Source organism: Tachypleus tridentatus, chromosome 13, assembly GCF_004210375.1.
Source record: "Tachypleus tridentatus isolate NWPU-2018 chromosome 13, ASM421037v1, whole genome shotgun sequence".
NCBI lineage: Eukaryota > Metazoa > Arthropoda > Merostomata > Xiphosura > Limulidae > Tachypleus > Tachypleus tridentatus.
Window position 1 is genome coordinate 178611240 of NC_134837.1, and position 144179 is coordinate 178755418.

Below are 144179 nucleotides of genomic sequence, written 5' to 3' on the forward strand. Positions count from 1 at the left end.
GTAACTTTTTTCCCTTTTTTTTAAATTTAGTTTAGTACTTTGATAAGTTTTTAATATATTATTGTACAAAATGGCTACTGAATTACAATTTCGTATGTCTTTTTGTTCACATTCGTTGATGCGCTCTTAGCTAGAAAGGTGCGCGCGTATTTTAAGGACAAAGAAAAACTGAGTATTATTATAATAGCTGCATTTTAATATATATCTCTGTGTGTGTATATATATATATATATATATTATTCTATCGACCTCACTTACCGAGTCTCTGACCCGCCCTTGCTCACTATAGGGAACTTATATTCATGTGAATATTTCAAGAATGCTACTGTTTTATTCATCTAAACCATTCAAGGGTTAAACTGTTTATCTCACGGCTTTTCGTAAATATTTTTTTTCAACTGCACAATTATATTTTAGTTTCGTAGTTTTTAATGCACGAAGCCCTATCTCATCTCATACATATATACAGTTCTAGTAACATATGCAAAAAAAATGAATAATGGTCTGGTAAATACATGCATTTATCAAAATGGAATTTTATGATCATATAAAGGTTTTTAAAAAAATTTGTCCACTTGGACTCACTTATGGGTAAATTGTCAACTCCACAAATATTTTTACAGGGACACAATTTGTGATCAACTGTACACTAGGAGAAAACGAAGGTATATCCTAAGATATAATAATGCTTTTTTGCCCTACCAAAATTATGAATTTCAGCCAGAAAGAAACATGAAACCTAACTTATAATTCTAATCTCCCACTTGCCCAAGAGTTATACCGGTTTTGGGGAATTCTATTCCTTTTCAGTGACCTTAGACAAGGACAAACAAACAAATAAGACTTGGTGTGACTTAGAGACAAGTGACGAATCGAATAACAGACTGGGATTCATGTTTCTTTCTGGCTGAACTTCATAATTTTGGTTGAGAGAATAAATTGCAAATGTTCGTTCATCTATCGTGTTAGTTCCATTGAATGCTTTTGACAAGCAGCCTCTTCTCTTGCCTAGGCCTGGCATGGCCAGGTGGGTTAAAGCGTTCGACTCGTTATCCGAGGGTCGCGGGTTCGAATCCCGGTCACACCAAACATGCTCGCCCTTTCAGCCGTAGGGGCGTTATAATGTGACGGTCAATCCCACTATTTGTTGGTAAAAGAGGAGCCCAAGAGTTGGCGGTGGGTGATGATGACTAGCTGCCTTCCCTCTGGTCTTAGACTGCTAAATTAGGGACGGCTAGCGCAGATAGCCCTCAAGTAGCTTTGCGCGAAGTTCAAAAACAAACAAACAACTCCTCTTGCCTATCAGTTCGAAATTAGGGACGGCTTATGCACAGATAGCTTCTCATGCAACGTTTCGTGAAAAATCTGAAATAAAGGAGACACTGCTGAGCACGAGCTTGTGAAAACATTAAATGGTGACCACTAAAGAAAGCTTCAAACCCAAGTATGAGACATTGAATTGGAACATGTGTAGAATAAGGTAATCTGTATATTTCCAAGTATCAATTCCTATCTTATTATTTCGTTTAATAATACTGCTCAGATGTAAAACCTGAAATAAAAAATGAGTGATTTGCTTCCTTCTCAATAAAGACCCCTGAAGCTAAGCTGCAAATATGAGAACAAGTAACGCTGGGATTCAGGGTTTGATACCCGTAGCGAAGGCAGCACAGATAGTTCACTGCGAAGGTTGAGGTTAAAACAAACACATGTACCTTTCCAGTAAGTTTTAGAAAATAATAATATTCGTGTTTTTTTTTTTATCTCTTAATTAATATTCATGTCTGACCAGAGCTTGTTACCTACTTAGAGCGAAACTAAAATTCAATTTGGTATCGATAATGACTATAATTAATTAAATATACTTTTCTTACGTTTTTATTTATAAAGATTAGCACGCAAAGATTTACCAGTTGAGTATCCTCACTGTTAACGACATTTTCGGCCATGATCCCAAATGATCTTTTGTTGTTATTATTTTTACAAAGTTCTGCTTATGGTGTTCGAATTCTATAAATGAACATGCGCGCCATTTCATACATGAGGGCGTTATAATGGGACGATCAATGCCACTATTTAATTATAATATTGTAGTGGTTTTCATAAAATAAAACAACAACAACAAAAAAGACACTAACATTTGTCTTTTCCATACAGAATTCAATTACATTCTTGTGAGTGAAAATTCAGTGGTCGAAATTTATTAGTTCATTTGAAAAATGTCAGTTTGGCATAAGTTATATGCTACTGTACATTACTTTTTGATATAACATAGAGAGGGAATATTAGACAGGTTTTTAAAGAATTTTCGCCATAACTTCACCTGATATACGTGAAATGTGTGAGCGTTAACAGAGTTCTGAATTCACGTAGTTTCGATTTGGTAAAAAAAAAGGATATTTCGATGTCTATATGAGTAAGTTGAGAACAAGTTTGCAGCATTTTGTATGTAATTTATTGACGAAAAGACAAACAAGGTAAAATATTTCGAATTACGACTTGAAATGCTGTTATGTAGTGAGTGATATACTGATTGAATAATTCGTAACAGAAAGTCTGTTAGTTCTTATCATTAGGAATAATTTTTCGTAACAATTGTTTCCGTTAAGTAGAAACCACTGCACAACATAGTTTTAGCGCATATGAATATTTAAATAAGATAGCACGTTTCAAAGAACTAAACGTAGTTTTTAAAAATCACATCTTCCCTCAGACCCCCCACCACCAGATTGCTCAAAGGAAAACCTTGAGGCTTATAACGCTAAAAGTCGGGTTTCGATACCCATGGTGGGCAGTGCATAGAGAACCCATACTGTAGCTGTTTGGTTAAAGATGAATACGTAGTTAAATTACATTAAGAGAAGTCTGCTGGTGGGTCAGCGATAAATTTATCGACGTATAGTACTCAATTCCAGGGTTCGATTCCTTGCGCTGAACAGAATACAGATAGCTTTGCACGATTAGAACAAAGAACCTTAAACATAAATTCTGAGGATATCCATGTATTCCGCAATATATTCCATAGACACAGATAAGGGCAACTGGTTATGGGTTGCTTGACAATCATATATACACAACCATACGTACGCAATGTAACATAAAGAAATGAACTGTCATAAAATATGGGAAACTCACTTTTAGCTATTTCCTGGGATGAGGTTCAAACCGAGGACAACTCGTAGCCCAAACGAGTGCTATTATTTCAGGGACGTGGGAAGACCACCAGCTGAGAGCAACTTTTTTTGTATAACCTTCTTTATTCATCTTCAACGAATTTAAACAAATTTGTGGTGACTTAAGCCAGTAGAGGTCACTGTGAAGTAAAGTTAGGGTTCATTTACTAGTACGACATTTGTAGAACAATCCAAGTAATCACAATATAAAGACGTTGTTATATGAGGAACAATTTCTTATATATTATTTTTGTCAAACTTCAGTTTTCCATCAAAATAAGTACTTTAGATACCAGCTGTAACTCCCACAGGCAAATGTGATTAATCTATATAAAATTTTGGTCACTCAACTATACTGATATACAGAATTGTATTGAAAAAGCTAGTTTAGTCTGAATTTTAAAACATTATAACTGTAAGTAATAAGAACTATTCAGATACGGTCATATTTATAAATAAGCCGGTTAGGTTTAGCATACTCATATTTTTTGAAGAGATAGAGATATATGAGTGGATTTTATCTCATTTCTATCTGTTATAATGATGCTGCACTTTGAAAGGAATTTGAGTGTTTATCGATTTTAATACATATTACAATAAAGATATCCGACTACAACAACTGGCATATTTAAAGATATCAGTTGTGGTACTAGAATATCTTTATACCATTAGTTGCATAATTTTAACTAAATTAGTCGTTCTAAAATCAGGTTCCAGTACATTTTAACAAAAAACCTGTTTCATAATGTTTATCACAGCAACCAAAAGGCCGCTAGGAAGCTGGTACTAACAAGGAATATAAATCAATCATAATAAAAATATAAAGCATTTATATGGACACCTTATGTTTGTCCTTCAAAATACGATATTTAAGTGTAATAAATTCCAATATAAATTAAAATCAGATGAAAAGACTCGAACAACTTGAAAGTTCTATCCATGGTAAGTACGATATTTACATAAATGAAACATTACGTGAAAAGCCATCAGTGGCAGAAGTATTAGAACAGTTTTAGAGACATGGTTAACGTGTTTTCGATAATATTCATGACGTATTATGTGAGACAATTTTGTTGATAGTTTCGATACAAGTGCACAATGATAATGTTAATGGTGACTGGCTATTAAATTAACAAATAATTCCACGAATAGGTCGTTTTCACTAATGTAAGCTCGATTAAAGTATGAATCCCAGAATTCGTGATCCGTATCTTGTTGTTGTAGAAAAGCACCCAGTATTTTGGGTAACCCTTTATCACATGCTGTCTTTCTTATAGTCTTTCACTTCAAACGTTTGGACAGTTATGCGCAGATAGGTATTGTGTAGCTTTGAATGAAATTTCTAAAACAGACAAACAAACTTATAAGACAAGATAGATCATCAAGGATACAGCTAAGCAAACATTAGTGTAGTTGTAGGCTGTAAAACTTAACAAACATTAGTGTAGTTATGGGTTATAAAACTTAGCAAACGTTAGTGTAGTTATGGGATGTGAAACTTGAGTTATGTAGTTCTGGGTTCAGAATTCCTCTATCGAAGTGAATGTACAGTATAAATCAAACGTATAGCAAGGAATATGAAACATGTTGAGAAATTTCCTTGTTTCCTTGTTGAGATGTAACATGAATTAATGTGTTTACAGAATTCAGCAGTTCCTATGGTGACTAATATACGTCAATGTAAAACCGTTCCTAGGCGGATAAACACGAACGATCATTGAGTTCCAAAGGTTCTTCAGTAAACCTTGAAATTGTAGGTTCGGTGACATCGTTATGTCTATGGAATTACCAAAGGAAGATGAAAATTTCATATTTACGCTTTTAATAATGCATTCATTTTCAGAGAGATTTTACACATAGATTTAAATAAAGTAACTAATAATAATAGCACAACGTAATAAGAAATAAAGAACTAAATCTTTAAACCATTTAGAAATTTCCAACGTAATAATCATAATGATGTACAATAACAAACAATGAGAAGTATATTTACTTCCTGCACAATAGTAAACAATGAACATTATTACACAACCATATTGATATACAAAAGCAAACAATGTTTTATGCACAATAGTGAACAATGAAACTTCCTGCATAACAATAACAGAGTACAATAGTAAATAGTAAAACTTCCTGCACATCTCATTTGATTCTGCAGCATTTTTCTCTTTAGTACTCCAGAACAATTGTGAATCTTTCAAAAATGTATCTTTACAGACAGTTTCATTCTCTATGGAGCTTCGTTGATGCTCTAAAGAACGATAAGCAAATACGAATATTGTGACGTGTGCCCCAGACGAGAGTCCTGGCGCCACAAGCCCCATATTCTTGAATTACGGCGAATTCACAACCATTCGACTGTGTAACGACACCAGAACAATTTTGTGACTGAAGGGTTTTATGTCAGTCTTTGCTCATGATTGCTAAACGACAAAGAATCAAAGGACACAACATTTGGAAGAAAGGGTATTTTAATATACTGCTTGAAAGCAGAAATAGTCAGAACAAAAATCTGGAGCAATGCCCTCACGTCCAAAGAGGAAGCGGCAGCTATGAAAAAAAAGGTCTCCGAATAAAACAAAATCATTGTTATAGAGCTGTGTCATACCTTCTAGCATTGTTATAAGATAAAGCTGTGTCATACCTTCTAGCATTGTTATAAGATAAAGCTGTGTCATACCTTCTTGCATTGTTATAAGATAAAACTGTCATACCTTCTTGCATTGTTATAAGATAAAACTGTGTCATACCTTCTAGCATTGTTATAAGATAAAGCTGTGTCATATCTTTTAGCATTGTTATAAGATAAAGCCGTGTCATATCTTCTAGCATTGTTATAAGATAAAGCTGTGTCATACCTTCTAGCATCGTTATAAGATAAAGCTGTGTCATACCTTTTAGCATTGTTATAAGATAAAGCTGTGTCATACCTTCTAGTATTGTTATAAAATAAAGCTGTGTCATACCTTTTAGCATTGTTATAAGATAAAGCTGTGCCATACCTTCTAGCATTGTTATAAGATAAAGCTGTGTCATACCTTCTAGCATTGTTATAAGATAAAGATGGGTTATACCTCCTGGTATTATTATAAGATAAAACTGGATAATATCTCCTTACGTTGATATAAGATAAAGTCAGATCATACTAACTTGTATTGTTAAAAGATAAAGCTGTCATACCTCTTAGCATTATTATGAAATAATGAATAAGGATTTGAAGTTAATGAAGGTTAGACATCAGAAGTTTGCGAACTTGTAATCAAACCTCAATATTTATGACTATTTGCATGGAGAATATCTCCAAAGAAACTGAAACCGCAGCATTTCTATTGAAGCATACAACCTAACCACTCTAGGTGCAACAACTTCAACATGTTTTTGTGTTTATATAAACCTGATGTATGAAGTCGACGTTCCTATACAATGTGGGTCTGTGGAAGATTTCTCAAAATATGTGGTCTAATACTGAACTCATAAAATCAAAAATTTCATAAACACCAGAACATGGTGTTATTGGTGAATATTAAACGTGTTATATTGAAACTTACACCTTCTTACTAACTCCGATATCTATTGTAAAACACAAGCCTGGTGAGTGTAAAATCAAACCTTGTAAGTCTAAAAAGTGTAAACCACAAGCCTGGTGAGTGTAAAATCAAACCTTGTAAGTCTAAAATGTGTGAACCACAAGCCTGGTGAGTGTAAAATCAAACCTTGTAAGTCTTAAAAGTGTAAAACACAAGCCTGGTGAGTGTAAAATCAAACCTTGTAAGTCTAAAAGTGTAAACCACAAGCCTGATAAGTGGAAAACGTACTCCTTATATGTGTAAATTAAAAGCCTGATAAGTGTTAAAGACATATCTTATAAGTTACACATAAGGCTAGGGCTTGTTATCACAAGCTTTGTAAGTGTAAAACACAAGCGTCCCGGGTGTGAAACATATTTATTCTAGAAAATATGGTAATAACTCTTTTCTAGCGACCAGAAATAACTGGCCAATAAAACCAAACATATCATTAGTCAATGTTAAATAATGTTTCCTGTTATAAATATGAGAAAAAGCAAATTACCTACTTTGAACATAATATTGTGGCATATTTCTTGTAAAAAAACAACAAAAAACCCAACAATTCTTAGCTCTCCTCTAAAGAATAAATGTGTCGCATAAAGATTTGTAACTTGTGAGACGTTATCACGCAAATATATATATAAATGTATAAATATATATATTATATACAAAAAAACATGTGGAGTTCTATTAGGGAAGAACACACCTCTTTGAATTCTTAAATACATCCATTATAGGTAAACACGTAATTAAACCGATAAGCATTTAGAGAGAAACACTGGGGCTCGACTTCTATGTTATAGTTTAACACGTAAACGAGGGAGAGTACCGATACCCAGATATACATAAGGCTAGAGAAATAGGAACTTATCAATCAAGCAGGGTTTATGCTAAAATTTGCAACTGAGCCCTGCTGGATTCTGTATTGATTGCTACCCTCTGAGCCTAAATCCATCATGTCACTGGTTTCTACTTGTGTATTAACCTGTCTGTGTGGCGTGACTTCTCAGAAGAACAATGATGTTTTCCTTTGAATTTTCTTTCTGAAAATGAATATACGTACGTGTACATGTTTTTCTTAAACAGCTGCATAACTGTGTATGCAGAACAAAAAATTAATTTGTTTTTTTAAATCGTCTTCCGAACTTAGTGATATTGTAACAAATACGGGATGACTTACGAATGGAATACGTAAGTCATTAAAATGAAGAAAACAAAATAATTTGTCTGAAATTCAAGTTAAATATGCGTAGTCTTCTGCATATAACATGTGCTGTTAAAAGCCAGCTTTTTTTCGTATTTATTTTATAAAATTTATGAATAATAGCTGGAAAATAGAGTTTGGATTTTAATTTCCGGTATGACTGTTTCTTATTCTTGTCTTTTATGATAGGTTTACTATCGGCATCAATTAAATATGTACCCCCCCCACTCTACCCCAAGAAAAAAGATATATGATTAATGGACGCATACCCGCTTTTGTAGTAATTTAACGCCAGTATTTACTTGTCGCCGTTTGTAGTTAAGTTTGTTACTTGGTTGTGGGCTTTGATAACATTTGAATATTATTGTTTCCTTCCGTCTAATGTTAAGCATACACATCAGGTTTATATGTCATTTATCGCGTGCATGTAACCTATTTATCTTAATCAGAAGATGAAATAAGATAAAAAAACAACAGATGTGAACATTACAAATTAAATAATAAATTATGTTAAAATGTACCTTCCTTTTGCGTTTGGAATAAGTAACAGTTTCCTTCTCTGATTCGAGGGGGAGAGAGAATATATTTTGTTTGTTTGTTTGCTTGTTTCTTTTTTGAATTTCGCGGGAAGCTACACGGGGGCTATCTGTGTTAGCTGTTCCGAATTTAGCAGTGTAAGACTAGAGGGAAGGCAGATAGTCATCACCACCCATCGCAAACTCTTGGGCTACTCTTTTACCAACGAGTAAGGTCACGGGTTCGAATCCCTGTCACACCAGACATGCTCGCCATTTCAGCCGAGGATGCGTTATAATGTTATAGTCAATTCTTATTCGTTGGTAAAAGAGTAACCCAAGAGTTGGCAGCGGGAAGTTATGATTATCTATCTTCCCTCTAGTCTTACACTACTAAATTAGGGAGAGCTAGCGCAGATAGCCCGCGTGTAGCTTTCCGCGAAATTAAAAAAACAAATAATTAACCAACGTACTCACCCACGCCATAACTTCTTTTTTAAATACGATGTATTGTGAAGTTGAAATTAGGGGGTATTTGTTTTGTAAGAATCCTCACAAATGGGGGTCGGAAACACCATTCAACAAGTAAGTCAGATAGGACATTGCAAGAGTTATGCTCTGTTACGACGTCTCGAAGTATAACTGTTACCGTAATTTTTCCAGTTGTGTTTTACTAGCTGTCTTTTTATTTTTGTTACGACACTGTGTGTATGTGTTTTATTATAGCAAAGACACATTGGGCTATTTGCTGAGCCCATCGAAGTGAATCGAACTAGCGGGGAGCGTGTTATGATACTCTTTAGGATGTCATTTACCATGCAAGATGGTGTGAACTGATCCTGTTTAGTGGGTGTCCTAGGTTGAGTCAGAAACTTATTGGGCATGGAAATTGGTTGAATGGGGATTATTTCAAGTGGGGATTCTGGCTTTAGCAAGCAGTAATTCGTTACAAAATGTAAGTTCTCTCCTTCTGAGCGAAAGATTTATTTGTTTAACGTAATTGCTTGCCAGGATTTTGAGTACTGGTTCTGTGACTGATCTTAAAGGAAGACCTTTTACATTTGAGGATCTTTCGGGCGTGACCGCTGGCCATGTCTTAGAGAACCCAACGAGGTCAACTTCCCAAATTCCATGGAAAGTAGGAATAAACCAAAGAAACATTTTCTAGGTTTTGAGGAGACGTAAATATCTGTGCAGATTTCAAGAGTGGTTCATGGTTTAGAAGGATCGCTATAAATAATTCATCCAGCGACATAATGGGCTATCTTTGCTCTGCCCACCTCGGGGTATTTGGATCTATATCAATATTCCGGGTTGGCTCGTGTGGCAGGTGTTAATAAATAGTTCGTTTATTCGTCTGTTATGAGGTTTTCAGCTGTTGTTTTAAAATATAATTAATTATGGTTTATTAATTATCGTATAGCATAGCGATTATATTTGGTTGATTATAGCGTAAGGAAAGCTGTTGGAAACTTGAACCACCAAGCTTATGTGTTTATTTATTTGTCCACGTATTTTTCGTCGTTTTATAACTTTGAGAGAGGTACATTTGATGGAAAATTGGGTACGACACATAAATAAATATATATATATAAAGGGTATATATGGAACGTTTGTTGAAAGAAGGGTTAAAATGGAATACTTAAAGAAACGTGTATATTTAGTATGTTAATAACAAAACTTTATTCAGTAGCTTTTACAAATATATAACAAGAATATAATATAAGAAGATATATAATACGTTAATAACAATATTACAATTGGTTGAATAGTTTATACGTACATAACAAAAATACAATAGCAGACGACATACAATACGTTAATAATAATATTACAACTGGCAGGAAATAACAATAATAGAATAACAGAAGGCCCGGCATGGCCAAACGTGTTAAGGCGTGCGACTCGTAATCTGAGGGTCGCGAGTTCGCATCCCTGTCACGCCAAACATGCTTGCCCTCCCATCCGTGGGGGCGTTATAATGTGACGGTCAATCCCACTATTCGTTGGTAAAAAAGTAGCCCAAGAGTTGGCGGTGGGTGGTGATGACTAGCCACCTTCCCTCTAGTCTTACACTGCTAAATTAGAGACGGCTAGCACAGATAGCCCTTGAGTAGCTTTGTGTGAAATTCAAAAACAAACAAACAAAGAATAACAGAAGGTATATAGTACTTTAATAATAATAATACTACGATTGGTAGAAGACAACAAGAATACAATAACAGAAGATATACAGTACTTTAATAACAGTACTACAACTGGTAGAATGTAATGATCCAGTTGGTTATGAAGATTTGATAAAGAGAATTCAACAAAAAGTCACCGGTAAATAAATCATTGACAATTCAATTATCACACAATAAGACATCCATTTCACACTGGATGTTCACATGATTAAAATACACGTGTTTGATGGCTGCATCAGTGGAAGAAATTGTACATCATATTTTAACTTTACATTTGAATTTACTGTACAAACCATCTCTTTTACTGCTATTTTACTATGTCTGAATTCCTCATAAAAACCGAATAAAGTGGACAATATGTTACCCTATTTACACAACTTCTAGTATTTACTTTCTCTACTTTGCACATTTAGTTTCTCTTTATGGCATACATGGACTTAATCACTCTTTATTTAAGCCACTTGTATTTAAGAAGACATTGGAACGATGTCAACCAGGCCGCCACAAACGAACGTTTAGTATCTTTGTATTTTGGTTCAGTGCGATGCTGTCAAGGTTCGTTGTTTGATTGGGTGACTGTAACAAACTTTTCCGATGGGATTTGTTTTCATAATTAAATTGTTGAACGATCTAGCATAAAAGGACACATCATTTTTTAAAAGACCTTTCAGCGTTTTCAGCTAATAAACTCACACAGCATAACTTGTAGGACTGAAATAGGCTTCAGAAATACAACTCAAGCCAACTTGGAGCAATGACCTCTTCCGTAGTGAAGCCTATGTTTACGAAAGAGGATCTTCTGACCCGAAAATCTAGGTGATGAAGTTGTGAACATTTCTTGGTAATATTAACAATACAAGAAGGGTCTGAAGTGGAGAAAGGCTTACAAGCTATATTATTAGTTTTCTAATCACACCTCAAACCCAACAGCTGTTTCCTTCAGAAGGAAGAGACCCGAAGAAATTCAAATTACATAAAACGTATTCGACCACGTCCTAACATGCACCTTTATGCGATCCAATTGACTTCAGGTATGCGTTTTGCGTGGCATTAGAAGCCGAAACCCATATACAACAGAGATAGTTTGTAGAAATGAAGACTTGTAAAGACCCGTGGTCTAAGGTTAGAGTTGCAGTTACACGGGAGAAGTTTATATTGAAATAGAAGTTTTAGTGTCGGACAATAATACTTGACCATCAGCTGAGCACAATCCATTATAGTGGTTTGAAGGCTAACACAAAACCAGGTTGTTCCTTCTTTATAAGTAGTGATTAACAGTGGGAAAGTGCAAGGCGCAGTTCCGTGTTGTAATGACGCACGATTAATAAATCATACACGCACGTACCAATCACAATTCACCTAAAAGCAGGTAAAGTTTTTACCTGCTCATACATTCACTGTGTCAATATTTAATCTAGATTAAAGTAATACGAAAACTGTTTATGGTAGTACATTCAGAATTGTGTAACAGATGGTGTTGTTTATGCAACAGAAAACACTAATCATGAGAAATTTAATCACATGTGTAACATTGTCACATAGCTATATATTACTGGTTATTTCAAATATATTTTCAAAACCCATTATGTTCACTTCTACATGTGTACACTATTTTAAATCTATATAGCTGTATATCTATTTGCTGTACTTTATCACGCCGATGGACCAAGACTTATATATCACACGGTGTGAGCTATCTCCCCTTATGATGCAAGATTAACCTGCTGAAAAAGAAATGTTCTCATTTGCCTTTTTATGTTATTTTTTACTCAAATATATCTCTTAAACTTTTTACAAGATATCTTTTTCAAATTTACTTGAACTTATTTTAACATGTTTGCTTGTCATTAGTCTGTTGTGTTTAAGTTTTTTTAACCAATCATGTTATGTTGTTTGAAGCGTTTAGGTCACCATTCTACTATTATTGATATTTTTACTCTTCAATTCTACGGTGTTTCAGTTTTTTAGTCTACCGCTCTACTGTGCTCGAGTCTTTTAAATCTAAAACACTACTGATGTTTGACTGTCTTAAATATATCTTTTAATATCTTTATTATTTTACTTTGTACTCTATAACTTATCTATTTTTGTCTTACTTCTGGTCGCGTACTATGTTTAATCGTCTTCCTTGAAATAGATTTCAGGGCTGTGCTTAAAGAACATGAAACTGCAGCTTTCGAATAAAGCAATAAACTAATACGTTTCTAATTGGAACTTCCTTAACTTTTATTTCTTAATCTATGTATTGTAAAGGATCTTACATACAACTAAAGTTTTCATGTTTAATTAGATGATCTAAACAAAGAGGATTGAAGTTCTAGAAACACAATAAAGAAAAAGGAAAAAACAAAACAGGCCTCACCGAGCTCACTGATTGGCTGCTACTCTCCAAGATGCGTAGTTATACAATATGGCCGAACCTTGTTTTCTCTCTTTTGTCTTATATTTTGTTTTCGAGTGGAAGTTGCGAAAAGCAAAAAAGAAATAAAATGTATTCGTTATTTGTGAGTCCAACAATACTGTCGAAGTGTATAACTAATTTTTTTAGAAATATCTGGAAGTAGTTATCATATATGATTAGAAATAAGAAAACCTGAATGTTAGCTATCTGATAAACTAGGAGGTAGTCGAGAGAACAGTCAAGATGAAAGTTGTCAACAGAGGACGCTTATTGTTTTTGTTCTTATTAAGTAAACCGAAATTATTCAGTATCTAATGATCGGTTCATTCGAAACCAAACAATTATCACCTTCTACATAGACAAACTAACTCTGCAAAAAAAGTAATTTTAGTGTAAATCTGTACAGGGCCTATTTGCTCATAGTTAACCCTAAATTTAAAAGGAGAGCAATAGTCTGTTTGTTTGTTTTGAATTTCGCGCAAAGCTACACGAGGGCTATCTGCGCTAGCCGCCCCTAATTTAGCAATGTAAGGTTAGAGGGAAGGCAACTAGTCATCACCACCCACCGCCAACTCTTGGGCTACTCTTTTAACAACAAATAGTGGGATTGACTGCCACATTATAACACCCCCATCTCTGAAGGGGCGAGCATGTTTGGTGTCATGGAGATTCGGACCCGCGACCATCGGATTACGATTCGAGTGCCTTATTCACTTGGCCATGCCGGGCCGAAAGCATAGTCAACAGTACTTAACTGAATAGTGAAATTTCAAATAATAATAAAAAAATAACTTAGGAATTTCGACGTTAACTTTAACATGAACAAGCTTTAGACTCGAGCAGCAATCTTCGGATGAAAAACGTAATATTTTAAAATTAAAAAGTACACAAAGCATAAATACTTCTGTTTAAAGACCGCACTTTTTCAAAATGTAATATTTCTGAATTCTTTTGACTTAAAAAATATATTGTATGTAAGACTGTGGATAATTTTTCAACGTTACGTTTAACTTCATTTTAATAGGCCCGGCGTGGCCAGGTGGGTTAAAGTGTTCGGCTCGTAATCGGAGAGTTGCGGGTTCAAATCGCCATCGCGCCAAACATGCTCGCCCTTTCAGCCGTGGGTGTGTTATAATGTGACGGTTAATCCTACTATTCATTGGTAAAAGAGTAGCCCAAGAGTTGGTGGTGGGTGGTGATGACTAGCTGCCTTCCCTGTAGACTTACACTGCTAAATTAGGGACAGCTATCTATGCTATATTGCGGGGGTAGCTTGGTCTGAATCATGTCATTGATATTAATATCATTGAAAATACTATCCAGTTAGCTGAGTTAAAGACAAGTGGAACAATTTAATACAATGCTATAAGAACGATTAATGAGCATGTTTTTTCTATATTTATTTTAAACGACTTATGGAAAACAATAAGAATACCGAGTAAAAGTTGGTTTGCACTTAGGTTACAACCAACAAATTGTGTTCTTTTTCAGACTCAATAGTAAATTTTATGTTCAAATTCAAATAATGCAAACGACGCATATTATTTAAGAAACAAGATATTCTACAATAAACTGTTAGGAGCTAACCACACTATCATTCACATTTCAGAGTGTGACGTATTTTAAAGAATAAGTTGGGTAACTCTTAGTATGATTGAAATACTCAACAATTACCTCTAGCGGTGGGCAGTATAAGCAGGTCAGAGGTCTGGTTCTCAGTGTAACACAATTAACCTCTTTAAAGTTCATGAAATAAATTAACTTGATATATTAACTTAAATTGGAGACAGACACTTTTATTAGATTAACTTTAACTTTTAATGCCGCTGAAAACGGGTAATTTTGCAAAACTTAAAATATCGTATGAGCAGTTAACTCAGCCAGTATTAAGAAGGCTACATAGGGTAGACTTTTGTCACTATGTGCCTTCATCGGGATTTGATCGGTAGTGACTTGTAGCGATGCACCTGATGAAACAAAACGTAACAGTAAGTGTCTGAGTCACCTTACGTAATGGTTAGTTATGATTAGTATCTGTGGCGGCTCCTGGCCATGCCAAGATGATATTGACCGTAACTGTAAATGTATTAGCGATGTTCCTACTTGTATGACTTGGCTTGTTTGAGTTTAGAAAATTGAACAGTTAAATAGCAAAGTTAGTCCTCGAAAAATATGTGGAACTTGTGAAATTCAGTTTCAAAAGATGCTGTGAGACTGGACTCATGTCACTAAACTCCAATCTGATCTTCATCTGACTGGATTGAAAAGTGATTACAGACTTTGAGTCTAAATTTTCACTTTTCTCGTGTTTTGTTTAGTGTTGACTTAATGGATCTCATAGAGAAAGAACCCTTACATAACATGGATCACACACACACATCCTTTACGTAACTTGGATCACATACACAACTCTTACGTAGCCTGGATCACACACACACACAAATCTTTCGTAACCTGGATCATACACACAACTTTTACGTAACATGGATAACACACATCTGTTACGTAGCACGGATCACACGCATCCCTTACGTACTGTCCAATATGAAGAATCTGCTACTAACATTATTGAGCCTTAAAGGTAGAGTAGAGCAATTGTATAGTATGAATAAACTGTGTTACCACTCCTGTACTATGAATAAACTTAATGTTGCTACTCCTGTGTTATGAATAAACGTAGTGTTGCTACGCCTGTGGTAAGAAGAAACTGAGTGTTGCTACTCCTTTGTTATGAATAAACTTATTGTTGCTACTCATTTACTAATTATATCTGTTATCACTTTTTACATAAAATTGTTCTTAAGTAATTATTATGAATTTATCTTATCAGCTTATTTGACAATTGAAAAACAAATTATAGGTTTTACTTCATAGTTTTTTAACTTTGAATAATTTTTAATTTGTATACTTTAATACGGTATAATAAAATATTGTAGCATACGATCGTGCTGCCATCTCTTACGAAACGCAACAACTTTACTGAGTGATGAAAGGAAGAAAATGTAATTAATTTTTTATTTATATAACCTTTGGTTGGAAGTAAAACACAGTGTATTAATAGTTCCAATAGATATCAGAGTGTTGAAACCACCCGCGTTCCCAATGGCGTGTTGCTTGTTTGTTTGCTTTTATGGTATGAATAAACTTGGTGTTGCCACTTCTGAAGTGTGAATTAACTAGGTGTTACCACTCCATAAGTAGGAATAAAGTAGGTGTTACCACTCCTGAAGTATGAATAAACTAGGTGTTTATTAGTGCAATATTTTAGACGTTGACATATGTTTTGACCTTAATCAGTATATAGTCATGGTTGTGCTCATTTTGCTAATTTGACAGGAGTCACTACTATGACTCTAAATTATTTAAAAACAACAACACTAATTCAATCTCATTTTTCTTAATACTTCCAACGTAAGAACGTCTTCAAAGTGACCCTAAATTGTAACTTGAAAATTACTTCATCACTAGATAAAGAAATCTGTAATTTTACTGAGGAACTTTCGGTAAAGCTGAGCTGTTCGTGTTACTTAACTTTTAACCTTCATACAATACAGTAGGAACATTATTTTCGAACGACAAACATTTGTCATGTGCTCAGACATTCTAAAAACTGTACGACTTTAACACTCATCACTTGATCAAAGACACTCATACTGTGGTTGAACACTCAGTAACAGTTTAACATTTATTGGATCTTGAGGAACATTTAAACATTCTTCGGCTTTTCAGGAATTATTCATGTGGTTCTCTGGAACATTCAGAAATGAATTTGTGCTTCAAATATATTGTACGATTCTCTGAGATGTTCAGGAATGTGTTGGGCTTTTTTGGGGATATTCATACATTGTTGGATTCTCTGGGATATTCAGGTATTGGTGGGCTCTTTGGGATATTTAGGCGTTGTTGCATTCTCTGAGATATTCTGGTGTCGTTGGGTTCTCTAGGATATTCAGGCGTTTGTTGGATTGTGGGAGACGTTCAGGCGTTTTTGGACTCTGGGATATTCAGATGTTGTTGGGTTCTCTAGTATATTCAGGCGTTTGTTGGGTTGTAGGAGACGTTTAGGTGTTGTGGGGTTCTCTGGGATATTCAGGCGTTTGTTGGATTGTCGGAGATATTCTGGCGTTTGGTTGATGAAGAGACAGATGTTCAGGTATTCGTTGGGTTCTTTAAGCTATTCAAATATTCGTTATGTTCTGGGACATTTTACAGTTTCCAGGAATAATTATGCGTTGGTCGAATTTTATTTGATATTTAAGTATTTGCCTGATTTTCATAGACGGTTAAGCATTTGTCTGAGTTCTCGAAGATATTCCATCCAAATGGACTTTCATTGTATGACAACAATAAGAGACAATTATTTTCAAACATGTTGCGGTCTTTGTAGTTGTATTGAAATAAGATTAAGAAACTCACGATATTTAAATTCCAGAAATAAATAAAAAAACGTTTGGATGTGGGTTGATGGTCTGATATTAGTAAAAGTAGTGTTTTGAGGACCTGAACATTATGAAAATCAATCACTGATAACGTAAAATAGTATGATACATCCTATCGGTAAAACCACGATTTAAAGAAGAGAAAATGATATAATCTTTTAATAAAACCGCGACTTCAACAAGGATGAAATGATATATTTTTTGGTAAAACCAAGATTCAAAGAAGAGAAAGTGATCTATCCTTTCGGTAAATCCACGATTCAAACAAGAGGTAAAATCATGACTGAAAGAAGAGAAAATGATATATTCTATCGGTAAATTCATGATTTAAACACAAGAAAATGATATAATCCTTCGGTAAAACCATGACTGAAGGAAGAGAAAATGATATAGTCTATCGGTAAAACCATGACTCAAACAAAAGAGAAATTGACGAAAAAAAGAAGCTATAATTGAACGTGAATTGCTTGAAAAAGAAATCTTAATATATTGTATAGATTGGGTGGGTTGCATATGTTTGATTATATTAAGGCTAATTAATTGTCCATGCGAAATTTCTTTGTTTTAGCGGAAATTTGTGAAATGGACAATTTATGCTCTGAACGCTGAAGGGATTGAACCCGAAATTCCAATGTTATAAATCCTGATACCACTGACTTTTTTTACTGTAAAAAATAAAACTCAACTTTGATGGTAAAAAGATTTTCAAACAATTCTGACATGTCATAGTTTCTATGTCAGAATGTTTTAGGTCCTCGAAAAATAAAACATTTTCTCTGGTACACCAAAAAAGGAAATCAAACGAACTTAACTACATATTGTATCCCGATGGTAGTAAGAAACAGGCTATATTATAAACCAATAATTTGTTTTAAGAAAACAAAATTACGCTAAAAAGTTAAAGAATTTGATATAATCTCTATTACATTTAATGAATGATCATAAATAAAAGACCACAGTTATTCCATTATACCACTTTAAGGTAAGGACCTACATATGATCCCACTTTGTATGTATGATCTGTACACAACACATAACTGAATGATCATAAATAAAAGACCATTTATTCCATTATACCACTTTAAGGTAAGGACCTACATATGATCCCATTCTGTTTGTACGATCTATATAACACATAACTGAATGATCATAAAGAAAACAGACAGTTATTCCGTTATACCACTTTATTCAGCTACTTTACAATGGTTATGTCAATAATGCACCGAACTACACTCGCACTTAGATATAGAGACCATTCTGCAGTAAAGATAAAATAGTGTATTATATCACAGAAAAATAATTTATACGAAATATGAAGCTATCAGATTCACCATCTCTCCTGCGTGGGCACCAAATCTTACACGTGCTAGACAGGTAAGGTCTGATGAATCAAACGTTCGTACATGGTGGGAAGAAATAGAGCAGTTTCAATTTTTTTTTTTAGCTTTTACAAAAATACATTACATAAGAAACTAACTGTATGCGTGTTATTAATTTTACATTTGTAATTATGGTTTTATGTTAAAATTATCGACTTAAATCTTACACACAAAGGCCAACACAATGCAGGAAGATAAGAGACATTGGTGCTACATAAGATTGTCCATGAAACTACAGTAGAGTAAATTTATTACTTATGTTCGAAGTTTTACTTTAAACCAAGTTAGTGAACGTATTTTTACCTTTCCACTTGAGACATAGTTTCTGTAAAAGGAAGCACCTTATATCAACAACATTACTTTCATACAATAATAACAGGTTATTGTTCTACAGAGTGATCCAACCAGAGGTATACCACGGATTTGTATTGGAAAGATGATCATAAACTATTATAAATTACATTGTTACAAGACAGGTGTTCTGCCTGACACTGTTGTAGGCTAGATGTTCTAACAGCCATTGTTACAAGAAAGGTGTTCTGACTGACACTGTTGCAGGCTAGATGTTCTAACTGACATTGGTACAAGAAAAGTGTTCTGACTGACACTCTTGCAAGCTAGGTGTTCTGATTGACATTGTTACAAGACAAGTGTTTTGATTGACATTGTTACAAGACAGGTGTTGTGACTGGCATTGTTACAAGACAAGTGTTCTGATTGACATTGTTACAAGACGGGTGTTCTAACCAACATTGTTACAAGACAGGTGTTCTATTTTAGTTATGAACGTTTGTGTCGTTAATGTTTTATATTATTCCCATGGAAAATCAGTGCAGTATTTCTCCGTGGATCACCTTGTACATATAAATGTAACAGCTCTTAAAATATGTAATAACGAATCGCATGATTACAGATAATTTTATTTTTCCACACTTAGGACTTTTGACTAACAAACAGTGGAAAAATTGTAATTAAAGTCACATGATACCACAGAAAAAGAACAAATACAAATCGAAATATTTTGTATTACGTTATTATTCAATTACGTATTCAGAATATCCAATAAAAATCAATGTATTAAAATGAACACAATCATAAAAATATAAAAATTGAATAAATCTTTTTTTCGTATCAAGTTGTACTTTAAGCAAACATTAGTCTAAAGACAGAACTTTATAAACAAAGCAAAGTTTTATACAGAAATAATGACAAAAGCGATGCCTACCTAGTTCGAAGTACTCACTGGAAAACATTTTGTTTAGGGAATTTATAGACAGGTATGTTAAAAAAAAAAAAACCCTGACTGAGAAGAAACGAAAAGAAACCAAAATCAATAAAGCGTGATACAACAAAATAACGTGTTCTAGAAATACCTAACATTTTAATCTCGAAACCAAACATTAAAAAACAACAGCTCATAGATGTTACACAATAAACTTATCTGTGGTAAAACGGTGTTAGTTTTACCTAGACTTTTATTTCACTACATAAATCAGTAGAATGAATAAACACATGGTATTTAATAATGTAATAGACATCAAATGTTAAGTACAAGTCATCATGTTAACAACTGGTTGGATGCCACAGCGAGTAGTTCTAAAAACACATTTACTCAACATGAACGTAAGACTATTTAATATTATGATCACATCTAAAGTTTTAAAATAAAATCTATAAAATACTGAGGCACAAATATAGAGTACAATGCTATGTTACTATAAAAAGAAATATATGATTTCTTTACGTTCTCTTTACAAATAGTGTTAACGAAAGACTATTGTTTATTGTACTATTCAGATCATAAGATACCGTTTCGTGTATCATAAAGCTCGTATATATAATAATGAAATTCAAAATAATCACTCTCAGAGTAACTAAGTTACGAATCACACGTTGTTTAGTTATGGAACATATAGTTTACTCACTCTTCTGGCTTTCATATTTGCTTTTACACTAATTTCTTTTGTGATTCAGTTTCCTTCTGAGATGCTATGAATTCGACGTCAAATAACATAAAAAGTTACTTTTATGATATGGAGTGTATCTTACGAAACGTGTTAAAGGTCTTAATCAACGAACAGGACTTGATGGAATCAAAGCAGAGAAACTGTGTCAACTTTATGACACGGTTTTATTACACCACACTTGCTTGTTTGCAAACATGTCGACAACTGTAAAGGACTCGCTGGCTTATCTTCAAACGATAATTAATAAATTTATAAAATAATTTACAAAAAAAAGAAACAGGACAACTCACTAGAGTACAGTTGTAGGACGCCTTCTTTGAAATTTATTGTCATCTAACTGTACTTTTTATATAATTTAAAATATGTTGATTCATACCAAGTTTTAGTGGTATAGAGAGGAGCTGTTTGGATACGTTTTGAAGAATAAATGAAATTTGCTATCTATATTAAGAGAAATAGCTTTATTTCTGACAAATTACACACACTCTCTCACACACACACATATATATATATTCATCTGTTATTAATAGTACGAGGTAAAACTAAATGAAATATATACATTAAATGCTGACCTATTATAAAGGCATTCTGTCACTTATGGTCGCAGAAGGCGTAGATAAAACCTAATGAATAAATATATAAACTCTCAAACCCAGATTATAACTGGATGTTTTTCGTTGTATACATTTCTGTAGAGCTAATACCATATTGATTTTTTTATTGTAAATCGTTAAATAGAGAAAATATAATCTATAAACAATAAATCTTAACATTTACTGTCACCATAAAATAAGAAATAAGTTAATAACGATTATTTCAGGCTTACGTGTAATGCCAGCTGGGGACGAATAAAAAAATTACCGCTCATCCGTTAATTAAAAATATTATAGACATTCAGAAATTATTTACATTTCAAATTTCACCTAGTGGTCAAAACAGAGAATGACAAGCGAAAATATCCTTTTCCAGATTGGAATTAATTATATTTAAATCCTTTGATAAAGGCATATGAGTGCAAATCTGTAACCGAATTTAGCACAAAATAACACCAGAACTACTATTGGTCCAACGCACCTTCAATATTGTAGAAAAAACAAACAACAACAACAAGCGATCTATACATACATACTGAATTATTTGAATAAAATATTCTATTTTGGTCCTCGATATTAATTGCCAATAAAAAACAAAGGTGCGAAGAGACTAGTTATTCGGAGGCAGACCTTTGAATCTGGAATAGGATATAACGAACTTCGAGAAGTCAGTGGAATATCGAGATACTATGTAATGACATACAATATATTTACACTGAGGTTACAGTTTCTGACATAAATCCATGAACACGATTCATTTATGTTACGGTACATATTTGCTAAATAATTGGAACCTCTTTCCCACAGCTAAATAACACAAAGATAAGACATTTAACCAAACTTAAATAGCTTCTACATTAGTGTAATGAGAAGAACTGATATTAAGTCCAAGTCCAACCGAACACGATAAACATAAATATTCATTATTTTATTGTCTCGTTTATCAGTTGGTTTTAGGGAAAGGCTAAAAGAAGTTTATCTTTAAATGGAAAAGGCGCGAAAACGGTTAGGTACACTCTGCAAGGTCTTCTGGTGGGACAGCGGTAAGTTTACGAACTTACAACGCTGAAATCCAGGGTTAGATTTCCCCCCATTGCGGTGGACACAACAGATGGTCCAATGTGGCTCTGATCTGAAATAAACAAATAAACAGAAGCGAGAAACATGTAGTCTTTCAGCCAGTTATATATTTCAAGATCACGAGAAGTTTGGAAAAAACAACAACATTTATTCATCTATTAATATATTTTTCTATGTAATGTTCATCATGTTATTATGAAAACACGTTTCAGGTTTCTAGTCAATGAAATACGATGGTGCAATGACACACACTTTGCACTGTTACAGGTACGACTGAGTGAATTTAAAATTACGAAAACAAATCAGAAGTACTTTGCCAAAACGTATTAAGGACTGGCGCACTGTCTCTTTCTACTCAACATCTTATTTTAAACACACGAATCGTTTCTAAATTGTGCAGTACAAGAGTCACTTTTGACGTGGTTAGTTTACGAAACCCTACCTATATGTTGTGAATCTGTATCACAAGAGAATTTCTCACTTTGGGAGAGATGATAGGGATAATCAATGTGTTGTAAATCTATACCACACAGGAATTTGACATTTTGAGTGATATGTAACGCCTGACCAAGAGCTAAAAACTTACTAGCTTTAAGATTTACATCAACCTAGGAAAACGAGCAAACAAATAAAGTTGGCTTGAGGTTATTATTTTAAATTGTTTGTTAATTTCATGTGATCTTTCACTACAAATACATAAACGACTGATGGATTTTATCTCACTTATTATTGTTAAAAGAAATATTATAATAACCAACCATTGTGGTTTTCATTTAACTGTTCAATAGCAGCTGACATTTATTTTAAAACATTAATAGGACTTTTGTCAATTTGATTTAATATAATATCAGTGATTAAACAACATGCTGTTTACAAGTAATTAGGGTTACTGGTATATCTAGAAACAATTATGAATACTGCTGCATGTTTTATAGCTGGTCTTCTTTCTTGTACTTCTCAAATCTTCCATTAAGTATGATAGATGAAACTACAGCATCACCCCAACTGAAAACTTACAATTGATGGTTGAAACTGTAAGAAACAAAAACATGTTTCTTTTAGTTTTATAATTGATGGTACTATAAGAAATAAAAGCATGTTCCTGTTAGTTTTATAATTGATGGTTGAAACTATAAGAAATAGAAGCATGTTCTTGTTAATTTCATACTAGATGGTTGAAAATATAAGAAACAAAAACATGTTCTAGTCAATTTTATAATTGATGGTTGAAACTATAAGAAACAAAAGTATGTTGCTGTTAGTTTTTGTGATAGATGGTTGTAGCTTTAAGAAACAAAAACATGTTCTTGTTAGTTTTATGATAGATGGTTGTAGCTTTAAGAAACAAAACATGTTTTTGTGAATTTTATAATTGATGGTTGAAACTATAAGAAATACAAACATGTTTGTGTTAGTTTTGTAATTGATGGTTGAAACTATAAGAAATAGAAGCATGCTCTTGTTAATTTTATAATAGATGGTTGAAACTGTAAGAAACAAAAACATGTTCCTGTTAGTTTTATAATTGATGGTACTATAAGAAATAGAAGCATGTTTTTGTTAATTTTATAATTGATGGTTGAAACTATAAGAAACAAAAGGATATTGCTGTTAGTTTTATGATAGATGGTTGTAGCTTTAAGAAACAAAAACATGTTCTTGTTTAAATACACCAAATATCAAGTGAGCTTACGACATATTATTATACTCTTTTTTTTTTTTCTTTAATGTATCAAAAGATTCATATAATTATATCAATATTTTTTATTTACATTTGATAAGACTATGATGTTTATTTATTTAGCAATGCTGTTGTTTTTGGGGTACAATGTATAGCTTAAGCTCTAAATAGTCGAAATTTCTTTATTAATTTAAAAGCAAATCCCACTTTAAAAAAAGACACATTTGTATGTATGTGGAGACACAATTAAGACTTATGGTAGTAGTTTCATCACTAATCAATAGATGGCATTACTAACAAAATATACATTATTACAGAAAATGTGCTGTAATCACGTTTCAAATAAATAGTTAAATAGAATTTTGTTCAAATAACGAGTGACCTTCAAATTCCTTACAAAAGTTCTTACCATCTCTAACGTAAACAACCCTGTATCAGTAATACGCATGCGTATGACGTAAGCCAGACAATATAATGTTACTACTATTTTTTGTTTGTCATAGCAATTTGGTATTGTTTATATGATTTAGTGAAGGTACATGTGTTTGTTTACGCATTTTAATTCAAAAATGCCAATGCTTAAGGTAGTAAATTTTAACCTAGTTCTTTCAGTTCCGACTCCCACAACCAATTATTGTTAATTTTGAGTTTAAAATGTAAGTCACGTGATTGAAAGTAGTCCAAACACAGCTTTTGGTTACATCCTGTTTTACTTGGTACGCTGAAAAAGTCGGGGCGATGTTCCGATGGCATACTTAAAGAAATGTTCAGGAACTGGTAATCGATCACACAGGCCTGCGAATTTAAACTTCACAAAAGTTGTTTTCGGTTTAATAATGGATTTTCCATAATTTAGCTATGCAGATTTTGAAAATAATAGACTTTCTTTTTCCTCTGACATAAAGTTTTTTTCTTTTACAAATCGAGAAAATATTCTTACTTAAATCAAATTATTATTTCGTTTACCATAATGAACACTTTTTTATTGTTATGTTTTGGTTCTAGAACGATCGAAAAGGCTTAAACGTCGTGACTGGTCAAGAAATATCTACAGCTAGTGGTTGTCACCATTTTCAACAGAACAAAACGTGACCTGATTTCAATGAAAATGATTCACTCACGTGAAAGTACATTTGACGTTTTGTGAAAAGTCTGTACGTGATGGGAAAAAATGGATATAATTTTCAGATTCAGTGTACAGGAATCACTATACAAGAAGTAAACATTCCAAGACAATAATAAAACCATCTCAGGCCTGTGATGTAAGAAAATGAAGAATGTGACAAATTAAAAAGATCGTTTATTCGTTATTCGTATAAATTCATCATTCGATTAATCTGACTGGATCGATTTGTTGGATGTAACTTTTCAGTAACCAAGACTGTTGGTATCCGTCACTACGACTTCCTTAAATTTTGCTAACGTTTTTTGAAGGCCATCATTCATAATCGTTTCGGATGAAGTAAAAGGTGTTAGCTAGTCTTTGAATGCTAAATCTATAAAACGTCAGTACGGTAATGAATTGACAATAAAATAAATTTCGATACACCCATGAAAAAATATCTACATATACCTTCAATAAACTGAATTTTCAAGTTAACTTACGAAAATATTTCAAGTCACATCAAGAGTGATTTTTCTCTCAACTCAAACTAATAATTAATTCCATTACGATCTAATACCATACCTGGATGAGTGCCATGTGTAATGGAACTGGTGATGGAAGAAATGGAAGAAATCTTTCATGGACGTATGTAATGAGAAAAAGATATGGGAACTGGTTGGGGACCTTGTGTCTCGGTGATAGAGAAGATATCTTGAGAAGTTTCAGTTGGTTAAAATGACGAAACGCTGGTTAATCACAGCGAAGGAAGACTTGCGGGAGAGGAGGTGTGGGCATGAGACTCCGTAATTATTAAGACAAAAAATCTGAAAATAGTAGAAACATAAATGAACAAATCAAATAAACTGGATGATTTAACTTAGAACAAAAACACAGAAACGAAACGTTAACTATAACTGAAAGAAGTATTTTTTTCCTCTGTTTCATTGGTTTGATTAATTTGCAACATTGTTACTACTGGCACGTACGACCAAAACAAACATTTATTGTTTTGATTTAAGTTATTGTTTTAAAAATACCTTTTTAATCTTTTATCAGTTAATTATACGTATGGTTATAATTAATTTTAGCCTAGCATGATCTGGTGGTTAGGATGCTCGACTAAGAATAGATATGCAGGTCACAAGTTCGAATCCTGCCACCGAACGTGCTCGCCCTCTCTACAATAAGAGCGTTGTAATTTATAATCAGCCCCACTTTTTGTTGTTAAAGAAGTTGGCAGTAGGTGGCGTTGAATAGCTGCATTTCTTCTCTTATACTACTTCAAAGTGAAGGACGCCTAGCGCAGGCATTCATCAAGTAACTTTGAGCGAAATTCAAAAAAGGAAGATTTCGTTATTCTTAAAATGATACACTTTGGTGAAACTTCAGTTGCAAACCTAGAAATGTGAGCTTAGTCAGGACATTTCGGAAAAAAAATCTAAAGTCAGGCTAGTAATTACAACTCATTTAACGTAAATGAGAAATCACATTCACTTTCTTGGCTTGTTTGAATTTTGGGCAAGAATACAGGATGACTACTTAATTTAGCAGCGTAAGACTGGAGAGAAGGCAGCTAGCTAGTCAACACCACCTATCGCTAAATTTTGAGCAAGTGGAATTGACCATCACTGTAAAAATAGCGAGCATTTATGATGAGCGAAATTCGAACCCTCGACCCGCAGATTGCTAGTTCAACACTCTAAGCGATACCCAATACTCTTTATATCTTCGATAAAGAAACGTGGAAATATGAGATCCATTCAATTTATACTCAGAATAATATAATTTTTCAAGTTATGTCCTGGAATGACGTTTATAATTGAGATTTATAACGGAAAATTTACATTTTTTTTCTTTTATTTTTAATAATATCAGAAAGGAAAAAGGACACCAGATGAAAGTAAGTAGGCAATAAACAGATGGTTGTTTCATATAAACATATTTTAAAATATGAACATAAATAATATTACGGTGTACTTGTTGAATTAGTGACACATTAAATGACAGTAGACATGAGAAATAAAATTCTGTTACTTTGGTAAATTATTCAATGACCTATAGATGTTTTTGTTCACAGCTTCCACCCTTAATAAATGGCCTTAAATGAGCCAAATCGTCATATCATATCTTCTTCCACTTTAGGGTTTCCAAACAAAAAAATTCCACGATTTCTTGGGTTCTTAATTACTTGAATTCTACATGAAGTTTATTATTAGACATACTTTGTAGAATAAACACAACATAACCTCCATTTCCATTTTTATTATAATTAATCTAATATTTGGCATTTTGAAAGATTAAGTTATAAAGGCCGCGTTATATTTGTTTTATTAAACGTTTACTAACCATGAAAACCAAAGGTCCCCCATCTCTGATAGTTTTTGTACATACAAAATGGCTGCTACCAAACTATCTTGTTATTCCTGCTGTAAAAGAAAACATCTGAATTTCAAACATTCCTTCCGTGTAGAAAATTCTCATCATTAATTGATTCATATTCTAGAACAGTGGTTCCCAAATTCTTTTAGTCTAAGGCTCTCTTGATGTAATTGAGCCACTCTCACTCAATCTGTAACTTTAGTATGGTGATTGAAAAACAGTGCCATCTATTTTAAATATACTGTAAGGTTTAATTAATTCAACATAATATTTATTGGCTTATTGTTTATTTAGAATTAAAATCTGTTTTCGGCCCATTTTTTTTTTTGTGGCGGCTTTCCAGAAAAGCTTCATGGCCTCCAAGTGGGGCCATAGCTCCCAATTTGAGAAACACTGTTCTAGAACATAGAACAAAAAAAGAAACAACGTTACTGTTAGTGTGTGGTGAACAGTAAAGGGACATAGCTATGTAAAACATACAGTAATTTTAACGTAACCTAATTCTGATTCATTGATCTTACTGAAAGATTTTGGATGCAGTTCGTTTCTTCAAACATAGGCAAATGGAAAACTAAGTCATTAGGGTGGTAGAGCTTAAAAATGCTAAAGAACCTGTGACAGAGGAGATTCTATCATTGACAATCCTCGGAAGAGTTTTCAAGACTTTAAAACAACCATATGTCATAACGTCCAGTGTATATCTTTAAACTATGGACTTTAATGACTCACAATTTTTATGTTTTTTTAACTTATTCCCAAAACACTTGTAAATACCTATTTCGAATTTCATACTAGATCAAAAAAATTAAACAATATAGGCTTAGGTGTCTGGACACCTCAGAAGGTTCGACACCACGTGTTGTTGATCAAAACACTTTTTTCTATTTGTTTTTTTTTTCTTTCAGTTTACTCAGCTGTTATCTGGAAAATTAACCCGCTATAGACTGGTATCCCATCCAGAGGAGGGAGATACGTGCCATCATTCTTATCCACTTGTCCCTATTAACTAAAGTTTAATACTAAATCCTGTGCCATCTCGATATGGGAGGGATTTGACCCTATTTTTGAGAAGCACATTCTAACCGTATCCGGTATGGTGGCAGGGGGAGTCTTTGACTCGAAAAAACAACATTGTTTTTATCTTGCAACTTATATTTATTAACCTTTTTTTTATTTGCGACGTTACTGGGTTATTTTTAATTGTTTGTTAGATTTACACTCTAAACAGTTACGTGGAAATAAACACTTTCTGATGCACTAGTGAGAGATAAAAGAAAAGGACAGAACGTCAGCAACTACTGCAGTATATCACAATGTTTATAAATCAGCATAAAGTATTCACTTGAACCAATCAAAAATGTTTTAACATAATGTCACAAGGTAAACTCTATTGAGACTGTATTCTTATTAAACTGAAATTTTCACTATTTCGTGTCGTAATTGGCTATAACCTTCAGATATACTACCTAAACTTATATTCCTTACCTTTTTGTTTTGCGTATATTGATACAATTAGCGTAATAGTAATATAATAAATGATAGATATTTCATCCAATGTTCGACATATGGGCAGATGTTACTCGTTTATAAATAACACACAGTCACATCGCTTCCTCGTGCGTGCCACTCAAACGTTTGATACTTTACCACACACAAGACCTATAGGTGAATCAGTTTCCTTTTTTGTTGTTGCAATGAATAAGTAATGTGGGGAAGAATCCAAGCCATAACCTTGTGTAATATATAATATATAATAACTCTTTATTGAATGAGTAATGTGGGGTCATAACCATGTGTAATATATAATAACTCTTTATTGAATGAGTAATGTGGGGTCATAACCTTGTGTAATATATAATATATAATAACTCTTTATTGAATGAGTAATGTGTGGTCATAACAATGTGTAATATATAATAACTCTTTATTGAATGAGTAATGTGGAGTCATAACCTTGTGTAATATATAATATATAATAACTTTTTTTGAATGAGTAATGTGGGGTCATAACCATGTGTAATATATAATAACTCTTTATTGAATGAGTGATGTGGGGTCATAACCATGTGTAATATGTAATATATAATAACTCTTTATTGAATGAGTAATGTGGGGTCATAACCATGTGTAATATATAATAACTCTTTATTGAATGAGTAATGTGGGGTCATAACAATATGTAATATATAATAACTCCTTATTGAATGAGTAATGTGGGGTCATAACCATGTGCAATATATAATAACTCTTCATTGAATGAGTAATGTGTGGTCATAACCATGTGTAACATATAATAACTCTTTATTGAATGAGTAATGTGTGGTCTTAACCATGTGTAATATATAATAACTCTTTATTGAATGAGTAATGTGTGGTCATAACCATGTGTAATATATAATATATTATTACTCTTTATTGAATGAGTGATGTGGGGTCATAACCATGTGTAATATGTAATATATAATAACTCTTTATTGAATTAGTAATGTGGGGTCATAACCATGTGTAATATATAATAACTCTTTATTGAATGAGTAATGTGTGGTCATAACCGTGTGTAATATATAATAACTCTTTATTGAATGAGTAATGTGGGGTCATAACCAATTGTAATATATAATAACTCTTTATTGCTCTTATTACTAAATTAGATTATCCCCGTTTTTCGTGCCCTTACACTGCTCGCTAAAATAATTTGTATTATTATAAATATTTGAAAATTCAAATGCAGAAGTGTTTCTAATAAATGGAGTGAAAGCAGGTAAAAATAAATAACTAGATGGCGTTATTATCAACTTACGTAAAAATATTTTAGAAATTGTCTGTTTTGTTTTATAACCTTCTCTGGCTTGAACTTCTGTAACCACAAGACATTCACTATCCGTGGTGACCACAGCAGGGGTAACCCATTGTGTAAATTTATTCCAAACAACAACAGCAACATAAAAAAACCAAATAAAACAGCCTCTTGGTTGGAACGATATTTTTCACTCTACACAAGCCATGATGTCAAACGTAAATGTTTAAGTGTTATTTTCATTCTAAACCAAGCATAACATAATGTTAGCATAATTAAATATCATATGCTTGAAATTGTATCTGAACTACAAACAAGTACATATGAAATGATGTAACATTAATTAATTACAGTTGAAAGTCTTATTTGTTTTTGAAGTCACATAAATTACTAATTCACGAACTTAATAATTTATTACCTGTATGCATCTAGGAAAGAAAGCTTTCAAAGCAGGCGCAGATTTTTAAAATAAGATTATATATTTTAGAAGCGACTAAGTAAACATTTATGTGTGCGTGTGACTATCTCGCTTACAAGATGTGTTTAACTATTACCAACACCTTATCTAACTTGGATAAGATTTACCAACGTGACAGTTGACGGGTTTAGTCAATTTCAACGCATTTTCTAGGTTGGATTAAGTGTTCGTAGCATAAATAGCCAGGTTAAAAGACAAGTTTGATTAAATAAAAATTACTGTTGAGTTGTTTGGACCAAAAAACAATGTCACAGCTTGATATTTCACGACATTATTATTTTTTATTTGTAGTTCTTTAAATGATTATGATGTCTGAATTTATAAAAAAGCAGTTTATAACAAAGATCTTTTTACACTAATATTCCTAAGATCATAAATATTAGTATTACATTGGCTATAAACCTTACCGTCACTTATATCCATGAAGTCCAGCTTGTTCAACGAAGTGTCCATTGGGCAATTCTGAAGTGACTGAGAAAAACATGCTTTCTTAAATTCATCACACAGGTTTTCATTTGTTAAATTTAATAGTATATCAAGTCTCAAATTATCATTTTATAAAAGGAGATTAGGTGATAACAGGTTATACACATTAAAACACATAATAAATACAAGTTGGCATCAGATTTACTGCAGAACCAACAATCTTTTTAATGAAACAGGTTAGTAACTGACGCAGTATTTTCATTTCAGTTGGAATTCCACCATTTAAAAAGCAAATTTAAAATAACCATTCGTAACTTCTGGAATAAACTCTAGTCACTAGTATTTCTTACGAATAAATATTACTCAAACTGAATCCCATAACATATAATATTACTATAATTAACTGAATTCTGTAACATATAGCACAGTTACATTATTTTGACAAGTTGAATTGTGTAAAGTATGACACGGTAATATTACCCTGATCAACTAAATCCCGTAACTTCTACTACAGTAAAATTACTTAGAGTAATTCAATCCTTTAACAAATAATAGATTGTTTGTTTGTTTGGAATTTCTCACAGAGCTACATGAAGGCTATCTGCGCTAGCCATCCATAATTTAGCAGTGTAAGACTAGAGGGAAGGTAGATAGTTATCACCACCCACCGCCAATTCTTGGGCTACTCTTTGTCAACGAATAGTGTGATTGACCATCACATTATAACGCCCCCACAGCTGAAAGGGCGAGTATATCTGGTGTGACAGGGATTGGAACCCGTGACCCTCAGGTTACGAGTTGAGCGCCCTAACCATCTGGCCATGCTGGTTCCTGAAAAATTGAACCCTATAACATACAACGCGCAATATTATTCTGATGAAATAGTTTACCGTGTATGGAGTAAATAACCTGTCGTGTATTAAATACAACCAAACAAAGACTAAGAAAATATACGATATTTAAATGACAAAATTTTCACTTTCAGGTCTGTTCCTCCAAACTTTGCAGAAAAAACCAAAATAATGTTGAAAGACCTGAATTATCTTTCGATTTGTCACACTTCTATAATTTAGAGCCAGGTTGAAATTGTAAAGCATTACTTGAATAACTCTGAGATACACAAAGCAAGACATATAGAACCCTCTTTTAATGAGGTAGAATTATTAATTTCCGATGTGTACTCTCACCGGAAGTGAAAAAAAAAGAAGTAGCATTACATCGTTATGTACCTTTCAATGGCAGTATATAAATTAATTATCTGTAAGGCTTGCGGACTGTAACTTCTATCTCAGAGGAAGTTAACATTGTTTATTCTCTGAACAACGCAGCTTATAAGCAGGACACAATTATAAAGCGCAACTTACAACATTTTTATTTTCCAGAACAGGTTAATTGTAGTTGTTAATCGTTAGAAATTAATTATGTGGACTCGTAGGTAATAGAGTGAGACCGTTTATCGTTCTTTACGATGATTATTTGAAAACAATCTGCCCTCAGTTACGTCGAGAAAGAAGACAAAAGTTGGACAAGAACTTTCCACTAACCAACTCAGATGCTTGAACGGCTACTGTCCTGCTTCCTGAAGCACATTCTTCGCCAACTAGAGCTTTAAGCTTCTGTAGCTGAGAAATTAATGACCTAGAAATAACAAAGTCGAGAATAAAACAAGCTATGGTAATGAGCATATTCTAGACCCTGACCTAACACATCTTAAAATTAATTATGAGAAAATCATACACACACACACATATAAAGGTCTTCAGGAATTATCACTGTAATTACAAAAAAGTGTCCCTTTAAAAAAAAATGATCCGTTTATAAACTTTAATCACCTAACCAAGGTCGAACGAAGCTCAATGTTTAGAGTACTGGATTATGAACCTATGAGTCCAGTGTTTTTGTCTCTTTACCGCTATGCGTTTTAGGGTTTGTGCATTGTAAATTTTACAGTTAATTTATTTATTGGGTTATAGCTCACTGCTCTGCCTAGCAAGTGTTAGCGGTGAGGGCTGTAGACTAGTTGCCCTTCGTTAATACATCAGTTCAAGATTAAGATTGGCTAGTTCACGTATACAATCTCAACCATGTTAACTAGCGAATCGCTTCATTAATTGTCACTAATTCTGTTCCTTTAGGGCCGCAAAGAAGTGACAAAGTAGTGATTCGGATCTGATTCCATCGTGTGCTGAACTGTACGTTAGCCAGTAAACAGTAAAAAGTCTCAAGTAAGACCGTATACAAGGGGATAGTTCATTTGAGCCCCCTTGAAATTATAAAGAAATACGTACAAGGTAGTGTAATATTAATGACGACAATGAACAATGACATCGATTTTAGTAAATCAATTGACTTTATTGTTGTGAAATGACATCGCATGATTTTGTGCTGTAGTTTATTTTAGAGACATTTGTTAACATTTAGATATAAGAGAACAAATTTTTCTTTCTGTTTGTTTGTGTGTTTTATTATAAACAAAGCTACATGAGGGGTTATCTGTGCTCTGCCCACCACGAAACCCAGTTTATAGCAGTATAAGTCCGCAGATATACTACTGTGCCATTGTAGGGGGGGGAGGTATTAGGTATTTCTTTCACTTAAATGGTTTATTTCTGAAACTTCAATATGAACCCCTCTCCTTTGAAAAAAAAAGTCCTGGAATGGCCCTGATGTCAATTTTTTCTTTCACTTAAATGGTTTATTTCTGAAACTTCAATATGAACCCCTCTCCTTTGAAAAAAAAGTCCTGGAATGGCCCTGATGTCAATTTTTTTTTTTTATCAGGAATGGGTATTATTAATTTGTATTATTAAATAGAAAAAACGACGACATCAAACAAAGTGCGCCGAAGATGGCGTGAGGGGATTTGTTGAAACGATATTTACTGTGCTTAATCAACGACGTTATGTTGTCGTAATTTCATTCTAATTAACCGTTTTGAGATATATACAGTTCGTTAACTGTGAAAATAAGGTTGATTTCACTTTTCCTAACTTGAAAGTGTTTGTAAAATATTTTCATTTAATTGTGAAATTCAATATACATATATCAGGTCATTCCTTAAGTAATGTACGATTTTAAGTTCAGAAAAACAGAAAGGATTTTAAATGCTTTTAATGTTATTTAATCAATAATGTATGTTTCATTATTACTAATTACTTCCTGTCAATGATTCACAAACTTCTGAATGCAATTCCTATAAAATTCTTGGGGTTTGTAAGAAAAGAATGTAAAGAGGGTAGTTATGACATCTTCATGTGTTCCAAGCTCTTTTCCATCAAGACAGTTCTCCAAACTTCAGAATAGATGATAATCACATGTGGCAGGTCTGGAAAATAAGGAAGATGTAGAAATTTTTCCCAGTCTAGTTCTTCAATCTTTACATATGTGATTCTTGCTGTATGGGGTCGTGCATTATCCTGGTGTAACACAACACCTTTACGATTGATCAAAGTAGGCCTCTTTTCTTTCAGTACAACATTCAAGCACTCTAACTGTTGACAGTAGAAGTCTGATATAATCGTTACATTGAGTGGCAGCAACTCAAAGTGGATCACACTAACAATATCCAACCAAACGCATAACAAGACTTTCCTGGGGTAGAGGTCCATTTTGGGCTGTGCCTTAGCCAGTTTACCTGCACTGAGCCATTGTCTGCGGCGCTTAACATTTTTATAAAAATCTATTTTTCATCTCCAGTCACTAACCTGTCAAAAAAGTGAGTTACGTCCACGAGAGTACAGAGAAGTGCAAATGTCCACTATTGCTCTAAGGCTGACTTCTGTTAAATCATGGGGGATCCATTTTCCAAGTTTTAACATCTTTCCAAGCTGTTACAGATAACGGTAAACTCTTGAACGGGTTGAATTAAGCTTCTGTGCTAGTTTTTAACTGTTACAGCACAATTTTCATCAAGTGCAGCCAACAGTAAGTCATCATTAAACTCAACAGGACAACCTGAATGTGACACATCACTTATGCTGTAGACATCTGATCTAAACTTCTGAAACCACCTTCGACATTTTCTTTCATTGAGAGACTCTGCACCATAAACACCTTAAATGTTTTGTGTAGTTTCTGTCTTTTTCAAACTCATGAAGCATTATATGTTTAATGTGCTCCTCAGACACATCCATCTTCATAAAGGTTTATTTAATTAATGATCTGAAAACGTGGAGTTGGGTTAGTTCCTTTTATTTGTCTGAACATTTTTATACACGTTCTACTACATATTTTAGTCATTAAAGCCTTCTACAAAAACAGAAATGATGATGCACTTTCTGTATTAAATGTTCAGACATTAGTTATGGGATTACCTGATATATATTAAGGTTTATGCAGCAAACCAAAACATAATCTTTATATTAAAACCACAAAATATCGAACATCTTAAACGACTCACTTGTTGTTGTTTTCCAAAGAATCTATAATTTTCTTGAAATCGCTGTTTTCACTTGTTAATTTCTCCACTCTAAGATTCGCAAAACAATAAAAATAAATCAAAACTCGACAATCAAATTAAATAGAATAAGAAAATATCACATTAAGTAACTGTTAAGATAATGAATATAAAAACCAAAGTAACTCAACAGGAAAGACCGTGTGATATAAGCTGCAGTTCTTTATCAGTGCTACTAGAAACATAATGCAAGAGTGAATTGAATTTTCTACCTTTTTTCTAACGCGTCCACGTATTCTTTCTTCTTTCTTCTACTTTCTTGAGCTGATATCTGTTAACCAAATATATAATTTTCTAATTGCAATACGAATTGTTTGTTCAAAAATTGCCCTGTTCTCTTAGGTACAAATGAAGTTGATAATATAGAAACAAAGACACATTTAAAATGTTGTTACAATTATACCCACATAGGTTCAATAATGCTCATCCTGATGTTGTTTCCACATCTATATTATTAAACTTCGATCAAATCAAATACTGCTTCTGAATGTATATATATATATGACTTAAACTTACCGTTACTGAAAGAAACTGTCAAACGTGAGATATTTAGTTTAAAAAATAACTCGACAAAATAGTTATAATCTGTGAAATATTTTAATTTTTCTGAAAGATGGCTCTAAAGACATTGTTAACAAGTGTGAATGTTTTTAAATAAAACGACTAATATTTGGGAATAAACCCTAATACTACGTGTCTTAAAATTGCCACAATGTGATTGGTTTGGTTTGTTTTGAATTTAGCGCAAAGCTACACGAGGGCTATCTGCGTTAACCGTCCCTAATTTAGCAGTGTAAGACAAGAGGGTAGTCAGCACCATCCACCGCCAACCTTTGGGCTACTCTTTTACTAACAAATAGTGGGATTTACCAGTCCCATTATAACGCCCCCACGGCTGAAAGGACGAGCATGTTTGGTGTGAAGGGAATTCGAACCCGCGACTCTGGGATTACGAGTCGAACGCCTCAACCCACCTGGCCATGCCGGGCCCAGTATGATTGACAAGAATAAAAAAACAATAGAGCATATAATACTGTAACCAATAGAGCATATAATACTGTAAGAAATTTGTTTGGAAAATCATTTAATGTTCATTTCTGATATCAAAATTGTTGTTTATAAATATACAATATATATATATATATATTAACATATACAACACATATTGTGATGTAGTTCTTTCTGAGGTATACTTTTATATTTCTTTATTAAAGAAGAGATGAAATTTTAAAAGAAATAATTGTTATAGAGTGTTTAAATGTTTTGTTTTTTATACTTCAAAAATATTTTAAGAACGTCCCTCATCTGTGACGTCATATCTATTACCTTATTCTTTATTTTCCGTCTGATTTTTTTTAACGACCTCTCCTCTGCTTTTGTTAAAGGCAATCGCTGAGGAATTGGATAACCCTCTGCCAATAGAGTGCGCTTTTCCTCCTCTGTAAGATGTAACACTCCTGTTGCTCCTTTCTAAACACGTGAAACAGAAACACATCAAATGAAAGATTAACGTATTTATTTTTAGAGAGGTGACGAACGGAATGACTAATATTTACACTTCTCCAAATTTCGTTTTTTATTTACAATATCTAAGACTAGAAAACATTTTTAAACCTAATAAAAAAAGAACAACTTAAGATTTGTTTGTTTGTTTCTTGTTAAATATAAAACTACACGAACTGTGCTGTGTCCACTTAGGGTATCAAATCGTTGTAAGCCTTCAGACTTACCACTGAGCCACTGGAAGGAATACAGCTTATTAAATAAAAATGCTAATATAATGCTTTAATATAACACATCTACAAAGATATAGAAAAAAATTCACACGAATTTTCTGGCTGTAGTGTTCTCACTATATGAGCATTTGTATTCCTTATTCACACAATTCTTTTGAGATGTAAAGTGTAAAAGTGCTGTTAAAATGTTCCCACTTCCAAAGCATCGCGTACGTATCTTGAATCGAGCCAAGAATATAGTTTGTTCATATCAAATATTAGGGTTTACAGTAAACTGCAAACGGCTGGAAGAATGTTTTACATCAATAGTTAACAAATACAAGCTTACCGGTTGATAACTAATTAAAGGGGAGTTATTTAAATTCCTTCCAATTCCAGATGGCAGTAGCAGTTTAGGATTAAATGGATTTTTCCTAGTGGAGCAAGTGACGCCACCTAGCGTGAATGTTTGAGGAGATGTAGGCATGGTAAGATTATGAACAGGCGAAACACTGCCTTCAGAATCGCTGCTGTTACACGATGGTGGCGTCGGTGGTAAGGAAAATCTTTGAGCTAAAATATAAGAAAAAACATATAACACACAGCTAATCATCTACTGGAAACAAATGATAATTTTCCACCAGAAATAAACAGAAAAGAAAAGAAATGGATGTTTCTTCTCAGAAATAAACATAAACGTATAAAAACTATAATTTCCTACCACAAATAAACTCAAAGGTATAGAAATTGTAGTTTCCTACTAGAAATGAACATAAATGTATAGAAACTATAGTTTCCTACCAGAAATAAACTCAAAGGTATAAAAACTATAGTTTCCTACCAGAAATAAACTCAAAGGTATAAAAACTATAGTTTCCTACCAGAAATAAACTCAAAGGTATAGAAATGGTAGTTTCCTATTATAAATAAATAGAACGTATAAAAACTGTACTTTTACACAAGAAATAAACAGAAAGGTATAAAAATAATAGTTTCCTACTAGAAATAAATAGAAACGTATAAAAACTGTAGTTTCTCACCAAAAATAAACAGAAAGGTATAGAAATGGATTATAAATGAAGATAGGAAAATAAGGCTTTGAATATCCTCTGCTATCAGAAATCAATATAAAATAACACAAAATGATATTATATATCTTATTATTTTTAAAGATTTTAATGGATTATATTAACCTCTGTTATCATTACAGTTGGAGGAAATCAAAATCAAAATTGTTTGCTAAATACGTAACATGATATACAGCTTTCAAGGTCAGCTTTCTAACAAAGTAACCACAACATTAGAATTGTTTCTTTCGAAAGTGGACTGAAGGTTTTGATTAGAACCTTCCAAATGCGCTTCATGGGTGACTTTCTCGCATTATTATTATTCTTAGTTTTCTAATAAAAAAAAAACCTTGAAAAGAACTGGTAGTGTTCTACTAGGGAACAGGAGCTTTCAACATGAAATATTATGCTATATATACATATATATATTGGTTGAGGAAAATATCATACAAAGTTTTTTACGTATAAAACAGTATGTTATTATTTACTGTTTTATTAACTGAATGCTTTACAGATTTCAACAGTGTTGTCGAGGTTATTCTGATGTTTAATGGATTTAGTCAACTTTCAAGCAAATACACCGTTAAAGAGATACTGTAAGATACTAAGGAAGGAAAATAAATTCCAATAATTTAAAGTAAGGATATATTTTCTGAAGGTTAGTAAGTTGAAAATAATTTTGTTAGAGATCTTTACAATAGGAAGGATTAATATTATAACGTTCAAAATCGAATGTGACCCGAATCTACGATCATGACAGAAGGTACAGAAAGCGTTTTTCATGTACAAATGTAGTGGAAACCCAGTAGTACTCCTTATAAGTAAACGTTATTCACTGCGTGAGAGGTTGATATATTCAGGTTCATGTGCAAAATATTGCATCACGATATGTCATCCAACGTAGTTCTGTATCAATGTTTGTTTCATGTACGGAATACTGCATCATGACATGTCATCAAACGTAGTTCTGTATCCATATGTTTGTCTCAAGTGCAGAATACTGCATCACGATATGTCATCAAACGTAGTTCTGTATTAATGTTTGTTTCATGTGCAGAATACTGCATCATGACATGTCATCAAACGTAGCTCTGTATCCATATGTTTGTTTCAGGGGCGGAATACTGAGTCACGATATGTCATCAAGCGTAGTTCTGTATCCATAAAAAATGTTTGTTTCATGTGCAGAATACTGCATCATGACATGTCATCAAACGTAGTTCTGTATTAATGTTTGTTTCATGTACGAAATACTGCATCATGACATGTCATCAAACGTAGTTATTTATCAATGTTTGTCTCAAATGCAGAATACTGCATCACGATATGTCATCAAACGTACTTCTGTATTAATATTTGTTTCATGTACAGAATACTGCATCATGACATGTCATCAAACGTAGTTCTGTATCCATAAAAATGTTTGTTTCATGTGCAGAATACTGCATCATGACATGTCATCAAACGTAGTTCTTTATCCATATGTTTGTTTCATGTGCAAAATACTGATTCATGACATGTCATCAAACGTAGTTCTTTATCCATATGATTGTTTCAAGTACAGAATACTGCATCATTACATGTCATCAAACGTAGTTATTTATCAATGTTATGTGTTGTCTCAAGTGCAGATAGTGCATCACGACATGTCATCAAACGTAGTTCTGTATTAATGTTTGTTTGATGTGCAGAATGCTGCATCATGACATGTCATCAAACGTAGTTCTTTATCCATATGTTTGTTTCAGGTGCAGAATACTGCATAACTATATGTCATCAAACGTAGTTCTGTATTTATATCTTTGTTTCAGGTGCAAAATAATGCGTCACAATATGTCATCAAGCGTAGTTCTGTATCGATAAAAATGTGGGCTTCATGTGCAGAATACTGCATCATGACATGTCATCAAACGTAGTTCTTTATCCGTATGTTTGTCTCAGGTGCAGAATACTGCATCACGATATATCATCAAACGTAGTTCTGTATTAATGTTTGTTTCATGTAGATAATACTACATCACGATATGTCTTCAAACGTAGTTCTGTATCCATATGTTTGCTTCAGGTGCAGAATACTGCGTCACGATATGTCATCAAGCATAGTTCTGTATCCATAAAAATGTGTGCTTCATGTGCAGAATACTGCATCACGATATGTCATGAAACGTAGTATGTGTGTTTCATGTACAGAATACTGCGTCACGATATGTCATCGAACGTGGTTCTGCATCCATATGTTTGTTTCAGGTGCAGAATACTGCGGCACGACATGTCATCAAGCGTACTTCTGTATTAATGTTTGTTTCATGTGCAGAATACTGAGTAACGATATGTCATCAAACGTAGTTTTTTATCCATATGTTTGTCTCAGGTGCAAAATACTGCATTACGATATGTCATCAAACGTAGTTTTGTATTAATGTTTGTTTCATGTATATGTCATCAAACATAGTTCTGTATTTATGTTTGTTTCAGATGCAAAATAATGCGTCACGATATGTCATCAAACGTAGTTCTTCATCAATATGTTTGTTTCATGTACAGAATACCACATCACGATATGTCTTCAAACGTAGTTCTGTATCCATATGTTTGCTTCAGGTGGAGAATACTGCGTCACGATATGTCACCAAGCGTAGTTCTGTATCCATAAAAGTGTGTGCTTCATGTGCAGAATACTGCATCACGATATGTCATCAAAGGTAGTTCTGTATTAAAATGTTTGTTTCATGTACAGAATACTGCATCACGATATTCTTTAAACGTAGTTCTGTCTTTATATGTTTGTTTCAGGTACAGAATACTGCATCACGATATTTTTTAAACGTAGTTCTGTCTTTATATGTTTGTTTCAGGTACAGAATAATGCGTCACGATATGTCATCAAACGTAGTTCTGTATTCATATGTTTGTTTCATGTGCAGAATACTGCATCAAGATATGTCTTCAAACGTAGTTCTGTATCCATAAAAGTGTGTGCTTCATGTGCAGAATACTGCATCACGATATGTCATCAAAGGTAGTTCTGTATTAAAATGTTTGTTTCATGTACAGAATACTGCATCACGATATGTCATCAAAGGTAGTTCTGTATTAAAATGTTTGTTTCATGTACAGAATACTGCATCACGATATTCTTTAAACGTAGTTCTGTCTTTATATGTTTGTTTCAGGTACAGAATACTGCATCACGATATTCTTTAAACGTAGTTCTGTCTTTATATGTTTGTTTCAGGTACAGTATAATGCGTCACGATATGTCATCAAACTTAGTTCTGTATTCATATGTTTGTTTCATGTGCAGAATACTGCATCAAGATATGTCTTCAAACGTAGTTCTTTATCAATATGTTTGTTTCAGGTGCAGAATACTGCGTCACGACATGTCATGAAACGTAGTTTTGTGTTAATGTTTGTTTCATGTACAGAATACTGCATCATGACTAGTCATTAAACGTAGTTTCTTATCCATATGTTTGTTTCAGGTGCAGAATACTGCATCATTACATGTCATCAAACGTAGTTATTTATCAATGTTATGTGTTGTCTCAAGTGCAGATACTGCATCACGATATGTCATCAAACGTAGTTCTGTATTAATGTTTGTTTCATGTGCAAAATACTGAGTAACGATATGTCATCAAGCGTAGTTCTGTATCCATAAAATATGTCATCAAGCGTAGTTCTGTATCCATAAAAGTGTGTGTTCATGTGCAGAATACTGCATCACGATATGTCATCAAAGGTAGTTCTGTATTAAAATGTTTGTTTCATGTACAGAATACTACATCACGATATGTCTTCAAACGTAGTTCTGTATCCATATGTTTGCTTCATGTGGAGAATACTGCGTCACGATATGTCATCAAGCGTAGTTCTGTATCCATAAAAGTGTGTGTTCATGTGCAGAATACTGCATCACGATATGTCATCAAAGGTAGTTCTGTATTAAAATGTTTGTTTCATGTACAGAATACTGCATCACGATATTCTTCAAACGTAGTTCTGTCTTTATATGTTTGTTTCAGGTGCAGAATAATGCGTCACGATATGTCATAAAGCGTAGTTGTGTATCCATAAAAATGTGTGCTTCATGTGCAGAATACTGCATCACGATATGTCATTAAACGTAGTATGTGTGTTTCATGTACAGAAAATAGCGTCACGATATGTCATCGAACGTGGTTCTGTATTCATATGTTTGTTTCAGGTGCAGAATACTGCGTCACGACATGTCATCAAGCGTAGTTCTGTATTAATGTTTGTTTCATGTGCAAACTACTGAGTAACGATATGTCATCAAGCGTAGTTCTGTATCCATAAAAACGTTTGGTTCATGTGCAGAATACTGCATCATGAGGTGTCATCGATCGTAGTTCTTTTTCCATACGTTTGTCTCAGGTGCAGAATACTGCATAACGATATGTCATCAAACGTAGTTCTGTATTAATATGTGTGTTTCATGTACAGAATACTGGATCACGATATGTCATCAAACGAAGTTTTGTATCCATATGTTTGTTTCATGTGCAGAATACTACATCACGATATGTTATGAAATTCAGATTTCTATGTTTATGTACATGCATGCTTCAAATGCACAGTTTTGTATCGATATAAAGAACGACTGGTATTGAAAATAAAAATTTTTCTTCGTGTATTTTAGCTATTTTATTTTGATAGTAAATGACGCCAGAACAAACACATTTACAATCGAAATAGTTAGAACTTGTGCTTTTAGCTATTTTAACACTTACCACTCAATAACATTATCTAGGCATGTTTCTTTAGCTGACTTAATTTCTATAAAGGAATTGCTGTATCGTATTAATCATGTTTATTGGCGAAATACTTCCACCTGGTCTTTACAAGCGTCACGAAGACTGGAATTGCATTATGATCCTCATATCTTAGGCGATTGTTAATTTCTTTTGGTAGAAATCCACAATAGACTATCAATGGTGGGATCGAACCCCTTTTGTTAGCTTTATAAATATGTGATATTAGAGCTGCCTGACGGAGAGATCCATAAGACGTACTAATGATTAATTCATACATGTGATGTTAAACAGCTTTGTCTTTACAGAACATTTCTGAATGGAGAGCTACTCACTAAAGTAATTAAATTAATGAATATTTATATTTCATTAAGTAAAATCTGTAAAATGAAATAAAAATGACTCACTGATGGCTGCAGATCCGAGCTTAATGTTGAGTTTAGGAATTACTAAGTGGTAATCATTAGGGTTGTCAGCTGTTGATTTTGACCGAGCTGGCAACACCATGGCTGGCTGTCTCAACACACTTTGTTGACTTGAACTTGAGGTAGAAGTGTACGTTACTGATGATAAAGTAGCTGTGGTCAGCAAGTCAGTGACCGAGGTCATGAGGGAAGACACTGGACTGGGAGTCCTCGGTGGTGGAGAGAGAGGTTCTTGTTTGATTGTGGTGACACTGGAAAATTCTGTTTGTCCAGTAGCCGTGGACATCGGGATTGCCGGGAAACACTCTGATTCCAGATCTGAGAGGGAACAGAACTGGACCATATCATTTTATTTCATCTCTTCATCTTTGTTGTGATAACATTTTATTATAGTCATGAATTCAATTGTACAATTAGTATTAATATTATAGGGATTCATCACGTCACGAAATGTCAACAAAATTATTACAGGATAGCTTCATATTTTTTTAAATAAAATATATTAATTTTTCAGCTCTTTTCACCCACAGAGGGCGAAGAAGTATTTAGTAACAGAGCTTGTTCGCGTAAAACACAGAACAAGTAAAATTCCAGTAAATTCAATAAAGTATTGTATTGTAAGTATTGTATAGTAACAAGTTTGTAATGATAACAAATCAACATCGAATGAGTATTACTGAAATTTAAAGTTTTGATTTTGGGGCAAGGAGGGAATTTAGCTTTACAAAATGGCGAAGTAAAATATGCGCAGTAGCATATTTTGGATAACATAATTATCACCTTGACGTCATTAGCTTGAATTTAACATTACCGTGTGGGTTGCGTTGTCCTATCTATAAACGATAGTTTTTAGTTGGTGATCGTGTGGATTGTGTTGTCCTAGTTATAAACGATAGTTTTTTGTTGGTGATCGTGTGGGTTGTGTTGTCTGAGCTATAAACGATAGGTTTTAATTGGTCATCGTGTGGGCTGTGTTGTCTTATCTGTAAACGACAGTTTTTAGTTGATCATTGTGGGTTATGTTGTCCTATCTGTAAACGATAGCTTTCAGTTGGTCATTGTATGATTTGTTCTGTTCTATCTTTTACTAAACTGTGTAATTTAATTGGTCGTGGTTTGTGTTTCGTCGTCCTGTCTCTAAGCTGTATACTTTAGTTGTTCAAGGTGTGTGTTTTGTTCTATTGTGTCTGAATTGCACAGTTTATTGGTCGTGATTTTTGTTGTTGTCCTGTTTCTAAGTTATCGATTGTAATTGATTATCGTGTGGGTTTCGATGTTGTATCTCTAGCGTCGTGAGATTTTTTTTTTCATGAACCAAAGTCTATTTTAAATAAACTTAGCAGGGCTTTTCATGCGTGTTATATATTAAAATATTTGATCGTGGTGAGATATTTGTTGTCCTATTTCAAAGCTATCAATTATAATTGGTTATTGTGTGTTTTTCTGTGTTCCCTCTCTTGCTTCGTGAGATATTTTTTCGTAGACCAAAGCTTTTTTGTTTCAGTGTCTCTATGTTAAAATACACCAATAGGGTTTTCCTGCATGTTATGTGTTAAAATATCTGATTAAACACACCCAGGAAAAGGAAAAAGACATAAATCATGTATACTGAGCTCGTCTTTACGTAGGTTAACACTGACTCTTTTATTAAAATTTGTGTTAAAACAATATAACTGCTAGTTAAGCCTACGTGCTAATAAGATTACGAGGAATAATTTCTCTTAGACGTTCTCCAAAATTTCATTTTGAAATTTTAATATGCCGACTGTTTTATTTGGTAATTGATACATATGACTAAACCAGTATTTTCACGATATATACACATATATATGGGTAATTGTGTATAAAAATCAGAAACGATTAATTTGTATTAATGAATTTCAATGTTTACTGTTTTTTATTTATTTTTGTTTATTTTACCCAAACGTTTACTATCCGTTAAGAGAAATAAATTTAGTGTTGCATAATTACTGGCATTTGTAATATGTTGAGTGGGATAGACTCTCTTCTCAGTATCTTTAGAATGATAGTATATATGTAAATAAGAACTGAAAACAATATCTATACATTTTTTTATGTAAACACTTACTTATGGACCAAGAAAACAAATGCAAGTTTGGTTGTCAAGATCAGTAGTTATTTGGTAAATATGGTGATTGAACATTTTTTTTTTACTTTTATTGTATATTTATTCTTATTAGATAATTATACTATATATAACTTATAAGGTATTTTCTACTTTTATCACTTTTCATATTTATTACATATTTGTTATTATTATTATAATACATATTATCTTTCATTATTAGTTTAACATGTTGTTTTAGGACAAACCTTAGTCTCCGAAGCTTGTCGAATCTCTGGAGGTATTAGTAGGATCACGGACGAAAATCTCGCTAACAATCTGGTTAACCAACTGATTAATCAATGCATTCTAATCGTAATAAGTGTTTGTTTGATTAAATTTATGTTTATTTTGCTGGCCTTAACATACTTTAAGTAATGTTATTTGATCTTAAACTATGTCATTCCAAGAAATGTTCTTCGTAAAATAAGTCTGTTTATTAAATTTGAGTTAAAAACGCCATTATCATTGTAGGTAATGAAAACGAAACATAGATATGTTGGCTAGTGCACAGTGCTAATGCCGACAATACTAACACGCAATAGAACTTTGGCTTTAGAACATAACAATTTATTTAATTAAAGAAATAAATCATTGAATCGACAACCGTAGACATTTATGTTATACTAAAGCTGTTACATTGCTAAAACAGTTAATTGTGCTACAGTTAACACGCGTTTGTGTTTGGGGAACACATTGTGTTGTCCTGAAACAGTGTTTATGTTTGTTTACAACCTAATTATTGTTAAAGTTTACTACAGTGTCCTTCCTCACGAAGTCGGTCGTTTATTTTTTGCGATCCTTTAATGTACGTTAATATTATTAATCGATTATTGTTTAATACACTAAGAAATATTGAGAAGCTTGCTTCGTGTCGTTGTGAAAATAATACCAATATCGTTATTACAATCCATGAAATATTAGAAATTTATTTTTTTATCACTTAATTAGAACGTGGGGCATTCCTTCAGTGTCATAACGTTTTGTCTGCGGATTTAAGTGCTAGAAATCAGGTTACAATGCCCTTGGTGAGCAGAGCACAGATGGCGCTATATGTAATTTTCTGCTTAATAAGAACAGTCTACTAATATGTGGCAACCGGGCCATATTTTATAATATTTAAAACACGAAGGAATATGTTAATGGATTCTTTACAGATTTATCTACTTATATGTGCAGCTTCAAGGAAAGGTTTCTAATTCGTGCTTTAAATATTTGCACTACAGAAGGTTAAAATGATACTGATTATAAATAAACAAACTACGTGTCAACGACAACTGATAACAAGCCATTTTGGCTTTGTGGAACGGTATGTGTCAGAACTACTGATTGGTTTAGTTTGTTTTTGAATTTCGCGCAAGGCTACACGAGGGCTATCTGCGCTAGCCGTCCTTAATTTAAACGTGTAAGACTAGAGGGAAGGCAGCTAGTCATCACAACCCACCGCCAACTTTTGGGCTATTTTTTTATCAATGAATAGTAGGATTGACCCTAACTTTATAACGCCTCCACGGCAGAAAGGGCGAGCATGTTTGGTGTGAAGGTGATTCGAACCTGCGACCCTCGGATTACGAGTCGAGTGCCTTATCCACCTGGCCATGCCTGGCCCAGAACTACTGATATTTTTTTGAGTTCATAGCTAATGTGATACCATCGAAAGAGATCGCTTTTTTGGAAGTGCATACTACGGTCCGTTTGGATGTTAAATATTAACCTACTCAGATGATAAAGACAATGTGTTCAGAAAGAGGATTTAAATTTTACAAAATGGGCATAACCCATGTACCTAACGGTATAGAAAAACAAGGGAATATGGATCAACGTGGGGCACCAGGACCACATGGAAAGCAACCTGTAACAAGTTTTACCATAGCCGTTGGAACTAAAATGTGGCGTCTGTAATAGATGAGAATCCACGAACATGAAGGTAAGTGTTCATTCTCCCGGGTTCCCAGGTAACGCAACTTAATAAATAAGGATATCCGTCTGAAAAGGCGGCAAAAGGTCTGTATTCATAACATATCCGCTCAGTTAGGACATAGTATAAGCAACTGGTGAACGAAATGAGTATTCATGTCTCTGAGCACCTGTAGACGTTTGTGCCTTTTGACCATTGAAACGGGCGCTAGGAACTGTCTCTTCTAGTACTAGGTTGACTAAATGACAAATAAAGTTGTGCACTCCAGAGATGAACTTCTTACGACAAAGTCTTTCGTATTAGAAACTTCGAGTTAAATTATCTATAAGCAAGCTTAGTTTACGGAAAAAAGTGCAACATTCTTTTATCTTCGGTATTGACTGTTTGTTACATTTAAGCTCTGAAATATCGAACAATGTTTAACAGAGCAGGAAACGAGAAATGAATGAATATGGCCTTTAAACAGTCAAAATGAGAAGGGGTAAAAGTCACATTTCACACAACATGAAGATTGGTATATAATCCCTGAGAGTTTCATTTCCATTTTGTAATTTGAAGTTTTAAATATGAAATGCAAAGTGTCATGTCCTTGTTGAAAAATCTAACCTTGTTAGATGGTTCAGTTCTAGATAGTCCATACAAATACCCCTCCAGTGGCACAGCAGTTTGTTCACGGACTTCAAAAGCTAAAAACCGGTTTTCGATACCTGTAGTGGCCAGAGCACAGATAGCCCCTTGTGCAGCTTTGTGCCTTCATTACAAAGTCACCAAAAACATATACATAAAGAAGTGGAAGCGATACACATTCGAAGCGTAGACTGTAACTTGAAGTCAGAAACATAATCTTAGCTTAAGTTTAAAATCACAGATCTATTAACACGTATTCCACTAATTCACTCTCATGGAAAGCTTTACCGCCACCAGAGGTTGACATACACATGGATAAATAAATTATTACTAAAATAATTAAATATCCAGAAAGTTTTATTCGATTTAAGTAACACTTCTAGAAAGTTCTATTACTGCAGAAACTTCGATAGGCCATATTTTAAATAATTTATCAATAGGTTTAGAAACGTAAAAAAAAAAAGAATTATTGTGTTACCTATGATAAAACAAGTCTTTCTACAAACAATAAATTTGGTGTCTTTGTCATTTGCATTGTGTATTAAAGTTAGCATTTCTGAGACTATAAAGAAACTTGACACGATTTTGTTATATCAGGGCCGATATGGCCAAGTTGTTAGTGTGATGAGGACTAGCTAGCTAGCTGCCTTCTTTCTAGTCTTACACTGATAAACTAGGGAGATAACTTTGGTGTATCTTTGCACGAAATTCAAAAACAAGTAATTGTTATATCATTTTTAAACACTAATGTCATTAAACCTTTTATTCAGGCGACTTCCTGCAGGTGAAACATTAATTGAAAATTTTAATTAATTTTCAAGGTAAGTTTCACAGGTTTCTAGCTTTTGAAGTCCGTGAACTGTGCCACTGGAGGGGCTATTTGTGTGGCTATCTAGAACTAAATATGATGGTAAAATACAGAAATCAAAACTCTTCTCTTAACCCTAGCAACACATATATTGGTCAATGAAACATTCGTATTTATTAAGATAACGATGCAACGTATAAACCATTTAACACGTGTATCTAGCTGCACTGTTTGATTTGGTAGTTCAGACATCATGTACTGAAGCAGCTAATTCACTTTAGTATTACAGGAACTAAGCAAATAGCAACACGTCATGCACGCGTAACGTAATCTTCCTCCACGAAAGTCTGTATAAGCATACGTTCATTCAGCTCTGAATTGTTACAGGATTTGACCTTGAAACAAGAGTTTTAGAATGGCCTGAATGTAATACGTGTTGCACACGGCTACAATTTTTACAGTAGCACAACGGCACTCACATAACTGCACAACAGTAAAACGTTTGAATTTGATAAGCCATTTGTATTTTGGGTCCGGTATTGTTTGTTGTTATGAATCTGTGATCTTAACATTCACATTCAAACAACAAATGTAAGAGTTGTGTTTAACGCTCAGATAGCGTTGCATCGCATGACATCCGTGTAATAATCACATGTGTAGCTTCATGCTTGTGTGGGTGGTTGAAAAATATTTCGTCCAAACACCTGAACCAACATATACCACATATAAATAAACATACTCATATAGTCATACTTCATCGACTTCATATTGTATTTCTTTTCTGCTCTGAGTAATTTTACTGTTTCTAGGTGTTTTTTTTTGGTTGAAAACAAAGCTTAACCATTAAAAACTGTTGCTGTTTTATAGCAATATGAACAGCAAAAATACGTTTTATGAGATCGGATTGTTTTGCTTCTTACGTCAGTGTCTTTATTGAAGTATATAATGTATGGATCGCCAATGCTTTGTTTTTCCTTCTGAAAACAGTTTATTTTTGTGACAAGATGTTACTGTATAGTGTAACTAGTGGCAAGATGCTAGGCCTTACACTGCATGAAGCCCAAACATTCATGACTGTACACGGTAGCCAGTGACAAGATGCTAGGCCGTACATTGTAACAAATTAGATATCGAGCTTACAGAGGACTAGTTTTCTTAAGAATTTATGTCATACGGGATTCGAACCCTCGACTTACTTGCTGGGCACATGTTTTAACCATAACGTTATTATTAAGGATGGACTTTGTCAAGTCTATTGAGCTATTCCAAACAGCATGTAAAACTCAAAATCTGTTGTCTTAAATGTATTGGCCGAAACTGTCGATTTTTAGTACAGATGATTTTTTCCCTTCACAGTCCAGGCAGTGAAAACCAATATTTGCAGACAAAGCATTTACTACGACATATAGGGTCACACACAGATTACAGTACCTACTTTAAAAAATAGCTAAATTTAGATGACAGTACTACACATTTGTTTGTTTGTTTTTGGAATTTCGCGCAAAGCTACTCGAGGGCTACCTGTGCTAGCCGTCCCTAATTTTGCAGTGTAAGACTAGAGGGAAAGGCAGCTAGTCATCACTACCCACCGCCAACTCTTGAGCTACTCTTTTACCAAAGAATAGTGGAATTGACCGTAACATTATAACGAATCCACGGCTGAAAGGGCGAGCATGTTTGGTGTGACGAGGATTCGAACCCGCGACTCTCAACTAGCTAGTCGAGCGCCCTAACCACCTGGCCACGCCTGGGCCTAAACAACAACAAAAAAAGAGGTATGTATGTAATTACAGCTAAACTTTCTTTGTTTCATTCAAAGTCTCGTACGGTTTGCGCTAACCGTCCCTTATAGACTATAGAGAAAACAGTTCTAGTTAACAGCGCTTATCGCCAACACTTGGGATTGTTTAATTAAGAAGCGCAGATAGTTCTCGTGTAGCTTTGCGCGAATTTCCAAAGAAACAAACAATTAATCAAAGACTTGGCGGACAGTTTTGTAACAACCAACTCTCCAAAAATGTGGTGTGCGATTTTATAGCAACGACACGCGAACCATGGATCGTCGTACCCATTCTCAAGCATATCAACTAGTAGGCCACGACCGGCCCAATTCCAAGTGACATATCGACTCTAATCAGGTCGGATTAACCCACGAATGGAGCTTTATATGTCTTTATGATTGGAGGATAACCTGATGTAACTTCTCCTTCCAAGGAAGTAAATCTCGGCTGATACTGTTTTATATTACAGGTTGCAATTATAGTGGGAGACGAGAAAAAAAAAAAAAGATTGTAAAATCTAGCTTTCAACATTAACAAACATCTCTGGAATGGCAGACCTGAATAAGAGTGAGCGCATTTACAAATCCATAGAAACTTTCTCAGATAAAACTGTTCAAGGAATGCGATGATTAACCCTAATAACTACAAGTAATTGTCTTAAGAAACACGGTAGTTAAGGTAAAAAGTTTCCGATGGGTCAGTTGTAAGTTTAACACTGAAATACAAAGTTCGATTTTCTGTGGTGTACAGAGAACAGATAGCTCGTTGTGTAAATTTCCACCAAAACAAATAAACACACAAATATACATAAATGTAATTTCTTTTGACATTTTTCCACATAATTTTCAGGAAACATATTAGTATCACCTATATTTTTTAGTTTGTGTTTATTAAACCAGAGAACTCAGCATAACCCACATCAAATTAAAACAAATACTTTAATATTATATTATATACATGAAAACCATTTATGGACTCGTGCAAACTTATGAACATTTTACAAACATAGAAAATATTGAATTAAATACCATATATTCTTAGAAACAAACTATTTATGTCCAGAGGAATTCCATTTTCAAAGCTTCTCATGAAACAAGCAATTTCGAGGGAAAACTGGAATAAATACTCCTATTTTCGGTACTATAGTATAAAATTGAAGAAACGGTTTATTCGTGTTTTAAAATTCCGTTTTCGTGATCATACTCCACACTTACCACAGAATATTCAATATTCGCTAATGATTACGTTATAAAAATCGTGAACCACAATAGTGGTTCATAATAGGGATCGCAAGAACTGCACAAAATCCTAATACAACGTTTGGGGTACTAGCATCTTAAACAGCGAAGATTCAGGTGTACATATATAAAAATCCATAAATAAAGCACGTGTGCTAGGTTTATAGGGAAAGTTGGTCAGTTTGTAGTTATTATTATTTTCCGGCCAGCCTTTTAAAATATCACAAAAACAAGTGAGGGCACTATGACAAACACTTTTAAAATATCACAAAAACAAGTGACGGTACTATGACAAACACTTTTAAACTATCACTAAAACAAGTGAAAATATTAAAATACTTTTAAAATATCACTAAAACAACTGAGCATGTGTGTGTGTGTTTTTTGTTATAGCAAAGTCACATAATGCTGTCTGCTGAGTCTACCAAGGGGAATCGAACCCATGGTTTCAGCATTGTAAATCAGTAGACTTACTACTGTACCAGCGGGTGACAAAACAAATGAAGGCACTAAAATAAACACTTTTAAATATCACTGAAACAAGTGAAGGTACTAAAAACAGACACTTTTAAAATGTCAATCGTTAAAAGCAGTGAAGGTATTAAAACACTTTTAAAATATCAGTAAAACAAGTGAAGGTACTAAAATAAACACTTTTAATATATTACTAAAACAAATGAAGGTACCAAAAACAAACACTTTCAGAATATCGCTAAAAAATAAACACTTATAAAATATCACTAAACCAAATAAAGGCGCTAAAAACAAACACTTTTAAAATATCACTAAACCAAGTGAAGGTACTAAAAACAAACACTTTTAAAATATCACAAAACATGTGAAGGTACTTTGTTCTCTGTTACATGTTGCATTAGCTTGACAAACAAAATGATTTAACAAGTCCACCACATTGCCAACTGAAACATTATTTGTTTGTGTTGTCAGATTACTTAACTGTAGTAATTTTCGTCAATATATTTAACAACATACTTAAAATAAAGAGAGGCCATTGATAAAAAACTTGCACCGTGACTGGTAAGAATAAACACTGTGCAGGGATAAAGCGTTTACAATGTTACGTTTAAGCCCACGATAGGTAGTGCGTTGACTTCAAGATATTTTTTTTACATATTTTCAAGTATACACTTGACAAGAATTCACCTCCGTACTTGTCGGTTGTGGAAAGAGCGAGTGGGACCTCGAGAGAGAGATTTGTGAAGGAGTTTGCACGTGCGAACGAACGGTCTATTACAGCATACACAAATAAGACCCCCGTAAGATATGGAAGGATTAGAGGGTTAATGCTCCCTGGAGGATTTTGCGTAGTGGAATGATGATCAAAGTAAAGTTTCTTTGAGTGAACTTGGAGGTCGTAACGCTACGCACAGTTTTTTTGTGTTACCATCACACTTCTATATATTACAAGCCGGCCGACTTCCGCAACAGTAATTTTACAGAATCTAAGAAAACGTAGGTATATAATAATGTAATTAGTCTAAATATTCAAACAATTGACATTTTCTAGTGTACAATTAAAAACGTTGAGTATTTTAATAATATGCAATATTACATCAGTGTATTTACTCTTTTATTTAAATTAAAAACAATGCAGTCACTTAAATCAAAGTGACTCTGAGATTTTTGACCTAGTACCTAGACTAGGCTGATAAATTTCAATCAGAGAGAGGTAGGTAGATGGCATGTAAAATAAATGAAGGTTCCAAAGAAACAAAGAGAAAAACTATATAGGTTCAATACACAATTTCTTTGAACTGAATATAAATAAACTTATAATAATGTAGGAAATAACGTATGGCGGATGAATAGAGGTTAAGTAAATAAAATACTAAATGACAATGTGTAGATACAAAATAATGTCAGATAAACAGCATAATAACTAAATAAACATTAGTAAATCAGAAAGAAAAATAAGTGCAGTAATTATACATATCTAAATGTATAACGAACTAGTAAACAAACAAGACAAATTTACTAAAGAAAGAGACGTATAGAAACTCATGTTTCAAATTGATATGTAGGAATGTACGAACTGCTTGTATATCAACCTAATGTTAGAACCTGTTTTGTCACCAGTTCCATCAAAGAGCGTGTAATAGGTTGTATATAGATCTATGATTTGGAAGCATATGAATTTATGTATTCAAAAATAGTAAATCGTTTGGTAACATTTTTTACCGGAAACACATAACACAAACGCACCTTCACGATGACAAGGTTCAAGGTTTCGTGGTCGTCAACCTTCAAGAACTACCACACGCAATGCGTTCAAGGCTTGCGTTAAGTCGTTGACCCGCATACATTTTCGCGTCTCCCTTGCGTTCACATCAAAAACAAACTTTTACGACCGCATTACAAATTAGTGTTCACAGAGATGTAAAAAATAATAATGGATAAAACACAGTGAAATGATCTTTTAATTTGTTTGTTTTTATTTTGGTACAACGATGAGCCAAGCATGAAGCACGTCTGTTTATTCAACCATGATAACTACGAGGTTAGGAAAGAAACGTTTCAATTACAACACACGAAGTAACCGTACAAACTTCATTTATTTAACCATGCTAACTGTGAGGTTATAGTAGAAAAGTTTCAGATGGGATATACGACTTCTCTTCACCACTTACAACGTTCATTTATTTAACCAAATTAACTGTGAGGTTTTGAAAGAGACGATTCAGAGGGTGTATACAAAGTCACTTCACTATGTACAACGTTCATTTATTTAACCAAATTAACTGTAAGGTTTTGAAAGAGAAGATTCAGAGGGTGTATACAAAGTCACTTCACTATGTACAACGTTCATTTATTTATGTACAACGTTCATTTATTTAGCCACATTAACTGTAAGGTAAAGAGAAGATTCAGAGGGTGTATACAAAGTCACTTCACTATGTACATTGTTCATTTATTTAGCCACATTAACTGTGAGGTTTTGAAAGAGAAGATTCAGAGGGTGTATACGAAGTCACCATGTGCAACGTTCATTTGTCATTAGTTCTGCAGAATAAAATGACCTGTCAAGCTTTAGCGCATTGCACAAATGTCACGACGCGTGTAACACTCAGCATTTTTTTCTTTTTGTTTGCTGATAAGTGTTTGATTTATATATTTATATATATGCATGCACATATATATACATTAATCTCTGATGTATAGTAATACTAATATTTTACTTGAATCTGATGTAAATTAATTACACTTTTGTTAAATAAAAATACTTGCTTCAGTAATAAATGTTTTTGTTGTTAGGGGCAAAGCTATTCAATAGGCTATCTCTTCTGTTGCTACCAGGGGTATCGAAACCCGGATCTTTAGCATTGCAAGCCTTCAGATTAACCGCTGAACTACTGGAAGAAGAGTGACAATGGAATCACGTGCTCAAAATATACTTTTATTTTTGTAGTACAATGGAATGTTTTTCAGTTTTTGTAATTACGTGAAATACCAACAAAATACTCTTTCAAAAAATAAACCATATCTGTAATACTGTTACGGTTAAGGAAACTGATATTATTAGAAAAAATATGTGCGCGCGTGTTTTAACTTATGAAATAAAAAAACTAACCAAGAAGTTTAAACACGTTGCAATCGTTAAGGCACACGTCGAACTGGAATGTGAACTCACTGTGCTATAACTAGGCCACATTCTTGTGTCTGTGTAGCACACGACAATGTGTAACCTCTACATGGCATTTCATGAGCCCACGCTAACGTAAGCTTCACTGTGATTTCAAACCTCTTAACAGGACATCCGCAACACAAGCCGATGATAACAAGTTATGATCAACATTGTGGAAGACTAAGAACTGCGAATACTTGTTTTGCGTTGTATCACGTGTGACACATGTTAATTATTAGGTACTCTGGCATGTTGGTTGACAGCTCTTTCTGCTGACCAATTGCATGTTCTTATTAACAGGAAAACAATGATAGTAAAGACAGGTGTGCATAAGTTACTACGCTTTTGTGAATTATAAGATATTAGCTAAGCCTCATATTTATGACATTTTCTATGTTAACGTGACAGAGAAATACCTCACTGTTGCATTTTAAGGCTCCCCCAGTGGCACAGCGGAAGGTCTGCGGACTAACACAGCTACAAACCGTGTTTCAATACCCGTGGTGGACAGAGCACAGATAGCCCATTGTGTATGTAGCTTTGTAATTAATTCCAAACAATCAAATAGGAAATGCGTTTTAAGCAAACCATAAGTCAAGTGAATCGGTATGAAAAGATGGTCTCTACAGTTGAAAAGAATTATTTTTGTCTATGTTTCGAAAGAGTTACATAAGTATAAAAATATGATCTCTATATTCGATAAGGATTTCGATTTTTATTTCGTCATAAGTATTGTCCCTCTTCAGATATATATATGTATATTTTTGTGCGATTCAATACATAAGTCATGAGCATAAAAAAATAGCGTCGAGTGTCGCTACCTCCCTAAACCTTCTTAAATTAGCTTTAACCACAAAAAGTGAGTAAATCGTTCGACGATCAGTTGAGTTGCTAACCCTACCTTTACCATAATCATCCAGCTTCATGTGTGGAGTGATGCTAAGGGGAGAATCAGGAAGATCATCTGAAACTGATAGGGAATAGCTGTGTTCTGATTGAATCCTGGGTGACTGGACAGCGTCTGTCATCATCCGATCGTGAAGTATGATTGACTGGTTGTCTAGTATGGTCTGCCAGTATGGTTTCGTTACCAAACTCATCCCATCGATACTCTAAACGAGATGAAACATAGAACTTGAATAATGCTGTCAGACATACTGTGAAGGATGTGGTAAAACAGATTAAGGTCATAAACGTAAGATAAATGAAAAGTGAGATTAAAAACTTCCTAACGACACAACACATAATAACAAGTTTTTAATATCATCCCTCTGCTTGTTTTGTACTTAATTCTGTATTATACAGAGATTGAATACATTATATTAAAACTGTTATGAAATTTCACCACGTCGTTACAGTCCATATAGCCATGTTAGGACGTGTTCTATCTAACTACCGTGCATCTTGACAATAGTCCTACAGCGAAATTTCCATAGCAAAAGGCTTCGTCGTAAAGATGTCGTGTTCAACGCATACCCCTCATTACTGCTTGATTTCTATAAGACATCCAATATACGAGGAGGATGTTTTCCCAATATGAGTTTCAAAACTCCCATTGCACAGAAATTTGTAAGTGTTGCGTCCGGCAATCTGACCGATATGTTTTTGTACGGAATAGTACGGGTACACGTTCGATTCTCCGGTTCTTTGCGGTATGTGACCGTAGAAGGATATATCGTGGAAGCATCTTGTGTGAATGTAAACTGTATCATTTTTTGTGTTTTTTTTTCCTTAGAGACAACGATCCTTCTTAATCATGTTGCGTTCTGTTGCCTGGAGCACATGAACAATTTTGACTTTCTTACCTTTGTGATCATAGTTTCTCATCAGTTCTCAAATGTCGCACTTTACTTATCACGACTAGGATATGGATTTATGTGGTTTCAGGAATTTTTTTGCATAGTCCTAGTTTTCAAACATGATCTACATTCTTTGTTTGCTAACACCATTTAAGTACAATGAATGTCTCTAACAGTAACAAATCTTTCTGATTTGCATGTATGTATGTTTTTCATCCTATAGGGCTGTCCTACCCTTTCCTAAAGTGATCAGTTTTTCGGTAGCATCAACCTGCGAAACGCCAAACAATGTGAAACTGTAGTTCTGATACACATCATTCCTCATATCAGCCGTCGTAGTCACGTGACTATTTTGCATATTCAAAATTGTTTTCATATAACGTACTCAGTCTTCTGGCTCGACTCATAATTTAATGATTGCGGGTTCGAATCACAGTCACACCAAACATGCTCGCCCTTTCAGCCGTGAGGGCGTTATAAGTGACAGTCAATCCCACTATTCGTTAGTAAAAGAGTATCCCAAAAGTTGGCGGTAAATGGTGATGAATAGCTGCTTTTCATCTAGTCTTACACTGCTAAATTAGGCACAGTTAGCGCAGATAGCTCTGGTGAAACCTTTCTTTGCGCGAAATTCAAAAACAAACAAACAGTCTTCAGTAGTTTTAACATTTAATGAATAGTTTTTTATTAAGAAGAAAAATCCGTATGCAAACAATAAATTTGAATTATTTACTAAAGCTATTTATGACGTCATAATTTTTGATCTTCTTAATTTGGTTAGCTTTGAAAAGTATACAGAGAAACTTTTCAAACAGACCTTGTTTAATTTTGTACAATTAAATAACACATACAACTCAAAAATAATGTTTGAAAATTCCGTTAATTTATTAAACTTGTCTTAGTAGTCTTCTGTGATCATTCAAAATTATCAATATGCCTTATAATTAACTGTTAACTAATTTTTATTGTCACACATTTAAATAACGCCTCTAATGATTGTGACAAAGATCTCGTGATAAGTGTCACGTAAAAGTAACAAAGGTAGAACTCTAAACAAATAGTGAGTGAGTGTTCAGAGCTATGTTAGGCATTATAGTAATTTAGTGTGTACTGTTATATTCTTTTTTAAAGTGTTATACGGATTCATCTTGGAGTCATGCTCTAACCCTAAAGACAGTCACGCTGTATCTGTTTCAAAGTACGCCTATATTATTTTTTTAAGTGTTGTACGGGTTCACCTTGGAGTCATGCTCTAACCCTAAAGACAGTCACGCTGTATCTGTTTCAAAGTAGCATTTTTTTAAAAATGTAGAACACGTGTTTAGGCTAACGCAGGTGATTGAGACGTAAACAGGTTTTAAGGATATTTAGTCATTACGTTCTACTATTGTTTCGGCCACATCTCTAATCACAAGGCATCTTACCTCTAACCTACAAGATATCTTACCTTTAACCTACAAGATATCTTTAATCAATAAGATATCTTATCTCTAGTCTACAATATATCTTACCTCCAACCAACAAGGCATCTTATCTCTAACCCACAAGATATCTTACTTCTAACCAACATGGAATCTTACCTCTAACCTATAAGATATCTTATTTCTAATAATAAGGTATCTTATCTCTAACCTACAGGATATCTTACTTCTAACAACAAGGTATCTTATCTATAACTAACAAAGTATCTTACCTCTAACTGACAAGGTATCTTATCTTTAACCTACAAGATATCTTACTTCTAACAAAAAAGTATCTTATCTATAACTAACAAAGTATCTTATCTATAACTAACAAAGTATCTTATCTATAACTAACAAAGTATCTTACCTCTAACTGACAACGTATTTTATCTCTAACCTACAAGATATCTTACCTCTAACCAATAAGATATTTTATCTCTAACCTACAAGATATCTTACCTCTAACCAATAAGATATCTTATCTCTAACCTACAATATATCTTACCTTTAACCAACAAGGTATCTTATCTTTAACTAACAAGGTATCTTATCTCTAACCTACAAGATATCTTATCTCTAACTAACACGGTATTTTATCTCTAATTAACAAGGTATCTTATCTCCAACCACCCAGGTTCCAAAACGTTTATTACCGATAAATCCCTGTCATCATAATATTTTTTTTTACATTAAAGAGATGCTAAATATGTTGCAAATATTTTCAAACTTGGATGTATGAAGACAACGTACTGTCACAACTGAGACAATATTCCAGACTATGGTCTGTGTTCGACGAATGGTACGTTTTTAGTCAAAATTAATTTCCAGTCAGAGTAAACTAGTAACTTAACATCAAAATAAACCTAGTAATGAGTATAGCTAAATGAATATATTACTCTAGCGTTCGTACTTATAAAATGAAAAACGCATTGTTTCATCAGTTGTGACCAATATATCACGAGATTCTTTAGGTTGAGATATTTATGTCAATTATAAACAAATATACTGAACTCACAGTGTAATATCATATCAATAATAAAGAAGTAGATATATTAAACAAACGATATATTACAAAACTTCCATAAAATAAAACAACATCATTACACTTTATTGGTTTTCATATACAAATTAGCTGTTCGAAAAGTTGGTATAATAATTCCAAATAGGTTTTCCTTCCCAGGCTAATTTTGGAACTGTAAACGGCGTGTAAATTCAATACGAACCATTTTAGTTTAACTAATTTGAACAAAACTTAAGTTGAAAGTACGTTTAGTTTGTTTGTTTTTTGAATTTCGCACAAAGCTACTCGAGGGCTATCTGTGCTATCCGTCCCTAATTTAGCAGTGTAAGACTAGAGGGAAGGCAGCTAGTCATCACCACCCACCGCTAACTCTTGGGCTACTCTTTTACCAACGAATAGTGGGATTGACCGTCACATTATAACGCCCCCACGGCTGAAAGGGCGAGCATGTTTGACGCGATGGGGATGCGAACCCGCGACCCTCAGATCACGAGACGCACGCCTTAACGCGCTTGGTCATGCCGGGCCAGCACGTTTAGTAATCAAAACTTATTAAATGAGACGAGATTTTAGAAGGTTGAGACACGTTTAATGTTACTTCTGCAATACCTTGAGATAATGACGTTAACTCAGAAATGACGTTGTCAGTGTGTGTATGTGTCGAGTTCATTCACCAAAGTTCACACCAGCTCTTCTGAAGGATGAATAACATTAATTCACGTGAAATGATACTGAAACCAAGCATCTTCGTGTGAGACCAGCGAACTGACAGACGACGTATCCCCAATGAAACGTGGGTCATACTTCCTCATTTACCTCCAAAACCTAGGGTACATTTCATATCCTACATTATAGCCTGTAGCTCGGGGATCGTTTTGATTTGTGCAGACATTAGTCAGAAGTTTGGATTTGTTGCTTTTAACGCAGTTCTTCCTATTGTTTGTTTGAATTTACTTGACTGTTGAGTATTAACATTCTATATATATATACATGTTTGTACATTTTCATAAGATAGCTAGCATTTCAACCACTATTACATATACGGTATGATATTAAACGAAAGTCCTCGTCGCCACCGAATATACGTAAGTTTTTAGCGTGGTTGTCACGTTGTTTGTTATTCATTCTTTTTTACTTTTACTTTCACTCATGAGTTTTTAAAACTTCTATAGTTCAGAGGTCAAGGTGTATCTTTCTGACCTTTCGCTGATCATTGCTCCCTCAAAAGTGTAGTACAGGCTTGAGAAAAGACTCGATATCAAATCAGGTTGATTAGATTTATGTGTATGCGTCATCAGTTTTGATATTGATCCCTCTTGATAAGCAACCAAAGTAACAAGTGATTTATTATTTAATGATGACAATAAGGTTAGCAGTTTAACTGAAAATCAATTCTCAGAACTACCGAAAGTTGCAATCAAAAAATATTATTTTGTGTTTAATAATAAGATATGTGATCAAGTTTATGGTGCAGTCATGGACTCACCACTTGCTCCTTTATTAACTAATTGAACTTCTTCTTATCGCGAAACAAAACTGGTTACAGTCCTGTATGCCGCAGTGTAAGCCTTTACTTCATAATAGATACGTTGATGACTCTTTCATTGTACTCCGAGAACAGCCAATATAAATTTAGTATTCCCATGTTTAGGAATATTAAGAATTACCTGTCAGTTCGTAAGACAACAAGGAGTGTGGGTCACACTGAGTCGAACGTTACAAGTTGTTGAACTTCAAACTATCAAATCAGTTGCTGTGAATCTCTGCTGATCAGACATGTTGTCACATCATAAGATTAATATTGATTAATTTAGAATCAAATAAATGTAAAAGTACCAAACATAAGAAAATATTCACGAGGAAATTGTTCCTATTTAAAATGTTGAATTTTAGACCTGTAGGGATATCAAGGTTGATTTGTTGTATTTACTAACCTTTGTTTTTATCGAACTCGTTAGCAAGATGGAAATTTCCCGTTAAATACCATATTATTAAACATGTATTACTAAGGAAGAATGTCATTTTTTATTTGAAAACGTTTGAATTAAATGTGGGAAAAAGTGAGCGAAGAAAATCTGTGCCAAGTTTTCCTTATTTAATTACTTCAAAATTTGTATTAACGTTTTTGTCGTAAAATGTTTCAACATTTGTAAAATCATTTTCTCACGTTGAAGCAACAGTGTTTTTCTGGTGTTTCAATACACGAGAGCCCAAAGTTTCATTAGTTTAACCTTTTATCAGAAGAAGGTTACTGATTATTTGTGGAATAAATGTAAATACACATATCAATCCGTCCCCCGCTACGGATTTACGACGCTAAAATCAGGGGTTTTCTTCGATTCCCCTCGGTGAACTCAGCAGATAGCACGATGTGGCTTTGTTATAAGAAAACACACACACATATTTAATCCATTAGAAAATCGCTACAATTAAAGCGTCACCTCAGAGAGTAAAACCCAGCCCATTCAGTTTTTTGTTTTTTACCAGTTTTTAAATATTGCACTAGATATAGCAAAAATGAGCAAGATTGAATTACCTTTATAATTATTGAGCTGTTTTACCATAATATTTCAACAATAAAAACTAGTGACCTTCAAGGTTTGGGATCAACAACGTGTGAATGTTATTCTGTATCAAATTTAAGTGAAATAAATACACGTATCGTGGCAACAAAGGAAAAACTGTATGAAACATAGAAAACAAAGTAACCTCCACGGAACGAAAGTACAAAGGGCGTTATATGTGTGAACTTTTCACCAGATCTGTGAGGAAGTTAACCTAAATTTAAAACATGGAAGAAAGAGAATAAACTTATTGCGTCAAAACGTAGAATAGGAAAAGCATGGTCGTTAGGCATAAGGAACAAAACTCAGATTTAGTCCAGCCTTGAAAATGTTTTGGATTGAATTTCGCGCAAAGCTACACGAGGGCTTGCTGCACTAGTCGTCTCTGAATTAGTACTGTAAGATTGGAGCGAAGGTAGCTAGTCATCACCACCCACCGCCAACACTTGGGCTACTCTTTTACCAACGAACAGTGGGATTGACCGTCACATTATAATACTCCCACGGCTGAAAGGGCAAGCATATTTGATGTGACGGGGATTCGAACCCGCGATCCTCAGATTACGAGTCGAATGCCTTAACCACCTGGCCATGCCGGGCCTCGAAAATATTTTAATTCTACTTTATTTTCTATTTTGAAAAGAACTGTAGGAAACGGATATGTACTAACGGATGTCATGACCAAATAATATGACAAGCGAACTAAATAAATTGAACTTACTAAGTTGGACAGGTACCAGTAAAAATGTGTTGTTATAGCTTTTCATTCACTTGTTTCCTGTCTCAGTCGGGAACGAACATTGTTAAAATCCAAAGCTTAATTAAATATATATATATATACCGCTTATATACAATACGTACCCCCTATCTCAGTGAAAGTTCGAACTCTTAACACAGAACAACCCGTGTAAAAATACACAACTATATGGAAATACTTGTACGCACATAACAGTGCAACGGAGATGCATTGTTTTATATTTTTTAAGTTCACAGATATCACAAAGTTGTTTTGGCTTCCTTAAGCCTAATTTACTAAAACGTTTTATACGTATCACAAAATATATTTTCCTAAGTAATCGTAAATATAATACATACAGAATACATTCAAGAAACACGATAACTTCACACTCGATAAATAGACCTTGCTTTTCAAGGATGAATTAGGTATCGTATATGGGGTTTTATACAGTTGCGACTTACCCGTTGATTTGAATAAATAAATAAATGACACAAAAAGGGGAAAAAAATCACTGTTGAAGTAACACTGAAGTCAGTCATTTTCAGGGATTTCTAAGTATCTGTTCTTCCATTTCAATGCAACGAACAACATGGTAGAAACAAGAAACATAACTGGGCAAGTACGTTAAAACTGTATAGGAATTCCATTATAATTAAATTCTATTTAGTACATATAGCTGCTAGAAGGCTCGTGGGAATCCCGGTAAAGGGAGGGAGTGTGTCAGTTGAACAATGATTCAGACCATTAAAATCAAAAGAGAGAAAGAGATGAAAGTGGACATAAACGGGGTTTGAAAAAAAAACAAAAAACTCTCGAAAACTGGTTTGGTTTGTTTGCATGTAAGGGCTACTTGTACTCTGCCTGCCACGGGTATCGAAACTCAGTTTATGGCGACATAAGTCCGCAGACATGCTGCTGTGCTGCTGGGAAGCTCTCACTGAAACTAGAACATTAAACATACATTTGACTTTTTTATATACTTTAACACAGCGTTTTGGGCTATCTTATTCTTAGATAATACCATTATATACATTAACGGTTATAAACATATCTTATACAAAGTAGGATTATGATGTAGAATGGACTGCGCATGTTCGTAACATCACTATAACTTTTAATAATTTTTGAAACTCACTATTAGGGTCATGTGGCATGTCTGCTGGCTTACGATGCTAGTAACCGGATTTCAACCCCGTGGTGGGCAGAGCAAACATGTAGCTTTGGTCTTAGCTACAAACAAACACTCTTAGCACTACTTACTGGCTGTTTTATACAGTTTAGAAGTGAACTTAGAAATTCATCCTGTGTTCTGTTAATTCTATATTATTTCTGTTTAAGTAGAATTTGCATTAAAATTATCAATGTGTAACTACGTGAAAAATAGCAAAAACTATTAGAAAGCCAACACTCAAACCAAATAAGAAACGGCTAAAATCAGAGAATATGGTGTAACATATTTTACTTACTCAAAACAGTTAATGAAACAGTTTATTGAAAATATTTCTATAATACAACTCATGACACACGAATAGCCTCAAATACAAAGTGTTAAAACGTTTCTAAATGATTCGTATTTGGTACCATATGACATTCAGTTCCACATTCAAGTTCCTTTGACAGTGGAATTATGTATGTTTCCTTATAGCAAAGCCCCATCGGGCTATCTGCTGATCCCACCGAGGTGAATCGAACCCCTGATTTTAGCGTTGTAAATCCATAGAATTACCGCTGTACCAGCAGAGGACCCCTTTAACAATGGATAAAGTCTAAGCATATATCAGGCATACTTTAGACTAGTTGGTAGACAACGTTAGGAAAAGTCTTGTTTCACCCTTAGCCTTTGTAGACGATGTTGACACCCGATGAATGCAAATAAGTCTACAAAATTTTCTATGATAATTTAATCAGGATTTCTTTCTCTTTTTTTTTTTTTGGACGATCCGTGGCCTTCAAGGACTCGTGTTTAAGATGGTCAACTTAATGACCATATTGCGCAAAGATCGATCATCACTTAATTGGGTAAACTAGCCGTGATCTCACTCATATATATGCATTACGCCCTAGAATACACCACAATCGGTTGTCACTTGTTGCATAGTTATTTTATGAATTTTACGCGAAGCTCACACAAGAGTAATTGTGCGTGTTTGAACCAGAGAATGGAGGAACAGCAGCTAGGCAACGTCACACACAGCAGTTTCTAAGCTACTTTTATCTATATGATTACTGATATTTTATTAACACTTTTATACAGCACCAAATCACGAAGCAACAGCGGTATGCGAACCATGAACTCTCACATTCACTGCCTGAGTAAATTATCTATTCGTCCTCGTCAAGTCCACGTTCTCACTTGTCTCTATGGAAACATCTAACACCCTGAACTTCTATTTAAAACACCCACCCACAACTAGTAGGACTTAACGGGTGAGAACAAAGAGGGATGTGTAGTGTACATTTAGAAAATTATAACCACAATACATCTTTTATAATAAGTTCCGACGATGCATGCCTTTCACCCAGTGTCAAAACTCATCATGTCGACTGTGATAAGACAGAGACAGTGGCGATCTTGGTGCTGTTTATATTACCAGTTGTCATGAATAACGATCTTATGGTGCGAAATAGATTAATTAAGTGAACTGCATTTACCGCCAATATTATTTAAGTCAAAGTTTACATTACCTCATGATACCAGTTGCTTCAGCGTCTTATAACACTAAAATTAGGATTTCGATACCGTCGGTGGGCTAACCACAGATAGTATAGTGTGCAGCTTTGTATTTTACAACTTACAAACATTATCACAATATTATATAGAAACAACAATTAAATTGGACTTACTATAACAAACAACAAAAGGATAGCAACTCACTAACATACAACCAAAATCTGTGAAAGCAATTTTAAATAAAAGATTAGGGCTATGATTTAATAATATGAAATGATTCTATGGATCTCTAGTGCACGACAGGCATTACATTGGTCGTTTTTATTGTTACCGAAAGAAATTTTACCCTGAATTACCATCAGGATGCTTTGTAAACAAAATTTTCCAAATTGTATCCTAGTTCCTTGGTTTTGTTGGTTAATGTATCAGTTGTACAAAACAAAATACCATCAGTTGTGTTGTTAATTCCAGTCACTGCTAATTGCACAGAAGAAAATGTAAACAAAATACCATCAGTTGTGTTGTTAATTCCAGTACTTGCTAATTGCACAGAATAAAATGTAAACAAAATGCCATCAGTTGTGTTGTTAATTCCAGTCATTGCTAACGACTTCTTTAGCAAACTTGTGGTTTTATTTACTGTTTTTAGTTATTTATTTACATAGAATGTTTTAACATGGAAGAACCTTAAATCACTCAATAGGATATTATATATTAGGTCACAAGGGTTGCGAACATTTTGGAGACAAGTAGGTAATTCGAGAGTTGAAGCCAGTTACTTCACACTAAGTGGTACTTTACAGAATTACCGTATCTGTTTCATGTTTCAGAGTAGCTACATAGTACGTGGGCAACATACTTCACTCACTCACTATCTGTCTGCATCATGAACTATGTGAATATTTTTAATTCCTAAAAGCAGCGTAATTTATTTAGGGTTATTCAACCTTACGACATTTAGTAAGTTACATAGGAACAGCTAACTCTGGTTCCTTTAAATATACGGACATTACAGGTTTATGGAACAGCTGCGACGGTTTTTATAGTAGGTCCTATGTTGTTATGATTAATTCATAAGTAGAAGTGGAAGGTTTTATAAGACACATGTTTATTCTCAAAGCGGTAACTCTAAAGTATAGTAATATGTTTCGTTTTTTTATCTTCTTATCTATAATGCTCAATTTCAGTCCATGAATGTTATACGGTTTTCAAAAACTAATCTTATTGTTTACTTGGTAATCTTTTCGTGGCAAGTATGACTTGGTGATAAGGTCGCGGGTTTAAATCCTTTTATCTAATATGGTCGCCATTTCTCTCATGGAGGCGTCATAATGTCACTACCAATCCCACTTTTAGTTGGCAAATAATACCCCTCAAAATTTGAAACTGATCCCCCCACACGTCCTCCCGATATGAGGAACATTAAACTATGATACAGATATTTCTTAATAGGAGAAGAGAGTGACGTGACATTCACAATCCTTTGGTAAAAAGAGTAACCCAAAAGTTCGTGATGATGACCAGCTGAGCTGCTTTCCTTCTGGTCTTTCAATGCTAAATTAGAGACGGCTGGTGCAAGTAGCCCTGGTGTTGGTTTGCGCGAAATTCAAAAGAAACATTTAACTCTCTAACTGGTGAAACTAACATCCTCAAACCACCCTTCATACACAGGATCTCATCCATGGAAATAAAACCTCGTAATGTTCCTCAGATGTAGCTACTGTGACTGGGAAGTGAAATCCTCACACTATATTCCTAATATTGAAACACCATATCCTCAATGTGGTGTTTCCAGCTCGTTCTTATATTATTCAATTATGAATAATACCTTACTTCATTGTTCATATCTAGCCCCTATATCAACAAGCTGTTCTCTTTAAGGTGTTCACAAAGATATGATGACCTGATATCGTGACATTGGCTATGACAATCTCAACTTTTTTCACACACAATTAGTTTAGTTCTGGCATTAGCTGTGACAACTTCAACTTTCTCACACATAATTGTATTAATCCGTGAAGGGAAAGAACATAAATTTCCAAAGAGATGTTATTCATTACACTAGTTTTGTAAGAAGGTACTTTCTTGTATTTATATATCAATCACCGACTGTGTTCATTTTGATTGATATGATTATACATTACTGATACTACAATTTCCATTATAACAGGTTTTACAAGGTAATTTTCGGACCGAACTCTATGACATACTTTTCACTGTAAGTGGACGTCAGCTTCCAAAATTCTTTTTAAGTAAACTAGAGGCACATAAATCCACGAGAGTGAATCGTGGGACTTAACGAGTTGTCCTCCGCTGGGACAGCGATAAATATTGGATTTGCAACGCTAAAATCGGTTGGTTCGACTTCCCTCGGTGGACACAGCAGATAGTCTGATGTGGCTTTGCTGTAATAAAATACACAAAAACACATGATGCGTTTGAGGATAAATGAGGTTATTGTGAACAGTAGTTTTAAATCTTATTTCTTTTAAATATTTTGATTAATTTGGGGCGTAGCTAGACGATATAAAACCTTTGAATTTTAACAGTTTCATAATCTTTTTAATGATACCAGGAGATAAGCCTAGCTTCATAGTAATATTTTTGGATCGGAAGGTCCTCCATCGTAGGTTATTGCTTCAGATTGCTTTGGTGTATGGTTATGGATTCAGTTTTCCTCCGAAATGATTCACTCTATCTTTGTACTGTTTACATGGCAAAGACACAGACAGGTTCGTTTTATTTGAATATTCTGCCTTTTTATTTTTAATCTCACTACACGAACATCCCTCCCGGTAAATGGATGTGACATACTCCACATCTATAGGTATATTCTTGGCAGTATCGTGCCGTTTAGTAGTCTGAAATTCACTGTGAATCAAGTACATAAGGTGCGAGAGATATCGACTTGGCGTCATGAGTTTTCATATGTGACATTAGCAGACTTTATCGTTCTTATAAAAGAGGTTTCGAAATAGTGTATGCCCATGGCCATCAGAATAATAATAGAGAAAAGTTCAAAAGGCAGCATATTCTTACATTGTTGAGTATTTATTTATTCTATTCAGCGATCCTCGTGCATGAAAATAAACATGACACTGCAGGTGGTAGATTGACACGCCGATAGGCAACAAAAGAAAGAATTACAATTGTAATCAAGAACGACGACCATTACGATGTCCTAAAGTAAACAAGAAAACACTGCGTTTTATATGTCTTTCGATACGTTAAAATTCCAGTTCGTGCTTTTGTTATTGATATTCGTAGAATAGGAATTAAGATAGTTTGGAACGAAAAGGAAGTTTATACGAGTTTAAGGGTATTTCAACAGGAAATCGGATCCCAGTCAATGTCCTTTCAAAACCTGTCATTATTTTATATGCTTAGGGTGTATTTCCTGAGTCAAATTATTCAACCATGCTAATAATGTGATATTCAACCTTATAATTATGAAAAAAACTTGAAACTACTTCAAATGAGAGGTGTATTTTATCGGAACAATCTGCTCGTTAAAACAGAACTGTTATGACCACTTTCAAACTGTACACTGGGCGTCTTCCAAATTACAGGACTCTGAAATCTAATAATCCGGTTACACTTGAAAATGTTGTCTATTTTAATACGATGCAAAACTTTTGGCAAAACTTCCACACGCATTTCATTTTCTCTTATACTGGCGGGTGTGATTTTATTCGTGTACACGGTTCTCTTTATCAGAGTCTGGGATGGCACAGGGTTCTTTTTATCGGAATCTGGGATGGGAGCCAGGTTCGATGTTTTCCTTTCACTAGCACTGATGTTTTTTCAGCACTGATAAATGTTGAATACCTCATAAGTGAGGGTGATGATATTTTTGTAATGTTTTTTTTTTTTTAATTTCGCACAAAGCTACACGAGGGCTATCTGCGCTAGCTGTCCCTAATTTAGCAGTGTAATAGTAGAGGGAAGGCAGCTAGTCATCACCACCCACCGCCAAATCTTGAGCTACTCTTTTACCAACGAATAGCGGGATTGACCGTTACATTATTCTGCCCCCACGGCTGAAAGGACGAGCATGTTTGGTGCGATGGGGATTTGAACCTGCGACCCTCACATTATGAGTCAAGCGCTCTAACCACCTAAGCATGCTGGGCCATTCTTGTAATGTCATTGACACAATTACAATACCCATATCCGGGCCATAAAGTAGAGCCAAAGATATTTACAGGTAACCTTGGGAGGTCAAAGCTAATATTCAGTAATGACCTTCTTTCCCCTGTAAAGGCCATGTTAATTACTTCGTTATCGAGATCTAAATCTCTTTCCGGGTATGAAAGAGTCAGGTGCAGTGATGACCTCTCTCACCTTCGGTGTGGTTTGTTTTTTATTTAGGTTCACATAATTCAAGTGGTGTTACGAATGCTAATGTTGTATATACACGAGGGCCGAAGTTTGCATTTATTTGAATGGTTCATCCGACTATTTCATTAAGCCTTGTCCATGTATGGTACAATTTTAACAATTTATTTGAATGGTTCATCCGACTCATTTCATTAAGCCTTGTCCATGTATGGTACAATTTTAACAATTTATTTGAATGGTTCATCCGACTCATTTCATTAAGCCTTGTCCATGTATGGTACAATTTTAACAATTCGTACCCATCATGGCCATTTTCTTTTTTTCTATTTTCATTCGAAATTGCGTGTTTAGGATTCCCGGATGAAACCATTTTACTTTATGAGAGTTTGGAGACCATATGACTATTTACTATCAGAGGTTTTCTCTGTGGATCTGAAATATTTTAACCAGGTTATTAGCGTCTATCTAACGTCTTAGTTGTATTATGACATCTCCTACTACTACACCTATTATTTCACGATAACCCTTGGATACAAAGTTATATTGAGGAAGAAAAGCAAGTATTGTATTCGTGAAATATTCTCCAAAATCTTGTTCAGCGGTTTCCAAACACAACAATACGCTTTCCTCTATATCTCACGTTTAACAGTTTCTTATAGAATGGATGACATTAATAACATGATTATATTTAAACTTTTTCTTGATAGCATTGGTGTTTAGTTTGTTTTAGCGCAGAACTGTCCATTGGCCTGCCTGTGCTGTGCCTGCCGAGAGGATCGAACCTTATACGTAAACATTATAAACTCTAAAGCTTAATATTGATTCACCAGATAAGACATTGTAAGAAAATGATGAAATTGGATCCTTTCATTATAATTTCTTGTCAGTTATTTTAAACTGATTTGCAAAGTTTAAAATCCTTTCAATATCATAATCAATTTGATATATACTGAATACATTTTCAGTTTCAGTTGGCACGCACGGTGTACTTCACGTGCAGACCGAAAATTATTACTGAATTGATATTTTCTTTAAAAAAAAGACACGCCCCCCGAAAGAAACTTGTGCCATTTTTTGAAGAGAGAGTAAATCAGATTAACTCACAGACGAACATACACTAGAAAGAAAATATGTATTCGCATTTTGTTTTCTCATACGAATATATGTTTTGCACGTAACTCTGATGTATTTTGTAGAAAATCGTAAAAAACCTAGTTTTCAGATAACGTAATTCTCATAATGTTGATGTTATTTATACTTTTATTCTAAAATTCGATTGTATAAAATATTCTAAAACTGCAATATACGTGATAAAATACACAACGTTTCGGGGCAACAAGGGACCTATTAGTCTGCCTAGGCTGTCTCAATCTCTAAACTAAACTAAAACCATTAAATAAAAAACAACCTCAATGCTAGCCCTTATCACTCAAACAGTTATTATAAAATTTTATCGTAAACTCACTTAAATATACTGCCTTCATAAGGCAACCAGATCCAAAGTCCAACCACCCTGTTACAAAAATAAAACTAACTTAACTGAACGTGACTCTTACTGTGTCAAAATTTATTCTTGTGTTTTCTAGTCCTAATATTTTTGCCATTAACCTGTTCAATGCCGTAGATAACTCGTCCCAGTCGATCGGTAACACAGTGCCACGGACGAGTTAATTCGTTCTCAATTATACCTAACTTCAACACTAGATGTGAGCATCATACATGCATTTGACCTACTTACAAATTGTTTTACTCTCGATCCAAAATAGCGTCACGAAAAAGTTACAAAATGAAGATGCATTAGAGTTGTATTGTAGCAGCTGAAATACTTAGCAGTCAACAGGTTAGATATGAGAAATAATGACTCATCAACACTCAATCAGATAACTTCTAATTTTCTTTTTTTCAAGAGAAAATAACTTCATATACCTCAATCTCTCTTTGTTTGACAAATCCTCCATCTCATGCACTGTTCTAATAGCCCGACTTTGAATCCATTCCAATAATTCAATGACTTTCCTAAGTTAAGGAGCTCAAGACTGAACACAGTACTCCAAATGAGGCCTGACAAATGACCTCTGCAATGAAAGTATAACCTCATTAGACTTGTGTTGAATATTTCTCTAGGCACAACATAAATCTTATTTTTCTTCCACTAACAACAGCAGACTGCATGGATGGCTTCAGAGATTGCATTTATTACAATTAAAACCTATTTGCCATTTATCTGCCAAACTCACTAAATCATCTAAATCCTTTTGTAAATCAGCAGCATCCTCTTCACAGCTACCAACACCCAAGACCTTAATGTCATAAGCAAATTTAAGTAATTTATTGACCCTTATCTGTGTCATTAATGTAAATCAAAAACAGCAAAAATTCCCAAGACTGAGCCCTGACGTATCCACACGTGACATTGAATGAACTACTGAACTCTATTTATAACTTCCTTTATTTTATCTTATACAGCCACTCTTCTATCTAATTAGTTATTTCATTTCCCACACCTATAGAAGTGTATAAGACATTATGATAACAACATACTTTTGATGTCCCAATTTTTGTTTGACCAATATTCTTGATATTCTATAATCTTCTAAATCTCCCGTCAAATTAGTCAATTTAAAGTTGTGATGCGCTTCTCTAATCTTATCCACTGTTTTTTATTCAACTTGCAGCCACCATTTTATTTTTATAAGGAATAAGATTATGTTGAATATTTAAAAATGTATCATTAAAAATTCACCACATCTGATCAGTGTTTCTAACAACTCAGCTGCCGAATTCACAACAGATAATTCTTGTCGCATCCATTCAAAGAGTATTGTTTCAAAACAAGAATTCCATATTTTAAAAATGGTGCGTTTTAAATAAATACGAGGAAGAACAAAAAGTGTTACCACCTTTCAGTAGCTTATAGGCTGATTTAGAAAGGACCCCAGGCTTCCTGGACTGGTCTCTCTGGGAGTTTCACCTATAAACATGTTCTTTCGACATGACGAAAGCAGTAGAAATATCAGTTGTTCTAAGGACGATGTAATGACTAGATTTGTTTTGAATTTTGCGCAAAGTCATACGAGATCTATCTACGCTATCCGTCCCTAAATTAGCAGTGTAAGACTAGAGGGAAGACAGCTTGTCAATACCATCTACTGTCATCTTTTGGTCTATTATTTTAACAACAAGTAGTGGGATTAACTGACACATTATAACGTACCCACAGCTGAAATGGCGAACGTGCTCGGTTATGGGGTTTTACAAATGATATAATGGATTTTAAAGAAAAACTTTTCAGTCTACCTTTCTGTCGAGCTGAAGCGAAAAATAAACACGTGATCTATGGTTGTAAAGGTCATTAGTTCAAACACACAATAAATAAGTTAATCAAACAGTATTACTGGTGACGTACATGACTGGGGCTTTAGTAAGAAAACCTCCAAAGACTGCTGGACGCAGAATTACGTTTTCCACGGTCGGTAAAGCTTTTAAGAAATCCCTTATTGTACATAAACACACAAACAGATACATTTGTGTGCATTTACTTCACTTCAAATGGAAGATGACCCATGAGTGGCCAGCTTTTGTTTTGCTGGGACTGTGAATTGGAAGGTTAATGGTCCACATCTTGTTTCGAACATTCCAATAAGTGATGGTGACCATTGACTTCCATCTAGTCTATCAGTTCAAAAGTAACTTTGTGCGAATATTTTACAAGAAAGAAACAAGTTATAGTGCGAGAAGAACAATCCTCCATTTTTCACAAAACAGTATTTACTAAACATATAAGTACATTGTTATTTTAATGTCTTTACGATCCCCCCCTTTTCTTATTCAAGAAAGTGATGACCTGGTTCGATTAACCTAAAAACATGAGAAGCCCGTTTTACTATATTTCCATGGAGCAACAAGGCTTAACCTATAACGAACAAAGTAAAAAAATGAACAAACTCTTCAAGCAATAGGCGAAACCAACAATAATTGTTTCCATAATGCCTCAAAGACTAGTTTTGGAATTAAAGGTTTACCAGTGTGCTACGGTGTGCATCATTTTGATAATTCAAAAATACTCGAAAATAGCATAACACAATAGTCCAAAATCATGATTGAATTGTTTTATGTTATAATTACAAAGAAAATCTCAGTTTTGCAAATATTGAAATAAACCATGTTTTGCCAACAGGAAGAATTCAAAATCGTTAGAGTAGCATCAATTAATAATTAAATTACTAAATTATTAATTATGTATTACGTAACTCAAAGTGAAAACTGTTACAATCATCCATACGACATCAACTCGTATCTTGAAGTACGTTGATCCAATTTTACAATACAATAATACTTTTTATATTTGATTTTGATTTTTCTATGTTCTCAGTACATACAACACCAGAGGACATCACGAAAAGAAAACCTGAGAATAATGAATTGCACAGATATAGTAACACGATATGTGAAGAAATGTCTCTCTTGGTTTTAGGAGTTGTTTTTTTGTTTTAGATATGCGTATGCGGACAAACAAGAAAACGTTTGTGCTGAAGCTTAGTTACGCAATGGCTCAACAGTTAATCAGTGGTCTTATAACGCTAAAACCGAGTTTCCATACTCGTCTTGGGTCCTATACAGATATCCCATTGTGTAGCTTAACAGCAAACAGTTTCACAGTTTAAACGGAATATTTAACACGATATCAGATATTTTTACATTTTGTGTTTGAACATGTTAAATAATGAAAATTATGAAATTGATTATTATTAAACGGGAAAAATATAATATAATACGCGTAGTTCGTAGTAATTATTTAAAAATATATATTTATGGCCGTTTGATGTGATTGAACTCAATATATAAGCATTTCTGCCATTTTTAATAGCAATGTTAAACTATAAAATAATGATTTGTAACTTAGCTAGTTTCTCTGGATATTATTCAATACGATAAAATTCAGTCAAAACATTAACTTGGAGCGATATAGCTATTTGGTATTTCATATTTTAAACTTGAATGTCACTTATATGACATTTCGTCTTAAAAGCACGTTAAACCCTACAAAGTCCTGACACCGTCATTCCTAACTTATTGATCAGAGGAAATGGAGCTACCCACTACCGCCTCCCGCTAGTACAGCGGTATGTCTATGGATTTACAACGCTAAAATCAGGGGTTCGATTCCCCTCGGTTGGCTCAGCAGATAGCCCCACGTGGCTTTGTTATAAGAGAACACACTTCCCAATACCATCCGCCGCTTACATAACAACACCCTTAACTGAATGTACCCCAGGGGCTCAGCGGTAAGCTTGTGGGCTTATAACGCTAAAATTACTGTTTAATACTCACAGAGGGGCCAGCACGCAAAGAAACCACTGTGTAGTTATATGTTTAAAAACAAGCACAAAAATCTTCACCGAATATCAAGATTATTTGTCATTTTTGTAACACCCCTGCAAATAAAACTACCGAGTGTATATCCTGGGCACGAACCTTGGATCTTCTCACATCCAGTCCGGTACGATAACTACCAAGCCATATACGGTCTTATATTTATGAGGACAAAGACAGTAAAATATCTTCTATTTCTAAATGCAAGAACTACGTTTTGTATACTGAATATGGTCGAACCAAAAAATTATCTCGACATTTATCAGCCGTATGACTTAACGATAATTTTCTATCCATCTGGTAACGAAAATGTTTTATACTTTGAATCTTATATTTTTTATAATGAGATCTGGGAACTGTAGCACGTGCTGGCAAGCAATAATTAAAACAAAAAATATGATATTTCTGAAACTAAAATTCCCCAACTATGTTAGGATGCTCAATTATCAGAAAACAAATACAGTCAAAGACAACATTATCTTTGTTTTATCACACTAAACAACTTTATTGAAAGACCTATCAACATGGTAAATTACAATAAGAAATTTAGCACAATTGTTTTTTTATGGAGGTAACACAGATGGCGCTTAAGTACTTACGTTGTTGTCGTGGACCGCTCAGATATCAATATCAGAATTTTCAAAAAACTTTGGTTAATTAAACTCTGGTACACGACAATACGATGCATTTCTTTCTTCTTGTATAAGTTTAATAACTGACTTTTAATCGCTCTATGTTCTTTAGGTATCAATTAACTTTACATCTTAACTGACTGTAACACTACCAGTTTTTGTCTGCTAATCTATTGTTGTTCGAGGTAGTAATCCCAAGAAAAGTCTTAGTGGGACTTTAAGAAGAGAGGCTGAAAGTGGGCTGCTACTCGTTGTTGCTATTTTCATAATTTTACGTAATTTATTTGATTTGACATGTTTAGAGGGCTTTTAACTAGATGGATCTTGAAAGCTCTTTTAAATTTATTTTATTCGAATTGGCCTGTATTTCAAGGAAATAGGTCGAAAACATATTGTTTACTTTATTATGATAGTACTACAGGACAAGAGAGATGAATTCAGAAACAGATAAAATGCCAAAAACGTAAAAACGGACGTTTTGATTGTTTTCTCAGTGACGATTTAAATATGTTTTCCTAGGTTTCTTTCAACGCAAAATTCTAAACTTAGAAAACAGTTAATGTTTCATTCTGAATGTTTTAAGTAAGGTAAGTCTCGTTTGATGTTCTTATATATATAGACTTCTAGTTTTAGTTATCACATGTTAAACTAATGAGGCCATAGTCTGAAGTTCAAGCGTAATAGAAGAGGTCAAGAAATGTAAACAAAGGAAACTGAATTATACCACATTGCATACTAGTTATTCCATAGATTAGCCAAAACGTAAAAGTTAAACACGCTATTTCACGATGTTAAACTTTACTTCAGTAATTGAAAACAAAGTTTACTTATTATCAACGAACAATTCAACTTTTATTACGTCGCACATTGTACTTTGGTTTTATTTTGCAATGAATGATTGTGAGATGCTGGAAACATTCAAACTATGTGAAGATATCCAACACCTTGGTAATAATCAACCTCGAAGTATTTAAAAGCATTTTTGTAGATTGCGCTAACACGATACCAACATGACGTGGACGAGTGGTAACAAAACGAGCGTAGGTTTGATACATAAATATGTGTTGCCAAATGTAATAACATGGATTAGTTTTAAAATAAGAAATCCTGCATTTCAAAAGGAAGACATATTAGCTTAATTGATCTAAGAAATATACAGTGTGGTTTCTGTTTAAAAACACTCTGAACGTTACTAACTGACCTTTCTGCAAGGAAGATTAAATATTTGGTGCACTTAATGACAGGTATTCAAATATATTGAAATGAAAAACATATATAAATGAGGTAAGTGGTTAAAGGAATTGGTTTACTCAACTGTGCAGGAATGTTGTTTTAGTTCCACTTCAGCTAGGTATGAAATGTTTAGTTCTTTCAATATTAGTGGCTACTTTGAAATCCACTACAAAAATTTTCTGGATTTATCTTCTTTGAAATAACATTCAAAAATAGCAGTTGGGTTGTAAATAATAACAATCGCAGAACCGAGTAAGCTATGATCTTAGAATTTAATGTTGTTAAACTATAATATGTACTTAGAGCTTAAAGTTTGTAGACGGAACTATGTACTTTGAGCTTAAAGTTGTTAAACTAAACTATGTACTTAGAGTTTAATGTTGTTAAACTAAAATATGTACTTAGAGCTTAAAGTTGTTAAACTAAAATAAGTACTTAGAGCTTAAAGTTGTTAAACGGAACTATGTACTTAGAGCTTAAAGTTGTTAAACTAAAATAAGTACTTAGAGCTTAAAGCTAAACTAAAATAAAATCTGGGGCTCTTAACATAGATGCTTTCAGTGGCACTGCGGTATGTTTTCGGACTTATAACTCTAGAAACTAGGTTTCGATACCAGTGGTGGGCAGAGAACAAATAGCCGTTTGTGTAGCTACGTGCTTAACTACAAACAAGCAAGCTTATCATAGGGTAGAGGGCTAACATATGAGTAGAAATATTTATTTATATGTTGTAATCCCCCCTACACACACACAAAAGAAAAACAATACATTTTGGGGACATGAGCATGGGAAACATTACAATACACCATCACATATTCGACCTCTTCACGAGTACAAAAACTGCGCGACCGTTTCTTCCCCGGAATAACTAACTGGTCGTGATAGTGATACGGTCTTGTGAACTTTTTGGTTTTAAAATCCAGTGCAACCAGTGGTTGAGAAACATTTGATACATTTTAGGCTACTTTTTGCGTTGTAATTAATTTAAATACAAATTCAGTTAAAGAAGAATTTTAAAACTGACGTTTTAATATCTGTATACTAAATAAAGCTAAAATTTTCATTTTCTATATCATACTGAGAAAAAAATGTATTCTGGTTTATTTTCAGACTTTATAAATAATTCTTTCAAATATTCGACTAACAAGATAGCATACACTAACTGGCTTTACCGTACCATTACTAAAACTGGTGTTTTGTGTTCTTAAAAGTGAAAATAAGCATTAAGCATAAAAACAAGGCCTAATTTTCGAGATTCCTTCACCATCCGACCGTTAAAAAGTCACTGTCCTGCGGTATGTAGCGCCATGACCCAAACGTAGACCAAACTCGGGTAGAAAGACATCGTGACGAGCATGCGCCCAACTTCCTTGTCATTCCTATACGAATAAAACTTTTGACAACAAGAAGAGTAAGAAGAAAGAGGTGCGTGCGCAGTCCTTGTATGTTTTTTAGTCTCAAAACTCCTTCTGGTGGTAAACGGACTCATTCAATTTATGTGCCATTAGGCTACGAAAACAGTGGATGTGTTTTGTTTGTCAAACCCACCGCCAACTGTTTTTACCAAAGGAACCTAAGATTGTCCGTCACATGATAAGGCCTCTCATGGCTGAAAGAGTGAGCATGTTCGATGACGGGATTCGAACTCTTTACATGTAGATTGGGATTAGAGCGTCCCTGACCTCCAGGCCATGCCAAGCCCATACGGTGTGGCCAGTTTGTATTTGATAATTTTCTGTTTTGCGCAAAAAACAACTAAAATATTTGTGTTAGAACCAAGCAAAACTATAGTCCAATGTTAACCCTCAGGTAGTTCCCCTGTCCCAGAACTCAGCGATAAGTCTTGCTGGCTTACGTTGCTAACATTCGTGTTCGATACTCGTAGCGGGTAGAGCACAGATGGTTATTTTGTAGTTAACAACAACTAAATCAAACTCATAGACAGCAACATCTCAATTTTTATATTACTTCTTGTGTGGCTCCTTGACTGTGTATTTGTCGAAACCGATAAAATGAAACAAACTAATACCTCACACTTACACGTACTTTTAAACCAAAATATACAGGGTGGCCGAAAGAGATACACCCATCCTTTACGTTATGCAACGTCTGTATATCAATCCTAAAAATTTTCATTTTTATTTCAGATAATATTGGAAGATCTCTGAAAACAAAACCAAAACAAAACCACCGACGAATAAAAACATCTCGAATGATGCATCAGTGTACGTATGATTAGTTTATTGTATGAAACATTAAAAAAGGCGTTACAATGACTTGTAGGTTCATTTATTATAGTCATATGAGCATTAGAAATTTGGGTACTCGTTTTTGGGCCACCCTATATTTAGAGTAACGATATAGCTATTTAATATAGATGTAATTTATATGTATTTTACATTGTTAGTTCGACGTTTGTTTTCTTTTCGATGGAAAGTTTACAAGAACAGACGGCTACAACGAATAAACATAATTGAAGTAACATTACCAGCAGTTGTTGTGAGAGTAAATTCCTACAACCCACTTTGCAAGCGCGCGGTTATAACGCAGGAGCTCGTTAGTGAGTTTCTTTATCTATTTTCTACATCCGGGTACAATGTGACAAATTACAAGGGTTTTTGAAAGTCTTCTGTTTTCGTTTTACTCACGCGTTGATGTGTTCTGCTTCTTTGGATTTCAAGCGCTGAACTATAGCCACGATAGTTTTGTTTGTTTGTTTGTTTTGAATTTCGCGCAAAGCTACACAAGGGCTAGCGCAGATAGCCATGCCAGACCTCCTCGTGGTTTTTATTTTTACTGCCTATATACAAAATTACGTTTATCTTAAAAAGGAAAAAAACGTGATTTACTTCGCCGTGTCCCCTGGGGCAACGGTAAGACTTTGGATTTTGTTTTTTTATTTGCTTGTAATTAAGCAGAAAGCTACACAATGGACTATCTGTGTCTTGCCCACGACGTGTATCGAAACCCGGATTGTAGCGTTGTAAGTCTCCAGAGATACCGCTGTGCCACTGGGATTTAGATCGCTAAAATCAGGAGTTCGATTTTCCTCAGTGGACACAGCAGATAGCTCAATGTGGATTTGTTATAAGAAAAAAAAAAAAACACACCAAAGAAACACACACACACATAATTTTCCGTTTGGTACGCTACATAACAAGAAATCAAAGTGATTTTAAAACTTGCAGACACTCCTAATGACTTGGATAACATCTGATAAAGTGTGTTATTAGATGGGTTTCAAATAAAGTCTGTTGTCCAGCCTAACCGAACAGCGTAAATATACACACCTACACTATATATACGTATCAAACATGTATAATAAATACTTTAGTTTTTGCTACGTTTAAAAGGATGTATAACGTTACAGATTTTAGTAGCCACGCCACCAGGAAGTTACGACATTTTGTATCTTCAAAAGACTTACCACGTTCTGATTAGAAGAGCGATAGAAAATTAAAGTTTTGTCCAACAAAACTTTCAAATAGCTTTCCAGGTGACCATGCTTTCAATTTAGTGAAAGAAGCGCTCACCAGTTTTCCATGCTATGTTACTGACTCTGAGTTGGTTTATTTCAACTATGTATGTTTGTTTTGAATTTCGCGGAAAGCTACACGAGGGCTATCTGCGCTAGCCGTCCCTAATTTAGCAGTGTAAGACTAGAGGGAAGACAGCTAGCATCAACACCCACCGCCAGCTCTTGGGATACTCTTTTAACCAACGAATAGTGGGATTGACCGTAACATGATATCGCCCCCACGGCTGAAAGAACGAGAATGTTTGGGGCGACGGGGATTCGTACCTATGACTTTCAGATTGCGAGTGAGCGCCTTAACCCACCTGGCCATGCCGGGCCTAGTTATTATGGTATCAAAAACTTGTATTTCTTTTGTCTTATTGAAATTTAATTCTCGCGTATATTACTAACTATCCTTGATTTACTATCGTTACTGTAACCAGTAGAAACAATAGAGTGTAATTTTCTTAAATAAATAAAATGTATCTTTACAAATAAAAGTGGGTTCGATTCCCCTCAATGGACTAAGCAGATAGCCCGATGTAACTTTGCTATAAAGGTGTGTTTTTTTCTTATAGCAAAGCCACATTGGACTATCTGCTGAGCCAACCGAGGGTAATCGAACCCCTGATTTTAGCGTTGCAAATCCGTAGACTTACAGCTGTACTAGCGGGGGACCTTTCCCATAAGAAACACATACATACTTACATATAAAAGTAATATTAAACAAATTTTAAGTTTCAAAGATCTGATGTTTCGGGTCTTGTTTCAGAGAGAACAAATGAACTCTTTGATTTCCATTACTTTTATACGACCGATTTAGCAACACCACCAGGAGCTGTAAGAATAAATTATTTTACCACACTTCGCGCACACGGTTGCGTAGCCGTCTATTAATATAACTAAACATCTGTAATTATATATTTCGAACAGTCACGTCACACAACATACGATCCGTGTATTTTGCAAATGAACTAGATGAAGTATTATTTAAATATGTAAAGTCAGTCCGTATCTATGTATATAAATTACAGCGTCTAATAACTCACAGTAAATCTTGCTATGCCTCGTCTTCGAACCTTATGTTAATAGCAATTTAGTATCCGTTAGGACTGAAGAATTAGAACTATCACCAGGCACTTATTTTATTTTCATGTGTATCTACAGTTGACATACAGGAGTTGAGCTGCATATGTAAACCATACAGTTAAAGACATTCGTAAAGTCTGGTGGCTCTAGGTGTGGATCGCCAGTTGCCAGTGTGGTTTCAATGTCACCAAACTGTAAGTGTGAGTTGTCTAGTTAACAACAGCATAGGGTGGGTAGACTATAGGTATAACCCGGCTAATCGATGCCATGTACTCAGAGTTGCTAGACTGTAGGTGTAACCTGGCTAATCGATGCCATGTACTCAGAGTGGCTAGACTGTAGGTGTAACCCGGCTAATCGATGCTATGTACTCAGAGTGGCTAGACTGTAGGTGTAACCCGGCTAATCGATGCCATGTACTCAGAGTGGCTAGACTGTAGGTGTAACCCGGCTAATCGATGCCATGTACTCAGAGTGGCTAGACTGTAGGTATAACCCGGCTAATCGATGCTATGTACTCAGAGTAGCTAGACTGTAGGTGTAACCCGGCTAATTGATGCTATAGATTCTGAGTGATTAGACTGTAGGTGTGACTCGGCTTGCTGTTACCATGAATTCAGAGTTATTAGACTGTATATGTAAGCCGACTAGTTCACGCCATGGGTTCAGAGTGATTCAGCCTGTAGGTGTGAAACGTATAGTTGACGCCAGTTTAGTCAGTCCGTAAGTATGAGTAGTAAGTTCACAACAAGGCTCTCATAAAATATAACTTCAGACCTATAAATCTATTTCTTACACCATACGAAAAAGGACATTACTGTCGAATTAACTAATTTCATAAAATATTAATAAATACGTTTCAAATATTAATAATGTATACATTAGTAATTTTTTGCAATATATTTCTGTTTTGTAATATTTACTTTCTTTAAAATCTGTTTGCAATTTTCTTTAAAGGTAAATTAGTGCTAACTATTGCGATACTAATTTAGTCTGACAAGATGGTGGAATTCGATCGTCACCCATTTTGGCGCATTCCTTGATCCAAACATGTGGGGCACCCAATATCGGCGTCGGACCGTGAATCACGAACCCTTAGATACACACCTCTTCCAGTGGAATTTTAAGTGGAAGGACAAAAGTTAATAGTTATTTTAAATAAAATATGAATATATGTGGACTAAATAATAACAATATTCCACAGAACTTGTAGTCCAGTTTGTCATGACATGGTTCTGTAATACATAATACATTGCTCTTCAAGGCCAGTTTTTCACTAAGTAGTTCTGAAATACGCAACATGGTTCTATTGTGCCTACTTTTCTGTTACGAGTTAGCTTTTTAAACGTTAGTTATTTATACCTATGGCAACGAACGTGCGTGTCTATAGCTGTATCACAACAGTAAATGAATATAATTGAGGAGATGTTGTGGTTGCTAAGAAGGAACATCCTATCACTGTAAACACAGGTCCAGCATGGCCAAGTGTGTTAAGGCGTTCGACTTGTAATCCGAGGGTCGCGGGTTCGAATCCCGATCGCACCAAACATGCTCTCCCTTTCAGCCGTGGGAATGTTATAATGTGACGGTCAATCCCACTATTCGGTGGTAAAAGAGTAGCCCAAGAGTTGGCGGTGGGTGGTGATGATTAGCTGCCTTCTCTCTTGTCTTACACTGCTAAATTAGGGATGGCTAGCGCAGATAGCCCTCGAGTAGCTTTGCGCGAAATTCAAAATAGCAAACAAACACTGTAAACATTTAGCTATCTACCGACTGACTCATAACACCTCTGTTATTGTTTCCCATGGAAAATTACTTTAACATTTGTATTGACACATGGAAATGAACGTTTCGGAACGTAGTATTGTTCTTCATTGAATAAGTCGTAATCGTTATATTACGAGAGAATGTTTTATTCTAAATGAAAACTGCAGGTTCCTCAAAGCACACTATATCACCTGAAACAAACGTTTTAAGTATCTTCTACACATATAAAGGTGGCGCAGTGAGTTACGCAGGAAAGACTACAATGTGAGATCCAACACCTGTCTGTACAGAACGGCAACGTTTAATGATCGCTACACTACTGACCTAGTTTACATGACACACCCCGTAAGAACTTGGGGATACTTCAGACCTCACGGTGTCAGAATTGGCCTTGACTTCGTTTTCTTAACTTAACGTGATTCCTATTATTGGGTATTAGAAGGGCGTCCAAGAAGAATCAAAGTTTTTTTTATTAATAATAACAACAAATATTAAACGGATAAAAATGTTCCTCAATAATTAAAAGTCTTGGAAATATATGAAACGTATTAATTAATAAATTCATACTGATCCAAAATCCTGGTGAGACAAGAATAGTGGACATGATGTAACACTGTGTGAATATTGTTCCGATATGATGTAATACTGTGTGTATATCATGGAGATATAATGTAATACGATGTGAATATCGCTGTGATACGATGTAATATTGTATGAAAATCCTTGTGATACAATGTAACACTGTATGAATGTCATTGTGATATAGTGTAACACTGTGTGAATATCGTTGTGATATGATGTAACACTGGGTGAATATTATTGAGATATAATGTAATACTGTATGAATATCGTTGTGACATGATGTAACACTGTGTGAATATCGTTGAGATATAATGTAATACTGTGTGAGTATTGTTGTGATATGATGTAAAATTGTATGAAAATCGTTGTGATACGATGTAACACTGTATGAATATCATTGTGATATGATGTAACACTGGGTGAATATCGTTGAGATATAATGTAATACTGTGTGAATATCGTAGTGATATGTAACCCTGAACATCGTAGTGATATGTAACACTGAATATCGTAGTGATATGATGTAACTGTATGAACATCGTTGTGATATGATGTAATGTAAGTGTTATGTGAATATCTTTGTACGATATGCATGCAACATTGCATGAATATAGTTGTGATATAATGTAAGCATAACACTTACACTGTGTAAATATCGTGGAGATATAATGTAATACCGTGGAAATATCGTTGTGATATGATGTAACACTGTGAATATCGTTGAGATATTGTGTAATACGATGTGAAAATCATTGTAATATAATGTAACACTGTGAGTATCTTTGTGATATGATGCAACACTATGAATATCGTTGTGATATGATGTAACACTGTGAATATCGTTGAGATATGATGCAATACTGTATGAATATCGTTATGATAAGATGTAACACTGCATGAATATCATTGTAATATGATGTAACAGTGTGGATATCGTTGTGATGTGATGTAACAATGTGAATATCGTTGAGATATGATGTAATACTGTGTGAATATAATTGTGATATTGTGTAATGCGATGTGAATATATTTGTGATATGCTGTAACATTGCATGAATATCGTGGAGATATAATGTAATACTGTGGGAATATCGTTGTGATATGATGTAACACTGTGAATATCGTTGAGATATGATGTAATACTGTATGAATATCGTTGAGATATGATGTAATACTGTATGAATATGTTGAGATATGATGCAATACTGTATGAATATCGTTGTGATATTGTGTAATGCGATGTGAATATCATTGTGCTATGATCTAATACTGTGTGAATATCGTTGCAATATAATGTATTTGGAACTCAGTACAACTGTTTTGGGTATAAAAAACAGCGCTCCTGGTGTTGAAAGATAAAAATTTAAAATATCATTTCTGTTTATTAAAGATACTCTAACACCAACTTATTTTCATTGTTTTGTCAAATAAAATTATAAACAATTTATCAAACGTTTTGAAATTTTCTTCCACTGAATTTTGCAAAAAAATATCATTAAAAATACAACAGTAAAAAAACTTGCAAGCATTCAAGGACACAGCAAAAAATAAATGTTTCATTATCTGAGTGATAAAATCCTGAACAGTTAAGTGTCAAAGTCTATTCCAGGTGAAATGGGTTATAACAGGTAACATCGCTATAGTTAAAGAATATTAGTTTTAATAATGATTTAAAACGTTCTATTTCCGAACAAAATGTATATGAATACTAGCAATTGTAGGCGCAAACTAAATATTTCTATTCTAACTTATTTAATATATGTTGTAGTTGTCCTCGCTTGGCTGGATATGGATTTTAAACATCGTTACCGAAGATGAAAATCGCGCATTATTTAAAACTTTATGTAATTATATCGCAACATGATTTCAGTTTGTTCTTGTTTTTACCACTCTATGCAAAGTTGACGTTATACCTTGACGTAGATGTGACGTTTGATTCAATTTCGGATAGTAAAGAATGATATCACTGAAAATTGGGAGTGGAACAGTAGGTTCAATGTGTAGCGTCGAACACAGGTTCAAGTTCCACAACGAATAATCAACGCGTACATGATAGCATGTGTCCAAAGGGCAGGTGGTATTTGACTAGAAACATGTGTTACTAGGATGTGGGTAGAACTAATCGATTTTCTCATTTTTTCAGTCAAGCTTCTACCATATTTTGAGGCTTTTCTACAGCATAGTTCAACATATACATGCAACTGACCCACATATTGCAGGTTTCCTATACATAAAAAATAAATTATATCATACACAGATTTTATTGTTCACTTCTGGATGTTACTATGTCTTGTAACGAACTACAGTCACAATTAGCAGGCCAGGTGTGTGTGTGTGTTTTTTTTGTTCTTATAGCAAAGCCACATGAGGCTATCTGCTGAGCCCACCGAGAGGAATCGAACCCCTGATTTTAGCGTTATAAATCCGTAGTTTTACAGCTGTACTAGCGGGGGGCCAGCCAGGTGGGTTAAGACGTTCCACTCGTAAGCTTAGGGTCGCGGGTTCGCATCCCCGTCGCGTCAAACATGCTCGCCCTTTCAGCCATGGGGGCGTTATAATGTGATGGTCAATCCTACTATTCGTTAGTATAAGAGTAGCCCAAGAGTTGGCAGTGAGTGGTGATGACTAGCTGCCTTCCCTCTAGTCTTACACTGCTAAATTAGGAACGGCTAGCGCAGATAGCCCTCGTGCAGCTTTGAGCGAAATTCAAAACAGACCAAACCACGTTTTTCCAAGACATTACACTTTGCATGAAAGAAAAACAAGACCACAGAGGAACATCGAATTTGACACTTATCACTTTCATTAATTGAGAACAAAAGTACGAGGGGGAGAAATGAAGCTCTCCCTACCATAACTTTAATTGTAATTGAATAACTATATATGAAGACTGATCACTCAAGTAATTTCGTAACGTAAGATTAGATATAAAATTCTTTCCTCAAAAATTATACACTACAATGAGCTTCAAATAAAGAATTATACTTGAGAATATTTTACACAGGTCGCAGATGAAATCTCCTTTTATTGTGGTCATGTTTAGGCTATTCCGTAACTCATGGACACTTGTAAACAGTACTAGATTAACGCATAGGCCACCTAGATAAAATATATATATTCGTAACACCAGTAGAATAGAAGCAAGAATGAATTATTATTATTCCCAAATATTGCCTGGGATCTAGGGTTCCACTAAACCTTAATTTGGCCCTGCTTGTAAGATTAAAAGATATGAAAAGCGAATATGTGAGGAAACAACTTGTGTTTCTCTCGGTATGTTGTTCCAATCAGTACAGTTCAGTACTTCCTGAGGTGCCAGCAAATTTATTGCTAATATATTTTTACCATTTCACTTGAGATCACTGACCTTGTGACGTCAACTGCAACGAGTGCTACCCACTCTAATAAGACGCCGCGACGACTTGTCCAGACTTTGTGGGCACTCTGACGCGCTGAAAAGGCAACCACCCCGCAGTCTGTTTTAAAAAGCTTCGTCCTCCATCCACTCATCATCTGTGTGACTTGTATGTAAGCACGCTGATTTTTTATAAGTTACGAAGACGTAAACAACATTGCCTAAAAGTCATTAAATGTTCTATAGTGGAAAACCATTCGTCCATGCCCTCGGTGTACCGACACAAAAATCTGCTTTTCGCAAAATAGTCCAACACGAAAACGACCAAATAACGTATTAACTTTAAAGCACTTCTAATGAGGCTAAAGAGTAAAAGTTTTGTGTAAAGAACTTTAGTGTCTAACTGAAAGTAAAAAGGGGAAAATATATTTTACTTATTGTCTGTTTTCTTATTGCAAAGCCACATAGGGCTATCTGTTGAGCCTACCGAGGGGAATCGAACCCCTGATTTTAGATTTGCAAATCCGTAGACTTACCGCTGCACTAAACGGGGGCATTCTTACTTAATAGTCGTTTGATGACATTGCGTTTGGAACATTCACATAATTTCTGCTGTTTCTACAAATAAATATTTTGTTTTATAACTTTAGAAATATAAATTCATAAAGATACAAATAATGTATGTTCCGCATTGGACAGGTGTTAAAGTTAAAAGTATTGTAAAGTGCAGTTTTGACAAAAATCCGAACTAAGCCTTTTTATTATTATTATTTCACACGTAACTAAGAGCCATGGCTAAGGCTTTTCTAGAACATGAGCTACCATAGGTTATAGTTTTTCATTTTGTTGTCTTATAGCTCGGGTGCTTTTGTAAAACTACTGTTATATTTAACTGAATCCAAAATTCTACTATATATTGGCAAGACAGAGTCTCGCCCGTGGACCAATCGTTTAAATTATTAATTACTGAGAAGCAGGTAAAACGATATTAAATCTCACCCAATTGGACAGATATAGAACTATAACATCGTCGTGTTTCACAAAATTTTTGTAAGATGTGCAGCACACGAGTGTTTTAATTTTTTATAGAAGGTATTAGGACGATACATTCACTAACTTTCAATGACAGACTGTTCATTTGTTTTGAATTTTTGCGCAAAGCTTCACGAGAGCTAATTTAACAGTGTAAAACTAGAGGGAAGGTAGCTCCAACGAATAGTGGGATTGATTGTTACATTATAGCGCCCCCATGGCTAAAAGAAATAGCATAGTAGGTGTGAGGGGAATTCGAACCCGCGACCTAAAAAGACCTAAAATACGATCTAAGGATGAGTTTTGTAAATACTGGTTGCTTGAGACGTGGACAGGCTACACTTCCTGGTTGTATACAGAGAGAGGTTGATTGACTTCCCAACCGGGTCTGGCATGACCAGGTGGTTAAACACTCGACTCATAACCCGAGGGCCGCGGATTCGAATCACCGTCACACAAACATGCTCGCCCATTCAGCCGAGGGAGCGTTATAAAGTTACGGTCAATCCCACTATTGACAGTGTATGTTAATGACTAGTTGCCTTCCCTTTAGTCTTACACGGCTAAATTAAGGACGGCTAGCGCAGATAGCTCTCGTATAGCTTTGTGAGAAATTTTAAAACGTAAACCAACTTTCCCAACCGATTAGGATACCTAAAGACCCTACATAAGGGTCAGTAGGTGTTTTTTGTGTATACATTCATGGACAAAAAACACACTAATGATACCAGCGGACATTTCTTGTTCTCAACATCATATAACTCGAACTTTGACAAAAAAAAAAAAAACAAATAGAAAAAGAAAGAATAGAGTGTGAACTTCAAGTATATATTTCTTAATAATAACTGATTGATTGTTTGTAATAAAACACAAATCTATGCGAGTACTGGTGGGGCTTCTTTATAATGAACATATGTTTATTGAAATCCTCGAAATTTGTGAAAGCATAATATCTCGTGTTTATGACATGGAAGTTGTTTATCAAATAGGCTTTTACAAGATCAGCAAGAAAAATACGTGCGTAAGTAAAAAGATGTAGTTTACCAGTTCAATGTTTCTCGTAACACTTGAGTCAATTTATGCAGAAAACGAAGTTATGAGATGTATCTCAGGACCGCTGGTATGGGTATTAACAATTAGGTCATCTTCAGGTTAACTTTAAGAAGGTCGAAACGTTGTTCTCTGCTTTATTATAGCAAAAGTGTTAATACCCATACAAACCATTCTGAGATACCTTCAAGGAAGTTTCTCGTCATCACGAAGTTATGTGATTTTTCAGCAATGAGAATACACTGAATGAGGACATTCCAATGATCAGTCTTCACTGATAGGATGTACGACACACAACTGGTTCACTAGGAAGTTAAAGAACTTATTTTTGTTTTTTTGTAGCGTAAATTTTGACCCTCAACAAAGCTCTATGCAAGCACAGTTCATTTTGTTATCTTCAGAACGGAATATGAGCAATCCCATAGTTTAAAACAACACTTCATGGGTTGTTGGTTGATTATCAGACACCTATGTTAAGTCAATGTGAACACTTCATGTGTATGCTGTTCAGTTTCTTAATACTGGTTCTTCAGGCTTACGTTATCACAATGGTGATCCACGACGTGGAAGCATTGAAAACAGTCACGTGATGCAAGAATCATACGTATTTATTCTATTCGTTTAAGATAATTATCATTGATGGGGAGGAAAGACGTATGGATGTAATATTTGAGTTTGTCTAACTTTTTATAGTCAATTAGTGGATCGAAACCATGAAAAATAATTTGGGGAAACCCCTGGAGTGGTCAAGAGGTTAAGTCATCTTTTTTTGTCTCGCTGCCAAAAACAAACAAACTATTTATAAAACTGGAATCGAAACCTATGCGAGTTTTCGAAGTAAGAAACGCCTTACAGATGTTGGCAGTTAGCAACATACACGTTTTTCTGAACATTCTAACTCCACCGAATCCTGTGAACCAACAGGAAGACGAATGCATGTAATGTGTCCACGATCTCTGCTTACTGTTACGGGTGGAGCTCGTCACGATTAGCGAAAGGTAGAAACAATTCTGGGAACGCAGATGGCACGACTGCAATTTTTCAAGGAAGTTATCCATGAATTTGGCCACAAAGCAAAATGAGAAGGTAACCGCATTTGAAACAAACGTAGTCTCTCATCATATTGGAAGATAAAAGTAAAGACAAAGAGAATGTTTTTATTTTAATCACAGTTGCGTCTTATTTTTTTTTTATTTTAATGAATGTTGATGCTTTTAACGAAATGGTACTCTTCTGTATTGTCCCACCCACCCCTCGAGTGGCACAGTGGAATGTGCTGACTTACAATGCTAGAAGCTGGGTTTAAATACCCATGTTGGGCAGAGCATAAATAACGTATTACATTTTGTTTCATGCTTATCTTCAAATAAACAAACTGTATGGTGCCCACAAACTGCCTTTTCATCCTTAATGACAAGTAACAATTTAATGACACACACTCTCATAAGTATAAAATGGCAAGGTCCGTTCTGTGCTGGGATTTAGGTCAAGACGTTAGTTGACCTGGGAATATCGTGTATATAACTTGATCTTTTCCTCCCACTGGGTGAAAAGTGTGTGTTTGTGTCTATAAGTAATACAGGAGCGGAAACAGGAAGAGAGTAAATATTTCTCTAAGCCATTAGGACCTTTTCGACCATGTACTTGGGTAGATGCACTTGTATCAAAATCGGTTATAATCTCGTTTTCGCTTGTTAAAACACAAGACTCTGTACGTATCGTTGCAAACAGTTAGATTGCAATATGTAAAAGTATAAGAGCTTATGAAGGTAATTCGAGTGGATGTTTATTAGTTTAATAGTTCGCTCTATTTACATCATCATTTAGGTCACTTAGGAGAGCGTTTTTGTTCATGTTTTTCATGAAATATGTTATTAAATATTGCAGAACACTGTCCGACAGCATCTGAAGGTTTGCTCAAATTTGTTAGAATCGCATAGACGTCATACTGGTAACCTTGTAGGCTGCTCAAAGAAGAGTGAAGAATGAGTGGTTTGTAAGGTTAACCTGTTGACTGCCAAGTATTTCAGCTATTACAATACAACTCTAATGCTTCTTCATTTTGTAACTTTTTTCGTGACGCCATTTTGGATCGAAAGTGAAACAATTTGTGAGTACACTCTTGTGCAAATTAATTAAAACAAATGGTCATTTAAACAATATTTTCAGCATGGCGGCCGATGTAGGCTCGCTGGACCCGCTGATTTCCTTTAGTAGTTATTTTTTCACACAGACGGTATCATTAGCTGTGTTTTGCAGTACGGTCGATCTATTTTTGCGATATATGACGAAATTTTGAGGAATATTACGTCATTCAAAATTGCGTTAGAAGGGTATGGAGACCAGTCAAAAAATAACTTCTTACCAACCCAGTGAAGAAGAAACGGTATCAATGGGGTCTGAAATACAAAAAATGAACGCAAGAACAATGGAGGAAGGTGTTATTCAGTGACGAGACTCATTTCTTTGTACAGGGTCAAAGAAGTCTGCATGTTTGCAGATCTCCAGGTGAGAAACTTCGAGAATCTCACATCATTCAGTTCGTAAAACATCCCTTGAAGAAGATGTTTGGGGCTTTTTCAGCTACTATGGCGTCGGAGGCTTACATATCGTAGAAGGTATGATGCGAGGACCACAGTACATCGAAGTTTTGCAGAGAAGGGTCGTTCCAGAATTGAAAAAGAGATTTCCAGATGGATCTGGCATTTTTCAGCAAGATCTGACTCCGTGCCACACATCGAAACTTGTGAAGAATTTTATGACTACAACGCGAATAAAGGTACTGGACTAGCCTGGAAACTCTCCGGACTTAAAATCTTGAAAAACTATTGAAAATCTTTGGGCAATTTGTAAATAAAGACTTCGGGGAAAAGACTGTACTACGAAAGATAAGCTAATTGAGGTGTGGTACCGCGATCCAAAAATTAGTAAAGAAAACAGTCAACTCGTGGACTCGATGCCAAAGCGGATTAATGATCTTCTGAAAAATAAATGCGTTCATATCATGTCTTCATTTGTGAGTAATTTTTGGATTCTCAGAAATAAAACGCAAAAAATTGAAAAAATCGTAATTTTCCATATTGCTTTAATTAATTTGCACAAGGGTGTAGGTCAAATGCATGTATGGTGCTGATATATAGCGTTGAAGTTAGGTATTACTGAGAACGAATTAACTCGTCTGTGGCACTGTGTTACCGATCGGCTTGGACGAGTTATCTCGTCTACGGCACTGAACAGGTTAATTTAGCAACATTTATTCTGTCTGTTCTGAAGCAGTTCTGATCTACATTTTTGTAAATTTCAAGTTTCTTCTTTACAGATGTAGCGTTATTTACAGCTAGCTACGAACTTCCTGCTTTGATCAATCCTGTTATATATACGGAAGTAGGACTGTCCCCTCTAATTTAATGGATAATGATTTCATTCAGAAGGAAGTAGCTGTTTTACCTTTAAACCCCCAAGACTGACATTTAACGGTGTAATTCTTTGCCTTAATTTATTTCATACCTGTGTAACCTGAAGATTTACAAGAAAACAACACGGAGTGTTAAAATACTAGAAAAGGAACTAAGAGAGCCAATCGACAGTTGATCACTGGCTAGTCGGGTAACTGACCTCTATTATCTCAAAGCACAACCAACAATCTATTTATTTACAAACAATAACTATCTTTGAATGAAAATGGAGTATCTCCAAGGCAGTTTTCCATCATAATGATACAGATCTTTTTTGCTCTCCCCCCACCACCACCAAGTGGCTCAACAGAAAATATGAAGGCTTATAACGCTAATAACCAGGTTTGGGTACCCACAGTGAGCAAAGCACGGGTATCCTGGAGTGTAGCTTTGCGCTTAACGACAAAACAAAGAAACTCTTAACTCAACTCGAGCTCTGCCTCATGTTCGTGCCGAAGCCCAGAGCGGTAATCAGATTTCTCACCCACTTCATGGTCTGGTGGGTTTTACCTCAGTTTATCGTGATACATGTATTTATACAGCTTTTCGTTTCATTTCTTTGTCTTGCTATTAAAAGAAAGCAACAAAAACATTTTCTTAATAGAAATTATAAAATGAACCTTAATTGTCTCAAATATTTGGAAGCCTTAGATTCATACATTATTCATAAAAAAAGCCTTCTAATTAATCCCAACAGGATAAAAAGCGTCGTTTACGTAGTGTATTTAATTCTAATTAATCCAAACAGTATTTTAAAACGAACGCATTCACAAGGAGTTTGTCACGCGCTTCAAACAGAAAGTAAATTATTTCAACATAAGTAGGTGATTGGCTGATTATTTAGAAGAAAGTTTTTCTTGTAAACTAGCGTTGCCCTAAGGAGGTGTAAAACGGTCAGGGCCAGCCATCAACTACCGGCTTCACCGGCTGACGGACAGCTCACTAGAAACTCACCCAGCTAGTTTTTAGTGGCGCTACTTGGAAATTCCGACCCCATTTCTACGAGAAATTGCAAAATATTTATTTATCTCAATGTCTGTGATCAGCGTAATACAGAGCACACAATTCAAATATATTCTGACCAACGTTTTTAATCTGTTATCAATCAGTTTAAACTAGCTAGATCAACACGTAAGATTCTTTCCCTACGAGGTGAAAGCACATATCTGGTAGATAAAGATGTAATAACAGAATTACTTAGATATAATGAAAATATAAAAGAAAAGCAGTAAGATATATCAAATATTTAACATATGGTGTTCGGTCAATTTCAATTTACTTTCAAAGTGGAATGAATGCAAAACATTTCTAGAACGATATTCATTATTCACACATGCACACAAAGTTTGAATCAGCCAACGACGTCAACCTCTTTCATCCAATAAAATTGTACATATGTCACCGCTTAAAGTGTTCTGTTTCTCAAGATTCGTTTTAAAGCATTACTAGAATTCTAAAGTAATGGCAAACTTTCTCTGTAAATCTGAAAAGAAAAACGTTTTAATTAAAAAAGAGAAAAACTCAAAACTTTTTACCTTTTTTTTTCAAACAATAATTATCATCGTGTGAAAATAATTATATCCAAGACCTTGTTATTTTGTTCTTATCATAACCCTAAGCCTCATAACACACTGAACTCGTGCTCTAACCCTGGTTCTTACTAAATCCTTAAGCGAGCAGTTCTCAGGTTCATCGTACATTTAGCAGTCTGCTATGTTCATTATTTCCTTAATGTTACTTTTATTAACTGTAGCCCAACTCCGGTGTTTCAACGCTAAGTCAGTGGGCTTATAACGCTATAAATGAGGTTTTGATACCAACGGTGAACAGAGCACAAATAGCTTAATGTGTAGCTTTGTGCTTTACAAAAACAGAACAGACAACTAACAGTATTGGTTATATGTATTATATTTTTTTCATTATAGACGTTATTTTACATGGATTCAGAACTAATGTGAATCTGTAAATCTGGCCAAACTTCACCATATATTACTGGGATTACGACCGAAAATGTCATTAAATGTAACGATGCCCACCTAATGAAACAATACACTCTAATAATTGTAAGTAAGAATATAAACACTGTATATTTAGTTAGCTACAATTATTACCCTGTTGATTTTAATTTTTAATCCAAGTAGTTAACTTGCTTGCTCTGATCAGAAGTATATATTAAATAATTTGATCACTACAACTTAAGAACAAAACGTAAAAATTAAGCGTATAGAGCGATCATTGCATTTTCCAACTAATGTAAGGTCACATTTTCTGAGAAGGTCTCTAAAAGAGACGAGGGACTTTACGAACCAACTCATGACAGGCGTTCAAGAGGTTTTAAGATGTTAACATCTATCGTATCAGCACAGTATAAAGAGTCCTAAACAATGTCGTGTGTGGTGATGCTAAACGCGATAAAATATTTACCACCCTCCCGATGTACATATACGCTACTCTATATAGTTCCCAGTAAAGTTGGAGTAAGCTAACTTCCGCTTTCTGTACCTCTAGCTTTCCTAAACTGGCTTGGATAATTATATAAACACGTTGTATATTGTAAGCACCCACACAGTCAACTCCTATAACAAGGCCCAACATATGGTGATACTACTACCGAGTACCAGGGCTGTAAGATAGTTTCCAGATGTGCCAGTGTCTCTTCTTTCAATGAAGCCAGATTTCTATTGAAATGTATATATACATACATACGTTGAAAAGGATTACTGAATTATTTTGAATTTGGCGCAAAGCTACACGAGGGCTATCTGCACTAGCCGTCCCTAATTTAGCAGTGTAAGACTAGAGGGAGGCAGCTAGTCATCACCACCTACCGCCAACTCTTGGGCTACTCTTTTACCAACGAATAGTGGAATTGACCGTCATATTAGAACGCCCACACGGTTGAAAGAGCGATCATGTTTGGTGCGATGGGGATTGAACTTGAGACCGTCAGATTACGAGTTGAGCGCTTTAGCCACGTGGCCATGTCAGGCCCCTGCATTATCTACAGCTATCCAATGTTACTAATGAGCTAGTTTGGTTACATCGTCTGAAAAATACAAAAACATATCTTTCTAAACTGAATGACAGTTTACTTATGATAAAGGTACTAATGATTTGTATTTATTCCATAATTGGACTTTCTTACGTAGGTAACTTTACATAGCTTGCACGATGTTTTATTGCTTGTACCATTGATTTAGTGGCATGATTTTCCTGAAAAGATAAGCGCCTTACTTGTTACGAGCAGAGAGCATCGTAGGAACCAAACGAAAACCGTGTTTATCTTTTACAACTCACAAGTTACAATACGATTTTACTTACCGAGTCTAATGACTCTGAGCTCCAGAAGTCCTTAAGATCAGTATCACCGAGGTCATAGAGAGATCTGTCCAGTTCTACACTTTCCATAATCAATTTCCAGGATCCGTGGCCGGGTCAAATCCAGAGAATTTTCGATTCACTCAGGAAGACTTTAACACATGCGTTTTCCTCTCGTGTTGTCGCTCGCTAGTTTGAAGTCCAATATAATATAGCTGTGGTGACTTCAGGCTACTCGCTAGGATACCGAAAACGGAACACGACCAAATAACAATGACGCTAATGAAAGTAGTTCGACAAAAATAAGCATTACTACAATTCTTATAAACTTCAAAAAAACACAACTATTTAAGTGTGTGAAGGTGTACTGAATATATTAGACAGAAAATTATAAGCTTCATTTCAATATAACGATATTTTGAACACAAAATAATTTCTACCGGAGATGACGATTTAAGTCACGTAATTATCGCGGCCCCGTGAGAGTTGGTTGAGCGCTCGTCAACCAATAGCATAGAAAGAAGAAATTTAAACGGATCTTTGACCGAAGTATTTCAATACGTGTAACAGGTGGATGGCGCGGGTAGCTTGCGTCGTGAGAACAGGTTATAGTAACAACGGCATGCGAGACAGGTGTAGGACAGGTCGTTGTGCAGAATAAGCGTAGCTATTAATATTTAGCATGAAATAAATAACTGGAACACTTTAACTAAATAAACATTGTTTTCCGGGTGATATATGTACTATAATACAATGAACAGTGTAAAAATACGCGACGGTGTTAAATAATTTAAGTTTAAGGTTTATTGTCGTGTCGTATTTACCAGATAAATGTTTCTTTTGCTGTTTTTAATTTTGTTTGCAGACGTGGAGAAGATATAAATATTTATTAGTTCGTCTTTTCAGATACTTACTCTAAACCCATCTCATTCCAACAGTATGTTGAAATAGTAACTCCAACTCATTCTTATAGCCCTGGGCTAACGTATCAAGTGCTTCACGATACTCATTACAACCATTCTTTCAGATATTAATTCTAAAACCAAATTTATTTCTACAGTCCCTTTTGGACGGTTAGGGTGCTTAACTTGCAATCTGAGAATATCAAAACTTGTCGAACAATCTCGCTTTTTCAGTCAGGAGAGCTTTATAATGTGGTATACAAACCCTCTGTCCATCGGTAAAAGATGACCCAAGAGCTGGCGATCGGTGGTTATTTGTTATCTGTCTTCCCTCTACTTTACCACTTCAAAATTAGTCGCCTAGCGCAGATAGCCCTCGAGAAGCTATGTGCCAAATTAAACCAACAAACATCCACTTATTATATTAAAAATAAAAGTTTGACTCATTTAACTCTAAACTTATTTTTATTGTCCTGGAATAATATTACAGAGTTGTTGTTTGTAATTAAGCACAAACCTCTACAAAGGGCTATCTATGCTCTGCTCACCACGAGCATCAAAACCCAGTTTTTAGCGTTTTAAATCCGCAGAGATACCGCTGTGCCCCTGGGGGACATTAGAGAGAATAAATATTTCCTGACAATATATACCAAACCAATCCTTTCAACTGCCAAACACACATAATTTATTCTTAAAGTCCTGACATAAAAACACATAAAGAAAGAGATCCTACTTTTTACTATCACATGTACATTATTAGCTTGCTTATTCTTCAAGTTGTAAACTACCTGCGACAGGTCATTTCATCGCTAAGGTAGTCCTGAAATAAAAACCACGTAACGACAAGACTAAACAAACACTTAGGTACATTAATTGTGTAACATTAAACAGAACAACCATACTTTTGGTAACTCTTAGAGTACTGAAGTAACAATACATAATATAATTGAACTTTCGTCTTGTAACCCTAACTAATTCTTAAAGTAGTAAAGTAACAATATATGATATAACCAAAATTTCACCAATAACCCTAATGTTTACAGTATGTAAGTAAGAATACACAATAAAATGGAGCTTTCGTCTGGTAACCCTAACTAATACTTGAAGTAGTGGAGTAACATACTCAGTAGAATCAAACTTACACCTCCCAAGCTATATAGTAAAGTAACAGAGTAACGACATAGTCTGACCGAACTTTCAACTTCGAACACTAATATATTTCGTAGATCTAGAAAAGCACAAACGTCTCTAACCCAAACCCAGTCTCACATTTCAAGTGTGAAAAACACGAAAGGAAAATATTTTTAGTTGATAAAACCACATGAAGATCCTTGAACTAAGAACACAGTCAAATGTTTTATTTATGTACCATCTTTAAACCAGTTCTGTAATACTTTGTGCAATTAAACTAATTCTCTCTAAGGATAATGAACTAATTAAATACAGCAGAGCATGTCATTCATACATTTACTAAAAGTATTTATTAATTAACTCATCTTTAATGATAACAATTACGACTGAACTGGTTCTTCAGTCACAAAAGTTACAAAACTCCCCTGCTGGTATAGTGATAGGTCTACGGGTTTCAACGTTAAAATCAGGAGGTTTGATAACCATCAGTGGACACAGCAAATAACTCGATGTGGTTTTGCTATAAGAAAACACACACACAGTCACCAAATGCAGCTTGAAGTTCTAGTCTATTAATACGTCATTTCAGCTGTTAATCAAAATAACGAATTTTCACGGCTTCAGTAACAAATCATTGAATGGCCGTTGAACACGGTGATGAATTTTGACATAGCCGAACAAGATTAAACTAGCTAACGTTTCCGGAAAGTAGAAATAGGCAGATTACTACTACAGTTATTTACTGTCATATACAGAGCACGTTTACGATTAACAGATGCGTCACTATGGACAAGCAATAAAGTTGATGAGCTTTGGTGAAGTTTCCCTCAGAGGTCTATGTTAATAGGAATAAACACAGAACTTGCCTATTTTAAAACCTTGCCTTTATTCTGGAGAATTGGTGGCGTGAGTCTCAACGCAATCTCTTCAAGCGAAGATGAGAAAGGTGTAAACCATGATTCTCCCTTTTCAGTAATGACTGTGCCTGATGACGTGAGAAACATGGCATCTTGGGAAGTTCTGATGTATCCTGTGAATGAATATGGTTCTTTGTGAAGTTACCTAGCTCGTGAAATTCATTGATTATTGTCTCACATCTTGTTTTGTCTATATTTGTATCATATACAGTTAGCCTAGCTGCAAATAAAGGGCGTTATTGTCATTGTTCAGTGTCTTGGTTTGTGAAGCAAACATAATGTTATTCTTGATTTTATAAGTATTTTCTTCGTTTATGATATTCTGTTCCATATTTTTATAGTGGTACAGTGGCCTTAAAAAGTACCTTGGAATACCATAGAATATTGGTACATATACATATATATAAAAATGGTACATGTACATATTTATCTTCGATGTTGTTGGTGAGTATAAATCCTACACATATGTTTTGTGCCATCACGTGGTTCGAAACTCAGTTTTTAACAACAATGTTTTGACTTACCGCTGAGTCACTATGGGGCATTCGAAAATGAATAATAAAGCAAATTATAACATACGTTAAAAGAAAATGTAGGACACTTAATACATACAATTTTATTCCACTTGTGTATGCATTTCGATCATACGAAAATGGTTTCTGCCATTCTTTACACAGACGCGCATTTTACTGAAACATTTTACTGTTGTTTCTTGAAGTAAGGACCTCGACTAAGGTACTCGACTAGTAATCTAAGGGTCGCGGGTTTGAATCCCCATCACACCAAACATGCTCGCTGTTGGCTGTTTGTGTTGTTGACTAGTTGCCTTCTCTGTAAATTATCATTAAAAATGTGGGGAAGTGATATGCGCAGATAGCCTATATGTAGCTTTTCGCAAATTTCTGAGACAAACAAACTATTCCCATAGTCTCAGTACCCACTGCTTAATAACTTTGCTCCATTGATTCATTTGCATAATGACACAACTACTTCAAAGTCCATGCTAATAACTTCTATATAATCCCTTTCTCTCCTAACAGATAATATACTTCATTGGGCCATCTCCGTTTCATACGCTCAGTAAACCCCATCATTTGACATTTCTCTTTATACGCAGACCGGAATCCCACTGGGTCATCTTCTCCTTTTCATACCTTCAGTAAGCTCCAACATGTGATATTTTCCTTTCAACACAGACGACAACTTCACTGGGTCATCTTATCTTTCCATTGAATTCACTAATCTCAGGTTATTTGTATTTGACTTCCTTCTTTCTTTACAGTCATCAAACTACGTTTATGCATACGCTCAATAGGACGTAATATGTGATCGTTTCATTTCCAGCAAAATTGTGTTCATGATCTCCTTTAATGCAATCCTTAATCACAAACTAATCTTATTGCAAGATTTTACCCTTTCCGCTACTCAGTAAGTCGAAGTCTTCTCTTCGTCTTCTCCCACATAATCAGCAAACCTTGTTATGGTAACTCTTTTATAAACAATCAAAAGTTCTCAGGGTCCACGACAAGCCAGTGTTAATCATAAGATTTGAGATTGACCATGAGGACAGGTCTTGTCTGTTAGTTTGTTTTTTTAATTTCGTGCAAAGCTACACAAGAGCTATTTGCGCTAGCCGTCTCTAATTTAGCAGTGTAAAACTAAAGGGAAAGCAACTAGTCATCACCACCCACTGTCAACTCTTCCTGGGTCGCGATTTCGAATCCCCGTCACGCCAAACATGCTCGTCCTTTCAGCCGTAGGGGTGTAATAATGTTACGGTCAGTCCCACTATTCGAAGGTAAAAGAGTAGCCCAAGAGATGGCGGTGGGTGGTGATAACTAGCTTCCTTCCCTATAGTCTTACACTGTTAAATTAAGGACGGCTAGCCCTCGTGTAGCTTTGCGTGAAATTCCAAACAAAGGAAAAACTCTATGTATTCAATAAATGCAATAACACTGCTCTCCCCACCCACTCACTCCCTGCTATTCTGTTTCCTATGCTCACTCCTTTAACTACCCTGTTTTTGCCTTCTCTTTGAGCACACTGTGTACTCAGCCATATAATCTGCTTCGGTATTATTGTATTCACGCAATCTTTAGAACATCCTTTTCTTATCGTATAATTCTTAAACTACTTTCAAATACATTGTATTCTAGTTGCACTAACTAAGTCATTATTTCTAACAACATAGTTTTCTATACACACTCAGTATGCCACGGTTTTCAAAGACCTTGTTCTTAACTTGCATACAACTGACCTGTTCCTAGACCCCATTTTATCCCATCCCACATCATTTTATCTTGATATTCCAAGTAGTCATTGACGTTTCTCCATTCCTTCTTTAAACTTTAGTAGAAACTAAACTATTGATTCTCATTAACTTACAGAATTTAGTGATTTATATGTCGTTAATGGACAAATGACGTCTTTTTCGTTTTTTATTAATGTTTAAATTTCAATTGCTTTTAAATACATGGTGGTTACCCAAGTTCCTTTAATGGTGAAAACAATTATATGTATTAAAGTTATTAATGTATTCCGATCCCGTTAACTCAGTGGACAAGTGGACTTCGGGGACAAGAAGACAAGTTTGCTAGTTATCCAACTCTTCAAAATATTGACCAGGATAATTCAATATATGGATTTAAAATTAATACAAAAATAGGGTGATAAATAATTCTTATCCTAATTTTGATGTGTTGTTGTGGTATAAAAAATTGTTAAAGTTTATAGTCCATCAACCCAATTCCATTTGCACCGTAACAACTGCTACCAAGTAGGTTACTAATATAGATAGCGTCTTGCCCATTGTTGACTGCAATAGTAAGTAGACAGAGAGTACAATGTAAAGTAATGTTAAAATTAAATCACAAGTCCTCTTTAATTTACTTTTTATAACTAATGTGATTGCACTTTAAGAATCTTAGTCTTGGTCGTTGTTAAGCCTAAATGTGCAAAATGGGCTGTCTTCCTCCGACCACAGGTATCGAAAACCAATTTTTATCGTCGTTAGCTTGCAAAATTGCTAGTGAGGGAGTAGAAGGGGTTAGGAAAATCTCAGGAATTTTAAAATGTTGAACTTGTTGCAAAAATGTTGTTGCGAATGTTTTGATTTTCTCGAGCTTAGAGGCTTAAATATGTGCGATGCACTAAGGAATTTATTTTTCACATTTCATCGAAACCAATGAACCTGAATCGAACTCAATGTTAACAGTGTTTCTTTCCTCTAGAAGAGTGAATGGCTTTCCTTCATTCATCCATTAAAGTGTAACGCCCGAGACTAACCACTCTTCAAGGTCAGGATAACTCCATCTATGAGTTCAACGGCCGTTGTATACAGTCTAGCCTAGGGCACCTGTTCGAGTACAGAGATACCTAACGTATTTCGGGGTGCGTGTACCTACCGGAAAAATAAGAGCGAGCCGAAAGGCTGTAGAAACCATTTCAGGAATGTGACTAGTTGTTCTCGAATCTCGTTTCACTGACGTTTAAAGACACACTCTTTAGCTAAGAAAAATCATTTTCGGTCTGATCGTCAGTGTGGATAAACAGTTAGATAATCCTGTTACAGACCTGGACGTAAAGATAAACCTTGAGTAGACGTTAAAAGACAACAATAAAATTTCTTAGTATCAGATAATCTTCACAAAGTTTTTCAGTTCACGTTTCACAGTCATTCGTAGTACAAATCACCTTGGCAGCAACATGGGGGTGTATGAGGTTCTGGTAATTAACGTTCTGTACAAAAAATTTAGATCAATGTTTTTAAATATAATAATTGTTTTTTCATGTAAAGAGATAAATCATTACGTTTAAAACTAACGAGAACTTACCTCTAATGAGCTCTTTTAAAATATTGTATGAATACAAGTTTGAAAAAGGGAAATTGTTTTTCCCTTCCCCAGGGACACTATGCCAAGTTTGGTCCTGCTAGCTCCAAACCTGTGTGAGGAGTGCGCGGTATTATACTATACACATTATAACCAGTTAACTAAGGTATTATTGACCAGCGGAACTCGATATATAAATTGTATTTTTGGGGTTGAATTACAACCAGCGCGTCTTTTAATTTTATGGTCTTCTCGTTTACTTCAACTTTGTCCAGTCATTTCAATAATTTAAAAATCATGGTTAATAACAAACTTTGAACTAAAATTAGTTAAATGCAAACTAAAAACACTCAAACCTCCTATTTCTTATGGTTCGAATCCCTATCACACGAAACATGCTTGTCCTTTCAACCGTGAGGGCGTTGTAATATTACATTCAATCCCACTATTCGTTGGTAAAAGAGTAGCCCAAGAGTTGGCGGTGGGTGGTGAGGACTAGCTGCCATTCCTCTAGTCTTACACTGTTAAATTAGGGACGGCTAGTGCACATAGCCCTCGTGTAGCTTTGCGCGAAATTAAAATCAAACCAAACCTATTTCTTATGTACTACAAATTTCTGATATACCGTTCGCTTTTCTCTTTTCAAGAATATCACCTATAACTAATTTACAGTTGAACTTCATTCCTTAAGTTCACTTATTCTTTTGCAAAACTGACCATTGGTGTTATTCCTCTAAAATCCTCTTTTGACACTCAAGTAACCTTTTCCTAATTACAGTCATCGGTGTGGTGTCTTCGCTGACCGCAACAATAATGATTTTTATCCTAATATTTCTTTGAAGTGGTCGTGCCTTTTCATAAAGTGTTCCTTCTTAGCAAAGAGTCCATTGTGTTTGCTTTTATAAACACACATCCTAGTTTGATAAATGACCGTTGAATTAAAACAATACCTTGCGGCTATTACATTAGAGAATAATCTAATAATAATCAAATGTTGGCATGCATTAATACAGTGTACTTACAAGAATAAACAAGCTTTGACTTATATAATGGGCAACAGTAACACGATTACCAGAAATATTGTCTAATACGTGATATATCTACAAGATATATTAACTTATATCTCTCAGAACAACATCAGTATTGCTATAAATACAGACTGATACATGGTAAAACTACAAGATGTGTTGACTTTTCCATGAACACTGATTAAATTGATTATTGATTATCATATATTATATCTACAAGAATAATTGGATATGAACATTGAAGTACTGTATTAACAACAGTACAGGGATTTCAGTTTAAATTCTGGCCAGTGAAAAGCACGTGGCAATGTTTACTCATACTTTATATGTTTACATGTTATTCTGCTCAATTTATTTAATTTTTTTGTCGTTTCTGAGTAACTTTTCATTCGTTGTACGTTGGATCATCATTTGTATAGATGATGTACAACTGAAAGCAATAAATTAGGTGGTTATCAATTATACAAACGCTGTATTTGTATCATTTATATAGGTGATGTTCTACTGAAAACAATAAATTAGGTGGTTATCAATTATACAAACGCTGTATTTGTGTCATTTATATAGGTGATGTACTACTGAAAGCAATAAATTAGGTGGTTATCAGTTATACAAACGCTGTATTTGTATCATTTATATAGATGATGTACTACTGAAAGCAATAAATTAGATGGTTATCAATTATATAAAAGCTGTATTTGTATCATTTATATAGGTGATGTACTACTGAAAGCAATAAATTAGATGGTTATCAATTATATAAAAGCTGTATTTGTATCATTTATATAGGTGATGTACTACTGAAAGCAATAAATTAGGTGGTTATCAATTATAGAAACGCTGTATTTCATCATTTATATAGATGATGTATTTATTATTAAGAGCAATAAATTAGGTGGTTATCAATTATAGAAACGCTGTATTTGCATCATTTATATAGGTGATGTACAACTGAAAGCAATAAATTAGGTGGTTATCAGTTATAGAAACGCTGTATTTGTATCATTTGTATAGATGATGTACTACTGAAAGCAATAAATTAGGTGGTTATCAATTATAGAAACGCTGTATTTGCATCATTTATATAGGTGATGTACAACTGAAAGCAATAAATTAGGTGGTTATCAGTTATAGAAACGCTGTATTTGTATCATTTGTATAGATGATGTACTACTGAAAGCAATAAATTAGGTGGTTATCAATTATAGAAACGCTGTATTTGCATCATTTATATAGATGATGTATTTATTACTAAGAGCAATAAATTAGGTGGTTATCAATTATAGAAACGCTGTATTTGCATCATTTATACAGATGATGTATTTATTACTAAGAACAATAAATTAGGTGGTTATCAATTATAGAAACGCTGTATTTGCATCATTTATACAGATGATGTATTTATTACTAAGAGCAATAAATTAGGTGGTTATCAATTATAGAAACGCTGTATTTGCATCATTTATACAGATGATGTATTTATTACTAAGAGCAATAAATTAGGTGGTTATCAATTATAGAAACGCTGTATTTGCATCATTTATATAGGTGATGTACAACTGAAAGCAATAAATTAGGTGGTTATCAGTTATAGAAACGCTGTATTTGTATCATTTGTATAGATGATGTACTACTGAAAGCAATAAATTAGGTGGTTATCAATTATAGAAACGCTGTATTTGCATCATTTATATAGATGATGTATTTATTACTAAGAGCAATAAATTAGGTGGTTATCAATTATAGAAACGCTGTATTTGCATCATTTATACAGATGATGTATTTATTACTAAGAGCAATAAATTAGGTGGTTATCAATTATAGAAACGCTGTATTTGCATCATTTATACAGATGATGTATTTATTATTAAGAGCAATAAATTAGGTGGTTATCAATTATAGAAACGCTGTATTTGCATCATTTATATAGGTGATGTACAACTGAAAGCAATAAATTAGGTGGTTATCAGTTATAGAAACGCTGTATTTGTATCATTTGTATAGATGATGTACTACTGAAAGCAATAAATTAGGTGGTTATCAATTATAGAAACGCTGTATTTGCATCATTTATATAGATGATGTATTTATTACTAAGAGCAATAAATTAGGTGGTTATCAATTATAGAAACGCTGTATTTGCATCATTTATACAGATGATGTATTTATTACTAAGAGCAATAAATTAGGTGGTTATCAATTATAGAAACACTGTATTTAGTTGATTCTTTGTAATAAGTGAGCAGGGGTAAAGAACATTTTATGTTTCAACTTTGATGATATTTTTACAGTTTTTCCGGTGGGAAAGTGGTTAGTTTACGAACGTAAAACATTAAAATCTTGAGTTTCGATTTTCTAGATGGACAGAGCGTAGGAAGCTCATTTTCCACCTTAGCGCATGTTAAATATATACGACTATTTTACTTTAAGTATAGAGCGAGTGTTACATTTAGATATATTTAGAAGCGATAGCTTATCGCAGATTTATTTACGTAATTATGTGCAGTTTAATACTATAAATTGGCTATTGTTATATTATTGCTTCATGTGACTAGAACATTTTCTCGAGTGTTGTTACTTTGTGATATCTTGTAGAGTGTGGGAAGTTGTAGGCCTCAGTCGGGCTATTTATAAACACGTGGTCATTAAAATAATTAGTTCCAATGTTAGCAAGAGATGTATTAGGTTATCCAGAAATAAATGTCGGAATTCTCACTATGACATTAACAAGCTGAATATTGAGTAACTTATCGTTGGTTGGTTGGCTTATTCCAACGTTTGTCGCTTACAAGGTGTCTTAATTGTCTGCTGTTTCAACTCTTCTCAGAGTAAGTTTTGCAACTCTCAAGGCAGCATGGACAAGAAGGACTTTCGTCTGATTTTCCTCTACGACCTCAAACTTGGACGAAAAGCTACCGAAACTACAAGGAACATAACCAATCATTCGGCCATGGATCTGTTACTGAAGGTATAGTTCAACGCTGGTTCCAAAGGTTTTGACATGGAGTTGAAAATCTTGAAGACCACGAACGTCATGGAGGGAACCATTCTTAGATGAAAACACACTAAGGAAAGCAGTTGAGACAGACACTCGCACAACAGTACGTGAGCTTGCAGAAAAACTACGCACAAATAAATCAAGTATTGCCAATCACCTGAGTGTAACTGGAAAGATGGAAAAGTTGGATAAGTGAGACCCTCATGAGCTGACTGAAGATCAACAAAATCGGTGTAATGAGACCTGTCAAAGGGACGCTCCAAAAATTAAAAGAACTGGGAATCGAGGTTCTGCCTTATCCACCTTATTCTCTAGACCCTTCTCCTACAGATTTTCATTTTTTCAAGCCCTTTAACAACTGTTAGAACAATAAACGCTTTCAAAACCAGGCAGCTGCAGAAGAAGTCTCCAGGGATTTCACTGACCGTAGAAACTTTGATTTCTACAGCAGGGGCATAAACAGCATCGTTAACACGTTGGCAAAAGTGCGTTGAAGCAAATGGTGCTTATACTGATTAAAACGTGTTTTACAACACTGGTTTACACTTTTCCAAACTTCGTAGTTCAAAAATGACATATATTTCTGGATAACCTAATATATAATCAAGTAGATTTAGACTATGTATTTGTGAGTTTTGACATAAATAGAGTGTATCGGCGATTTTAGAGTAAAAGTATCACGGATTGTATTGGAATAACACAGTGCAGAAGAATAATTTGTATTGTCATAGTGTGTTCTAAAGTAACTGAACTAGTCCATGTGGGTTATGAAGCTTTATTTACAACTGTGATAACCAGCAGTGTAACAAACATTTGTTTTTATTTTTAACTTGTTTTAATATATTGTTTGAAAACATTTGAACTGTGTGCTATTTGTCTTTTGTCGAAATTTATTGCCAGCAGATTACAGACACCTACTGTACAAAATTCGATCCTATACAAAATCTGACAGCGCAAAAAAAAGAAAGAAAACCAAAAACAGTATTTTACAAATTTCTGTTGCTGGTAAGCGCATATTTGTGTTCTGCTTATCGCGAGTATCAAAACCCAAAACTTGGGCCTTATAAGCCTTCTGTATTACCGCAGATTCACCAAAAGGCTTCATGCTGTCCCGACTAGTGAAAGTGGGTTTTCTCGGGGCAACCCCCCAGCTAAAATCTCAGACATGGGATTTTAAGATCCCAGCCAGGGCAGCTTGATCCATTGAACCATGACCGAACCTGACTCAAACCGTTTGGTTTGATGTTTTGTCTTACCCTCGACTTACTTGTCTCTCCAACAACGTTCTCCCGCAACATTCTTGCCCTTGCCTCCATTTTGTCACCGGGCGTGCGTTCACCAACACAATTCAAACAACTCCAGCTCATTCGACCACTTAAACTTTAGCCACTGATGTAAAATATAAACTCATTACCACGAGCGGGGTGAAGGAGTACTGCTTAATCTTCGAGCACCCTCGGGGATTAATTATTTTGAAACAGTTAATATTATACCAAAACAACTACCAGACTTAAGGTTGTTTTAAACTAGGTCTTTACCTTGAAGATAAGGATTTTTATATACTAGATTAACAGTCTATTTACTGTTTAAAATACGTATAACAATTAATGTGTCACAAAATGATGTTTTTTTACAACTTGAGAGTTATTATTATTATTATTATTTTTTAAACTTTATATCAATTTTGGTGCATTAATTATACGCTAAGCCTTTTTAAAGCGAATTTCTCATCACTTTTCATTGACTTAGCTTTGGTTCTCTCATTTCTCACACTCCGCAGTAGCTCAGTTTAGCTTGAAAGTTATAATGTTAAAATTCAATGTTCGATCCTTACCGTGAGCATAACTCAAAGAATCAATTTTGTAGCTTTGCATTTAAAAACAAAACAAGTACCATACCATATTTCACAGAATATCGTATTGAATTTACTTTTTAAAGAATATGCAAACTTTTGTATTGAAATAGATTATGTATGTAGAAAATAAACAAACAGTGGAATGAAACCTATTAAAACATTGCTTTCAGAAACACTGTCTATAAATTTGTGTTATAATCAAGTTTTTTTAACAATAATGACTTCTACTAATATAAATTACGTACCTGCCCTTGTGGCTAGAATACTTTACTCACAGTCAGGGTGCGGGTTTGAATACTCTTAGTAAACACTCATGCGCTTTCAGTCGTAGAGGCTTTAATACGATGGTTAATCCCACCATTTATCAGTAACCCTTACTGTGATTCGTAACTTCAAAATTAGGGATGGTTAGAACAGGTAGCCCTCGAGTAATTTAGCTAGAAATTCAACAAATTAAGTAACTAACGTGTTTTTCTGTTATATCAATGTGAAGAAGACAGTTCCCATTGTGATCTGGAAAAAAAGCAAACTCTTTAAATAGCGACCTTGTAGTCTTCAAGCTCTCTCTATGTGTTTCAGGGAAAATTCAAGATTATGACTAGCTTAATATTTCGATGTTTACTGAAACATTGATTAAATTTAGTTTTGATTTAAATTATGCGAGCTATTCATCTGTATATCGTATCGTAAGTTTTAATATTTTTGTTAATTTTTTTACGCAATACATAGTAACAAACATTTTGTTCATAGTTGTAATTAATTGCCAGTTTATAAAGTTAGAAATTGCGTTTCCAAAGTGTCATTCTTTCTGCGCGCTCCTGTCCTCTAGCGATTTTAATCATAACTAATAATTGATATCTAGAAAACTTTTTATCGAACCATAGGAGTGCAAAACAACAGAGAAATATTACAGGAAAAATAATAAAATTTATATCAAGGTCTTCGCTTAAAAAATACTACAATTAATGAGTGTTGAGCTAATGTTACATGGTTTCTAAAGAGTGCTCATAAAACTTCTAAAACGTATCTTTCAGTGTTTCCAAATGCTGATACATTTAAAGATATAAATATCTAAGTTTATTTCATTTGAAAAACAATGTTTATTATTAGTTAGGTAACTGCGTTATCATTATAACTTTTGCTTTATATTAAATATGGCAAAACCTTTTGAAAAAGACATCAGAGCCAGAAAATTTCAAATCTTTTTTGTTACTTGCCAATACTACGACTGGTATAATTAGTTTTAGCCAATACGTTTTTTTCCTTTTCAAAACAACAATAAAAACAAAACAAAACTGAAAACGTCACAATTATTTAAGTTTATTTTAACTTTTTATCTTATAACAACTGGTAATAATTGAATGAAACATTGTTACGCTAGCTTGAATTTAGGACAATTTTAACAGTATATTTTGTATATAAGATGTTTCTTTTATTAATTTGAAGTGTCGTTAATATATCATGCAGGTTTTGTTGAGATGAACAACACAAATTAGATTTTTATGAAAGATATCACCTTTTGTTTTTCAATGGTTGAGCTATGTTTTTTTTTTTTAAATAAAGGGCATGGATTGGCCCTGTGATTTTGGAGCTGTCGACCCGGGTTCGAATCTGAGCGATACTACAATATATTCCTCCTACAGAAAACTGTTGGTGCATTAAAAAAGCGACACTCAGTTGTTTAGCGTGGTGACCTGGCGTGGGGTCATTATAATTTAACGGTTAATCTTACTATTCGTTAGTGAAAAGTAGTTCAAGAACTAGTAACGAGTTAGTAGGCCAGCCGATTCTTCTAGTCTATAACTACTAAATGAGGCACAACAACATATATTCGTGATTACAAGAAACCCACTTGAAGTAAAAGTATATTCTCAAGACGACTGGTATGGGTATTAAAACTTTAATTAAAATAAAGTACAGAACAACATTTCGACCTTCTAGGTCATCTTCAGGTTAACGTTAACCTGAGAAGGTCGAAATGTTGTTCAGTACTTTATTTTAATTAACGTTTTAATACTCATACCAGCCGTCTTGAGAATACAACAGCAGATAGGCCTCGTGTAGCTTTGTCATAAATACAAAACACAAGTTCTTCTAAGAATAGTTTAGAGAATCACCCTATTGTCACTATTACTGGATACAATAAAAAACATTTCTTTTACATTACAACTGACTTCAAGTTATCATTGTTTTTTTTAAATGGAAGATTGAAAATCCATAATGTGTTCTTTTGAAATATAATTTAATTAATATATTGGGCTTAATGATTAACTACAAATCTAATTAATTACCAGTCTAAGGACAGAGCCGGATTACTTATTAGGTACGATAGGCACAGTGCCTAGGGCCTACGAAAACTAGGGGTCCATGAAATTTTCCTTAAAAGCTAATCTTTGGTTTATCTTATACAGCTGGTAGGCCCTACGATTACCTTGATCCGACGCTATCTAAGGGGTCTGTTTTCCTAAAACGATCTGGTGATTAGACAATTACAAAGTGGTTAATCTTAATTCCATGATCTGTGTTTGTTAATGCTGCAAGAGACGTTGTATAAATGATTTAAGCACGACAGGGCCCGTTTTTAACTAAGACACATTTTGTTTTATTTTCATTAAAATTCCTTAGTCCTACATTTACAGCCTATTTTCTTAGAGTTTAAGTGTTGACTATCAGCCCGATTTAATCAGAACACAACGTGTTATACAAAACCAAAACTAAAACAATTGACAAATATTATGAATTCCGTTCTCACACAGAAAAATTAAATTTGTATTCAGTTTGAATGTTATACTGACGAAACATTTATAACTTTTAATGCATTCATACTGATATTAAGAGTGAATATTATACTGTGTATGGGTAAGACAATGTGGAAAAATAAGGATATACTTTACTTTAGGATATATAGTTTTGCAGAATAAAGCGGAAATAAAAAATTCGAAAATGGACGTGGTAGAAAAGTTACGGAATCGATATAGGAGTTGATTCGGAGCAAGTGTTTCTAATAAAGTAAAATCCAATACAGAAGTATGAAAAACATGTTATGAAAATACAGTTAGAACGACATATTATGATAACTGTACATTTAAAATAAACTGACCACAAAGACTATTATATACAATAAATAGATAAATTAACTCCCATTCATGGTCATAGAATATATATAGCAATGGAAAATAAGTGTGTGTGTTTTTTTATGGCAAAGCCACATCGGGCTATCTGCTAAATTTACTGGAGGGGATCGCACCCCTGATTTTAGCGTTGTAAATTCGTATACTTACGGCTGAACAGGGGAACAGGAAAGTAAATACGGGAACACACAAGTGATATGCGTACAGGAGTCACGAACTATTAATAATGTTTGGTAAATGGTGAATATGCTGACAGTGTTGGACGTTGCAAGAAAGGAAAGGAAAATTATAATTCGTATTGTATTTTGTATGTCAACCTTTTTATTTACGCATAAAATTACACGTGTTTTGAAGCTGCTATACCTCCACTAAGTGTCACATCGGCAAGCTCAAGGGATCGTAACATTAACAGGCGGGTTTCGATACCCGTTGTGGATTCAACAATGATTGACCATTGTGAGCCTTGTGGCTATCTACAAACGAACTTACAAACAAGCTGCCATATAAGTTACAACCGTGCAACTGTTGAATATATTCAAATATTCCAACGTTCCAAATATTCTTCTATAAATCCTAACAGGTCATTTGTTAAGTCGTTTGGTTGCTTTTTGACCTTCTCAGTTTTTGCATAGTTTTGAGAATGCTCGTGTAGGCCAAGTTATGGTTGAAAATGTTCCATCAGGTATAATTTCATCACATTTGCTCTGTGTTTGGGATTAATGTCTTCCTGAAAGATGGATCCTCATCTGATGAGTCGTGCTCCTAAGATGATGGATCAGAACTTTATTGTTGTTATTAGCAATTAGACTTACCTCATTTTCGTAGAGATCACCTCACATCCTTGTTGAGGTCCAAGCTTGCGCTGACACTCCACTACAGATGTATATTGACTATGATACATTTCGTTTTCGACATTCAGTGGTACGGCGGAATAGTTTGGGACTTAAACTGTAATTCTAGAAACCGGGTTTTGATACCAGTGGTGGGTATAGTGTAGATAGCTCATTGTGGGACCTAATTACAAATAAAAAAATTCTTCTTCTGATTGTTACCATACGATTCAAACTTGGACTCGTTACAAATCTCCATCTTGCTAGTTTTCGAGCAGCTTATACGTTCATGTTAATGTGTGTCTTACTGTTCGTACTTGTATCCACAGCAAAGATCTGTTACTCGACCAGTGTTCCTACTAAGCTGTTTCTAATTGGCTTGACGGTACTTAGGTTCTTAGGCTGGGTCAGGCACAATCTTGACCTCTTTCTCTTCCCTCTAAGCTGTGCGGCTTCACAACAATCAATCAAGTGCCGCGTTCTTTATTTTTCCAGTAACACACGTTCTCAGTAATGGTGAGGAATCTTAACATAGTGACGGCCTTGATGACCCTGATAGTCGATAGACTAAAAGCCCAAATAACCAACTTGTAATATTGCAAAACGCCATAATGACCCAATAGGATCAATAGTCTAAAAATACTTTTTCCTTTAAAAAACACACACACAGACTGGTAGCGCACATTCGCACATTGTCTTGATTCTGGTGCACATGAAAAATAAAAAAAACTCCTTTCCCATATGATTGAAAGCATTTAAGGAAACATTGTATTCGACTGTGGTCTACCTTGTCAAGAAAACATATTGAGGTATTAACTTAATTATTAGAGAGTTTTGGATTTGTTCTTCGACCAATGATGTTTTTAATAATGACGGCGTCACGTACCTTCCTCAGAACCTTACATGCAGCTGCTGTTGAGACACGGAACCTCACTATAATCTTTCACATGGATTATCCTTGACAAGATAAGCCTTTGATTTTTACACACTTGTTATATGACGCTTCAGTTTTGGGTTTGTTTTGAATTTCGTGCAAAGCTACATGAGGGCTATCTGCGCTAGCCATCCCTTATTTAGCAGTGTAAGACTAGAGGGAAGGCAGCTAGTCACCCACCGGCAACTCTTGGGCTATTCTTTTACCAACGAATGGTGGGATTGACCTCACATTATAACGCCCTCACGGCTGAAAGGGCGACCATGTTTGGTGTGACGGGGAGTTAAAATCGCGACCATCAGATTACGAGTCGAGCACCTTAACCACCTGGTCATACTGGGCCTCAGTCTTGGGAACCATGAACTGGAATCACCATTACACCACTTTAAGATTTACACTGATATGACACTTTATGATTGGTTGAATGATAACTAATCAAAATGATCAGCCTGTAACTATATTTTGGTGTAGTTAATTTTCACACGATAAAGGGGTATCATTTTCTTATATTTGCTCTTTTCTCTTTGGAGTTATTGTTTCTGCAACTATTTCTAGTATCTTACATCTGTATATATATATATATATATAAACTCTCAGCTGCTAAAATTTTTTATCATCTACATTCGGAATGTTTATCGAAGCATATCTAGTTAACTTAGTTAAACCTTCCCCTCGAATGTAAGATTGTGTTGACAGTTTTAATGTTTCTTTTTCTTTTGAAATCTTCTTATAACGAAGAAACTATTATCGTATACTAAGTTGTTGTTTGTTTGACATTTGATCTATCAGCTTTAGCTGTCTTCGTGATCACCAAACATCTTTTCTGGCCCAGTGATCTTTGCTCTGTTATAAGTGTTATTTGGTTAAACTACCAAATGAAGTCAAGGTTTTTGCTTGGTATACGTATATTTAATTTTAACATAGGGAGCATACATGAAACTTGCTAATCTTGTTCACGTAAAGAACAAAATCTATAGATCACACACACATGCACACGTGTATATACATGGTTAGATAGTTTTTCTTTATTAAAATCGGCTTGTGGCTTTCTAGTATGTTCTCTTTTTACATCTGTTTTAGATTGTAGCAATTGCATTACACTCGAACTAAGAAGTGTAAGCAAAGTAACATCAGAATGTTCAGTTTTTACAACTGTTTTAGAGTATGACAACAAAATTACATCTGAATTTAGAAACGTAAGTGAAGAAAGACCAGCGTCTTAAAAAGGTGGTTGTTTAACACTGATGCTTTTGGATAAGACTTCTCAGGCTTAATAAAAGTCCACGTGTGTCTAATTTTCAGCCTTAGTTTTCTTTTTCTTTTACTTATGAGATGTTGTAGGGGTAAGACTTAAACAACAGGATACTCTCTTCCAGACAGGACACATTTCATAAACGAAATGACTGTATAACAGATCTTGTGGAATAACAAAGTTATATATTCACTTTACAATACTTGAACATCAGTAAGTCACAGGATACATAAGAATTACGATTTATAAAAACATAAAATTATTTAATAACAGGAAGGAACTTACGAATTTTTGCTTTACTTTATATAGTTTTCCTAAAACATATAAGTGAACATTCGACTCTATAGGGATCTGGATTCCACGAGGACGATTTACCATTTATCCAAATCACTATTGTGAGTATTTAGTTAGCTTCATTACCATTAGAATATTATGTAACCACACTTGTTCTACTTTTGGATCATCATTGCCTTACTGTAGATGAATTCCCGCCCAACGAGTCGTGTTCCTGAAGAAACTGGAGCCCATGAGGACAAGTCAGAATTAATCAGTATTGTACGGTAGAGATAACGATACGATATAACGTATGTGTTTAGCTTCTACTAGATAAGAGAGAGAGAAAGACAACAAAAGCGTTCTCAGGTTCATTTTCTCCATCTTAACAAATTGTTTTTGTTTTTGAATTCCGTGCAAAGCTTCTCAAGGGCTATCTGCGCTAGCCGTCCCTAATTTAGCAGTGTAAGACTGGAGGGAAGGCAGCTAGTCATCCCACCGCCAGCTCTTGGGCTTCTCTTTTACCAACGAATAGTGGGATGGCCGTAGCATTATAACACCCCCACGGCTGAAAGGGCCAGCATGTTTGGTGCGACGGGAATCGAACTCGCGACCCTTGAATTACGAGCCGAGCGCCTTAACCCACCTGACCATGTAGGGCCAACCATTTTAACAAAGTCATAAATGCTACAAAATCCAATGTTATAATCCGAAACTTCGTTTCAATCTTACATTCTTTTTACGACTTCCAAATGAAACCCGTTAGATGTTATGACTACTAATAACATTATAAAATGAAAAGTACTTTTATTTTATGTATAACACGCGCAGATGCATAAAACAAAACAAACAAGGACGAAAAACTAGTAACAAAGGCCTGTTTCTAACCGTGGTCAAGTCGATAACGTGCAAATTCGTAGGACAGGTTCAAAGAGCGATCGACAAACTAAACTTTGCCATCAAATCAGTAACCAGCGTACGTTACTAGAGTAATAAACTAAATTGAATTATAAGATCTGAAAACTTACCCATATCACCCGGTCAGCATACTAACTTATGTCTTACCCGTTTCAACCGGTCAGCATACTAACTTATGTCTTACCCGTTTCAACCGGTCAGCATACTAACTTATGTCGTGACCTAGTAAGGACTGGAGTTTCAGTGAAGATCAGCCATGTCCTGAGAGTGTGATGTTATAACCCTGTTAAGGGCTGTTTAACCTCCCATATGCTGAGAATGTTTGCTTTTAAGTGATGTTATAATACTGTTGAGGGTTACTTAACCTCACAAAATGCGTATTTTTGTTGTGACGAAATGATGTTATGTATTTATTATTATTAACGTTTTAACGCAAACTACGGTTTATTATTAGACACTTCCATTATTGCACACACACACACACACACACACAAAGAAATAGCGACCTCTATCTACCGATACAGTTTTGGTCAAAATGTTTACATACTGTTCTATGCCGATGTTGTTGTTTACTGCATGGTTCAGTTATTGAGCAAATGTTCTAGAAGTAACAGAGTAGGTTGTGTATGATTGGACAAACGTGTTCGAGTTGTTATTCTCGTCTGTTTAAGTTGTTATGAACATATGTTTGTTAAAACACACACCTATTTTGTACAAAAGGATGTACTTTTGTTATAATAATCTTTTTCGAAATAGATCAACGCTTTGTCCAGATAGCTTCTCTGCACTTCATGTATAGTCATGTCTCGTCACTTACCAATAGTTACAATGTGTCAAATTGTTTGACTGTCCAGAAACGGTATGATGCAAACGGACATTGCAAGAACAGTAAGGTGTCTATAGTGGTACTGTCCAGAATCCTGAAACATCAATGAACAAGAATAAACGTTATTCCAGGAAAGTCTACCGGTAGACGCCGAAAACTTACTGCCCGATATCACCTTGTTTTGACCAGGTTAACAGGTAAAGGTCGAAAGAAATACTGCAAGACCTTGCGACAGGAATGGCATGAATTGAAAACTGACAAAACAAGATTAGTTTTCAAGAAAGGGCTATCTGTAAACTGATATTAATCAGAATTCACCGCTGTCGCTGTGTTACTTGGACAATACAGCATGTCAAATTACAGTTAAAACCCTGGTGACATTTCATCTTTTCAGATCATTTCTGTTTATGGCTTATTAAAGCTGATGATAAGATTTGAGTTCGTCGTTTGCCTGAAAAACAGATAAGACAAAACTGTCTTTTTCCTGCAGGGAACTTGCAGATGGTAGCGCAATATGTTTGAGCAGCTATTGATCATGGTGGAAAAACTGCTCTTTATATTCTTCTGGCCCGTCATGGCCAGGTGGGTTAAGGCGTTCGACTCGTAATCCGAGGGTCGCGGGTTCGAATCCCCGTCGTACCAAACATGCTCGCCCTTTTAGACGTGGAAACGTTATTATGTAACGATCAATCCCACTGATAAAAGAGTAGCTCAAAAGTTAGTGGTGGCTCCCTTCTCTCTAGTTTTACACTTCTAAATAAGGGACGGTTAGCGCAGATAGTCCTCGTGTTGCTTTGCGCAAAATTAAAAAATAACAGAGTAGAAGGAAAATAAGAAAAGATCAAAACAGTCCAAGAGTACTGGAAACAGAAGGAAAACGTATCAGGCAACGTTAATAATATTTGAAGCTAATACTAATAGTATGTGGGAAAGTATAATAGAATAACACTAACAAAGTTTGATTTTAATGAGAGTAGAATGAACAATATAAAGTAACAGTAGAAATGTTTCGCTTTCTTAAGCATAGAATGGAAAACATATAAATAGATTTAATGTTTCAGTGCACTGGGAGTAGAATAGAAAGTCTTAAATAACAGGAACTTTGACCTGCAGTAACCCATTTTGCTAACTGCGTTTCGCTCAAGGATGACTAGTTCAAAGATTTGCGTTTGGTCAGGTTTTCAAGCTGGGCTCGAATAACGTGGTCAGTTTATTGGTTGCGTGAAAGGATAAGAAAATCAGAGCCGTTGTATCCCTCCTTTTCTACCTATTAATAGAACTATAGCAATAACGTATGTGATAATACTTGATGGTGTACTCATAGTACTCAGTAGTGTATATGATGGTGTTTATTATGGGACTCAATAGTATATATAATGGTGTTATTATGGGACTCAGTAGAGTATATGGTGGTGTTTGTGTGGGTTGGTTGTTTAGTGTTCATTGGCGCAAAACAACGTGGCAATCTGCGTGAAACAACCGGTAAAAAATGAAAATTAAAAGTAAAATTATTAAAATATGTAAAAAGGAATCATGTTAAAACAGTCCAATTTTCGAGCTAAAGTTAAATACAGTTAAAGAGGCCAACAGTCCTTAAAATTTTTAAAACACAACTGAAGAGGACAGTGTCTTCATCATCAATGACACAAGGTGAACTCATGGTAAAAATATGTCTAAACTGGTGCTGTTGTTCACGGTCGTAATAACAGTAAAATGTCGGCTATTGTGACTTGAGTGCCACATAGACCACTCATCGGTGCATCAGTCCCAGATAAAAGAAAACAATGAGTTTGAAAACTGTAACCAATGTGTAGTACAGTTAGGATAAGATCCTCCTTCCGATTCTTACGGAAATAAGATGGCCAAAGAGCAATATAAGGTTTGATGTGGAAAAATTTGTTATCAAGTTGCTCACTCCAAGTTGACTGCCAGCTGGAGTGGAACCGAGCCTTCAATACAGGACCGTAGTCCATGTATAAGACAGGCACGGCCATGATAGTACCAGAGCAGACAGATTTAGCTGCGGTGTCAGCTAACTCGTTCTCTAGAACACCAACATGGCCTGGTATATAGAAGAACTGGATAACAGTACATGATAGAGAGAAACTGGGCAGTCGGTTTTTGAATATACAAGAGAACCGAGTGAGAACTAAGCTATTCCAGGGCCAGTAGAGAGCTAAGCGCGTCAGTATAGATAGTATAGTTTGTGTACTGCATGGCGTATATGTGATCCAGGGCAAGAGAAATGGCGTACAATTCATTGGCGAACACAAAAACTGTAGAGGGGATTCTGTGTGCAATCACCAAATCACAACAAACTCACAGAGTCAGCTGATTTCGAAACATCCATATAAATGGCAATGGAAGGATGGTTCGAAATATGTTTGGCAAATAGAAGACGGTACTTCCAATTAGGAGTATGCCCCTTCTTCAGATTCCTCAAAGAAAGGTTACATTTGGGGATGGTAATAAACCATGGTGAGGTGAGCTGGTCAGTGAAGGCAGTAACGTTATTTAAGGACAGATCTAAATCAAATAACTTTGTCTGGATACGAAGGCGAAAAGGAACAATGGCAGATTGTCTATTCTGAAAAAAGCATGGCCCACTAAGGATGGAAAACATAAACCCAGATGAGATGCTGTGATAAGTATCAAAGTTTTGCAGCATACAGTAAAGACGGTTTCAAACGACAGAGGTGTAAAGGAGGTTCATGAGACTCAGTGTACGAAATCTGGACTGGAGAAGTGTGGAAAGCCTTTGTGCAGAGATAAAGCTCCTGATGGTGAACAGGGTCCATCATCTTCAAGGCCGAGGTTTTGGCAGAACCATAAACAAAAGACCCATAGCTCAGTTTTGATCAAATGAGGGCATGATAGATTTTTAGCATAAAACATCAATCTACTCTTCAAAAGGTGGAAGAGAGGACACAGAGGGTGTTCAGTGCCATTTTATACTTGACATGTAGCTGCTTGATGTGTGAAATAAAGGTCATGTTACAATCAAATATAAGCTCCAAGAAGTTTGCCTAAGGGGCCACGGGAAGCACAACTTCTCTCTAACACGGTACTTCGGATCAGAGTGAATATTCTATTGATGGCAGAAGTGCATGAAAACGGTCTCAGAACGAGAAAAGATAAGACTGTTTGATGTGGTCCACATCAGTAAATGATTGAGGGCAGTTTGTAAATGCTACTCAATAAGCCTTATGCTCGACGACTGACATGAAATGTGGAAGTTGTTGACATAAGAATTGTTCACTGGTAGAAATAATATTTATAATGAAAAATGTGACACCCAAGACACAGCCCTGAGATATTTCAAGTTCCTGTGGAAAAGAATTGGAAAGTGTTGGACCCACATCGACTTGGAATTGCCAGTTCAATAAAAATGTTTAACAAAAATGGCCAAATAGCTATGCAATTCGTATGAGTAGAAGTCTCTCGGGATGTCATACCTTTAAATAGTATCATAAGCTTTCTCAAGGTAAAATATAGAGAAGCGAGATGTTGCTTGAGAAAAGATTCCCTGATTCACGTTTCGCCAGAATCCACACTGGTGGTGGAGATGAGGTTGTTTGATTCAAGGAACCAAATAAGACGAGCATTAACCATCCTCTTTAATAGCTCACAGAGAGAGCCTGAAAGGAAATATGTGATTGCTCTGCCCGAATCTTGATGGCTAAGAAGATGGGGAATGAGGAAAAAGTGCTAGATGTACGAGAAAAGCTTTTATCGAGAGTATTTTCAGTTCTCTAAGGATCAGTAACTTCATGGCCATCGGTGAGCAAGATCGAAAGGGAGGCAGAAGTATAATGCCCACTAACCTTCTGAATCTTGTCCTATTTGACCTTGGAACTGGAGGTACAAGAGATGCTAGATGAGAACTTAATCCAAGATTCCTTCTGGTTTGATATCTTACCTACAGAGCATGTGATGGCCCCACTGGAAAGTGATGTGGTTTGAAAGTGCGGGATACCTATGAAAGATATCCTAGGCCCGTTTTTGAACCTTCTATGCCACTTGGCAGGTAGGATTCCACTACGGAGGAGGATACCGTGGACAACCTGTGGAGGTTTTAAGAATACACTGAGCTCCTGATTGGACAATACTTCCAGTTACTGCTGTCATACAGTTCTCTATCAATGGCTTACAGACAATGGCAGGATCATGTTCCGAGATCGTAGTGAAAGAAGACCATTTGACCCTGTCCATCTTCCACCTTGGCATGCAGATCGCGTGTTACTGACCACGGCCAGTCTGAAATTGATAAGAAAATGATCAATACCCCATCGGTCACTGTAAACCCCCAAGAGAAATGAGAGAAAAGTGAAGGGGAGGAGATAAAGAGATCAATAGCAGTAAAAGACTGACTAGGTACACGAAAATAGATATAAATACCAATATTGAAGAGAGAAAGAGCATAAAGTCTACAAAACGACTCCTCCCATCAATAACAGCGCCACTCCAGAGGGAATTATGCCCATTAAAATTATCCAGGATAAAAAAGGAAAATGACAACTCTTCAATGAAAGCATCAAGGTGTGATTGATCATAGGCAGCAGGTAGAGAGAACAAACAGTGATGGTACGACCGAAGGAAACACGGATGGCTACAGCCTCCAAGGATGTATCAAGTGACAAAGACGGGGCAGGCACATGCTGATCGACCAGCAATGCCACCTCTCCATGTACTCGTCCATCACACAACCTGTCATTTCAGTACAAAAAATTGCCGAAAGGTGAATGTATCAGCATGTTTCAGTAATGTTTCGATAAAGGAAAGACACACAGGATGATAAAAAGCAATCGGTGCTTTTATGTCATCCAAATTAGTACGCAAACCTTGATATTTCCACTATATATGGTTATTTTTACTTATGTGAAGGAGAATTGGGTGGAAAGCCCTTCTGTTTCCGACCACGTCCTTTAACTTTATTGGAAGGTCTATCGATCTTCATGGATCCTGCCCTGGGTCGAGTGGGCAGGCCTCTGTTGGTAGATAAAGATTCCAATGGTTAAGGGCGTGAACAAATAATCGTTCTGCATCTTCGAACCAAAGAAGAAGATGGACTCGAGGAAACACCAGAAGCTGGAGCCAAGGAATGGTGGAGATAAAGATAGGTGTTGACGTTGACTCATGAACTCTGTTAACCCTGGAAGGCAAAAGATTCTTCACGTGTTTCGAAAACGACTCTTTTAGAGACATGGAGACAGGTGTCTGCACTCCCACTGTAGCAGTGGAATGGCGTATATACAACCAAAATGGAGTAACGGTCAGTAACTTTTGATCCTCGGAATAAGAAATGTTGGGAACCGTTTTCAAATGCTGTACTTCTTTTCTCCCCACCCACCTGGGGAAAGAACGAAAGTAAAACGGGTAAGAGTGTCCATTTTGAACTTGTAGGCATCATGATCTTTGCCACCACAATGAGCACACATCAAGGAACCTCGACATTATGTCTTTGAGTGACTGAACTGGTGACATTAGAAACATCTGAGATAGTTTGGAATATATGGTTGTACCCTGCAATTTAGTTAGTCTGCCTTGGTGGTGGCAGGTGGGTGTGGTGATGTAAACGTCAAAATTAGGACATTGGCCGTAGTCACAACTCCGTTTTTGTGAGTAAAGATGCGCCTCACTGCAAAACCTCCATGAGTAGATACACCAGCAGGATTTCTGGATCAGGGATGTTCTTCAAGTTCTTCTCAGCAACAACTCCTCGTTAAAAATTTAAAGTAGCCTGGGGTCTAACCTCAGTGGGTATATCCCCAATGGTCTTCGGATTCAAGAGGAGTTCACTCTGTTCTAGAGTTGATGTTTCCATCAACATGTCCCCAGAACGTAGGTTTTTGACTGAATTAGGAGAGCCAGCGGGTCCCTTTAGTCCCTTTTGAATAAAAGAGGGAGATTTTTGTCTTTTTATCTTAAAGATTTGTCTGATAAAGAATGGAAAATAAGAAAATAAGGTATAGGTGTTAAAGAAGTTGAAGACAGCTGTTCAGAATCTTCAAGACGTGATCATTTACTAATGATCTGTTTTTATTATTTTATTTTTATTTTAAGTTGGGGATCCATAATAAAGAAAGAATATTTCAGTACCTATTTACCCCACCCACCGTAGAGCTTTACAAGGTGATGCTCTATAATGCCAAACAAGGAAATTACAACAACGCCAAGGTTTCGTGAGCACTATACCCAAATCCCAACATCAGACACGATGTCCACAACGTCCATTGGGAACGTCCAACGCTGGTAATTTTTTGACCCTAGCCCAAATGAGCTAGCTGATTGATCTGGGGAGGGGCTACCTCAAGGAATATAAGGCAAAAGTGGTGTGTTAAGGTTGGTCCCTTCAACCACCAGGCTTTTCTTCTCCCCTTCACAGGTCACCACGCACAGCAAACATGTGGGTAAACGTTTAAACACCGAATAAGATAAACTGAAAAAATAGAACATTCTCTGGAAGGTCCCTTCACAACGTACAGGAATCCACACTAAGGGGGTTTTTATGGGACTCAGCTGAGTTTATGATGGTGTTCTTATGGGATTCAACTGAGTATATGATGGTGTTCTTATGGGACTCAGTAATGTATATTATGCTGTTCTTATGGGACTCAGTAGTGTATATGATGGTGTTCTTATGGGACATAGTAGTGTATATTATGAGGTAATTACGGAACTCAGTAGTGTATGTGATGAAACTATTATGCAGCTCAGTAGTGTGTATGATGGTGTTCTTATGAAACTCACTAGTGTATATAATAGTTTTCTTATGGGACTCAGTAGTGTATGAGATGATTTTTTCATGGAGCTTAGTAGTGTTTATTATTGGACTCAATGATGTATATAATGGTGTTATCATGTAACTCAGTAGTGTATGTGATGGTGTTATCATGTAACTCAGTAGTGTATATGATGGTGTTATCATGTAACTCAGTAGTGTATATGATGGTGTTATCATGTAACTTAGTAGTGTATATGATGGTGTTATCATGAAATTCAGTAGTGTATGTGATGGTGTTATCATGTAGCTCAGTAGTGTATATGATGTTGTTATCATGGAACTCAGTAGTGTATATGATGGTGTTATCATGTAACTCAATAATGTATATGATGGTGTTATCATGTAACTCAGTAGTGTATATGATGGTGTTATCATGGAACTCAGTAGTGTATGTGATGGTGTTATCATGGAACTGAATAGTGTATATGATGGTGTTATCATGTAACTCGGTAGTGTATGTGATGGTGTTATCATGTAACTCAGTAGTGTATATGATGGTGTTATCATGTAACTCAGTAGTGTATATGATGGTGTTATCATGTAACTCAGTAGTGTATGTGATGGTGTTATCATGTAACTCAGTAGTGTATATGATGGTGTTATCATGTAACTCAGTAGTGTATGTGATGGTGTTATCATGTAACTCAGTAGTGTATGTGATGGTGTTATCATGGAACTCAGTAGTGTATTTGATGGTGTTATCATGGAACTCAGTAGTGTATTTGATGGTGTTATCATGTAACTCAGTAGTGTATGTGATGGTGTTATCATGGAACTCAGTAGTGTATGTGATGGTGTTATCATGGAACTGAATAGTGTATATGATGGTGTTATCATGGAACTCAGTAGTGTATATGATGGTGTTATCATGTAACTCAGTAGTGTATGTGATGGTGTTATCATGTAACTCAGTAGTGTATATGATGGTGTTATCATGTAACTCAGTAGTGTATATGATGGTGTTATCATGTAACTCAGTAGTGTATGTGATGGTGTTATCATGTAACTCAGTAGTGTATTTGATGGTGTTATCATGTAACTCAGTAGTGTATATGATGGTGTTATCATGTAACTCAGTAGTGTATGTGATGGTGTTATCATGGAACTCAGTAGTGTATGTGATGGTGTTATCATGTAACTCAGTAGTGTATATGATGGTGTTATCATGGAACTCAGTAGTGTATGTGATGGTGTTATCATGGAACTGAATAGTGTATATGATGGTGTTATCATGTAACTCGGTAGTGTATGTGATGGTGTTATCATGGAACTCAGTAGTGTATGTGATGGTGTTATCATGTAACTCAGTAGTGTATGTGATGGTGTTATCATGTAACTCAGTAGTGTATGTGATGGTGTTATCATGTAACTCAGTAGTGTATGTTTCCAAGAGGAGCTAATTAGTGCAATCCAGAAAATTTTCTAGATTTACTTTTTTATCATTCAGACCAATCATTTTTTTCAATTTTCTATGTCTGTAAATAAAACAACCGTATTCATACTACTAGTTAGGGCATTCGGCTCGCAATATTTGGGGCGTGGGTTGAAATGTCATATTTGAACATGCTCGCTCTTTTAGTTATAGGAACGTTACGGTCTAACGGTTAGTCCCATTAATACCCTCCCCTCATTTCCTGTGGATCAGTGATAGATCGATGGCATGTAGTGCTAAAACTGGATTTTGATACCCGTGGTGGGCATAACTTATAATGCCCTTTTTGTAACATTGTGCTTGACCAAAAGTAAAGAAACCATCATCTATTATTTATTTATCAATTATTTGATACTTTAAGATACATAACTTGTCCAGCTTTCTCTTTCCGATCTTATTAATCGTTTATTGATTCCGTTTATAACTGGGAGAGTCTGTAATGGTCAGATCTTTCTATCAAAGACTGCAAAAAGTGTCCACAATCAGATTAATTGATTCAACAAGCGTATGCACTCGTTCACATCAAGCTACTGAGAACCACGACTTTCTGGATGAGACATACACAATGAGAACCAAGATGAACAGTTTCTTAATAATTTTATTAAATAAGTAACTAATGCTTACGGGCCACATTCACTTGATGTTACTGAGGGTGTTAATAATACATTGCAACATGTATCATAGAAAACGTCATTTCGTTGCTTGTTGGTCTGACAGGTAGGGCGCTCAACTGGCGATCTGAGGGTCGCGAATTCGACTTCTGGTCCCCGAACATATTCGTCTTTCAGCAGTGGAGGGCGTTATAATGTTTCGATCAATCCAACTGTTTGTTGGTGAAAGAGTAGGCCAAGAATTGGCGGTGGCTCGGTATTGACTAATTACCTTCCCCTTTAGCCGAACAACGTTTTGACCTTTTTCGGTCATCGTCAGGTTCACAAAGAAAGAAAGAGGTAACTGACCGATAGCTGACCACATGTTTGAAAGCAGTTGTGTAATTAAGTGTAGGAATGTAGAGGGCGTGCTTAGGTGTTTGATTATATTTATTAATATAGATATAAAGGTGTTCCTTTGTATTAGTTTATTTTGGGTTTAAGTTGTTGTATAAGTAAACTTCTTTAATTTTGCGTTTGTTTATGTTTGTTTTTTTATTTAGTATTTAGGTGTTTTCTAGGGTTATGTTGTGTTTATTTGATTTGCACTGTTCGAAAACGTGTGAAGGTGACTTTTTGTGTTCTTTGGATTTGGTTTTTATTTTTTTTATTTGTTTCTCCAATATAGAAGTCATGGAAGTTATCACATTGTATTTTATAAATAATGTTGTTGTGGTGTTTGTTAGTGTAATTTTTGCATGGTCGAAGAAGGTCGAAACGTTGTTCGCTCCTCAACATAAAAATTTTCTCAACCCAAACCAGCCGTTTTTACATATATATTTTTCTCTACAAGTAGGTTTTCTCGTCTTCACAATGAACAAACAATCGTTACTTGTTCTACTATAGATGACATGGAGGTCATACCACGTTTTAAGGCCATCAACCAAATGGCAAAACTGATAAACATTAGACATTCTAACAACATTTTTAGATCAGTTTTTAATTTTAAACGTTTTTTTTTTGTAAAAGTAGGTTTCTTTGCATATTTTACCGTAAGGCCGCATTGGGTTATCTTCTGTGTTCACCGCGGAGAATCAAACCCTGGATTTTAGCGTAAACTTATCGCTGGACCACCAGAGGGAGCAAAAGAAAAAGGTATATTTCCTGGCAATATTACTATTTCTCTGAATTATCTAAACAGTTGAACCTTAAAAGATATGAAGTCTAGTTTATTAATATCTCTATTTCTTTGTGGAGACAAATTTGAAGGGTTATAACGCTAAATTTTGGGGTTCGATCCTTGTTGAGAACATGATGTTGATAACCCATTGTGCAGCTTTGCACTTAATTGAAACGAAACGAACACAAATGTCATTATTCAAGTCACTTAAAAGTTGGCCATTATTCAGCTTTAAATGAATATTATTTACTTAGACACAACCAATCAAACCGTTCGTTCAGCCTGTATCCAACTGCAGCAGTATAGTTAGTTAACATCGAAATTCAATAAATACACGGATCACACTTCACATGGCTCTATTTCATCATCTTTAGAGCGTAAATCAAGTTACCGTTCCATAACCGTCAGTGCCAATAAGAGGCTTGTGCAGCAATCAGAGAACAGAATTGCTGATAAGTGGTATATATATATATATATAAAAAAACATCCATTGCATTTTCCACTTTATATGTTGACCTAACTCTCAAGAAAAGTACATCATACCAAAGCAAACCAGTAACTATGTCATGGGCACTCTCTGATTACTGGATATTATTATTGCTAGGCTCTGAGAGGGTAGAGTGAACAGATGGTAGACAATAGCGCAGTCAGCTTGAGTCAAACACAATCGGCGGTTCAACGTGTAAAGTTACTGAATAGAAAAGGTAATAGATTTAATATATATTTTCATAAGCGTTTATCTTTTTTTTTTTTTTTTGTAAGTCTTCATGGCTGGTATTTAAAGTTAAAAGCCAGATAAATTGGAATGAATCTACAATACGATCAGTGATAAATCAGTTAGCAAATGCATTAATGTGTCCTATCATCTGTCTGAATATTAATTAACTTTGACAATGAGTTTCTCAGCTTGACGGTAAACCTGCATCACTTTCAACAAGTAACTCTAAACAAAATACATCAAGGCAAATATGTTTAAACGGAAGTAGAATGGAACATAATATGGTATGTTACTGGTCCATATTCTACTTAAGTTATTTGTAACTGTTCGTGTGACTTGTTCGTCTTTTATGTATATTGTACTGAATTTGTCATACGTCTTCTTCACTTTGTCAGTTTTAGTGTACCTGGATGAAAGATCTAGCACGTGACTACTAACTTTATCTGTGTTTCTATGTGGTCCACTCATTTTACCTGTGTTTATATGTGGTTTGTGATTTTTTTTATTAATTAAAGTGTACTTATATTTGTTTTATAACCGGTCACATAGTTTATTATTTCTTATGTAGTTGTGTTTCGATCTATTTCGTGACTTTTCCTTTCTTACTATGTTTATACATCACTATTTTAACGTATCAAACAGGAGGTACATTTTCTGTGTTTATAAGTCTGGGTTTTAATTTGGTTCGTGACTTACCCTTTTTCACTGTGGTGATTATACTGTGGATCGTGTTTTTAACATCTATCTAGATGACAATTTGCCATGTGACTGATTTGTTTTGTCTGCGTTTACATAGAAGTGTTTCTCTAAAGAACCAAATTAAGGCTTAAAAAATATATAGAGAAAGCTAGGAATTTTCATTCTTGTAGAAACCTAGTACATCCACAATGTCACAATTATAAGCGAATTATGAAACTTTAATAAATAAATATATGAAAGAGATGTTAATGTTTAAAGCAGTATAATAAAATATATAAATAATACTAGAGGTAAGACAATATTATATCTAAATATATAAATAATACTAGAGGTAAGACAATATTATATCTAAATATATAAATAATACTAGAGGTAAGAAGACAATATTATATCTAAATATATAAATAATACTAGAGGTAAGACAATATTATATCTAAATATATAAATAATACTAGAGGTAAGACAATATTATATCAACTCACTTAAACAGTGCCTTAATATTCTCTCCACCCAAAGCATTTCTGAACGAAAAAACAAATCGAGTGATTAACCAGAAAAGTGTGTTTTGATAAGACTGTTTTGAACTTTCAGTCAAAGCTGTACAAATACAGACAACAACATTTTATTACCTGTTGCACTGTAACAAAATTATTGAAAATTTTACTATTTCAGTTAAGCTAAACACAACAAATATTACATTTCCAATGTGTGCTTTGTAGAAGGTATAACTCCCTAAAATAGGAGCCGTTACAAAACGTCCCAATACACAGTTAATACTATCTTACTCTATATTCTTAGCAGATCCATGAAGGGTTTCCAGCAATCCCATAAATAGCAGTATTATTATTTGGTGTTCATTACACACAATTGTAAAAAATAGTTTTTTCCAAAAATTAATGTCTTACGTTAAACATACTAATCTAGAATAATAAAAATAGAAATTACAATCCACATAACAACAGACTTTAATGTGACTTTGATGAATTCTAAGTTCAGGATAATTAAAATACGGAACTTATAATAGGAGGCAATATTTAATGTTTTGGTTGAAAACCCCTTATTAGCATACAGAGGATACACTGCGTGCTGGAAAATATCACCAAGTAATGCACTGTTGTTTGTCCTGTTTAGAATGTAACTTTGGCTACATTAATCGTATTAATTGGTTTGTTTGATGGTGTGGCACGTGAGAAAAATACCATATTTCAAGATATTGACACATTCGAACGCGTGTGCAGTTTCAGGGGTAGAGAATTTTGAGTTGGGTTTTAGCAACGTTAGTAATTACACAAGATTGAGACGTATGTCTGACTTTAGTATTTTTAGACTTTCTCACATGCGCTGTCGGTGGAGAAGTAATTTGTTTCTTTAACTATTAGTGAAATCGCTATGGTTAAGCATAAAAATGCCTTCTCGCTTTCTCTTGTGGGGTGACTACGTGAAAGCATTAATGTCTAATTCTTTCTTTAACACATAGTTTTCAGGCAGTTGATATTTTATCAGAAACAGTGAGTAAAGGCCTCACAGTTTTCAGTATTCTTGTTAGAACTATACAAGTGTACCATGTTTTGTGTAGACAACTGACTTCATTGGCTGTGACGTACTTTAAATACACCTCAGTTATAGTGGTATATCGAGCTAGTTAACTACTGAGACAATGTTCACACCTGATCTGAATGATACCTTGCTTTAATCACGTCTTAGTGGTAATGAAGTCGGTATCGTATGTGCTTGAAATAGATCATAACCAACAGATCAATAGTAACCAACTTTTTCAGTCGTATTCAAGACCTGCAGTTTTTCTTCTGATACTAAGTCATTTCCACATTCTAAAGGGCAGCGTGTTTTTTTTTTAATGTCATCATGTTTGATTTGTTGTATTGTAAAATAAAATAAAAATGTATTTTTCACTTTGTTTAGTATTGTGTCTAGGTTCTTACTGAAGATGGTAATTATTAGGGTATCCACACCTTAAAAAACACTCATAAAAACTAAAAAACGTACCCAAAATTTTGGCTTTAAAAATGATTCTATAAATAGTGGGTATGAGCCGCTCTCTTTTACTATTTGAGCCGTAGTGCTGAAATATTTTGTTGGATGCAAAGATTACCATGAGTTACGAGTAGTTTTAAATACCACTTTTAATTGACCCTGGCTTCACCTATTTTGCCCCCTACCCCATCGTGCGCTAGAACCCTCATTCCAGACATTAATAGAATAAGATTATGCGACTGCTAACCTTGAACCTTTACACTTGACTTTTGGGATTCATGTGATTTTATTTCCAAATTTTATCGAAATTGGCTCAACTAGTTCCTTTGAACAATTTGTAACACCAAGCAGAGAGATGGGTAACTCTACTTAACATGGTTTCATCAAGTAACTCAAAACGTAGATTAAGTAACAATAAAGTCTTTGACCGTTCTTATTTTGTGAGAGAAAAATAACGTCTCTATTTTTAGGTTTTATACATATACATATATATAAGAAAATCTGACAGCTAATACACGCGCTTTATTTCAAACCATTACACAACTTTTTTATGATGTAACTCAGAAACTTTAGAGTAAAAACTCATTTTAAAATTGACACAGGTGTGAATTTAAAAAAAAAACACGTTGTTTTCTAATATTTAATTTATAAATATTTTAAACTAATACAAGCTAATCTTAAATCTTTTTCCCGTCTCTGAAAAACATAGTTACGTAACTTCACTACGACGACAAAATGGACGACTTGTATAGCACTGACACATCTGTAGTCGAATGTCATGATGTACCACGACAAAACCAGATACTGGTCTCAGCCCAATATATTGGCTATGGCATTGTCGTACCTATGATATGTTTCTCTGGACTGTGTACTAACTGCATAAATCTCGTGGTTCTCACCAGGCCTGAGATGAAGGAGACGATTTTCACGTACCTTACAGGTATGTCAGCTTGGGATTTAGAGTTTGTTCTCATGTTTAACTGTAATATTAATAAATAAGTCATATCGGGGTTAAGTTTGTGTTAAATTTCGCGCAAAGCAACATGAATGCTATCTGCGCTAGCCGTTCCTAATTCATGCAGTGTAAAACTAGAGAGAAAGCAGCTAGTTATCATCACCCACCGCCAACCACTCAAAATACTCTTTTACCAATAAATAATGTGCAGTGGGGTTGACTGCACATTATAACGCCCCTCAGCTGAAAGAGCGAGCATATTTGGTATGATCAGAATTAGAAGCTGCAACCCTCGGATTATGAGTCGTGTGCCTTAACCGCTTGGCCATGCCGGGCCTGTAAAGTTTGTTCTCATGTTTTACTGTAATATTAATAATTAAGTCATATCGGGAAACAAGCATGTCAACATGGGATTTAGAGTTTGTTCTCATGTTTTACTGTAATATACATAACTAAGTCATATCGGGAAACAAGTATGTCAACATGGGATTTAGAAATGAGAATTTACTCTAACAATATCTAAATAAATTAATATAATTTATTTATAAACTAAAACTGAACAATGAGAAATACACTTGAGTGTTAAAGTACGTTATGATAACATGAAATAAATTGGTCAATAACGATTTATACCGGTAACTAAGATATTTTTTGGGGGGAGAGAGGTGGAGGGTAGTGTCAAATGGTTCGTCAAAATATTGATCTGAAGACAGATTAATGTGCTATCCAACCACTGAATCCCCCCCCCAACAAACCCTTTCAGTATGTTTATAAAGTATTGTATGTCAATTTATTACAGTAAGAAAGATTAAATTTGACTATTTTTAAAGCAAGGGAATATTTATGTTTCTCATGGCTCCTCCCTCTCCCTTATTGAGGTGAATCGGATGTTTTCTAGTGGTTAATGTGCTCTGAGTGTAAATCTAAAGATTCATGGCTGGTACCACAATCTGTTGCCACACAAACACGTCCTGTACTTTGGAGCCATCGGAGTGGTAGAAGAGTGTCGGTCAAATGCAACTATTCGGTGAGCCCAGAGTAGCCAAAAGAGTTAGCGTTGGGTGGTGTTGACTAGCTGCTTTACCTTTAGCGTGTAAGTTCGAAATTAAGGATGGTTGTGACGTAATGAGAGTGAAGACCATCGGTCCAAGATGAACTCTAATTTAGGTTTATTCGAAAAATATGGATATGGTTAGTTAGTTAGTTATCACCATTAGATTCCATCAAGGAACATAGGGCCGCAATCGCTTGCGGATTCTTCAACAGGTATTTAAGTGAGGAGGTTGTTAGCCCACTGCGCCGTCAACTCTTGGGCTACTCTTTTACCAACGAATAGTGGGATTGACCGTCACATTATAACGCCCTCACCGCTGGGAGGGCGAGCATGTTTGGCGCGACGCGGGCGCGAACCCGCGACCCTCGGATTACAAGCCGCATGCCTTACGCGCTTGGCCATGCCAGGCCTATGGATATGGTAGTAACCAGTTAACAACAGTCTACGACCCATCATCCTCTGTGAAGCATTAATTTTTACCTTTATAACGCACCAACAGGTTAAAGTACGAGGAACATTTTGTGATATGGCACGGGTTCGAATCGGGGTCCCCAGTTCCGAAATAGGGAACTGTATCAGATTTTTCGTTTACGTAAGAAAGCTTACGGTAATATTCATAATTAGAAAAGATAAGAGAAAGTAAGGCCCGGCAGGACCAAGTGGCTAAAGCAATGGACTCGCAATCTGAAGGCCGCGGGTTCTGAGACTAGTCGCCCCAAACATGCTCATCCGTTTAGTAGTGGGGGTGCTATAAAGTGACAGTCAATTCGTTAATAAAAGAGTAGTCCAAGAGTTGGCGGCAGATGGTGGTGACTAGCTGTTTTCACTGTTAAATTAGGGACGGCTATCCTGGATAGCTCTCATGTGGTTTAGCGCGAAATTAAAAAAAAAACAAACCAAAGAGAAATTAAAAGTAACTCCAAAAAAAAAAATCTTATGACAAAGTGAAAAGACATAACTAAAAGTATTATATATATATATATCTCAGAAGGGCTGATATGGATATTAACATTTTTACTAATAAAGCAGAGAACAACGTTTGGACCTTCTTAGGTCACCTTCAGATTAAGAGTAATTGTAGATCACCGGCATGGTACAGCATTATCAGAAAACAGTACTTTAAACATTCAAATCTGTATGTCATTACAATTATTCTAGAACATTCATTCTTTAACAGTATGTGTTAGAAAAGTGTGTTTTTCGGTAGATGATGTGATCTAAGTGCGGTGATGTTCTTTCTAGGTCTGGCCGCGGCTGACCTTGTCACAGCAACCATGATGATGTTCAGCAGTTTGTATCGTGGTCTGGGAATAAAGAGCTACGGTTGGCTGGTGTTTGATGTGTACATCCACCTACCGATCGCCATCACTAGCAGCTCAACTGGAACTCTTCTTATCGTCGCTATAACTTTCGAACGTTGTTTCTACATCAAATGGCCTACGGTAGCGAAACGTTTTTCTAAAAAATCGACGGCAAAGCGAGTAGTAGCAGCAGTTGTCGTTTCGTCCATTTTGTTTCATATTCCTTTTTATTTCAGCATGATGGTCGATGAAAAATCAGTTGACATACAAGCTACAAAGTTCAATAAAAGTTCCGGATTTCTTGTATATAACTGGATTAGGCTTAGCCTGTTCGGGCTCATACCGGCATTTCTTATCGCTGTGATCAATTCTATTTTAATTTATGCTGTGCGACAGATGAAGAAACTACGTCATAAACTGATCGTTCAGCGTCAACTGGCCGAGGACAGGAGACAAGGTGAACAAATACGACTGACCATAACGCTGATTACCATCACTTGTATGTTTTGTGTTGGTGAACTGCCCTCTAACATTTTTAGCCGAAAAACAGCCGTGCATATTTTATTTGGCGGGAACAAGTGTATGATGCATTCTCAGTTTTATAAAGTTATGTCGTTAATCATAAATATTCTGGTAACATTACAGTATACATTAAACTTTGTCTTTTATTGTATTCTCAATAAAAAGTTTATGAACGTGTTAAAGACAATTTGCTCTGGATACACAAGAAAGAAACAGATTTCATGCAGACAGTCTTACTATTCAAGTGGAATTCCAACCATTGCACAAGCAAGAACTTAATGTGTTTTTTTTTCTTTCTGTTGTTACATGTTCAAAGCTAAAGATGTGACGGTAGTGTGATCATATTCTGGTTAAGTTTTCTTAGATTAATGACAAGATATTTTGTAATATATGATAGAAATCATTCCAGGAATGGAGAATAAAGTGAAATAAAAAAATCGGAGCTGCGAAAAACATCGCAATAGTTTCGGAGATGTTTGGTAATACTTTTTGTGTTGTAGGTTTTAGTATCCTGGTTTTCTTTTATTCGATTTAAGAAATTTGTGAGGACTATTTCAATATATTCCTGGCTGATTTCCAGGCACGTGAACGCGCCCATCACTAGTGAGGTGTGAAAGAGAATAAAGGAACATTTCTAAGAAGATAAATCTGATATCATTGTAGCTCCAATTGTGGAAATGTAATGAAAACAACAGGATACAAATTTAAGATGGACTTTAAAACAAGACAGTAAAGTCACGCTAGGTAACGTCGCATCTTTCCGTTCAAAGAGCTCTAACCATTTAACTAGTTGCTTATAATGTGTGTTTTGTGTTTTTCTTTTAGCAAAGCCACAAAGGCTATCTGCTCAGCCCACCGAGGGTAATTGAACCCCTGATTTTAGCGATTAAATCCGGAGACATACCGCTGTTGTTTATAATGTGTTTATTCAATTTACCGTAAAAGTAAAATAGCAACAGTGTATGCTTTTTAAACTTGCTTGACGCATTATGAGAAATGTCTGTTTGAACCAGCGAAAGTCTGCTTTCCGTACTCAGTGAGTTTGTTTGTTTACTGCTAGACACAAAGCCACACAATTAGCCTATCGGTGCTGTCCCCATCAACGGTATTGAAATCCGGTTTCTTGTGTTATAAGCCTTTAGACTTAGGGGACGGTTAATTGGAAATGACATACTTCCAAATCTACTTTGTAAAAATATTTATAAAAGATATCAACAAATAACCCCCAAAAAATCACTCGTGCACCTCCAATGCCGTACAGTCGTTGCAGATATATGGGCTGAGACGGCAGAAATTTCTCTTTGTATTCAAACCACCTACAGAATTTAATATACTTTATATATCAGTGAAATCGCTGTTTATTAGAACACGAATGCTTTAGCTACAAAAGTAAGATGTAAATATGTGCATACAGCATAAAAAAGATGCTACAGAAACGACTGGTGTAAGACACTGATCGAAATATGTTCAGTGTTTTTTTTTTCTCTGAGGCACTGTAAGTGGCAAAATGAATTTATTATTACTGAGTATCACAATCAAAACACGTGGTTTAGAATAATCAAAATCACACTACCTTATTGATTACAGTTACGTACCAGTAAAACTTTAAGTTACTTTGAAGTTAAACACAAAACTACACAATGAGTTATCTGTGCTCTGCCCATCACGGATATTGAAACTTGGTTTATAGCGGTGTAAGTCTGTAGAAAAACCGCTGTGTAACTGGGGCAAAATAAAATACGTATATAACATAGGAATGGAAGGTGATCCGTTGTAGCTGCCACTGAATATCACCTTTTATTACTTATCATTTATAGAAACTAAATGTATGAATACTGACAAGCATACTTTACAAATTTTTTTACTTTGAATATTGGCATCATGTATATCACTGCAATGAGTAAAAATAAGAAATAATATTACAAACTACGAACCTACAACCAATAAATTAATATTCATAATTACCTGCAATAGATGGCGACACTAACCAAATTTATTTAGCAAACGCACGATGAAAAATTATAAATAAAATTATATTGGTTTGTTCTGAATTTCGCGCAAAGCTACACGAGAGCTACCTGCGCTGGCCTCTTTAGTTTAGCAGTGTAAAACTAGAGAGAAGACAGTTAGTCATCACTACCCACTGCCAACTCTTGGGCTACTCTTTTACCAACGAATAGTGGCATTGACCGTCACATTATAACGCACCCACGGCTTAAAGGGCGAGTATGTTTGGAGCGGCGGAGATTCGAACTCGAGAAGTAAATTATATTTCTAAAATATTTCAAAAATAGTTAGAAATGCGCATTCTTTTGAAATTTTGATTTTCACCATAAAGATAATTTTTCTTTGAAAGTCTGATTTTTTTTCTAAAGACGAAAACAATCCAATTTAATTGAAGATTTAGGAATTTTGGCTATATTTGACACAGAAAAAATAATTGAAAGTTAAAGATTTACATCCCAAAATGATGTTTTATTTTTAGAATACTGCTTTAAAACTTATATTTGGTAAAGAAAGTGTCCTGCAAGCAGTTTACGAAACAATTTGGCCCAGCATGGCCAAGTGTGTTAAGGCGTTCGACTCGTAATCCGAGGATGGCGGGTTCAAATCCCTGTCGCGCCAAACATGCTCGCCCTTTCAACCGTAGGGGCGTTATAAAGTGACGGTGAATCCCACTATTCGTTGATAAAAGAGTAGCTCACGAGTTGGCGCTGGGTGATGATGTCTAGATGCTTTCCTTCTTGTCTTACACTGCTAAATTAGGGACGACTAGCACAGATAGCCCTCGAGTAGCTTTGCGCGAAATTCAAAAACAAACAAACGAAACAATATTACATGGTTGTTGACAAATCTCTCAAAGTAATTTCAGTATTACTAAATGTTTACCCCAGGAGTCGCATTAAACTAACATTTTAAAGGGGCTGCTAATTAATAAGAAATAAGACGACATTGGTATATAAAACAAACAGGTGAAAATATTAAAAATATAAAGGTTGTATATAGAAAGCTAGCTGCAATTTTGTTCACTGATGTCTGTACTTCTAATTTTTCTTCTTCCATAATTTATGTCCACACTGTTATCAAGTTCGTTATTTCCTTTGCATTACAACCCCGTCATACCAAACATGCTCGTCCTTTCAGCCGTGAAAGCGTTATAATGTGACGGTCAATCCCACTATTCGTTGGTAAAAGAGTAGTCCAAGAGTTGGCGGTGGATAGTGATGACTAGCTGCCTTCCCTCTAGTTTTACACTAGTTTTACAAACCTTTGTATTATTTGGTTCTGTCTTGGCGAATAACAGCATCATCTAACTACGAATGTAGTGCGGTGTGATATTTTCCAAAACGACCACGTCATATTGACATCAACTTGTGAAGTCGGTTAAAAATGAAGGAAGTAAGAGAACAGTATGCCTGACACTCTGTGGTGTTAGAGGATTTACTGGCGACTTCCTTTACTGCAAACAAAGTACACTCGTCACTGACGCTAACTTTGCTTTTGATAAGCCTTCTCTACCACAAAGGTAAGTGAAAAGTTGAAACTTTTTTTTTATCGTATGATTTATTAGAACAACAGACTGATGTTGAAAGATGTCCAATTCTATTTCGGGCAAAAAGAGAAAAACCATGAGTTTTCTGGAAGTAACTATTGCTATTTAGAAAACAAATGAAGTATCGTGTAAAATTAATCTATTTTACAATTTTCACGAGTAAGTCCTCATGTACACAGGACATAACGCAGAACGTCTTTGTTTTATACTTTTAAACTCATTTTTAACTTTTCAAATTCTCCTTAGTTATTCATAAATATTTTCCCGAATTTTATAGATGTTTTTGACAACGACAACTACTTAATTAAAGAGGCTTTAGCATGGTCAGGTGGTTAAGGCACTTGACTCGTAACCTGAGCATCGCGGGTTTGAATCCTCGTCACACCAACATGCTCGTTCTTTCAGCTGTAGGGAGAATTATAATTTGCGGTCAATCCCAGTTTTCGTTGGTAAAAGAGTAGCTCAAGAGTTGGCGGTGGGTGGTGATGACTAGCTGCTTTCTCTCTAGTCTTACACTGTTAAACCAGGGAGGGCTAACGCAGATAGCCATTGTGTAACTTTAGCAAAATTCAAAACAAACCAAACCAATGTAACTTACTTTACAATGGGATTCAGTTCGGGCGAACACACTGGATGGTCCAAAAGAATCACGTTATTCGCCGTGAAAAAGTCCTTTGTCCTGCGGGCATTGTGGATTGCAGCGTTGTCCTGCTGAAGGAGCCAGTCATTTCCACACAAGCGAGGGCTTCCAGTCAATAAGGATGTTTTTCCAACATGCCAATGTAGCCAGCTGCTGTTTGACGCCTCCGTATAGCCTGAAGCTCCATTGTTCCATGGAAGAAGAAAGCACCCCAGACCATGATGGAACCTCCTCCACTGTGTCTTGTAGAAAATGTTTCCAGTGGGATATCCTTATCGTGCCAGTAACGTTGGAAGCCATCTGGACCATGCAGGTTAAATTTTTTATCATCAGAGAACAAAACCTTCTTCCACTTTTCTACGTCCCATGTTTGGTGCTTCTCATCAAAGTTTAACCGAGCTGTTTCGTGATGTGGAAAGTAGGCGTGGTTTTTGAAGACGTTTATGGTTTTTAAAGCTTTTCTCTCGTAGATACCATCTTATTGTTCTTGAGCTGCATTCTGCGTCCGTAAGGGCCTTAATCTGGTTCGATGATGGTGTCTTGCCGGACAACCCGTCGAATCCTCCTGTTCAACGCCGGCGAAATTTTCTTGGGCCGACCGTTTGAAATTCTCGTTCCTTATCCCTCAGGGTCTTTTAAGACATTTGCAAAAGCAGTTTTACCACGCCTAATCTCATCAGCGATCGTACGTTGAGAGAGACCTTGCTTTTGCAGCTCGACAATTCTGCTACGTTCAAACTTTGTCAACTTTTTAGCCTTTGCCATGTTTTGATCCAATGTAACACACGAGATGTTAGTGGGAGATGTTGACAACGTTAATGCTTGAACACAAATGACTAAATTTCGTTACGGGTTTACCGATTAACGCTTCGCTTCGTTTTTGACCAGCTAGTATTTAGGTCAATTTCATAGTGTTCACATTTTCCATATTAAATGCTAAAAAAGTTTTTATTTTATTTTTCCTTTTCTTATTTTCATCTTTCGAAGCTCTACTCAAATAAGTAGTTGAGTCTAACAACGCAAAATGCATATTATTTTTTTATGTTCATTAGCCTTAAGATTTTGGCCAGCAGTGTATATATAAGGAACGAACAAATCTAAAGATTAGATGCTCTGGTGAATAATCTTTGTCAAAACGAATTAAAGGAAGATATAATTATATTGTTTACGCGGATCAGTAGCTCATAGACTTGAATGATCAAATTTTTGCGTTATTTACATTAAAAAAAAACACGAATTTGAATATTTGTATTAAACTACTAATTAAACATGTCACCTCTCAAACGTGTCCCAAGTGCAAATAGTGCAGACTGAAATCATACATGTCTCTCCATCAATGCCGTCACAGTTCAATATATACAGTTTTGAAGCATCGATGACTATAATTTTTTTTCAGATGGCCACTAAAGTCTTGTTTATAGCCTTTACATATGTTATTAACATAGTAACTAGTTCAAGATAATTTCTAAAACTCTTATACAAAATTCCATTAATGAACAAAACATTCTATTACAATTCAGTGTTATATAACAAATTCAGTTACTGAATCAGAAGCCACACCACAAGTGAAGAAATTGATTTAAACGTTAGAGGTCGTGTTTTATTATAACGGTTAATGAAACTAATATTAATTAAGATAACTGTTATAAAACCCGTGTCACCATAGCAACAATTCAACCAAACTATGTGAGATGATAGTTTGAAATTAGGGGCATGTTTAGGGGTTTCGCGATTACGTCTTGAGAATACATAGGTGCACGTTAATGAGATTCACAATCTCCTCCGCTCCCATTTATGTATGCTCTTTGACGTAAGTTAACGTTTAGTGTATACATAGATGGCGCTACGTTCTCATATAAAATTTAAAAATCTGTATTAAATTTTTTTTAACATAACAATCAAACTGCGAGGGAAGGGCATACAAACGTATTATATATATTTTTGAAAGTGTGCTGAAACTCTCTGGGAAGGAATGCAATAAAAATGGCTGTCAGTATGGCAATATTTTAATTAACTCACTTATTTAAATAACTTTGTAGGAAGTTTTAGATACAAACAAGGCTTCTTGAATTATGGTATTAATGTGTGTGTTTTCTTTTAGTAAAGCCACATTTGGCTATATGCTGATTCTACCGAACGGAATCAAACCCGTGATTTTAGCGTTGTAAATCCGTAGACTTACCGTTGTACCAGCAAGGGACTAATGTACTACTAAACACAGATTTAGATAGAAGTGTTCTTGACTCATGGGGTTAATGTGTTAATAACCACAAATTTAGATAGAAGTATTCTTGGTTCGTGGTTTCAGTGTGTTAATAAACATAGATTTGGATAGGCGTGTTCTTGGTTCATGTGTTAATAAACACATATTTAGTGATAGCTACATACAACACTTAATGTTGAGTATCAACATTTATCGTTACCTCTTTTTTCTTTCATCTGATACAAAAATCCAGTTGTTACTCATCCGGACACATCAGTGATTCGTCTTACTTCTGAGCCACCCGCTGACACAGTAGAACATGCGCTAGAAACCGGGTTTCGATACTTGTGTTTGGGAGAGCACAGATAGCAAATCATTCTACTTTGTGCTTTATTCCAAAAGGAACAAAAACTTATTTCTGAATTATGTGTTTCAAAATGTTTAGTTCTCTACAATTAAGTTTATGGAACTATATGATTTGCCACTTTAGACTTTCTGTACATTGGAGTCCAGATATTGCGTAGTGGTTAGCTGTTGACTCTTGGATCAGAAGGTTTTAAGCTCGAGCCTGTGATATAACCTTCACTCATTTAGCTGTAGATGCGTTACAAAAATGACAGTTAACTGTGCTAATCGGTAAGTCTAGGGTTTTGCACCCCTAACATCAGGGGTTCGATTCCCTTGGTGGACCCCATTAGCTTTGCTCTAAAACACACACACACACACACGTTCTCTCTGGTCAGAAGTTCAAAATTTGTATGTCATATAAAATATTGTTGAGGCTAAAAATCATATACAAACATATAATGATAACAATGTGGTATAAACTACTTTTACGATTAATAAAAATACAGGTTATTTTTTTTTTCGCAAACATAATCGATTTTGATCAAGCAGTAACCAATTTGAAACAAAATATACATCTCATTCCATCTTGCAGAAAGAAAATAAGAGTCGAACAGAGCCCTCTAACTGTTATTGTTAAAATATCTTCTTGTTTCGCAAAAACGAGGAAAAGAAATTTTGCATGTCTGGAAAACTTTGGCTAAATACTTTTTTGTCGAAATTTTAAAACAACAGCTTAATCACAAGCAATCTTCAAGTAAAATTTTGGAAAAAGTATTTCGTTGCAGGTGGACACCATGACAAACCAACATCTTATACGAATGTTAATTTTTGTCGTCTATATCCGCACGGTGTCGCTTCAGACTGCAGGAAACTCAACAACATCTCGCGACCAACTGGAAGGCTCTCATCGAAACGAAAGACGTAAGTACAATATTCATAAGCGTGGCGTCACTAAATGTATCGATTAAAATATATCCCGAATTTCACTAGTCGTAGTAAACACAATAATTTTGGCAAAACAAAACTGTTACGTATTACATAAATGCACCCCCTCCGCTCCACTGTGGCTTAGCAATAAATCTGAGGACTTATGAGACAAATGTCGGGTTTCCATACACACGATGGTGCAGGTAACCAGCATTTTGTGTAGCTTTGCGATTATCAACAAAGAGAACAAATCCCATATTAACAATATTCACATCACGTGCACACGTCTCTTGTATAGCTTATGTATTAAATGTATCACCTCCTAGGCTTTTAAAACAATGTGTACCTCTATATAAAAAAAATTATCATATTGAAGCCTCACAACTAAAAATAACAAATTTACTGTATTGAAATCTCACAACTAAGAATAATAAAACTGTTATATAGAAGTTTTACAACTGAAATAACAAAGTTACTACATTACAGTCTGCGAAGTTAAAACAACAAAATTATTGTATTGAAGTTTCACAACTAAAAATTACAAAATTATTATATTGAAGTCTTACAACTCGAAATGACAAAATAAGAAATAAGACAGAATAGCATGATATTATTTCATAATGAGCCGAATGTGGTCAAATGATTAATGCGCTGGGCTTGGTATCTGAAGGTCCAAGGTTCGTGCCATGATACATCTAAATCCATTTCATCTGTTGAGTGTAATAAGAGTGGTAATCAGTTCTGTATTTGGTTAGGTCCTTTGTAATGAAAAGTGCAGCTGACTGCCTTGTGTCTCTCTGGTCATTGGCTCAAGGTCAGTAGTTCAAAATTGGAGAAAGGCAAACCAGCACCTTGACTAGGTTGTTTAACATGAGTATCGCATAAGTGCCATTCAAGCTGAGAGCACTAATGCCTTTCATAAGTTTAGAAAATGCATGTACATCATTAAGCTAGATAGGATATTAATTATCATGTTACATGAAATCACAAATATTATTTTAAACATGTATAATATTTCAATTTTAAATCAGTCGGTTTTTATAGTAATACATACAAGAAACCGAAATGCTGATCTAAACCGTCCACCCAGACTTACTAGTTTTTCATGAGTAAAGGTTAGTAACGTCCATTTTCTATGTCTTTTATGTCATTAACCTGGTAAATCCAAATAGTACATAACCTTTTGAATTTTGAAAAAGGTAAGATAGATATCATTGCCAAGTTTATGATATTCTTGTGTGTTTAATTACAATGGTTGTAGGTTAGAACAATAATATCGTGTTTCACCATCAGTTATTGTGTTCAATCAATAGTCCTATATTTAACTAGCAGCTGTTGTATTTAATCAACAGTTTTGTATTTAACTAGCAGCTGTTGTATTTAATCAACAATTTTGTGTTTAACAAGCAGCTGTTGTGTTTAATCAACAGTTTTGTGTTTACTTAGCAGCTGTTGTGTTTAATCAACAGTTCTGTGTTTAACCAACAATGTTTCTGAGGAAGATA

The 144179-nt window shown here is 34.9% G+C and overlaps 3 protein-coding genes across 6 annotated transcripts in view; 2 read left to right on the top strand and 1 right to left on the bottom strand.

The window, feature by feature from the left end:
- Nucleotides 1-21279: 21279 nt before the first annotated feature.
- LOC143235979 (cyclic AMP response element-binding protein A-like) lies at nt 21280-97177 on the bottom strand. Of its 4 annotated transcripts, none has more exons than XM_076474124.1 (12): nt 96955-97177; nt 56858-57062; nt 43796-44131; nt 37893-38116; nt 37155-37298; nt 36041-36099; nt 35772-35840; nt 32917-33010; nt 31354-31417; nt 27639-27718; nt 25875-26116; nt 21280-23538 (listed from the first exon to the last, which is right to left on the bottom strand). In XM_076474124.1, exons 1-10 carry the CDS (start codon nt 97039-97041, stop codon nt 27702-27704), a joined length of 1299 nt encoding a protein of 432 aa, XP_076330239.1. In that variant the 5' UTR covers nt 97042-97177; the 3' UTR covers nt 21280-23538; nt 25875-26116; nt 27639-27701. The 4 variants fall into 4 exon arrangements, with proteins under 4 accessions (XP_076330239.1, XP_076330238.1, XP_076330236.1 ...); XM_076474123.1 differs by having other exon boundaries at nt 27639-27715; nt 56852-57062; nt 96955-97170; XM_076474121.1 differs by having other exon boundaries at nt 56852-57062; nt 96955-97170.
- Nucleotides 97178-128339: 31162 nt separating this feature from the next.
- Nucleotides 128340-135451, top strand: LOC143235981 (putative G-protein coupled receptor F59B2.13). The gene is made up of 3 exons (XM_076474125.1): nt 128340-128466; nt 131881-132111; nt 134423-135451. The coding sequence occupies exons 2-3, from the start codon at nt 131907-131909 to the stop codon at nt 135280-135282; spliced, it is 1065 nt and encodes a 354-aa protein (XP_076330240.1). The 5' UTR covers nt 128340-128466; nt 131881-131906; the 3' UTR covers nt 135283-135451.
- A 7095-nt stretch (nt 135452-142546) lies between these two features.
- The window catches only part of LOC143239521 (uncharacterized), an 11604-nt gene continuing 9971 nt past the window's right edge, over nt 142547-144179 (top strand). Inside the window, exon 1 of the mRNA XM_076480674.1 lies at nt 142547-142668. Within this exon, the coding sequence (XP_076336789.1) occupies nt 142566-142668 (103 nt within the window). The 5' untranslated portion in view covers nt 142547-142565. The remainder of the gene's footprint in view (nt 142669-144179) is intronic.

Coding starts and splice junctions, on each gene's coding strand:
- LOC143235979 (XM_076474121.1), bottom strand. CDS start 97,041: ATGGAAAGTGTAGAACTGGACAGATCTCTCTATGACCTCGGTGATACT. Junction 37,299..37,892: donor CTTTAATTAGTTATCAACCG/GTAAGCTTGTAT, acceptor TCACGTGTTTAG/AAAGGAGCAACAGGAGTGTT. Junction 36,100..37,154: donor GACGGAAAATAAAGAATAAG/GTAATAGATATG, acceptor TTTGGTTAACAG/ATATCAGCTCAAGAAAGTAG.
- LOC143235981 (XM_076474125.1), top strand. CDS start 131,907: ATGGACGACTTGTATAGCACTGACACATCTGTAGTCGAATGTCATGAT. Junction 132,112..134,422: donor GATTTTCACGTACCTTACAG/GTATGTCAGCTT, acceptor TGTTCTTTCTAG/GTCTGGCCGCGGCTGACCTT.